The sequence below is a fragment of the Haliotis asinina genome, chromosome 16 (assembly GCF_037392515.1).
Source record: "Haliotis asinina isolate JCU_RB_2024 chromosome 16, JCU_Hal_asi_v2, whole genome shotgun sequence".
In the NCBI taxonomy this organism is placed as follows: Eukaryota; Metazoa; Mollusca; class Gastropoda; order Lepetellida; family Haliotidae; genus Haliotis; species Haliotis asinina.
Genome location: NC_090295.1, coordinates 23,967,823 through 24,112,001, shown reverse-complemented (window position 1 = coordinate 24,112,001; position 144,179 = coordinate 23,967,823). Strand labels below are relative to the sequence as shown.

Here is a 144,179-nt window from a genome sequence, read left to right as displayed (position 1 = left end):
CGAACCATGTTAAAGGCTAGACGTGTTAGAGTGAACATCACATAACAAACTGGTAATCCTCACGAGAAACAGTGTGAAGAGATTAATTCCTTGAAATTCAGAATTTTGTGACACATTTGATGAGAGATGAGCTTGACGTGGTTATTTTCTCATGTTAAAAAACACTGGCATATATATACTGAACCGGAAAAGAAACGTAATTTGGAGAGAAATGAAATCTCATGAACGTAAGCGTTCAATTGTGTCTTCAGTTTAAAAACCTGTCCAAAAAAAACAGTTACGTTTCTATTGCTGTTCAGTATATTACGTGCGTACTGGTGACTATAGATTGGAATGTGAGTATGGTGTATCGCCATGGTTTCAGGTAAAACTGACAGTCTCCCACACCAGAAGGACTGCAGATGGTGTGGTTACTGTTTAATCACTTACATAACGTTTACCTAACATGGTTTTGGTTTTCATAACTACGCCTAAAATGTGCGTATCTTTACTCTCAATAAAATGTTGAACCTTTGTACACAATTTCAACAATGTCCTCTCTTGGGGGGATCGTTTCATCATTGCCGAGATTCTTTGCATAAAAACATGTGGTAATTGTGATTGCCATGGTGAGGCAGGACCGCTTGTGTCACTGAGTAGGAAAGTTACAGCTCCATTCATGAAGATCACATTGCTCAAAACAACATTAATTATTTATTTGGCCACTGATAGCAACGGCAAAAATAAAGAAAACGACAATGTAAATAACTCAATAGCATTTGTTACATAACAGTTAAAATATAACAAATTGCATGTATTTGACAATTAGGTACTTATTAGCATGAATAAGCAACTGAAAAATATCAATGAAATTTAAGTCAATATACTCACAAATGTACTTTCATTTATTTACAACCTGAAACACAGGGGAAGAGATGTATTTGGGGTAAAAGGGAATATTTTCGAAATACATTTGACCTATGGGCGAGATTTGTTTGAAAAGCGCTCTAAATTAGCTGAATCAAGTGAAAATAAGATAATGAATTCCAGATGATAGAATTGATCACTGTTTTCCTGAAGATAAGTAGATATAAATTTCATTCTACAGCACAGACAATAGAAACTATGTCAAAACAATGCTAAAACAATGCGGTAATTAGCTAAAACAATAGCCCATGACCCACATCCCTCATCCCTCATCCCTCATTTCGTGCTCCAATTAGCAAAGACAATGAAACCAGTGACCGTAAATCCCCCATCCCTCATTTATCCCTCATCCCTCATCCCTCATCCCTCATTTGGCCCACATTTCATCCCAAAAATAGCTACACGTGACAGTCATTATCTAATCATATCAATTTCATTAAGCCTAGTGATACATAATATCACCATGGTGAAAAGAAGTTAATGACGTTTAAGGAGAAATTATCAATGGATGTTTCACGCTATAGTTGATGGTTATTTGTTACAAAACGATTGGAATGCTGTCTATTCAAATAAGTTGTTTATACAGAACAGTCACGACAGGGTGGAATGACCGGTTGATACCCAGTGCACGGTGTACTCTGTAATATAGAACAACCATGAAAGGTGTCATGTGACTGGTTATCTTGGCGACGTCTCGACAGTGTCTTTATGATCTAGCGTTTTTTAATCAAGTCACATACAAACCCTAACCCATCGCGATCCCATTTCATGCTTTGTAATGAAACTTAATCAGCAGCAAGAGAAACGCTGTGTCATGCCCATGCACCACTTTTTCCGCCATTGCCCATTGTGTAAAAAAGTGCTGACAAGTAGGTTTGATTTGTAGGTCAAGATGGGTTTGCTCTAAATTACTGTTTATTTAACTGAGATGTGCAAGACCCTCCCTGCTATGTTTTCAAATTCAGTAGAATTAGTGATGAAAAGAAATTGTTAGCAGCAGACAGCTCGTTTTCCACATTTAAGAGTCTGCTAATTCGTTTACGTCTTAAAACGCACCACCGCTCGCAACAGCTTTAGTTGGAATATTTCACGTAATGCCTGTTCGCGTTTCATTTAATGCTCAAAGAACAGAGTACGAACTTAAAATTATAAAGAGTACTAACGCTTCTGATTCAATTACTTTGTAACACTTTACCGAATCTAAAATGTCTGTTATGTGATGTGTATCCTCAATGTTTCCACTCTTAATGAAATTCGTTATGATAATCATGCTGTAACAAGTGATAGATCGTTAGATAGAATCGTTAGAACGTACCTCGACTTTACACAAACGTGAGAGTGAATTCACTAGCAAAGTGGGAGAGATTTTGATGCAAACATTACATGTTAAACCATGTGATTAGCGTTCTGTTGAAAAGTTGCTGAACCTAACGCGCAGGTACTTTGTAACTTTGATCATCATCTATGTTACCACAATCACGTATTAACTATCATGTGATTACTTTATCTGATTGATAAGTGGTTTATAATTCTGTTCGTGCGATCGCCTTGATTAAAGACGGTATTCACAAAATGATACATGTTGATAGGTGTACTGATAATGACCTTGTATCCTATTGTAGGCGACTACGAATTTTATGAGAACCAGAAATTCACAAAAAGTGTTCTTACCTACATCATAGTGTTGGATAAATTATTACTAAGATGTGAGAAGTACAAGTTTTAAAATACGTTATTATCACTGCGCTGTTAGTATCATGATGGGTGGTAGATATTCTGCGAGGCAATCTAAATGGACACATGAATGGCGGTGCTTGCACAATGTTTCTCACCAACGGGAACACGTGCTTACCCGCTCACTGAGTTTGTTTAGTTAGTCTTGAATATATGCGTGAGGCGAGTTCATTCTAGTAAGCATATCGTCTTGAATGAAAAGCGGTGAAGGTAGACGACGGGTGATAGGTTAGGTTACACCTGTAGCTATGGCCTGACTTTAATCATATTGTTCGCTCGACAACCGGGTTCATTCCGGTTAAAGCGGCGAGCTGGTGATAGTGATCTGAAACGTTCCTCCGGCTTCGTTAGTTATGAATGAATTTACTCATATGTTCACCAAAACCAGCTTCTCACAATGCGGTGTCTAATAAATTTATATAGATTACTGTCTTGAGTAAGTCACATTTTTTGTCTTAAACAGTTCATATAATTGTGTGTGTAAAGTCTAATTATAGCAAGAAGGGGTTTTTTTTCAAATTATTTGCAAATCCGATTTAGAACACACTGATATACAGTGCGACGTCACTACCACTCGTCCAATCACGCCCCTTCTCATGTAATGATGTAGTACTCCTACCGTAAAGTTACTTAACATTAATTCTGTTAAAAACCGTTACACACATGAGTTCTTCTTACAAATTTTATTATTTCAGAAGTGGTACGAGTCTGCACAACCACGTTGTCGCTGATTGTGCTGAATGTATGATTGTGCTGAGTGTATTCGCAATCGATGTGGCTGTCTTGATCCGTACCATCCGAGATGATAATATCCATTGTAGTCTGTCTCACAGCCCCCGAACCATATTATTTCCCAAACACCATAGCCCTAGCTGCAGCGCTCAAGCCCTATAATCTCTGGTCTCCCTGATGCTCCTTTTGAATTTGAATGTGTTTGTGTGTTACTATCAAAATGATATGTATTCAGAAACTAAGCGTTAGTCTACATTTCCTGTTGCTGTCAGAAGGTATCAAGGGATCCTCTTGATGCAGTGACACAGTGTCAGGCACGGGTCCCCTACGCTTTCCCCACAGCACCAGCAAACAACGTCCTTGTAATAAGACACGTACCACACTGAACGCGGGGTGAGGTTTGGTCGTCAGGAATGAAAAGGAATTATTAATTTAATAAAACGAATAATTACTTTGAAAAGTCTTGTTCTTATTCTTTGTTGGACTTTCACCCATAGTCTAGCAGTGTCGACTTCTCACTCTGTGTGCGCGCATGTGGTTCGATGGCTTGTGTGTGTGTGTGTGTCTGTCTGTGTGTGTGTGTGTGTGTGTGTGTGTGTGCGCGCGCGCGTGAGTGTCCATGTGAATCCGCGCATATACAAGAATATCAGTCAAGACAACATCATGAGTGATGGTGAGCAGTATATATGAGCGACACACCCCTCTATCATTTCCAAAACACGTTGTATCAACGTCCCTGCATGTACCGAGCAACCACGTTGTACTGTTGAAAAACAGAAGCGAAGTAATCGTGACACTTTTTCAAAACGTGGCGACCCCAGTCGCATCCCTCTTCCGATACAAGACATGAGAAATAGCAAGCAACATAGCGCACTTACACGGTATAAAAAGGATAAGGTTATGCACGACCGGAAACACACTTCAACAGTCCGTCAAAGACTAGAGACAGTCAAGACTCGACTTCTTCAAGCGAACGTACAAGCAACAGAGAAGTGAGTAACAATCAGAATACTTAGTCTTTGGCCTTTTTTGTGCATCATTTTTTAAAACATTGTTCGAAACGTTTTATCATAACTTTAATTATTTCAGATAAACAAAGAAGTTGGCGCAGAAAAAAGCATGCAATAGTGAATCGTATTCAAATTTTATAGTAGGTGAATAACAACAAATAACAAAATGTCTGAGCAAACTACATGTCCTGTCTTCCAATGTGAAATTTGCAGACATTGTTTCAAACAGAAATGTCATTTGTTAAGACATCAGAGACATTGTGAACGAGTGGGCATATTGTTTACCTGCAACCATTGCCATCGATCGTTTAATCGGGAAGACAATTTAAAACGTCATGTCAAAAGTTGTTCCGAAAATGTTTATTGTCGTCAATGTCCACATTGCTTTGAAAGGTTTAACAGCAAATTCGGTTATCAACGACATTCATGTAACTGTAAAACATCTGCTCCTGAGGAACATATTTGTCAAACGTATCATCAATCTTTCCCAACCTCTAAAGCATTAAGAATGCACACACATAAAACTGACCATGACATGTCGGGTGGTGGCAGAGGTAAACGTAGACAAAGGGCTAAAACGGCTACGCTATCTGTCCCTCCTCCTCCCCCACCTAACGCCCCTCCCGCCACCAATATCGCCTCACGTCCATGTTCAAGCCACTCCCTACAGGGAGATGTTAGAGACTATGACTTTGACGGACGGAATAGCACGGACCCACTGAATTTCATGATTAGTGAACAAAGTCAGGTTATTGATACAATTGAGGATGAAATTCGTGAGAAAAAAGCCGTAAAATGGGGGTTGTGTCTCCATATTAGAATGGCCAAACCTAGTCGGGAAGATGAGAGCACAAGTTACCATGAGGCTTATTTCAGAAGTGTCATGACTATAGCTACAGAGGGTAGTGACTTAAATGAACAGTATCTTGAAGCCGTACACAAGATGCTTCAGACGCTGGATGATTATGAGGGGTTCATTCTGGTTTGAATATCTCCGCCGTCGTACTTTTGAAACTCACTGTGGTAAAGTTTGAACCTTTCAAAGGTGGTAGTTATATTCCACTACCACAAACTCTTGTCAAGAAATCCAAAAGTATTATCAACATAAAAAATGGCGATAATCTTTGTTTTGCTTACAGCATTTTAGCAAAACTGTTTCCGGCTTCTCATAACAAAGAACGCGAGGGAAATTATCGTCCTTATTTAAACCGTTTGAATTTAGAAGGATTCACCTTTCCCATGACTTTAAAACAAATTCCTCGATTTGAAGAAGCCAATGAGTTGAGTATCAACGTGTATGGGTTTGAAGATAATACTTTGTATCCCATGTACATCAGTAATAGGCTGGATGCAGATGAAAACAGGAAGATTGATTTGTTGTTGCTTTCACAAGAAAGTGAGTCGGATGATTTTGAAGGCATCCTAGGGTTAGAAGAACATGAACGCATGGACGTAGACGTTAAACCAAATACACATTACTGTCTCATTACCAGTTTAAGTGGGTTAGTCAGAAACAAGCAACGTAATAACCGCACTCAGTTCATCTGTCGCAAATGTCTTTGGTGTTATACATCACAACAATGTCTGGATAAGCATAAAGACTACTGTTATGACAAAGCACAAAGAGTCGTTATGCCTAGTCCAGAGGATGCGGTGTATCAGTTTAGATTACGTTCTCAAAGCAAAACAGAACGAGCCAAGTTTGTTATCGTGGCTGATTTTGAGTCCTTGCTCATTCCAGAAAGCAGCCCGGGTAGTTCACGACTGAATAAACATGTACCTTGTGCTTATGCTTACAAAGTGGTGTGCACGGAGGGACGGTATTCGAAACCTGTACAAACCTATGTAGGAGAACAGGCAGCTGAGCATTTTATTGAAAGTATTTTAACGGAATATGACAGCATCCAGACATTGTTGGATTCTATCAAACCCATGCAGCTCACTGTCCAAGATAAGATAACCATCGCCAATGCTACTCATTGTGGTTTGTGTAGTGAACTGTTAGGTACTGATCGAGTGTTAGACCACGATCACCTGACAGGACGTTTTCGACAAGTTTTGCATAATCGATGTAACCTGAATTTTCAGTTACGCAAGAAAGTGGTTGTCATGCTTCATAACTCTGAACGTTATGATTCTCACTTGATACTGGAAGTAGCACAACACTTTGGTGACAGAGACATTACAGTCATCCCTCACAACTCAGAACAGTTTCTATCGTTTACAGTGGATAACAATTTGGTCTTTTTGGATAGTTACAAATTTCTGCAAAGTTCCTTAGATGCACTGACACAAAACCAACTGAACAAAGGCGTGGATTCATTTGTCTATTTGAAAGAACACTTCCCCCATCATGGAAACATGTTAACAAGGAAACTTCCCTTTCCTTATGAATACATGGATGACTGGGGAAAACTGAATGAGACTTGTTTACCTTCTCAAGCATCCTTCTTCAGTTCTTTGTCTGATGAAAATATTAGTCAGGAAGACTATACATTTGTTCATGAATTATGGAAGGAGTTTGACTGTGAAACCATGAGCGACTTTGTCCGGTTGTATGTGAGTGTTGATGTGCTGCTATTAACCGACATCATAGAGACCTTCAGAACAGGGTGTTTGACTGACTATGGTCTTGACATTTGTCATTATTACTCCATGCCAGGTTTTTGTCTGGATGCTGCTATGAAAATCACAGATGCCAAACTTGATCTGTTCACTGATGTCGACACTTACAATTTCATTGAAAATTCCATTCGTGGTGGGGTGTCTATGATTAGTAAGAAATATGCAGTTGCTAACAATTATCACCTATCGGGTTTTGATCCACTGAAAGACACCTCCTTTCTTCTCTACTTTGATGTTAACTCTCTGTATGCAACAGTCATGCTACAACCGCTCCCCATTGGAAACTATCGCTTCATCAGTTCTGAAGAGTATGACAGCATTGACTGGACAACTGTCGATACAGAAGGAGATACAGGTTACATCCTTGAAGTCGATTTGTTGTATCCCAAACACTTACACAAAGCTCATGCTGCTTTTCCCATGGCTCCTACACATGATGACATTCCCTATGATGAGTTTTCACCTGCTCACCAGAAACTGTTAACTCATTTCAACCCACTCAAAAAATCGTTGCGTAAAGGTTCAAAGAAATCATCCGGTAAAAAACTGTTCACTACTCTAAAAGATCGTTCCCACTACGTGGTTCACTTCAAAACGTTACAGCTGTACCTGAGACATGGATTGATATGTACAAAAATACACAGAGTGTTAAAATTTAGACAAGGAGCATGGTTGAAACCTTACATCGATCTTAATTTGAGTAACCGCAAAAATGCCAAGGATGACTGTGATAAAGATCGTTATAAACTCATGAACAACTGTGTGTTTGGACGGTTCTGCATGAATAAACGAAAGCATAAAACAGTTCAGTTGGTAACACAGAGATCTAAACTTCGAAAATGTGCAGCTAAAAGTAACTTCAAACAGGTCAAAAAAATTTCAGAAGACGTGACTGCAGTAGAGTTGGAGAAATTATCTGTACATTTAGATCAACCCATTGCTGTTGGCTTCACCATCTTGGATTTAGCCAAATATGAAATTTACACTTTCTATTATGATGTCATGCAAATGCAGTATGGGCCAGAAAGACTTGACCTTTTGATGACGGACACGGACAGTTTGTTTATGCATGTACATGCACCTTCACATGAACCCCTTTTGGATCCTTATGTGTTCATGAAATACAATCAACATTTGTTTGACACTTCCAACTATGCACCTGATGATCCAAAAGGGTTATACTCGGATGAAAATCGCAAGGTAACTGGTAAAATGAAGGATGAAGCAGGCGGGAGCATCATATTAGAGTTTGTGGGACTAAAAAGCAAAATGTACTCTTTTCTGATGCAAAAATCTAAAAACGTCATCGAAAAAAAGACAGCTAAAGGCATTAAGAAATCTGTCATCAAGAAATTTCTCAGACATGATATGTATAAACAATCATTATTTGAACAGAAGAGGTTCAGTTGTTCCTTTCACTTGATTCGATCATACAATAACACTTTGTACACTGAGAGACAAAACAAAGTCGCATTGACACCAGTTGACGACAAGAGGTATCTGTTAGATGATGCTGTTCACAGCGTTCCATATGGATATTCACCAATCTAAAAAAATTGTATACATTCACTATGTATGTGAAGACATCTTTCCACAAGAAAACAGTGCTCAACGGGTATGTGCTTCCTTTACGCATTTGCCATGTATGGAGTCCTTTACTCATTCACCATATATTGCTTCCTTTACTCATTCATTATATATAATTTATCTAATTATATATATATATATATTGCTCCTTTTATCTAACTATTTATCTAATCATTAATTTATTTTCAGCGTCAAAATGAATGTTCAGAGATATGTGTACAGACTGATCGGTGCCAATGGTGAAACGCTGCGTGAAGGACAAACCTTAAGAAGAACACGAATGGCTGCTTATCAAGCAGCACAGAGGGTTCTGCAGCGGCTCATGGAACAGGGTGTGATCCCTGCTAACACTGTATATCCTGTGGAAGTGCGTGAAATTAACACCACAAGGCGGTCTCTTGAGCGTGCATGTGACTTGAGACACCATCGTCAAATGTTCGAGTCTATTCTCAAAACGCTCTACCTGAATGAACTCCAGACAAAAATCACCAAATTGTGTGAAGACGATTGCTATGGATGTGAAATTGGTCATCCGTTTCAAATCAATCACCAGTGTGTGATGCTGAATAGTGATGAAAAGGTGGAGCGCTATTTTGAAGAAGCTCTGAGTGGAATATCTCATCAAAACATGTTAGAAAGTGTACGTCATCAACGTACACAACTCAGACTAGACTTCCATGATAGATACACCGACTGGTATGACAACATTAACAGTTTGAACGCTGGTTTGCTTTCCAACACAGGAAAAGAGAAACTGCTGATGCTGACCAAACTCAACATGCATTTACGATAAACAACAAGACCAACTAGTCATTTAGTAATCCATTTTTTTATTTCCTTGTACATAATATGTATAGAAGAATGGATGTACATTAAAATGGTTCGATTGTTTTCCTTACGTTTGTCACACCAGGCACACCATGAGACGCTTTGCGTTTTATATATAAAGTATTTACAGTCTTCTTCTTTTTGTCTTTATTTTGCCTGCTTTTCATGAGATGTTTAGGAACGTGTAAATGTCTCAAAAGTTTATAAAACTCTCTATATCCCACTGGTCGGTGACTCTCAGCACCTGCTTTCATGATGAGAAAGCGGAGCAAGTCCACTATATTTGAACCATGGAATACCTCACCATTAGGTAACACAAGTCTTAGATCTCCTGTTAGTCCTATTTGACCATTCAGAATATTTTCTTTCACAAATATCCACAAGCTCATTAACTTCCCAATGGTCTTTGTAGACGAAACCCCTCGAATGATCTGCTCGGGGACACGAAGCATAAAGTCCATGTTATGTTCCATGACAGATGCAACCGTTTCATCACTAGAACCCTTATTATGATTCATCATCTTCAGATCTTATCTCGTCAGAGGATTCTGATTCAGTATCTGATTCGCTGTCTGAGGAAGAATCTGTTCTTCTTGATTGTTCATCAACCTCTGGTAGGTCTCTCTTGTCAGAAGAACCATAGGCTTGCTCATTGTAAATCGATGAGAGGTATACTTGAAAGGATTTTATGCAAATGGGTAGAACCGAATGATGTGTCAGAATCAGCTCACGTTTCTCGCGACTACTAACTGTCTTGCTGGCTAAAGATCGAATGCACTTCTTGTAGCGTGAGAGACGCATTTTATCACTGTGTGGTAAGGGTATGATTCCTCTCAAAATGTTAAATATAAGAGTAATCACTGACATAAGCTGTTCACGTGAGGCATGTATTAACAAAGCCTTTCTTTGCCTAACACTAGCTTGTTCCAACATCATAAGAAAAGCTGAATGTTTTTGGAGCAGACCACTCATGTTGATGCTGTAGGGTAGCTGTTCCACTCTCAAATGAAGACACACATCTTTGGTTAGTGTTATTTATCTAGAAACCCAAAATCGCATCTTCTTTGTTGTCATCGTCTTTGCACTGACTACAATCATGAGGAGGATCTCTTTGCCAACTTTCCAACAAATCTTCACCCTTAACAGACACAGTGGTACTGTGTTTTGAGTCTTCGTAATCTTGTAAAGACATAGCCTTTCGAAAAATATTATTAGCAACCACTCGCTCGTTTTCACTACAGAAACATTCGTAGTCTACCCTTCCATCTATCCATATGTCTTCATCTAATATGTTGGGACACAGTCTGTTATTCCACAAGAAGTCTTTAATGACTTCAGTCCATGAGTCATAGTGATGTTCTGTTTGTAAAGCAGCGTAATCGTCTCCCCACACTGACACTGTAAACAACATTCGAGAAGCTGTTTCTTTCAATGTTGCATCATCCTTTCTGTGTGTTTCGATAATGTTGATCAGACAATTCCTTTCTTTCACTGCATACATTCTGACCGAGGGCTGACTGTACTATGGCTGAAGTGACGTGAATTGGTTGTTATATGGAAGGTTGTCAGTTTGAAAAACTACGGTGATTAATATTTATTCAAAGTTGCTCACGTCTAACCTTTCTTGGTATCCATGGGTTCAGACACCATGTGTATATAGTTACAGTGTGGAGACAGTCTGAAGTGTTCAGTCATGGGATCATCATCGGGTATCCATTGATGTACACGAAGCCTACATTTGAAGCAGTAGACTTTATCAGACTGTCCTGTGTAAATAAATCCTGCTTCAGCCATGGCTTTTGGCGACTGTTTCATTTGAACAGGCCAGTTGTTGAACGACTTCAATCTGTCACTAAACTTATAGCCATACTCCTCAGTGTAACGCTCTGCTTCAACACAGTCTGCGAGCACATCATTGAACCGTCCGCACACATCCATGGTTCTGTTCAACTTCAGCGGTGAGTGTGAAATGATGAAAACACTTGTAGAGAGACGAATATATCATTTCAGTCCTACTTCTGGGACTGTTGTAAGTAGACTGTACATACTTCATCATCAGGAAATATGTTTGTGCGTAAACGTCCATAGCGTTCATCAGCATGGGGTGAAGCATCCAAAACAAGATACCCATATTGTTTTCTCCCAACTGCATCTTGGAAGGATTCCATAAAATATTTAATTTGACCTGGAAATATTTGCGATGCCAAAATTCTGTATTCATGTGCTGAACGCGGGTTAGACAACAGAACAAAGTAATGGGTGTTTAGAGACATGGTTCTGTTACATTCGCCTTTAGGAAAGGCTGACTGTTGAATGTTAATGACAGTAATTCCCAGATGATGAGATAGTGTGGTATAAAGATGTAAAAACAGAGGGTTCTTACAAATGTCTTGCATGAAGTCATCTACTACCAGTACACACCGTTTATCGGATTCCGAAGAATATGATTTTAACTCCTCTTCTGTAGGTAGTGCATCTTTAAATCGAATGTTGGGAATCGTCCTCTCAAGTTCGCTGTAGGCATCCTGCCACACGGCATAGCAATACACAATCAGGTTGGGTGGTGGATCGAACATGCAGCTAGCTTGTTTTAAGAGCTGTGCAACCCAAAAGGTTTTCCCACTTGAAGATCCTCCCACAACCGATATTGTAGTAGGAGTTTGAAATGGTAACACACATTCTCCCATGATGTATTCAGATCGCTCTTTAGCACAGAACTGCAATACTAGGCTTGATACCGTGGTATTTATACACAACACAAACCTAATCTCATCTACACTAATTTTATTGATATTTTTTTTCATACATAGATATAACATCAGTTACAATCTAGACAAGAAGCAGAGCAGTATTTGAAATAATTACAAACATATTCAGATACAAAGGCGTCATTCCACATGAAGTTGTGTACATCAAACTGATGAAGTATATGGTTTAGACTCTGGCATGCTTTAAATTTACATAATACATAGTACAAACAATAGAACCCACACACATTTGAATTCACAGATTGTAACCGGTGATTACTGCGTAAGTAAAAACCAGCATAAGTCTTTAAATAGCGATCAAATGTAACATCAACAGGATCTGCTAAACTATCGAAGAATTCTGCTGTATTGTTTTTAAAGTACATAGCAACCCAGTGGCGACCACTGTTCTGACTGGACTCAGTATTCACAATACATCCTACACCTTGTCTTTGCATGAAAGGTGCGATTATAGGAAGCGTATCTCTGGCATACACCCCCAAGACGTGAGTCTGTAAGGTTGAATCACACTGAAGGGCGCACATCAACTGTGAAGCTTTCATCTCTGTATTTACTTGATGAAGACGTTTCGCGCTTGATCGATTTCGATGATGGAGTTTCTTTCACTGAGAATGATGCAGCTCAGCGTTTTGGTTAGTGCAGCTTTGAACTCGATTTCCAACCGCACATTTCCAGTCTTCACCAGATTGAGGTACTCGGATTCTCCACACAACTCTTCCAGTTCAAAGACAAACAGTGCATTTCCTAACAAAAATTCTCCCCTGGATATGAAATTTCCTCGATTTTCTCTCCAAAACCCCATGCCATCAAACATGTTTACGTAGCTGTTCACATCATCAGCTCGAGTTGGACGTCCAGGTACACTGACACCATTCACATAGAGACTGACAGTTTTGAGCATGCTGGATTGAAAGTTGAAAGGATTCTTGTCATATGACCCATTCAAACTCTTGCTTTCCACAAAGGCGATGATGTAACGATTAGCAATGGGGTTGGACACATTATCAATGGTATGCGTCAGTTGAGAAACAGGGATGCTGTTGACCTTGACCTCAGACTTGGTGAAAGGGTAGAGTGCATTGGAGTTATTTTCGAACAGGGTGTTGTGAGCTAGAATCAGCGCCGGGTTGACTTTGAGTTTGCATACTTGAAGATAAGCATCGAGTAGCTCAATGGTATACTCTTGGTTGGCTTTACCGCTCATCAAACAGAAAGTAGGTGATGATCTGTACAATTTCAAAGTCAAATCTACTCCATTGATTAAATGTCTTTTCATGCTAAACACATCTTCATACAAAGGTCCAGACATGGTCAGTTCATTGCTCTTCTTGATGTAGGTACCACGTGCAATCAAACCGTAATTGGTTCCAGTGACACAATCAGTTGTTTCAATGGCATCATTATCTTCACCCTCATCTTTGTAAAACAGCTGCGATGTCATTTGAGAGCTTTTCGCATCAGCTCCATAGTTTAGCAAGGTCTTCATCATGCTCTTGTAAGCATAATGATTGTTGGTCGAAGACACCAACTGGTTCTGCATATACACTGAAATTTGAGAAAACAGTGCCTGCAAAAGCAAATTGACAGGTGCCACGTGTTCGTCTGCATCCAATACCGATCCATCCGCATGGGTGACTTTGAGTTTTACATGCAGTTTTGTTCGCTTCAAATCAATGTAATCACTACCCGAATTGGATATGTGAAATTCCAGTGGAGAAGAGTCATTAATTTGACTGAGTGGGCGTACATCTACAAAATAGTGTTGCTGGATACTGGTCTGATATGGAGGTAAGGTAAATAGGTTGAGCGAATCCGGTACCAACTCTTCAAACGTTTTGCTATTCAATAAAGACATGATGCTCAACTGAAGATGTCGTTTTCTTTCACAGGAGTACACTTGAGCACTTTAGCTGTCTTGGAGGCGATGTTACTTGTCTGACGTATCTTCTTGGTTGTGGCAATCTGTTCACCTGCAGCTCTTTTTAAAGACCTATGACGCTTTTCTTAAGCATCCGCTCTCTCCACAACACTCTGTTGTTCTGAAGTCATCTGCAGTTCGATTTTAGGTTCTTCCGGTTGAGAAACAGATCGGTGAGATGGAATAACTTTAGGGGGAGCTTTTCCATTCACAACACGAGAAGTACTTGTCATTTGTTTCTTGAAGTATTTCTGCCATTTGCTATAATCTGGGATATACAGAGGGAGGGAATCCATGTTCAGTCAGCAAAGGGATAACGTCTCAAGTGAAGTGTTGCATAAGTCTGCTCTTTCAAGAATGACAGTGGTGTTCCACTGCTCGCTTTTATACAGATTTCAATGTCAGGTGACTCTTTGACCATCACATGGATATTGTATTCATTAGCAAAGGAAAAGTTGGGTCCATTCCTCAGATCAATGCGTCTTAACAGTGGTAACTGGGTATTACCCACCAGTGAACTATCGCACAGGTTACACAGTATATCTACATAAGGATCGTTCACATGAGTGAGGTCTATCTTTCCAAAGTTTAACTCGGATAAAGACACGACCCAAAATCCATCAAACAGCAGTCTTTGATTGAGCTTAATGCGAAAATGATAAGGGCTGTTATCCTTGAAATAAGAATTTTTTGTGTCAGAACTCTTGAGAAACACATATTTCTCCGTCATAGGTTTTTCAGTTGACTTTCTTCCACATGTGAATCAAAAGAACTAGGCCAACCTAACCAACGAACCAAAACATACGTTTTTCCTCTCATGCGTTTCTTCTTTAAGATCTTTTCCACTTGCCACTCAATATCGTCTCCTTTGTTAACCTTTTGCAGTTCGGCAGTGTAAAAACTCCCTTTAATAAGTTCACCATGAAAATCTTTAATTCTGTACAGAGGTATGTCTTGTTTCTTGAAACGTTCTGTTACTTTGAAAAGTTCTTCCGTCCACTTCAGATCAAGTTCTTTGCTGAACGGTTTCCTCAGGTATGGGATGCGAACAAGATCACCAACTTTATATCTGTATTTCTTTATCACTTGACCTTTTTTTTCCTTTGACTTCAACAAGGGTTTGACATACAAGTGTTGCCAAACTTTCAATTCATTGCTTTTATTGACTTGAGCAGGTGATAGAAGGGGTAAAGACGAATGTGGGGTGTTATTGTAGTTGTACACCAAATCAGGTAGAACACTGAGATAATGTTTGGTGTTCTTACGTGTCATGTAACGTGTGATCAACGACTTCAGTGTTCTGTTGAAGCGTTCCACATAATTACTTTTAATGTTTTCGTTGCGTGCAATAGTAATGGTAATATTTTGTTTTTCCAAAAAAGATTTGAACACTCCCTTAAACTCACTACCACCATCTACGCGTACTTTTCTTGGTTTTCTTTCTTGAAGTATTTTTTTAAAGGCTTTCAACACGGACTCTGGCCTTTTATTTTCCAAAGGAAGGACAAAAGTAAACCTACTCAGTATGTCAATCACGACAAGCAAATACCGGATACCCTCATTTTCTTTGCTGTAGCGTGAAAGATCAGCAAGGTCCACATCCCACATTTCGTCCATGGAATTCACTCTGACTTTCATCCTTTTAAATCTATGCTTGACTGGTTTGTGTAAACTGTAAGGATCTTGGTTGTTGACAAACCATTTCACCTTCCTGAGCTTAACATCAGGTTGAGGTGTTGTCTTCAATACCCGTCGGAGTTTGGACGGACCATAGTAGGCTCCTGGATTGTGAGGGTCATAATAATACTTTTCTAATGCTTTTTCGTGCCTCTCTAACAATACCCTGTTCATCTTTTGTGAACTCACACACGTACTGAATGAAACCAGTTGTAACAGGCAATATATAACATGAAGGTACGAATAGGAAGGAACATATGCTTTAATTAATAGAATTCATTCATGTATACATTCACAATTATTGAAAGCGATTTTCTAACAACAGCATCTTAACCACACGTTGCTTCAGATCATGAAGCCACTCTGATGTTTTAAAATGAGTGTCCCGAAAGTCTTTGCAGCGGTATGAAACTATGTTCACGTAATTCAGAGATGTGTCATCACTAAATACTTCCAACCATTTATCAATCACGTGTTCATCATTTATTTCACTCATGGCCGTCATGAAAAGACCATCAACGTGATCCTGTTCTAGCATGTGCTTACACGTGTGCACCAGTTCTCCCTCAGGTTCAAACATACATCCAAAACACAAATCACAGGATAACCGTCTAAGAATCTTAGCCAGTTCCAAAGTGTAACACAAAGTGAGAAGATTTTCCGCATGCTTTATGTGATTTCCACTATCAACTTCGTCGACACACAAGAACAGTTTTCTTGTCTTCTTGATGATGATTCTTTTCGTTGACCTAGAATCATCTTGAAACTTTCTCTTAGCATCCTTGACACATTCACTGCGATCTTGAAACCATTCGTTAGATTGCATGACAACTGTTTCGTGCAAGGTGTGTGATGATTGTAGAACTTGCTTCCAGGAATAGAAAGCTGCTTTACCATTCAGCTGACTGTAAACAAGAATTTAACACTTTTCACTCTCAACAACTTTGTCCATAAGCTCTTGTCTGACCTCCATCAAAGCTTTCCCCAACCAGTTTTGTCCCTTCCAGTTAGATGGATTTAATAGCTTGGGACCGTGAAGAGAGAGTCCAACACCCCACCGTCTATCATATGGACTGGCTTCAGCTAATATTTTTGTGGAGGTGTTCATTAATGCATGTCGAAGAGTGGAAGACTGAGTAAACTTAGCCAGGGTAACTTTCTTCACAACATGGTAACTCACAACATCCCATTTGTGTTGAATAAAGTTTTTCACACATCTTCTTAATCTCTTCTGCATAACAGCAGAAGAGGCTCTTAAAATGTGTTCAGCTGTAACCACATCGCCAAACGTCATTGCCTTCATGTACATATAATACTGCTCAGCACAGTTGAAGATTTTACCATCAACTTCAATCCTAACAGGATAGTGCTGGCTAAATGGGGAAGATTTTGTATAAAAGAATACGAACCGATCTGTAACTCTTGTTCCCATGATGTCTGTTCAGCAAAGACACACCTTGTCTGTTGCTTGTACTCAGTTGGAATAACATTGCTGTAAGCAGTGATGGATGCGAGCATGCGCACATCTATTGGTGAATTCAAACTACTGTATGTCATTGGACAACACACAATAATCACCATCGCTCATTGGTAGATTTATAGACGTAGTGGAACGTGTGTTTTTTAAAAAAAGAATGTGAAAGGGATGACTAATCATGACATGGCACTATTCAAAGGTTTAAGTTTCATCATCCAGTCATGCTACCCCTGGTTTGTTGATTCTATATATAGAGTACACCGTGCACTGGGTATCAACCGGTCATGCCACCCTGTCGTGACTGTTCTGTATAAACAACTTATTTGAATAGACAGCATTCCAATCGTTTTGTAACAAATAACCATCAACTATAGCGTGAAACATCCATTGATAATTTCTCCTTAAACATCATTAACTTCTTTTCATCATGGTGATATTATGTATCACTAGGCTTAATGAAATTGATATGATTAGATAATGACTGTCACGTGTAGCTATTTTTGGGATGAAATGTGGGCCAAATGAGGGATGAGGGATGAGGGATAAATGAGGGATGGGGGATTTACGGTCACTGGTTTCATTGTCTTTGCTAATTGGAGCACGAAATGAGGGATGAGGGATGAGGGATGTGGGTCATGGGCTATTGTTTTAGCTAATTACCGCATTGTTTTAGCATTGTTTTGACATAGTTTCTATTGTCTGTGCTGTAGAATGAAATTTATATCTACTAAGATAAATCAGTACCAATAGACACTAGATCAATACGGGATACTATTCTAAACAGATTTGGGAATTTACTTTTGAACTTTTGCTATGTTTTTAACTTGTTTTTAGTTAATGGGCCTGTGAAAAGTGATGAACGAATAAGTATCAATGTTCTTCATTTCTTGGCAGTCCAGCTTTGCCCCAACACTGGCATTTGACCTAAAGATAGACACACACAATGGTGAAAATGTGGTGCAGTTCTGGTGACCGAATGGGATGTGATTTTTCACAATCAGGGATAATTTAGCGACCAATTGTCGTTCATTTTAGTATCTCGTGTGAACTGACAACAGTCAGAGCATCATGGAATGGTTCACGTGAATCACTATCCTCACCAGCTTTTCAATAATGCAGCGTCCGTCCTTAAATATTGACAGACCTCATGCAGATGGACATTCAATCGGGTGTAGTCAACTGAATTGTTTCAATAGACAGGACTAAAGCGTGTTTTTAATTAAGGGCATCTCCTGCTTTTCCAGATCTATATATTTATTTTCCAAAATACAAATGCTAATATTACTAAAATGTTTGGGGTTTTTTTTAAATGCGTTTCCCACTTTGTAAGAACCACATTGGCTCTGTATAACCTTAGCCACATTCCAGAAGTTTGTCTCATGCTCCATACGCAATAATCAAAAATGAAGACAGTCTGGAATCGGGCTAGTTCTGAATCTTCGGGCTCACTGGGAGTTGTTCAGTATAAACATAGTTACCTACGTCTATCAAAGTTTCCTATTTCGAATGACCTCTGCTTCGTTTTGAGGATTAAAAGCTTCAAGTAATCACTCCAATTTCTGAAACATGAACTACTCATTCTTTTACTGAGCAACAGATTACAATGACAGGGCGTTAAAATGATTTGACATCACAAATGACAGGGCGTTAAAATGATTTTAAATCACAAAACTAAATCTATCTAAGCCATTTGAGAGGCTGTCAGGATAACAATCATTTTAAAAGACCACTTTCGTCAAGATCGATTGTCTGCTTGTAATAGACCTTCGATGACTTCATTTAGTTGTCACTTTTTACAATACCTCAATCACAACGGTCGAGAAGACCAATCAGTGAGAAGAGTGTGTTAAGTTAGGCTACTATCCTGATATAGCAAAGGCCGTTTTAAATGTTAAAACGTGGCATACATTCGAGAGCTTAACACTATTTACAACTCTTGTTGAAATTTATGTTTGGCTTACATTTATTCTCAAACCAGTAAAAGAGCATGATCGTCACATATTTGAAGAGGCTTTGCAGTGCCATACAAGACAAGGGACTGTCAGCTGCAAAGTGGGAAACTAGATATTCTGTATTTCCAACTGTTATGCCCATTACCCCTAAATTGTTTCAAATCATTGCAGGTAAACATTCACTGCACTGGAGATAGATATACTAAGTCAGAACCAAATGTATTCTCTAATACTGATGAATTTACATGGCAAAAATGTCTTGATCCTCTTTCTTACATATTCCCAAAAAGTGAACCGACTTCAATGAATTTCCCATATGCGGAATCTATGGCTTTTTTCGAAATCGAAGAGTAGTAACAGTCCAAGTATGTCCATAGGTTTTATGTAATCCATTATGTAGTATGTCTTGTGTATTAAGAAGATAAACATCATGTGCTGGCCCATTTCCGGGTGTTATTGAGTATTTGAAGCACGGCAATACATTTAGAACCGCCGGCGTCGTATACTCAATAACACCCGAAAATTGGCCAATACATGATGTGTATCGACATTCTAAACACAAAAGTAAACCATAGGGTTTTAGTGTCTGCACTCGTTTACATCGAGTACAAGTACCGCAGTGAAGTGTCATCAGCTGGCCGTTTCAGCTGGGTCCCATGGAAGCATCTGGAGGTCCTCCCGTGAAGTCATTCTAACTTTACATCACACTATGATTTGGATGGCATCACCATCGTGGTGACACAACAAAACAATTGTTTACGATGTTTCTATGTGTCAATACGCAGCGAATAGTCTTGCTGTTTACGGGAATCGAATTCCATTTGATTATGATTTTCAACCATTCAGATTACAGAACACAGTGACTTTAGGTTTACAATCTCCATTATATCTATTACCAAGGATCTTGTTTATCTTCGTTAATAATTGAAGTTAAAACTCTACTAATTGCTACTGTTGCCGTACCGATCTTGTACGACACATTTAGTAAGGATATTGGTCTCCAGTTTGTTTACCGTCCTGGTATCTGTAATTCAGTTCTCACTGTTCCTTATTGTTCAAAGCATTTCATTCAGTGAAGATTCTCTTTGTTTGGTATATCGGAAAGAAATTAACTCTGTGATAAAAATAAACGTTTATTGTTTCAGTGATATTTATCAGCACTTCCCTTCCACAGGAAACTGTATTTGCTTTCAAGACGTGAAGAGCTTCTGTTTCGGCATTACTTGTGAACAAAGTGACGAAACCTCATGTTGAAATAAAATTGCATTCCCTGGTGTTTGATAGTAAACTTCCAGGACCCTACTGTCCATTTCTGACTTAAAGTGAATGTTTGTGATTTAGTGTTTTCAGTCAATGTGGACTGCCTCATGGATACCTACCACTGGGTGTGAAGATTAATATAGTTGAGAAAGACGAAACTTCTGAAAGAAACAGTCGATGGTCGATGCATATCAGCAGGTCATTTACGTAATTTGATCACCACAAATGGTAATATACTGATTAAATACGCCAATGATTACAATCAAGTGTTTACTATTAGACCATTGATCGTTTTCTATCGTCAAATGACATCATTAAGTATTTGTTTGTCACCATGGCCGTTGTACTTTATACACGATAGACATATATGTCATGAACCGACTTGGAGAATGTGTTACTACTCCCTTGTTCCTCTCCATTCTTCTCTGACTCACTGCTATCAGCCAGTTCCATAATTATCTTCACTTTTGACTGGCGAATACATCCTCCTTCTTCAGTATCACCACCTGAGTTTCCATAGGTACAGCATTCGTCTTTTTCTGGGTTTTCTCCCTGCACCCTATCACTGTCAGTCATTGCCAGTGTAACATCGTCGTTCAGAGGAAGACTTTCTTCAACCTCTACATTCATGCCCCCTCTTGTATATTTTCCATTGTGTCCTCTAATGCCTGTTTGTTCGTCTCTTCAAGACCGAAGCATGATAATTAATTCCGTAAGAGACATCAAGATTCCCATGCCATCGAAAGGTGGCATCAGATCGTTCTTGGAACCCTGGCAGAGGAACAAGAATTTGTTGAAGAGTTTGCAGACTTTATATTTCTTACGGCATTCTAATGATATAGAATGTAGTATATTAACATTTTGTAGTCATACTATTTTTAAATCAAGCTCTAATCTCTTCTTTTATTTTATCATCATCCACTCAAATTACAGCTCAGCTTAACAAAGAGGTATATAAAACATTGTAGTGGATAAAACGTTTCTTGCTTGTAGAGTGCTTATACATAAAGACTTATAGGTTTTACCAAAGAGAATATCATAAAGACTTATAGGTTTTACCAAAGAGAATATCTGAGCTGCTGCGATCCACCCAGATCTGTTTTGAGCAGCATATGCCAAGTTCCTGGAAAAGGAGAGGAAGTCGCTAATTATTCAAATGATTAACAACATGAAACTACTAGTCCTCCATTGCAAACAGTACAAAGGGTTTGTTCCTTATGTCATTGAAATGAATGTGATTCGGTATATTTCAACATCACTCATTTCTGCAACGGTTTGTAAACAGAAATGAGTGAATTGGCAGTTTTTGTGCCTAAGTTCGATTAAGACATGAATTTCTATCTATTATCGGTTTGTTATTAACAGCTAGTCACTTAAGCACTCAAGTCTACACTCAGTATGACTTTTCGAATCACCTGACCACGGTTGGGAACTGTTCACTAGTCAATGTCTCAATCAAAGTCCATGCACTGATGGTGGATAATTTGGTAGAGATTGCAAATCCATTTTCTAAGGGCACTTTGATGTTTGCAGGAGCTGTGAAAAGGTACGTACAATGCGTGTATTTTTAGAAGTGGTGAATGATATTATAGAGATGACGAAACAAATATTCTTCATGTCTGTTTGAAACACGTCCATTTATACTTTCGTGATCTAGTTTCACAGCAGATTTGCCAATTGTAACAAGCATAGTCGAGACAGACAAGCATACTCACCTAGCTTTGTTACTATGGCAACACCAAACCAGGAAACAGCTGAGAACAGGAGCAGTATGGCGCACGCCTAACATCGACCGAACCTGTGTGAACATAAGACCCGAATTTTAACAGTAAATATGTGCATGTGGGAAGGCACGAGGAATTTGTAATGAGAAAACCATTTTGACAGGCACAGCTATCCATAAAACGTGAATATCCATTTGTTATAAATATATATACACAAATTAACATAAATCATGAAGCCCAAAGTACAACGACTTCTCCATAAACACAAAAACTGTACAGAATAATACAAGAACGTAACATTGGAATAGGTATGGATTATCAGTAATTCTTGAACCTGTTAGGTATTGGTTGTAAAATGTTGCAAAATAGCATTTCGGGGGACCTTTGATATATCAGCATTAGTCGAGAGTAGCACCAGCAAACACACATACACAGTGCGTTCACTTGTATGCTGAATGACGATTAAAGTAGCCTAAGTCCTTGCACTGGGACCATGAAAAGTTCCACAATGGAAATCGGGACCTCTAGTACTCTCATGATCATCAGGTTGACATAGAAGTCGTCTGACAGATTCTTCACAACAAATGTTTTGTCATAGTACACAATTGATATAGATACCCTGAAACAAACTTCATGTGGAGCTGAAAGCAGATAAGTAGCTAGGTGATGATTATGGCAACACTGGTAGTAATTATTGCCAAAAGAGATGCTGAACTTTGTTAGTAGTAATGCTGCTGATGATAAAATGCAGCAGCTACTGCTGTTGCTGATGCTGATGTTGAGCTCGGAGATGGATCTTGCACTATGGTTCACGGTTTAAGTTCTTCTACAGCGCAGATATATGTTTGAGTAACTCAAAACGCGTAAAGTATTTACCAAATAAAGCATGTTATAAGAGTTCTTGACCTCAGTGTCCTGGGTCTAACCAGATCTATGTAGGAGTAGGATTTAGCTTTGTTCCTCTCCACCCTCTCCTCTTCAGCGATCAGTTCCAATATGGACATGTCTGGAACAGCCTTCTTGTTGAACTTGGCAATCCTGATGACGATGCGCCTCGTCTCCTCAAGATGTACCTTCACAGTGAGCCAGCGGAGCGATTCTGGCATCACATTAGCAGTAAATGGTAAACGTGATTTCCAATTGTTACACTATTTGGTATTTTGTTTATAATAAATACAAATGTCCACGTGACAAGGAGAATGGTACAGATGAAATAGTGTTAGGGTTTTTCATGCTTGGTGCACTAACTCGATCGAAGAAATTAGGTTTCTAAATCAGGAGTTGTTTTGCACTTTCAGTTAATATTTTCCACGGACATTTTAATGAAAGGTGTGTAAACATTCTTGGTATTTTGAAATATATTTGTGTACATAATTCACTTACAACTAAGTCAGCAGCAAAGGAATGTTGACTGCAACAATAGTTAGATACAGCTATTTCCAGTTCCGGATGGACCAACATAAAATGGCAAACAGCACCACTCCGAGGGGCCAGGATGGAATCGTAGTACACGCCCCTCGCCATTTCTTTCCCACATATTCCAGTCGGTACAAGAAGCTACAGGACATTGTCATTCCAACCGCCAGTCCAATGATCATTCGAATTACAGCAAACATGATCCATGTCAGAGAGAATGAAGATATCAGGTTGCTGATGGCGCTCAAGAGCAGTCCGCCATAGACAACATTCTTCCGGCCATAATATAACATATACTGAATCATAAAAAATGTTGCATGGGTTCTTACAGCACACACTTTAATTCACTTTAATTAACTATCAAAACTCAGAGTTGCGTTCAAACTTGACATGGTTAACACATTTTCGGCAATCACGTTTAGCGTTCACACAGACAAAATCATCAAAAATGGTATTAATGAGATACCCCAAAGTCAGTATTGTGAGAAGCCTCCATGGGCATTGATGAAAGTGAAAGCATCGTTTGTACATGGAATGAGTTAGTCAGTTGATGAAGGGGGTCTTGGGTCACACTCTGCAAAGTGCTTGGTAGATCATTCGGTCTTCTTGGAATCTCGTCCCTAAGGTGTTCTAATGGACTTGAATCCAGACTGAGTACAGACTGTTGCACGGATTTGTCTTGGGAAGCCCAGTGTTGCTCTGCCAGTGTGGGCACGAGAGTTGTCTTGATGAAAAATGTGATTTCGACAACGTCCAAAATGTGGTTCAACGTTTGGTCTTATGACTTGGGCAAAATAGTGCGCAACTCTCATGCCACTTCCTCATTCTGGACCAACATTCATTGTCGATGACACCAATTTCGATGCTGAGTTGTCCATTGCAGTCTGTCTGGATAGTGATGAGTGGTAAGGGAAAATCATAAGGTATGTGTCACATGCTGCGCACCTCTACAAAATCAATCGCTCGTCGCTTACATCACTGCTCTAGCTCACATGCCTTCACTCCAAACCTGTCACACTTCAGATATTACATAAATTATACTAATTGTGATCTTGACAATACTTCTCTCCGTTGATAACTGTGTAGGGAACAGTTGTAACACTCAAAATATGACATAAACTGTGCACATGCTGTCAAATGATGCTGCTTAAGATGTGATCAGACACCATTCTGAGACTACCTTTGTGGTTCTCACAATCCTCTGTGGTCTACAAGGTGTCATCAATGTGATTATCAACACTGAAACTATCTTTAGGACTTTCCTCAACAACCGGGTAAAACGGGTTGAGCATTCAGAATTTCTTGTATAACTGGTTTACTGTTATTAGCTTTAAGATAAGCATATCTCCTGTGCAACAAACCATGATCAATGAAGCAGCCTGACGTACCACAAATAGTGCATCTCACATTGTCCTGTTCTGCCAGTTTCCTCACTTCATTCAAACTCTCATCATGCATCTGCATTTCCACACACTAATGTTCTTCTCCAAGAAACACCTAATGACTACGTAGTTTTCATGGGAAGTTTACTTTCTTCTCTCACTCTTTTCTGACCTCTAGTTTCTTCTCCTAACACTGTTCCTATGGGCTCTAAGTCCAGGAGTATTACCCAAGATCAAATCACACAAAGTACTACTAGTCTGCAGACCAGCAACTTTAACAGTACCTCTGTAAAAGGGAGTGTCAGTGGAAATCAAGGCTGGAAATACTCGTGATGTGAGTAGTTTGATTTTGTTTGTTTATTGTTTAGTGCGTCTCCCAAAACTATTCCAGCTGTAACGCGGTAGTCTGTAAGTAATCGAGCCTGGACCAAGATTGTAATCAAGGTCTAGATTGTTTAAGCTCTCTTAAAGCTGAGATAGTCGTAATCTCTGGTTGTAGTTTCTTCCGTGTGTGACAAAACGAAATGTTGTCCGTTTTGGCGGAAATACGAAAGCTGAGAATATGGGCCTAAGAAAATGTGTGCATATTTTCATTGCTGAAATAATTTATCTCTGTGTTTGCGCACTGTTAAGGGGTAAAACTATTCATTACATTAATACTTGAGGTTTCATTTTAGTGTGTTATGGAGACATCTCAGTGATGTTAAGAAAATTGCTATAAGATTAGGTGTAGGGTAATGGTAGTTAAGCTGGTTAATTTAGTTCGTTGTATTTCTTTTTTTACAATCAATAGAAATTTTAGTGCGTTACATAAATAATTTAGGTTTCGTTTTAGTGTGCTAAGGATATATTTCAGTGAATGTATGAATATTATTTAATTTTAGTGTGTTAAGGGTACATTTCAGTAAGTCTATGAATATGAATTTTGTCTCTTAACACAGGAAACACTCGAACACGCCAAAATACCACCCCACCCCACCCCACCCCTCCCCATATGTACATAGCTCACGGTCTCAGCGTGGAGGGTGATTTGCTCTTTGTGGAGAAGGCAATCGCCGCATGTGGTCTGCCTTTGAAGGGATTCACTTTTCTGCGTTGAATATGCGATATTATTCAAGCTGCTGAAAATATGGCTCATCATCAAAGAAATGCAATTAGATTTTTCTTACCAGTTGTTTATAATTCCATTGATTTAATGAAAGACATCTTCATTGGAATTGAAAGAAAATAAACCAACTACCTTTTTTCTGCCGAAAATCATTTTTCGAAACAACCTTTTTTTCGTATTTTGTAAAGCTCGTTTTTCAAACATGGATACTACATAAAGGTCTCCGGTTGGGTCTAGTCTCATTTCATCGAAAAGGAGAGGTTTCTTATATTTTGTTCATGTCCCCGTTAAACCAGAATGAACATTAATGTCATGAATTATATTCCGTTGTATCCGTTACTGTCTACATGGCCTTTGCTTTGCATGACATTACCTGTCTCACGCGAGGTAACCAGCACTGTCAAAGTCAAATTAAGGGAAGCAGAATCATAGTGTCATCTGTTAAGTCATATAGATATGTATTGTGTACGCGTTAGTTTCTTGAACAACCTCTTGAACAAAATCCTAATCTATTTTATTTATTTCGTTCACACTTCAGTAATTTGCAGTAGTTTGTAGTATTTTCAGTAATTTGCACTTAATGTAACCAAGTTGCAGTCAGGGTCGAATGAAACAATTTAATTTTTCTTCAGACATCCAAACCTACCAAAGGCACCATTATGCCACCAAACCTGTCTATGTGCCATGTTTGGTGAAGAAATAGTGAGCGGTTTTAAAGTTCTGCTCCAGAAAAGACCATAACCACCAATTTCAGTCAAAGTCAAACTTGTTGCCATGGAAACGACACAAAAAATCAAATTAACACACTGGTGTAGCCCCCACAAGGGACATTCAGAGAGCGTGATGAACATGGCGAACATGTGTACCACGTTTAATAAAGCTAAAGTTTAGGACATCTACTGCGGACAAGATGACATCTTCAAAGCCACAGTCTAAGTCATGTTTCGAGGGACACCGCAAAAGTACAAATCATATCTGGGTTTAACCCCAAAACTGAAGTTATTATTTGCAGTTCCAAGAACTCTAAAGTTACCACCAGTGACATGTAAGTTGGAGACAGCTCTGTTCAATCAGCTGATTCTGTGAAGAACCTTGGTGTTCATTTCGACCACAAACTGACAATGGAGAGGCAAGACAATGCCATCGCGAAGTCATGCTACTTTTAGATCGGAAGTATTTCAGCCATACGCAGATATATCACAGGAGATTGTTGTAAGACTCTAATACACGCTTTAGTGACATCTAGACTGGATTGTGGAAATGGTCTTCTCTGAGGACTACCTGAAACTCTCACCAGTTGTCTACAGAAGGTGCGGCTCGACTCATTACCCAAACTGGCCGACGTGGGGAGATTACGCCTGTGAGAGAGAAGGTGCACTGGCTCCCAGTCAGACAGAGATGCCAGTATAAGATTCTGAAGTATGCTTATAAATGTCTCCACATTTTGGCCCCCAAAACTATCTTCGGGAACGTGTTATGCCATATCATCCTGTCAGGTCGCTCAGATCAGAATCTGAATCTCGTCTCTGACAACCAAAGACAGGTACTGTTACATATGGCAACAGATGTTTGACAACATTTCAGCTCATCTCTGGACCCAGTCTACCAGTCAGCCTACAAAATTCATCCTCACTGGACATTTTAAGAATGCTCTTAAAACTCATCTTTTTAAAGCTACTTATTCCACATAATGTATCATTGGTTTTATCACCATTTGCATTTTTTCTCTTTCTTTAATGTGTTTTACCATGCTTTCACTGTTTTAACTTTAAGCATCCCTTGTATACCACCTGTATATCACCATAAAGTATTTTACGAGTGAAGTTCCTTAGTGTTTTTAAATAGGCAAATAAAGGGCTATAGAAATCTTGTGTATTATTAGTAGTATTTATCAGTACAGAAAACATAATGATTGTCAAGTTATATACTGAAAGCCATTAAAAACACAGTTGGTACTTGTTGTCCTGGAACTTACAAGACTTCTACTGACGATTTTCTTCTCCTGCGATACAGAGGATGTAGGGATAAAAGGCTGATATTCTTGTCCATTTCAAGTTTGAGTCCCAGAGCATTCCTCTTTTATAAACTTTTATGCTTAAAACTGAAGCTTTGACATTTCTCGTAAACACAACCATATTCATAAAACACGTTGTGTACGTGCATTACCTGCACCCAGGCCCTATAAAAGCACAAGGAATTGTGAAACTAAATCACGTTGAGAAAATCTCACGTTTGACACAATACGAAAAGAAACAGGTTCTCGCTATGCTTAAATGTGTTTCTATAGATGTGATGATTGTCAGGCACTGTAATGTGCATCCATCCACTGTTGGTCAACTCAGACAACGTTTTCGGGACACCGGAAGTGGTGCATTTGTCTGCGACCTGGTGCGCCACCTTTGATGACAGCTCGACAGGACCGAAATATCCGAGTCCTATACTCGCGAAACCGGTTCAAAACAGGTGCTAATACTGCAAGGAGGACAGTTGTCCCATGTTTGCGCCCAAAGGGTGCGAGGACGCCTTATCAAAGCATTACCGTACCCATTGCAGATGGACGTTAATGGATTTATCGACGTCGAGAAGGAAGACTTGCGCCAAACTGTGTTCTTGAACATGGTCGTACTGGAACGGATGATGCCATGATCAAAGACAACTGCTGAATTGACACCGACTCATCAACATCACTGGCAGACCATTCCACAGCTGTTTCTGAGAAATCCAATGCCCCTGGAGACTGTCTTGCAGTGCACGATGGACACACGCGATATTAACTGCAAGTGATCCCTCCTTTGTTTGATGTCGTCACTGACGTTGTTGTTGATTGGACAATTTCCGATTAAGTTATGCACAGATGTTTATTTAAAACATATCTGCCAGTTACATCTATATATGTCGACATTTGTGTGAGTAAAGAAAGTAAGAACGTCAAATTGCGTTTTAAAGGCTTTTAATACATGTAATCACTATCAGCTATGCAATACACGCACGTACAGACGACGGCTGACGAATTAGATGCTTAAGAATTGGATTTTTCGTGGAAAACTTTGAGATCACGTAAACATGTTGATAAAAGACCAACTGTCCTTCATTTCACGATTTCTGTGTTCCGCATGAAGATGTCAGTCAAACAGAGAGTTGGTGAATTGAAAATAGTTAGCGCATCATGGCTCTCGGGAATCAACAATAGGAAGTCAGTGCAGAACTATTGACAGACCTCGCCCAGATGATCACTACCAAGTAGTCAACTGAATTGCTCCAACAGACATTATGAAGTCACCAGCTGTGATCAGCAGAGCTTGTGTTCAATGAAAGGAACCGGGAACAAGGGAACCGACACTCCAAACTATCCGCCCGACAAATTGTGCGATACAGTTGCCCATACTAAAAGCCAGTACAGAGACCAACTGGTTCTGAATTTCCGAACTCAGTGGGGCTAATTCAATGTTTCTATCATTTCAAATGGTATTAATAGTGAAATTAATGTGTAGCTATGCATACCTGAAAATGTTTGGTGCATGTGAATCTGAATCAGGCTTTCCACCCGAAAGAGACAAATATATCACGATGATTGAGATGAGATAGTGTAATTTGATTATGTTCTCTCTTACCTCCCTTAGGAACACGTGGGTTTTCAAATTACCCGACTGAGTTTTGTTCAATTCATTCAGTCAGGTCGATGATAAATTTAGACAAATAGTATTCTTTGTATGTAAAGTTAAGGGGAAGTGAGAGAAAGATTTGAACCCTGAAGTGCACTAACAGAGTAACAATTATGAGACACTGTTTCCGTCAAGAACAAACGTTTCTGTATTACTGAACTATAATGACAACTGAAGTGATTCTTTTAGTTGCCACAGCTGTCAATGAAAATGGTCAAAGAGGCCAAATTGTGAGAAGAACCCATGACAAGAGATTGTCATGTATTCCTCATATTAACATATAAAATACTATCCCGATATATTACAGGTACATAAGAACCCCAAAACGGGCACACATTCGAGAGTTTACCACTTCTATTTCTGTGGCCGCTGGATTCAAACTGACATGGTCAATGCAACCTGATGTCAATTTCGATTTTTGCCAACTTGAAAACGCCTAGCACACACTACCTGTCACATCAACTAGCCATAATCATACCATCATTTCCACCGTTTAATAGAAGAAAGGATACAGTTTCAGAATCAGATGTTGCGCCTTGTCATACTTTGTCATTACAGTCAAATGGTTGCCCTTCCTCGACTCCTCCTTTATAGACTGTTTGTCATGCTTTCAGGCAATTAGGAATCGTAAATTGACCATCTTCATACAGCTGACATTTCCAAACGGTGTTTGAATTCGTTCATATGGACATCTTCTTTCGCTGGTTTTCCAGTGGTGAAATCAAAAGTATAGTCTGCCTATAAAGTTTCTCTTGACATTTCAGTATCGAGTACGTTTGAAACCTGCTGTTCGGCGATATGCTAGAAATTGATATCAATTGCGCTTTGACAGACGATCCTTTTTTCATAGCCTTGTGGCAGGCAACCACCTCTCAGTGATAAGTGGACATGTACAGTTACTTCATTGTTCTTTAGTGTTCAAACCATTTCACAACTTCCCATTCCTTTTTCTCCAGTTCGATTTATGAGTATTGCGTAGAAAGTAACTCTGTGATTCATATTAGAGCTTTTAGATCTTTGTCGGCACTTTTATTCTATGATCTTTTCCACAGACATATGTGTTTGACTTCTGGAAGCGAGTAGTTGCATTGTTGCTGATTTTGCTTTACTCACTTATCAATGCACAAATATAGCAAAGTGACGAAACCTTATGTTGCCATAAAAATGCATTTCAATGTGCTTGGTAGTAAAGTTCCATGACCCTGTCCTCATGTTCTGACTTGAATTGAATGTTTGTTATTTTGTGTTTTCAGTGAATGTGGAGTGACTCGTGGATACCTACATGCACCACTGATATCAACAACAAAAAATCTGTTATTTTTAGTATGCACACATATGCACAAGTCATTTACGTAATTTAAACGCCCGTTGTTGACAATGATTACAATCAAGTGTTTAATATTTAACCATTGATCGTTCATGACCGTCAAATGACATCATTATGCAATTATCACCACCAACAACGTCGGTTGTCCTGCACACACCCAGGACCATGTCATGTTCTGACTTGTGTTACTGCTCCTTTGTTCCTCTCCTTCATTCTTCTCCTGCTCACTTATCAACCAGTCCCACAACTATCTTCACCTTTCACCGGCGAATACTTCCTGCTTCGTCAGCATCTCCCCACAGTTTTGCAGATGTACACTATTCTTTCATTTCTGGAATGTCTCACTCCATCAGTGTCATTTATTGAGAGTAATATCGATATCGTTCAGAGGAAGACTTTCTTCAATCTCTTCATTCAAGCCATCTGTTGTATACTCAGTTCTTCGTCGCGTAACCTAATGCCTTTTAGCTCGTCTCCTCAAGACCGAAGCCTGACAATGCTATAGAAGACATCAAAATTCCGATGGCGAGTAAAGGTGGCCTCAGATCGTCCTTGGATCCTAGACAGAGGGATGGGAATTTGCTAAAGAGGTCTTAGGCTGGACACTGTTAATAGTTATGGTCAAACCACTTCGGGCAGGAGACAACAAGTATACTTGTTTTAAAATGCAGTGCCCTTACGTGTCGAGGATACAACTATTGCCGTTTGTAGCCTGGCTACTTGTAAAGACATAAATTCCTTTACCAAAGAGAATATCTTAGCTGCTACGATCCCTCCATGTCTCGCAGGCACCAGCAGCATATCACAAGTACCTGGAACATATCTGGGGCCCGTTTCACGAAGGTCCCGTAAGTTTAAGATCTCGTAAATTTCCTTGTAGCCTCCCAACCTCCTCCACTGTAACATATGAAGTACCAATGCTATGAGAAAGGTTAGGAGATCTTTGGCTTACAAGAGCTTTGTGAAACGGGGCCCAGGTCGTGGGAAAATAAATCATTTACAATGTGAGAAATACCAGTCTTCAAAGGTAAACTCCACTGCCAAAAATAGCGTCATTACTTCTATCTACTATCACTTTATTTTAAAATACAGTACAACTTTGTCCAAAATCATACAAAAGGTCAAACGCAAAACGAGTTTGTTTTGTATGTCATTGGAAATGAAAAGAATGTTATTTTGTCTATTTCATCATCACTCATATTTGAAAGAAATTGTATATAGAAATCAATGAATTTGTAATTTTGTATAAAAGTAACCAAGTTCAGTGAAGACATGAATTTGTTGTAAATCTATACAGAACATTTACATATGTTGTTTTCAAAAGATTAGATATCAAAGATATACATTTGTGGCAGTTATGTATTATATCGTACTGGGTTTATTATTTTCAAACTATATAGTCTTTCTTGGCATGTAGTGTCAGTACATTGTCTAGTTTTATGTAGATATAATATAGGTAACGTTTGATTTTGTAACTGAAAGTCAAACATATGACGAAATTATTTATCATAAAAACATTTTAAATACCCAGTTTATGAAAGAAATAGCGTCAATAATACAAGCTGCTGTGTACAAACACAGCACAAATAACCTTAGGAAATCCAGCAGACTGTCGCGATTATTTCATAACGAAGGGCACACGGGAAACATTGGTTAAATATTTTATTAGGAATGTGCCCTATGCTATGTGCATTTAATTTTGTCGCGCAAGAGGCCAAGCTGATTAATGAGCCAATATTGCTGTGTAGAGTTATATTCCTTGTATTTTTGACAAAATCCGCGGGTGGTTTGAATACAATCATCAGTTTGTCATTTACTGCTATTCACTTCAACACTTCAATCTACACTAACTGCAGCTAGCAGAATCACCCGACTGTGACTGGAACTGTTCCATTGTCAACGCTCCAATCAACATCCATGCACTAATGGTTGATAATTTGGCGGAGACTGCAAATCTATTTTCTAACGGCACGTCGATGTTCGCAAGAGCTGTAAAAAAGAACAGTGTGCGCTTTTACAGGTAATGGTGAATGAAATTATAAAGATGCCCAAACTAATATTCTTTATTCCTGGTTGAAGCGGTCATTTACACTTTCCTGAGACAACGCCATTGTCATTAACGTAGTGATTTCCTTTTGTTGTCCACGTTTACAATCAATGTTCTGCTGGGGGGAAATGTCCCACATCTGATTACCACGTGTTTCACACCAGATTTGCCAACTGCCACCAAACAGAATCAGGACAGGCACGCATATTCACCAAACTTTGTTACTATGTCAACACCAACACAGGCAACAGCTTGGAACAAAATCAGTGTGGAGCACGCCCAACGCCAACTGAACGTGTATAAAGACCAGTATGCATGTGTATGTGATAAGGCACTTGATCTCATGTTATTAGATCTGAGTTCATGCAGTAAGCATGTACATGTGATAAGGCACTTGATCTCATGTTATTAGATCTGAGTTCATGCAGTAAGCATGTACATGTGATAAGGCACTTGATCTCATGTTATTAGATCTGAGTTCATGCAGTAAGCATGTACATGTGATAAGGCACTTGATCTCATGTTATTAGATCTGAGTTCATGCAGTAAGCATGTACATGTGATAAGGCACTTGATCTCATGTTATTAGATCTGAGTTCATGCAGTAAGCATGTACGTGTGATAAGGCACTTGATCTCATGTTATTAGACCTGAGTTCATGCAGTAAGCATGTACGTGTGATAAGGCACTTGATCTCATGTTATTAGATCTGAGTTCATGCAGTAAGCATGTACATGTGATAAGGCACTAGATCTCATGTTATTAGACCTGAGTTCATGCAGTAAGCACGTGCATGTGATAAAGCACTTGATTTCGTGTTATTAGTTGGCGAAGTTATCTGTTTACAGACATTGTAATATGAGTTCCATTTTGACAGGCACAACACACCATAAAACAGAGGCATTAATTTGTTTTAAATATACACAAGACCATGGGACAAATGAAACCCAACTTACGACGCCTTTTTCACTACCACAAAATTTTGGAATATATGTCCATTTTCACCAGTTAATAAAGGTTACTGGTTGTGTAATGCTAAACAGTGAAATGTCATTTCGGAGGACCTGTGTTACAACATCAACATTGGTTGAGCATAAATCTTAACACTGATACCACGAAGAGTTCTACGAAGGACATCGGAACCTCCAGTAGCGCCATTACCATAAGGTTCAGATATAAGTCGCCTGACCGGTTCTTTACACCAAATGTAATCGCATAGTACATAGTGGACAAAGACAGCCTGAACCAAATTTCATGTGGAGCTGAAAACAGACAAGTGGTGTTGTGATGCTCACAACAACACTGGTGGTAATTATTGCAGGAAGTGGATATCTGCAGTAGGAGGCCCAAACCATGACCCCCGCCAAATCGGTTATGCGTTGCCACTGTTGCATCTGTGAATCGTTGGCGTTACACAGATAAATCCTCTGCTGATCATGGAAGGACAAACTGAATCTGCTTCATATGGGAAGGCCACACGAGACCATCGGCGGTGATTCCAGCGGTCACATGTGCTCTCCGTCTCAATCGCGCCTGCATGTGACGTGGTGGATGACGAACAGCCGCTGATTTTGACCGGATTTCAAAAGGTCGGACCCCTTTTAGCAAGTTTTAAGAAAACGTCGCATTTAAGCTGCATTTTGAAACACGTACCTGAACAGTGAGAAAGCGTCAAATATTGCCATGTTTTGGTAATAGCCCAGGAACCGGACTGAATCCCTAAATTCAACATCAGCTGTTTTGTTCGCTTTTACGAAAGCCTAATGCTGCCACTTTTGTAGCACAAAATATTTTTTTTCAAAGACAGTTCTCGTTACTTCAATTATTTACTCGTTGCTTCGAGTATTTTTTCGTTATTTCAATAATTTTCTCGTAACTTCGAGTATTTTCTCGTTATTTCAAATATGTTTTCGTTGCTTCGATAAATTTTTCGTTACTTCGAGAATTTTCAGTCAAAAACTTGAAATTTCGAATATTTACTCGTTGCTTCAAGTTTCTTTCAAAAACTTGAAATTTCGAGTATTTTCTCGTTGCTTCAAGTTTCTTTCAAAAACTTGAAATTTCGAATATTTACTCGTTGCTTCAAGTTTCTTTCAAAAACTTGAAATTTCGAATATTTACTCGTTGCTTCAAGTTTCTCTCAAAAACTTGAAATTTCGAGTATTTTCTCGTTGCTTCAAGTTTCTTTCAAAAACTTGAAATTTCGAATATTTACTCGTTGCTTCAAGTTTCTCTCAAAAACTTGAAATTTCGAGTATTTTCTCGTTGCTTCAAGTTTCAGTCAAAAACTTGAAATTTCGAATATTTACTCGTTGCTTCAAGTTTCTTTCAAAAACTTGAAATTTCGAGTATTTTCTCGTTGCTTCAAGTTTCTTTCAAAAACTTGAAATTTCGAATATTTTCTCGTTGCTTCAAGTTTCTTTCAAAAACTTGAAATTTCGAATATTTACTCGTTGCTTCAAGTTTCTTTCAAAAACTTGAAATTTCGAGTATCTTTCTCGTTGCTTCAAGTTTCTTTCAAAAACTTGAGATTTCGAATATTTTCTCGTTGCTTCAAGTTTCTTTCAAAAACTTGAAATTTCGAATATTTACTCGTTGCTTCAAGTTTCAGTCAAAAACTTGAAATTTCCAGTATCTTTCTCGTTGCTTCAAGTTTCTTTCAAAAACTTGAAATTTCGAATATTTACTCGTTGCTTCAAGTTTCAGTCAAAAACTTGAAATTTCGAATATTTTCTCGTTGCTTCGATTTTATTTTTCTTAATTTTCTAAGTTTGATGAAGCTAGCATGTATATTTTAGGAGATCTGCCCCGATCAAGATGACATCCTCATAGTCACACACACCCTACAAGCTACACCCTACACCACCCGAGTTTCAGTGGTCATAAAACAAACTTTCAGTTCAATAGGGAGGATGCGCACCCTTGCAACCGCGTTATCTTCCTATAAAGCAGACCTCACAAAAGACAGACCGCTTAAAACAACACACTTTAGGGTTGTTTGCATAAGGCTTAATTAAGCTGATAATAATAACATGTGCCCAGATATGGAAACTATACTTTGTTTTAATTCATGTAATGAATTATGATTTTTATATTAAGACTTTTTATATTAAAAGTGCTTGAGAACATTCTCAGCTTCTCAAGCAACTCAGTTCTCGACTACTTTTCACTCTAATTACAAGTAAATTAAGAAATATGGAAATGTGTTGTTACTATACTCTGTAGTGACTGGTAGAAGAACAAACAGAATTTTCATTCTTTTCTCAAAAACACAAAAGGTGAAACATAGAACATACCTGTATATGTGAATATAATTAATATATTTACATGATATCATTTGAAAAGGCACAGTGTGTCATATATTTGGATAATTTGAGAGTGAGTGGTTGATAATCACATTTCATGAGAAAAATACATGTACAGGTAGAGGGATTCACACAGAAATGATATTCGTTGTTGTTCGACAAGTGGTGGGCATATTAGTAAAGCATGGAATTCGTCACATATGGCTTTACAAAGATTACAAAGTCGGCTTTCTTTCAAACCATTCAGACAGCGCCCTGTTTCCATTGGTAACCTATGATTTGTTGTCCTAAATTTTCTCAGTGAAATTCTACTTTGTAAGGTTAATTTAAGATAAGGTTCTGGAATAAGTTCAATTTCATACATTGTGAAATGAAATCCTTTTGATGATTGAGTATTGCTTAAATTCCAAGATTGAACAGACTGTATACTATGTACTGACTCCAAGTGAACTCATTAATGGAATAGGGGTGGAGAGCATGGCTGAGCTAACTAGTGTACTCATTGAATTTATCTTACAGAAGGTCGGTCATTTTGGAGTGAACCGCAAATAAGACTTAACTGTGAAATGATACCATATATTCGATAACTTGACTGAAGTCAATTTGCTCCAAAAGCATACCATTTTGGTATGAATATCAGTACGAATTGCTTTGCTTCCTGTCTCCACATACAACATGTGGCGAAGCAGTTTTCTTGAAAATATTAAATGAACAATTTCAATAACACTTAAAGTTTCATATGGCCAGAGGTCGTGTAACCATTTCTAAACCTAATGTTGTCTTTTTTATCAGGACACATACCACAATTTTCAACGACACAGCTAAATTAAGCCTTGTGCAACCAACCATAAAATGTGTTGTTTTAAGTGGTCTGTCTTTTGGGGGGTCGATACCAAGCATATTTCCTAAACTATTCATGATAACTTCATCAGACTAGGAACACGTATCAAGCATGATAGGTTTGCCATTTGGGGTTTAAACCCAGATATGAACCTTAAGCTTTTCCGGTTTCCTCCCAAATGTGACTTAGGCTGTGGATATGAGGGTGTCATGTTGTTCGGAGAAGATTTCCTTAAACTATACATGCTAGCTTCATGAAATTTGGCACACGTACCAAGCATGATCCATAGATGTGCCATTTGATGGTTATACTCAGATATGAATTTTATTTTTTTTTGCTGTATCCATGGACATGTGACTTAGGCTGTGACTATGAGGATGTCATCTTGCTCGGAGCAGATCTCCTAAAATATACATGCTACCTCCATCAGACTTAGAAATTAAGAAAAAGGAATCGAAGCAACGAGTAAATACTCGAAATTTCAAGTTTTTGAGAGAAACTTGAAGCAACGAGTAAATATTCGAAATTTCAAGTTTTTGAAAGAAACTTGAAGCAACGAGAAAATACTCGAAATTTCAAGTTTTTGAGAGAAACTTGAAGCAACGAGAAAATACTCGAAATTTCAAGTTTTTGAAAGAAACTTGAAGCAACGAGAAAATATTCGAAATTTCAAGTTTTTGACTGAAACTTGAAGCAACGAGAAAATGCTCGAAATTTCAAGTTTTTGAAAGAAACTTGAAGCAACGAGAAAATACTCGAAATTTCAAGTTTTTGAAAGAAACTTGAAGCAACGAGAAAATACTCGAAATTTCAAGTTTTGACTGAAACTTGAAGCAACGAGAAAGATACTCGAAATTTCAAGTTTTTGACTGAAACTTGAAGCAACGAGAAAATACTCGAAATTTCAAGTTTTTGAAAGAAACTTGAAGCAACGAGAAAATATTCGAAATTTCAAGTTTTTGAAAGAAACTTGAAGCAACGAGAACATATTCGAAATTTCAAGTTTTTGACTGAAACTTGAAGCAACGAGCAAATACTCGAAATTTCAAGTTTTTGACTGAAACTTGAAGCAACGAGAAAATACTCGAAATTTCAAGTTTTTGACTGAAACTTGAAGCAACGAGTAAATATTCGAAATTTCAAGTTTTTGAAAGAAACATGAAGCAACGAGAAAATACTCGAAATTTCAAGTTTTTGACTGAAACTTGAAGTAACGAGAAAATTCTCGAAGTAACGAGAAATTAATCGAAGCAACGAAAACATATTTGGAATAACGAAAAAATACTCGAAGTTACGAGAAAATCATTGAAATAACGAGACAATACTTGAAGCAACGAGTCAATGATTGAAGTAACGAGAATTGTCTTTGAAAAAAAATATCTTATGCTACAAAAGTGGCAGCATTAGGCTTTCGTACGCTTTGCCTCCATTAATGTAAAACCAACAAAAACCATCACAGTAATGCGTCTCTTCCTTTTACCCTGATGAAAATAAAATTCCTACCTGGACATTAGCTCGTGGAAATGTCAGTTCCGAATGTGTTCCGATGTTTGTGAAACATTTTTCCTTTACAATGAGTGTCAAGCAGGGAATGTGCATATTAGTTTCAAACTGTGAAAAATTCGCGAATAAAATCATATCTCTGACATCTACAGTATACCACATCCATTCTAATGTACCTTTCCATGCTTAAATGCACGATTTTCAATCTTGGGTTAAAAAATCACCTGTAATTTGCAACCAGCATATTTTGGCACAATGCTTATTTTTACTGATTTGACATAGTGAGGCACTCCCTGTCTTGCCCAGTTGTTTACTTTCCCTTTGCACGTAAAGGAAACGAGGTGGGCACTGTTGTCTGCAGTTTTGCATATTTAAAAATGTCGCCCCACGTTTTAAAAAGCTTGTCAGATAGTTAGACAGTAAATAGCTCTGATAATGATGATGCCATACTGATTACTGTATGGCCAGTCTTTCACTAATTCACTGTAGTTTCAGTAAATATGACTGCAACCCACAAAAGGAGACTATGCTTGTCGTAAGAGGCGACTAACGGGATCAGTCACAAAGATTCGCTGACTTGGTTGACACGCCATCGGTCCCCAACTGCGCAGATCGATGCTCGTGCTGTTGAATTTTCTGGTTCAAACTCTCGATTATTTACAGACCACATTAATCAATGTCGGTCATTCTATTTCGGAAGGTAGTTCAGAATTCAGTATAACGCCAGAAGTTAAAACTTATAAGAACTCCCACCCATGACACCCAATATATCGTTCTGTGGCTATAAAAAAATAAAAATAAACTTAAAATATGAAAAGAAAAATTGAAAATATTTATTTAATTCGAACTCAACTTGCTGGTTCGAAAATGTAAAGAGTGAAGGCAAAGACTGAGTTGCCTCCCTTTAGCACTCTTTCCATATGGCGGTAATCTCAAACTCACCAACATGACTGACGGCATCGAGAAGCGAAAACGGTTGAGCTTAAAAACCAAGAAACCAACTCTCCCAAAGGCTAAAGTTCCCGACAACGACAGTAATGGGAATGTATGTAAGAAAAGGAAGATATCCAGTGCTTCCGTTGACCTGAACTTGCTGAAGAGCATCCCAGAAAGACATGAACCGGAAATCATTTGTCTCTCTGACGAAGAAACCAGCAATTGTAAAGAAGTCAAATTAAGGTATGGAGCAGAATCATTATGTGTGTAATATCGGTCGTTCCGAAATTCACGGCCGTCGCTTGTGGAAAACACGACCACATGGCAACTTCGTCAAAAGGGACTATCTATATTACCTCCCTTGGTAATGGGTACAGACATACCGAGAAGCGCTCCTAAAATCTCTATGTACACTTAAGCTGCTTGTCAAAACATTTGCCATCCGTTCTATATGAAAACTACAATATTGACCAAAATAAGCATTTTATATACTATCTTTATACGACCTAGTAAAATTACCATTTACTAATGTATACTTGTCTGTACAATAACATCTGTTTAAAACACCAAAAATAGTATTAGGTTTCAGCTAACGAATATTAAAGTTTTTAAGTTGGCAGCTTATCTTTCTGTGCACACATTTTACTTTTTTATGTCACCGATTGTCCACATATTCCCACATTATATCTACCCTGGTTTCAAAAGGAAAGCCTGTGTAAGAAAGTATGTGTGACTTTAACAGTCATCCCTACTTGGATACAGTTGCGTCAGTCTAATTCCCTACAGTGATATTTGCTGGAATTTTGCTAAAAGCATAAATTTAAACTCACTCACTGTAACAGTCCATTATTCCTCAATCTTTGAAAGGTTCATTTTCAAGTTACAGTTCAAGAAACACTATGTTTCAGATATTCTGGTCTTGTTTGATTTCTGAGTGGTGTATGTTTCTCCGTAGTGACTGGGTTGTTGGTGTGTGAGTTGTGTTTTTGTCTCCTGCTTACTCACAAAATGGAGCAAATATAGCCACCTGCTGAAAACAATAGATCAGACTATTAATGGCAATTACGTTGTTCATCCAGGCATGATGACTGTTGGCTTACCTGGCATGAAATGCATCAGCTGCCTATAGGTGCAAGGGGTCATTTCAAAGATATTTTTTGCTTTTGATTGATCATCAGGCACACAAACTTTCATGTTAGATGTCTTCGTGACCTCATTTGCTGCTATTGGAACAACTGGAACTATATATGCCTCTAAAATATTAATTTATGGCCAGATCAGTAGAATGTTACTTGTAACCAGTTATCTGTAATATGAAAATTATGTGGTAGAGCCACTGTAAGCTTACTCCTATTTGCACCTACTCTGTTGATGATGGTAGTAGTTGCCTTGGATGAATGAGATGACAAAATCACTTTGATTGATATCTGAACTTTTCTACCACCCCCGTGGACTATATGTATTGGGATTTCTTTACCGTCCTGCTGGTTTTGTTCTACTGTGTGGACTAATTTAAAGTAATTGGCATCTCTGATGATCTCTCTACCATTATTTATTCATGATGCTGAACCTTGGACTCAGTAAACAATGTAGGATGCTGTTTCATATACCATCCTTCATTTATTCCATTTCCATTGATTCACCTTCACATAGTGTCCTGTTCTGTACTGAACTTGTTTTCAGCATGTTACTTTTATCCTCTGTTTGAAACGGTTGTCTCCCAGCTCCCTGCTTTTGTCAGGTTTCCTTAAAGTTAAAGGTCACATGCAACGTAAAACACAACTTTGCAGATTCTGATACCTTTCAGTATGCACTTACCGAAACAAATCATCAAAAATGCCAATTCAGCCTATAAAGTTGAAGAAATAAAACGCGATGAAAAAAGCCTGCAAAATCAGAGTTCAAACTATTCACTAATTTTCCCCCAGCTCTGGGGTGAAAAAGTGGTTTTAACAGCTGTGCTGCGCACTCATAACACATGTGCAGTGAATAGGTTTGCAGAGCTTGAAACAGTATGTTTGCACGAAGTATGAGGTCGTGTGCAGTAGTCTAATGTTGGTTGTATACACAAACAAATAAATGATCTACCAGTGGCCAGTGACAAGGTTTCCTTTCGGATGAGTGCACATCCACCTGCCCTGACTGGGTTCGGAATCACGGCTGCTTCGTTTCAAGGGAGGTAAACCCAAGAACAGAATATTGCAATTTTGATTTGCTGTTATACGCTTGAAATTTTGTTTATTTGTTTTTTCGATCACAGGGTAGAATAGGCCTTCAGCAACCCATGCTTGCCATAAAGGGCGACTATGCTTGTCGTAAGAGGCGACTAACGGGATCGGGTGGTCAGGCTCGCTGACTTGGTTGACACACGTCATCAGTTCCCATTTGCGCAGATCGATGCTCATGTTGTTGATCACTGGATTGTCTGGTCCAGACTCGATTGTTTACAGACCGCCACCATATGGCTGGAATATTGTTGAGTGCGGCGTAAAACTAAACTCACTCACTCACTCACTTATTTGTTTTTTCACAATCACCAATGCATTATATATATCATGAACAAGCAATAGCTGTGTTTTAAGTATGTTTGATTTTTTGGTTGCATGTGGCCCTTAAGGTTGAGTCATCGTAGTTGAGTTTGATTCTCACATCTTAATTGGATCTTGTCTATGCTTTCCCCAGTCTTCATTTAGGATTCTTCATTTTCACATTCTTCAGTGATTGCATTCACTCACTATACCGGATGGTAGCTTGCTAGCTTTATTGAACATCAGAATCAGTGGCTTGGGTTCTGTTACTATGTTGAACTTCAGAGCACCCAGCAAGTACATTTTAAATATCTGGTTTGCCCATCTCGCTGCTTAGTCATCTGTCTGTCTTCATTTGACAGTACCTGTCCTCCATATCAGTCAAGGATCTGCTGTTGTAATGAACTGGTGGGCAAGGTCAGGAGTAAATACCTTTGTATGAACTTCAGTAGAAGTCATATCATCCCTTGGAAACTCCTGACTTCTTCGAAGGTCAGAATTTGGTTGTTAGCATTTGATGGGTTTCGATTTCATTTGACCATCAGCAAAGATGTGTCTGTAGAACTCAATGCTCTTGGTTGCAAATACATGGTTGCCTTGGTTCAGGCTGATGTGGAAGGGACCAGCTTTATAACCTCACTTGGTAAAGCACAAACCTACAGTGATGTCCTCTTAAAATCTGCATATACATTGTAGCTGCTTGTCATACAATGTTAGTGGTTGTTAAACTTTGTGGCTAAAGGCTCCAGATGTGTTGAGTCACTGTCTGTATCATAACTATAAACAAGCTTTCACTGTCATTTGCTAATATCACAAATGCAACCCCTATACAATTTGTATGCTGCCCAAGGTTAACCTATCCATAACCTTAAATCTCAAATGCAATGCGAAACACAACTTTTGGTGTGGGCTTCCAGAAACATATTATCAAAAATGTTGAAAAATAATGTGACAAAAAAACACCTCACAAAATCAGAATTCAAATAATTCACTAATTTCATCCCAACTGTGGTGAAAAGTGGTTTCAACAGAATATTTCAACTGTATATCGGTACCCTTTAAATTGTTAATCTTGTAGGAGTTCAAACTTTGCCATTGAGGATGTCTTTGAAACTGCATAAAGATAATGATATGGTAATTTTGTGTTTTCAGAAATACTGATACAGCTGCCAGCTCAATTCTGGACATTCCTGATGAACAGTTAAGAGAAGTGAGAAGACAATTACTTGCACTGAGAGAGCAGGGATCATGCATGGCATACATACAACAGTTACCAGAACTTGAACTGCCAGAAAAAGAGGTTTGTGATTGTTGTCATTGTTTTGTGTTGATCCCCAAGACAAAACTAAAGAGTTGACTATGAATCAGTCCCACAATGAACAAGGGCTTGAAGACACTGTATCACACCACTCTTTTCTTCAGATAAATTATGCATTTTTCGAAATAATGCTATCAGCCTTCAGGGAAGTTACCGTGTAATGTATTCAATGTACTCATCACAGTCGTTGCAGAATCAACATACTTTGAAGAAGAAATCATTTGGTGAATAGATCATCTTTCTACAGGAACGACATATCTACGACGAGCCACCGTTGATCCTACACAACGAGCAGAATGTCATCATCACCTAGATCGGCCCCGACTGCTTTGTCACTCCTCTGAAACCCTTACGAGGGTCATCAGACATCGCAGACTTTGTCAGCAGCCTCAGTCATCGGGGCAGACAACTCTACGAGTCAGCCGTCACTACACTCAACGCAACCGTTAGATGCTAGCGCCTTCATGCATCAGTTCACCACACACATGATGAGCTTGATGGAGTGTCATGATGTCTTGCAGTCAGAACGAAGACTGCAATCTTCAAATACTTTGACTGCTGCTCCGGGTGAGCACGCAACTAGATCTCACAGGTCTACTCATCAACGCAGAAGATCGTCATCAGTCTCCCCAGCTCGTCAAGAGTGCACCAGACACTGCAAGAATCGCGGTGCTTTACAGGTGTTTGTCCAGTGCTGCTACCAAAGGTCATCGAGAAAATCATACAGACGAAACTGCTACAACTGATTTTGTTCGTGCCTTACTGGCCAACGAGACATTGGTTTCCAACACTTACAGAAGAGTTAGGACAGCCAGCGCTACAACTACCAGATTAGAAGAATCTTCTCTATCCCAACACAAAACAGCATCTGCATTCCGACTTCACGTATGGACTGTATTAAGACCTGTCTGAAACACAGAGGATACTCAGCGAGAGCAGCGAAAGAAGGTACCTTAACCTTATGGAAATCCACTTGCACCTAATATGATGACAAGTGGAAATGATTTGAGACATATGCCAGGAAGAAAGGATTCGCGGCGATGAAGGCACCACATCCTCAGATAGCAGATTATCTATGTCATCTACGACATTCCAGAGGTGTGAAAGGTTCTACATGATCTACGTACTTGGCAGCTCACAGCTCAGTCAGCACCATGAAAACAGGGATCAAGCTGACTAAAGTACATGAGCTACTTGCCTTAATACGCTCCTTCCAGTTGGAAGATCAACCACACAGATTTAGAGCTCCAGCTTGGGATCTAAACATCGTACTACAACTTCTCACAAGTGATGCATATGAGCCGCTCGACTGAATCTCATTTGAACTGCTGACTCAGAGGATGCTGCTTTTACTTGCCTTGGCTACAGCTGCATGAATGTCAGAAATTCATGCTCAGGACTTTAATTTGAGATTTGATGCAAGTCATCAAGAGACAGTTCATCTGGGTGTACGAAGGGATTTTATTGCAAAGAATCAACTGCCAGGTCAACCAGATAGACAATTCCACATACTAACTTTACCTTCAATCCTTGGACTTCATGATACTCAAGACCTATCATTATGTCCAGTCAGAGCACTGAAGATATATCTCACACATACCAAGTGTAGAAGACAACGTTTCAAGTGCCTATTTATCCCTATATCTACTGAGACACCTATGGACGTAACACTATCTCAGTGTGGATCAGAGCTGTTATATTGAGAGCCTATAAAGCAGCAAGATTGGAACCTACACGAGCCTCCAACCGACATGAAGTTAGAGCCTTGGCCTCTACACTAGCGCTACATGGGAATTGCTCGCTATCAATTATAATGGAGGGCTGCTTTTGGAAGTCAAATGCGGTGTTTGCCAAACATTACCTACAAGACATAACCATGGAGGACGTCACTGGCATCAGTTTGGGCCTCTCATCGTTGCACAGCAACTAATGGTTCCTCAGAGATGCTGAGTTCACTCACCCATTTATCACGTGACTTGTGGAAGCCAGACGTTCTGCGGAGTATAGTGTTGGAAAGTTCATGCGCATGTCTCAGACTAGCATGAGTGATTATGACCCTGTACTGGTAATGAAGATACTTGTACATGAAGAAGGGTCGCAACTAGTCTTAATTAGAATATCTTGACATTCAGTTGCATCAGACACTAGCAGGACGCTAATTACTTTAGTTATCATCAAGTATCAGTCAACAAAGCCTTCCTCAGAAGACAAGTTCGTCTGGATGTGATCCCTCAGAATCTACAATGAAAATTGGAAGAACAGGACCTTATTATCGCCGTTACAAGTTCTCATTAGGGGAGGAATATTGGACGTAATTTTGACAGCCAGCAGAATCCAGCGTGGCCTGACCCACTGTCATTTCTGTCGAATTCTGTAAGCAATAAAGCATGAGTCAGGATAAGGAAAAATATGTAATTTTGTGAATAAAATTGATATTTTATGCTTATCCTGACTCATGAGGAAAGTCCTCACAGCCACTCCTCACAGGCACGCTGAATTCCATAATTCTCATGTCTGATTGGGCGATTTATAAGGAGAGAGTGACAAGCATGATTGATCATGTGACCGATTTGGCGTGAAAGGGGAGGCTTCTGGTGGGTGAGTGTATTTTACGTTCGCTTCTTTTAGAAGGGAACTTGAAGGGATGAATCAGGATAAGTATAAAATATCAATTTTATTCAAAAAATTACATAATGCAATGGTTTGGGGGGGGCCTTTTAGGGTTTTTTAAGGATTTTTATTTCCCAAGGTACATGTTGTCATAGTACATTGCAAAAAGCATCATGCCAAGCATTTTGTCATTCATTTGTTGTCGTATTGTCGTGTAAAGAATTATCCAAACCATCCTCATCCTCAATTTGTTGATCAAATTACATGGTACACAGCATCCTGCAAACCATTTAGTCGTTAATTTGTTACTGTTATGATACATTGGAGAAAACATCGTACAGCACATCCTTGTCATCAGTTGGTTCTTATCATAATACTTTGTGCAAAACTTCGTACAAACCACCTTGCCAACATCATGCAAGCATCATCGTCATCAGCACTATCAACACAAAACAATCATCATGTGTTCAGGGTGGATATTATGTTATAACTGTTATATTTACCCAAAACTGGTATGCATACAAATTTACGGTCCATTTGTAGAATTAATGCAATGTTGTGTAAAACTGACTCTCACGCTTTCTGCCAGCCGAACATTATTTCAATGAAACCCCCATGGCGTTATATCTTTTGGAGTGTTCTTTACAAACATCCTATGCATGATTGGTTATTGAAAGCAGTTCAACAAACACCGACAACACCACATGCAAGTGTTTTTGTACGGAGCAGTTGTTTACATTCCATATATGACAGGTGTATTCTAAATGTCCATGGTAGGTTTTGTACGAGTGCGTGCAGAAATGAAATTGTGAATATGTAGTCTAAATCTGTATTCGCGTGAAATGATCATTGCAGTCTTGAATCATTTCAGAATTTATTCTTTTTTTGCATGTTGCTGTTTTTAAATATTTTTTTATAATTAGATAGACCAGAATCTATGTGGGCAAAACACACACACAAAACACTGTTTTTTACATGTAAAACGCAGCCTTCTGCGTTGATGCGAACACTGTTTCTCTGTTAGGAAACGATTTGCCTCGAACTTTCAGTTCATGCAAATCATAGGGGATATTAAGTATTTCAGTCTATAAAATTGTTTGAATATGACATCCTACTCATACTGAAAAAGAATCATCTCCATTTCAGAAAGTTAGTGGTGCAAGGGAATCAACTCCAGTTACTTCTCTGGCTTCCAGTGATCAAGAGTACTCTCCCCTGCCTCAAATGTGTTCGGCCTGTGCTCACAGGAAACCAATCAGTCACAACTTCGACTCGTTGATAAATTCAATAATAAATTCACCACACAATGATAACAATTCATCAGACTGCAAGTCTCCCAAGATTTTGAAAACTGAAAGTTGTCCGACAAAGCTGAGTACTTTGTCATCAGATTGTGATCGAAGTGGTGACGCTGTTGTCGCTTCAAAATCTCCAGTTCTAGATTTTGACATCATGTCTGATTTTGAAGACGATATTCTTATGTCAAATATTGAAGAAAGAGATGAAATTAAAAACTGTGAAAAAGGCAAACTAGATGTGAAAACAACAGATGAAACATTGAAAGATGGGCCAAGTTCATCAGTGGATGTTGACACGTCTGCACCTGTTTGTGGAGGACATATACTATCAGCATGTCCGCTGTGCAATATGGAGTTTGAAAAAGGGTATGTAGAGCATATAAGTTGATCTGTTTTCTGCTGGATGAACAGTGCCAATCCTGACCAAACTCACTTGCCTAAGGTGATACGACATGTATCACATCGTCTTTGTTGTGGGGCAGGACAGAAGTCCTGGAAACACTCAGGAGTCAAGCTGCCAAGTACAGTCACTTATCGACTCAACATTACTTTACTTCAACTGATTTCTGATCTGAGCCCTATGCACTGGACCACACACCAAAAATAGTTTGCAAGATTATGATGATATAAATTTAAGGGACATTTGAGTATGACACTTACGGCATGTTTTGGATTGATGCAGAGAATGTCCTGTGTTTATAAACTCTGTAACTTTCTTTAGAAAAGTTAGAGTTAAGGGGACCACTGATAATCAACTATGAACACCTTTGCATAAGCAGAAAATACGTAGTAACCCACATACAAGTCAGATACTATAAATTGATTGCCGGAATGAAAAGTGACTTGAACCGGGCATAGGTCAGTGGGATTTTCAAACCCCTGGCAAGCAGTATGAGCGTCAATCAAACTATTGAAATGATGTAGTGTAGTATATATATTCAGATAATTACTTCAGGGCTAGAATTAATCAGTGATCATGTGGACTGTTGACTGATGTTGAAGTAACTTGCACGCTCTAGCACTGTAGGTATTTTCCTGTACACTAAATACATATTTGAGGGCCTGTAAAACCATGTACCAATATTGACCAATGGTTTTGTAGGGATGTCTTGTGCTTCAATAATAAGATAACCAATACATAGGAGGTTTCTATTTCATTTGATATATTTTCCTGTGGTTTAATTTAAAATCCTGAGTGATCATCTGTTGTGCCTGCCTTTGGTTCATAAATAGTGTGTCGTGATCATCTAGTCTATGCAATATCTTTAGTTTTGATGTGGGTATCTACTTCTTTGTTACAGGACATCCCAACTGGACATTGATGGCCACATCGCTGCCTGCCTCTCAGCTGCTGGAGATGATGCAACTTGGTGATCTGGTCACTGAGCCTTCAATCGTGAAGATCCCAGACAGATTTCAGGACCCCATGCTTTTTGAAAGATGTGACTGAAGGAACAGGATGGTCAGACTCATTGAGAAATATGTTGGCAGAATGACTCCCTGTTGAACTGCTGAGTCTGACAGTGTTACATGTGATATGGTGATATTGTCACAAAGAAGACCCGGGTTTGATTTCTCACATGCGTGCAATGTGTGAAGCCCATTTCTGGTGTTCTCCGCTGTGATATTGCTGAAACATAGCTACAGAGAGCATAAAACTAGACTCACTCCCACTGAGTGAGAATGATAAATAGTGAAAATGATATATAGTGAGAATGATATATAGTGAGAATGATATATAGTGATATGGTCACAGGGCCTTCTGCTAAAATACCGGAATGTTAATGATGTATATCATTGTTCAGTATGGGTGGTGGGGTAGCTTAGTGGTTAAAGCATTGACTTGTCATGCTGAAGATCTGAGTTTGATTCCGTACTCGGGTACAGTGTGTGAAGCCCATTTCTGGTGTTTTGTGCTGTGATATTGCTGGAATATTGCTAAAAGCGGCATGAAATAGTTCTCACTCACTCACAATTCTCATGTCAATCAATCTGTTGTTGACTGGTTTACAGACTGCCATTCAGAGTTAGAATATTGCTGAATGTGGCATAAATTAACAAGCAAACCAGCAGTGAGCATGGAGTCTTTCTGTTGAAAGTAATCTGGTCACTGAGCCTTCTGTTGTCACATACAGATTATAGGGGTTACATGGTTATCTGGTCACTGAGCCTTCTGTTTCGTACTTAGGTTAGAGGTATAGCATGGTAATATGCTTAGGTAATCTTCTGTTGTACTCTGGTCACTGAGCCATCTTCTATCATACTGAGGCTGGAGATGTGACATGGTGATCTGGTCACTGAGCCATCTTCTGTCGTACAGAGGCTGGAGATGTGATCTGGTCACTGAGCCATCTTTTGTCATACAGAGGCAAGAGATGTGACATGGTGATCTGGTCTCTGAGCCATCTTTTGTCATACAGAGGCAGAAGATGTGAGAGGGTGATCCGATTAGTGAGCCATCTTTTGTCATACAGTCCCTCCGCGATTCCACGGTTGCAGAAAAAAAATCATGGAATTTACCTTTCCATGCCAAAAAACATTTTGTCCGCGGAAAACGCATTTTTGTGCAGAATCCATGCAGAATTTGCCACTTTTCTGCCGCGTAATTTGCTTATTTTAAAGATTGAGTGAAAACTGACTGACAGCCGAAACGAAAATTGACGGTTCCACATAAAACAAACTGGCATATTTATTGAGACAACATTTTCAAAACAATTACGATTGAAGATACTTTATTAATAAAGCAAGTTTAGGCCTACGTTTAGAATACAGCACCACAAAGTTTAAAGACACGTCATAATACTATTTTACGTAATTGCAGGTGATTTTGTTCAAATGTTCTTGAAACAATGCCCTATGACCCTGGCATAGCAACAAGGTCGTCAAGCTCAGCGACTGCATATAAGCTCCGCTCACTGATGTTTCATCTCTACTAGCCATGTCATTACAGATACCCAACGATGTTGCGAGTTTCCAGTAGTAGTTCCCCAGAAATTGTGGTGCTGAATTCTAAAGGTGCTCCAGTTAAGTCGACAGCACATATCACATTTTGAGTAAGCTTGATGACAAAGCACCGACAGCTTTTTCTGCGTTTGAGAATTAAACTCTCGCTGAAAGTTAATTCTCTCCTCTCATTCGTAACTTTGATGCAGACGAACAACTTCCGGTTTTATGCAAATTACAATTTTATATTTAAACGAAATCTGAAATCATTTCCATTTTCAAAATAATCGATTTTGAGAACATAATTGCAGTGTCAAATTCATCTAATTTTATTTGGAACATGCCTAAACTTGACACTGCAATTATGTTCTCAAAATCGATCAGAATTTGCTAAAATTTGCCGTGGAATCCAGGAGGGACTGGTCATACGGAAGCTGGAGATTGGACATAGTGATCTGGTCACTGAACCATCTTCTGTCATACAGAGGCTGGAGATGTGACATGGTGATCTGGTCACTGAGTCTTCTGTTGTGTTGAGATGATGTGAGCCTTCTGTTTTTATAGTGAGGCAGGTGAATTAGCATTATATTGCAGATTCACAGATTACAGTTATTATCCTTTAGAGAAACTTGCAGCTCTTTCAGTAAGGATGTCTGTAATAATATAAAATATGATCCAGCCTACAAAAATAGTCATGTACAGGGATAAACTTTGGATGCGTTCCTGTAGCACTTCTACATCAAAATATGAATTTCCGCTGGCAGAAATTTGGTTTGTGTCCTCTGGACACAAAAGATTTGAAAACACCATATCCAAAAAGTACAATGTGGTCTAAGTAGTTATAGTGCAATAAATGTTATTATCGTTTGCTCAGTCAGACCAAAGACTATTAAGTGACCCTTTTAATCCAAATGCAATAATATCCCTCATTGGTTGTTGTAATAACTTCACCCAATGAAAATGTGTGTTTCTAAAATTGTTTCATTTGGCATATTTATGCATAGAAAATATATAAATTTATAAATAATGCTCACGATAAAGACATTGAAGCTGTATTGATGTATAGGACTAGTGGTGTACTGACAGTATAGGATGAGTAAGTTGTTATGAAATCATTACCACAGTGTTTAAGCTTGTTTTGTTTAGGTATGACATGAGGCAGTACATATCGGATAGTACTCAATGGTATACACTTCGCTGAAATACCCACTCCCAAAAAATACAGTGGTACAATACCCACATGAGCTAAATCTTATCTGGAGCTCTGTTTCGAGCATTGGAGCCCAACCAAATTTAACCAAGTAAGGCACTGGCCCACCAAAAATCATCATAGGTTTATCCCTGCATGTGATTATAGATTCATGTAACTGTGACAATGAATATTATTATGTTTTGAGTTTCAATTTGTGAATCAAAATGGCCTCCTGATTGTAAGTACTTCAGATGTATTTCCACTGTCCAAATTTGCATATCTAGAAAGCAGAAATCAAGCAGTTCCTCATCCACTTGATTGTAGCCTGCTTTGAAGGCTGATGTTGTTTGGTATCTCATAAGTTGTTGTTTAAGTTATTTCCTGTCTATGTTTCCTCAAGATGCGGAGTGGTGCCAGTCAGACAGACATTGTCAAGGAAGGGCAAGCATATGACATTAATCTCCACACAGTGGAAGTGTAACAGAAACTGGTAAGAACTGTCTCTAATCCTTACATCACTTTATCTATGTCTGAATCTTCAGGGATAATCATCATTTCTCAGTGATGCAGCTTGACATTTGATCACAAATTTGGTAGGTTGCATTTACAGACTTCTGGCCATGTCCTGGTACATAGTGAACAGATGTTTGAGGATTGTGAGAGGATTTCTCCTAACACTTGATGCAGCATTTGTTTGATGGATCTTTCCCACCAGTATTTTCTCCTGAAATGGCTCACTTCTTGAATTATAAGTGATGGAGTGTTTATGGTAGAACTACACTAAATTGAATGTCATTTATATTGGATGTCTTAGATCTGGAATAAAGTGCATTCAAACTTGGTAAATCCAGAAACGATTTCTTCTGACTGAGAGCGATTTTGGTTTTATTCTGCCCTCAGCGTTATTCCAGCAATATCATAACAGGGAACAAATGGAATGGATTTCACACATTGTAGGGAATCAAAGCGTTCGGCTTGACAAGGCATCCCTTTGAACACAGAGCTACCAATCGCCTTGTGTGATTGTGTCTGTGGTATGGTTTCGGATGACTGAATCACATGCAATGGTAGACACTACCTTTCTGATATATTTATATATAGATGTTCAGGTGGAAGTTTGGACTCTTCACCATCCAGGCCTAATTGCGTTGATGAACCGCCTTGTCTTGTAGCTGCTACTTCCTCTATCCGTCTTCCTTTCCAAGGTTAAATCTGATGAAGCAGCAAAACCCTTCTTTGAGGGGATTCTACCTCCCAGCATGCTGCTGACCAATTGCTAACCACAAGGTTTTAGATGATGAGCTCCAAAAACGAATCAGCAGATCTCGGGCAGGTCCTCCTCACATGTGTGTTGACAGGTACAAAACCGTTGATTTTACCTGATGCAGACATGCAGTTAGTTGGAAGGCTTTACCAGCCTGAGTGGAGTTCGGCGTGCAGAATGTCATGAGTCAAGGGTGTTTGTTTCTTCAAACGTTTCCACTAACTCACAGGCTCTTCAAATAGTTCACAGACAGCCTGTCATCATCTTTCAGTTCATTAAGTTTAGTTTGAAGTTTGTTTTGATTGCTGATTTGCTCTTTGAAACTCAGCCAAGGAATATTATGTTTGTACCTGAGATGATTATCCATACTCTTGGAGAAGTACATCAAAGTCATTGTTGAATTTGTCATGGTCTGCTGGTAGCCAGTGTTGTGCATGGTGAGGAACCTGACACCAGTAAGCTATAGTTTTGGTGGCTACTACTCTCATAATGCATTTGGTTGCATGCGGTTACACAGGTGATCTGTGATATGAATCATGACATCAATAGATACTGCTCCTGTCAGTGTTTGTCTTGACGTGAATATTTTATAAGTCATCATGTCACCCTGGTGTCATGAGAAGGACATGTGGACATGTTTTGGAGAGGCAACTTCAGTCTGGAACTTTCATCCAGACAGCAACCATCATAGTTTAATAATGACAAAAACAAGGTAATGTAGGTCCTGCATTTATTCGACGCTATGCAGTTAACTAGCTGATATGAAACTAAGTTTTAGCAACAGCAAAGTTTAGGTTATCTGAACTAAGGACCCAGTAGCATTGCGTGAACAATAACGCAAGCTTCTAAATTCCCTGCGCTTTTGAAATAGTGAGCTTGCGTTAATGTGATTTCCCTCTTGATCTAGGGTAAGCCAGTGGTCTGATGTAAGCCTTGACAGGAGGCACAGCCGTTCACATACCGTGTGATTTCCCTCTTGATCAAGGGTAAGCCAGTGGTCTGATGTTAGCTACAATTCTCTTTTGGCTGTTCAAAGCTGTTCTCTGCAATATTCCAGGTGTCTGGACAATCCAGTGGTTGCTGTGATGAGCACCGCCTGCACAAATGGAATGCAAGGGCATCCATCAACAATGTAATCAAGTCTGACCACGTTATCTTCTTAGTGATCTGTTGTGGGATACTTATTCTCAATTCCCAACTGGAACTGTCTCTGTCATCAGACACTTCTTGTTTGAGCCCATGGTACTATGGACAAAAGTATCCAAAGATATGTATGTGGACTCATTGGTGCCTGTGCCTTCTAAGCAACCATAGCACTTAGACTGTCTTAATTCAGTGTGAAAGACCATGGGAATTACGATCATTGTAGCACTACAATGGCTTTGTGCAAGTAGTTCCTAGATGGCAACTATCAATTGGAAGGTCATGTAGACTTTTTAGTTTGTGGATGGGTATACATGGCAGGAAGTTAGCTGATTAATCCTTCCAATCTGTTTAGTTTGGTGTTGATCCGTATCACTGAGAACTGGTGACCCTCCTTGATGATTCAGATGTAGATAATGCTGATGTGAGCATAACTGACAGGTCGGACAGTGAAAGTGACACAGACACGTATGACCAAGATTACTGATATGTGTGTGTCAGGCCTTGAAGATGCCAGCTGGACATTCATCACTCGATCTTGAGGAAATAAAGAGAGTAAACAGCTTCTACAGCAACTTGTCGTACTGAACAGGATCAGACTAAAGAGCTGGCCACAGTCAACTGGGTCAATAACTGTTTGGTTCCTGGGTGTGCAAGTTTCAACAGTTGAAGCATGTCTGAGGTACTTTCAATCTTGTGGCCATTTGAGATTGACTTTCAGCTCTAAACATAATGAAATCATTTGTCACAGTTGCAACTGTTTTGTGTGCATCAATTATTGTGAAATGACATGTTTGTGTGCAGAGGTTGTCTCCCTTGTGTCAAGGCAATTTTGTAGTGTGTGTATATGTATTTTTTTTTTTTCATATTTTGATATAAAAAATGTATTGTGCCATGGCTGACTTGTCTTTATCCTGTGCACTGTGGAGGTAATGTTGCAGCCAACAAAGAAACAACACATTTTGTCATATAGCACTTATTTAATCTTTAAGCAAGTACAGACACAAAGGAACAAGTAGAATCTGAAACAGTTTTGAGAGTAATCCTACTTGAAGTAACAGTGCTTCTCACAAGCATATCTCACAAGACAGGCCTACATATGGAAGGTTGGCAATACACAGCTATATCTCCCCAACATTGTCATAAACCATCCCTCTGTATTCTGCATCACCAAGTATCGTACAGTGACTCCACCTTTCAGGATCAGAACAAAAGTCAGAGTAAAACAAAACACGCCTAGAAAATGTTGTAGTTGGCTGAAGTAACAGTGGAAAACTTATCACAGAAATTTTGTTTTTCCATCTCCTAAATGTACATTTGTTTGGATAAATGGTAAGAAACAACAGCAAGCATTTGAAAATTGCATTCTTGAGCAAACATGCATGAAACTGAGTCTCCGTTAATATTCTTGAAAGCTAACCTTTGACTTTTTGAAAGCTCTCTTGTAAGGCTAGCTGAAAAGCACCTTAAAGGCAACTAGATTTTACATGTCTGCATAAATCGACCCATAAATAGCATTCCCTAGTATGGCACTGTAAATATGGCTGCATCAATGTTTATCCAAACTGCTTTCAGATATACTGTCACTCTTTGGAAATAAGTTATTGCCAAAAATTCTCAAATTAATGGAATTCTCAAAATAATGGCCTGACAAAAAATTATTCCATGTAACTTAAACTTGTGTTTGAAAGCATCAAGCAGCCAGGAAACAAAACTCAAGCTAAGCTCAGCAGGGAAAGAATTGCAGGGTTTATATTATATTCTCCAGAAGACAAATCACAGGTTGTAAACAAAATGTAGTCTTTCAGCATTCTAATCTATAACTTCTTAATACACGGGATCATCTCAAAAACTACAAACCCCACAAATTTCAGTTGTGAAAGTAAAGTACCCCATTTTGACTCATTTCCGATTCAGGTTGTTTTTGAGATGATACCTCAGATGAGCAAAATCCTAGTTTTGCACGTATCCTTAAGCCATTGTTTCAAACAGGATGGCCATCATATGGCTCTCCATCTGTAGATCCACTCACGTGATGTCATGATATTAACAAGCTTCTGCAAACGGCTGTTGTTCAAGGACTCGTATGTACATATATCCCAGTGTTGGAGACCTGGCCCCATCTAACAGTTACCGATTCCATGTCACACTTGCAGTACGATAACCATCTCACAAAATTTCCACGAAGAGATTGATTCATGATTTACAATTTAAATTTTCAAGTACAAGCAACCAGTTCTACAGCAATGGTCGTTGGTATTTGTCAATGACATGTGTATTCTCAACAGTTGTAATGACAGCTTCAAATCATACCAGCGACACAAAATAGCTTGAAAAAATTTCAGCAAAAAAGTTTGATGTTTGGGGTTTTGATTGACAAAATTTGAAATTGCATGAAGAAACTTGCTACAACAACACCATGAGACAGATGGATAATGTTTTGTGTAAGATATTTGAGACATCACTCTTTGTCCCCAGTTTCAAGAAACAAAATAGTAAAATGTTGCATAACTACATTGTTTTGGACTCTCCGAGCCAAAATGATCCTAAGATTGAAGTGTTCTTTCTCCGAAAATTGCTCCACAGAGCATGTTTTTTTGCTTTTAAAGCATACCAATACGTACATTACTGTAATTCCTCTTCCGGCTCATTACAAAGAAACAATACGATACTCGTCACAAGATTAACAATATCAAACAAAGTTCACAAATATTCATGTGGCACAAAACAGTTCACTTAATTTTGAAAAAATAAATAGATTTAAGTTTCTAAAGACATGCAACTGATGTTAATGTCTTCTTTCTCCCTGCATAAGCTAGGAGGAAATGAACATCCGATGATTACTAATGTTCTTAACATTCACATTTAAGAAAATGTTCAACAAAACCAAATTAGATACAGTTTAAGGACAGACAGACAGAAAGACAGTCAGCTGTTTATCAATCTATGAACACAGTATCATCTAGGCATTGGATTTCCATCCGATTACCATAAACGATATTCAACGATTCAAGGTCAGTTCTTTTGTGTTCAAGATTGAAGACACTTGACAATAAAGTGCTTACACTGAAATTCCACACACAAGAATGTTCGTTCTAGTGCTGTTGGCTCTGCCTCTGAACAGTGAACATGTGTCTCATGTGCTTATCTGTTCATAAGATGTGATCACTCCCTTCATAGCTCAAAGAAACAAGAAACAGCCACTGTCGTTCTTGACATTCAGTGTTCCAGAAGAACAGAAGACTGTTTGACATTAACGACAACTGTTTTCTTTTAGTAACCCATACACTACACTATTATACCTCACAGCATACATCCGTGAACATGATAACAACGGCCTTGAAATGTACAAGAAAGGACAAGATACTTGACAGACTGTGGTGTTCAGATAGCTGCAGGGCATGATGGGTGGACACTGACTGCAGTTGAAGAAACATATGGCACACTTTTCACACTAATAATGCACAGCTTTCCTGTGTCTGTCCAGTACTGTACACGGGTCACAGGGTTTGCTATCTGTACACTTGTCAAGAGACTGTACACATGCACAAGGTACACAAGTATGTGTGTACAGTTTCAAAGCCTTACTCTCTGAGGCTGTACACATGTACAAGGTACAGAGGTGTGAGTACAGTTTCACAGTTGCACCTGTACACTTGTTGACAGACTGTATACATGTACAAGGTACACAATTATGTGTACAGTTGTAAGTTTACACTTGTCAAGAGACTACATGTGCAACATAAACAAGTATGTGTGTACAGTTTCACAACCACCAGTTGACATGTGCACCGTTCACAATTAGAATCCTAGAGTACAGTTCCACAAGTGACTGTTCACAAGCAATTTCACATGTACACTGTTCACAAGCACCTGATCACCAGTGACTAGCCACTGTACAGTAATCACAAGTTACTCAACATGTACATGATTCAGCAATCCTACACATTTGCACTGTACACATGTAACTTTATAAGCAAAGTGCATGCTTTACTTATTTACAGCCTGCATAGCATGTTTTGATACAATTGTCAGCGTTTTGCCATAATATATATCTAAAACATCTATTTCGGTGGGTCCCAAATTTGCCCAAGTCACCCCATAGATATATTTTCTCAAAATATTTACACTTGGGGCAGTTTACATACAGGAAGTTCCTTGCCTTCTGAAGGTAGGTAAAGATTATTTTACGAACTCATGAATTATTCACGTTGATCTCAACTCAGCTAATGGGCATGCTATACATATTCATACAAAAAAAGACATGAATATTCATTAGTTTCAGTCTAGTTACATCACACCTTCTCCAAGTACAAGAACAATTAATGTTTTTTATGAAGTGAAATTGCCACAGTTGGTCAGAACTTAACATTTTGTAACTAAGTTAGTGGGATTGGTGTTATTTAGAAAGCATTATCTTCCTCCAAGGATAACATTTACAACAAGGATGATCTTCGACAATAAATGCACACAACCTAGAACAATTATTGTGCGATGAAGGAAAGTACAGCTTGTCCATTATTGGAACAATTACACGAGACAATTACACGGCTGATGGACATGAAATTCTGGTCACTCCAGCTTACAATGACTTGTGAGGGTTGAACATTAACTGTGTGCTATATATTGGAAGTGAACGATGAGGTGGTTACGATTTCAGGTTGGTTATTTGAAACAATTCAACACATGGAAAACACCACTGTTTAAAGGACAAAGTAAATATGCGGACTGACCAATGGCAACCAATCGTCTAAAACATGTAATCTTAAAATGCACACTGGCAATCTTTATGGCAATGAAGTTTAAAATGTTTTTTGTCGCCAATTATCAAAACTATGAACAATGAATGAGTACCCGTGAAGCAGTCGTGGTAATATAATTCATGTGGATAGTACAAAAGCATTAATCATTTTCCCATTTACATTTCTCAGTGCAGAAACAAAAGTTTCTTCCATACAAGAATCCAAAATCTGTCACTGGCTCCTTTTGAAATTTCCTACAACAGATCATCTCCCTGTTAACTTACATAATCTTGGTGGTTTCCTTTCATAAATATGTTTTATCCTTTCATAAATATGCTTTAAAAAAAGTTGGTTGCTTTTTGCACTATCCTCGACATATGGATGAATGTCATGTGCTGAGAGTTTAGTAACAGACCATTGTATGAATCCTGGGGGTGGTGCTCCACCAGCAGATATGATTTCACTTCCAAAACACCCACAATTCCTTCCTTCCTTCTTGGGGCTACATTGTATTGTACTATTTTCTTTCAATGAACAAATATTTTTCAGCCACTGAGAAAGTCTTCCCCTGGGATGATAAAATGATCAGTTCCTCAATGCCCTATATTGTTAATGGAAGAGTTCAAATTGCAGGAAAGGAACTCATTTCTCAATTTTATTCACTTTCGTTGTTTCTAAAAAAATAAACAATTAAAACTGAAGAACGACAATATGACAAATACCTGAAGTCTGTAAAATGGATCATTAATCTAAAATTCATTTATGTTTTGAAACATTGAAACGTGTTCACAGCTTAAATATGTCAATTGTTTGAACATAAGAATATGGCAAGGGGATACAGACTCGGCAAAGTATACCATTCTGGGAAAGAAGAACAACATTATACATCTGTGAAGTCTTCAAACTCCCACTAACCATACAATCTGTATATAATCTACAGAACCATTTCCCTTACAACTTCAACAGACAATAGGCAGCACAAACATAGCATTTCTTTGGTCAAGTTTGTTGGAGACACTGCAATCATCCAATGAAATATATAACTCTTAGCCTACCTAATTAGCAGAACTTGAAATTTTCAACAAGCATAATAAACTATTTAATCCTTAATGATGGATGTTAATAAAAAATAATTTCCTCTTTTTGTCTTTGGGCATATTAGCTAGCCATGCAAGATAATACTGCCACCATTTGTAGATTGAGGTAAAACGGTTTCACTTTTATCACAAAGGGAAAGAAATTGCACACTCTGCCTCCTTTGCCAATTATGGTAACGCACTCATGAGAAAACAAAAAAATAACGTAGAGTCAACCTTTGCCATGATAAAATAATGCTTGGCATTTGGGTGTGAAACTGATTTTCTGCTTGATTCGTATAAAACTTTGAAATTTTGAAATAAAATGTGGTTCATGTGTGTCATCATTTAACCAAAAACCAGTTCTAAACCCTGGTGCTATGAAGTTGAACTTGAGTGATCTTCAACAAGGGCTCTCACTGAAAAAGCAACAGCTTTAACTAGACTATATAAGTTCAAAGAATAGTATGCAGTTAAAACTAAATTATCTGACTTTGTAACAAAGTGTAGTCAAGGACGAATTGTACATAAGTCATATGACATTAAAAATTAATATGAAAAATGCCTATTTTTTTCAATGACAGCCCCAGTTGGTGCGGTGATTGACGCCCCAAATCCTGAACAATTACAGAACGCGGATTGAAGAACACAGACAAAAAGCCTCGAACACTTCTAAACATAGCCACCATTTCAACTATGGTATTTACATGTAAAGTGGACAACTATGTCACAGTAGTCATTAATTACTTGTACTCGGCAATCAACACCGTCAATTGCTAGATGACCCACCACAAATTGACAGCAATTTGGCAATCACTGTTCTCATGCAAAATGTTTTGTTTCTGAAGAAAACTTCTATTCACAATATTAGAAAATGAGTTGCATGTGGTTATGTTCATGGAGAGATTTAAAAATCAGTTGTCGATGAAAGTTCTGCTGCCATCACTGAAGATTATAAAGATTAAATACATGCACTTAATGACTGCATGACATCTGGGTAATAATTTCTTCTGAGATCATAGAATTTTCTGTAGCAAACTAAAAACCACTTGTTGAAGACATCTGTCAACCTGTTCAAGATTTAGACTTTTTCAAGTTATCTCCCCTTTATGGTCCCAAAATGGCTGGTAATTTGACAAGTAATAACATATTCCTACCTATATTTAGTCTAAAGATTGTGATTAAAGTCCTTCCCAGAGATTAACTGGTTCTGCTTATTTATCCTGATTTAACAGTAAATGTGGCATACAAATATTATGTCGAGTGATAGAGGGTCACTGTTGTCAGATAGTGACTGGCTGCCATCTTGAAATTTGATCAAGGTTAATATCTCGCCTTTTGACTAATTACACAATTTAAAACACATCGTCATGACATCCCACAGAGAGATATTGGACAAAGAACTCCTACTGACGATCTTACTTCAACACAGCACATGCCCTCGTCAATATGCTCACCACAGACACCTAGAAAACATGACATCCTGGACAAACTTTAAACATCTCACAGCAGCATTGTAAATACAACTGTCAGAAGTTCCAGTATTGTCTGGTTCAAATGTACCCAGGTACACCTTCAGCAACAAGTGCAACAATGTTTGATGTAGCTGCTTTCCCATTTCATACAGCTGCAACACTGTCCAACTGATACACTGTTTCATACAGCTGCAACACTGTCCAACTGATACACTGTTTCATACAGTTTCAACACTGTCCCTCTGATACTAGTAACATCCTCACCTTCAACAAACATACTACCTTCATTCATTAATGAGCATTTTTCTACAGTAGATTTTGTACTTCTTCCTATCAGGTTTAGGCTGTGCTGTATTGAAGTGAGAAGACTCCTAGCACAAACTAGAACAAGACTATTTCCACGGTAACCACAGAAGACAGAACAGATATAAAATAGCACTATTGTTGCCTTTGCAAAACACCAGAGCTCAAACATACATACTCTATGTAACAAAAGTGGGAAGACAATCCACGCCCAAACAGTGACGTGGACAAACGATACTTTTCTTAACATGCACACGAGACATTTTTGGGTGACATCGCCATGACTTGGTTGACACGGCAACCCTGGAGACGTGGTCAGCAGTGCAGCCTGGATGACAACCTTCCTCTGGTCCATTGCTCCGACGTGTAGTCAAGTGCAGCTTGCTAGTTTAATATCAACAAGAAGGGTGAACCTAGCTAAGCTAAGACCACAAGTTTTGATCAAAACATTACAATCAGGCTGTAGCACCATAAATAGACACGGTTAAAATGAAAAAAAAAAGAGTAATAAAGTGCGACCCGTAAAATAAAACTAAGTCCATAAAATTACAAAAGGTTTGCCATTTTTTTAAACCTACACCATCCAGCGCATTGTTAACATGCGAGAGGCATGTTAATATGACACAAACTGTATAAATACCAAACACGCCACAATGACAACAATAGGTGGGCCATTGACCCTAACAACTCAGCATATAGTTCAGCACATCCCATCATCCCTCTGTACCATAATGGTAGAGTCCTGGCTTGGGGCACAGACCAAGTTGGTTCAAAGGGATGAAAGGCTCCACAATAACAATCACAGCCTTCAAATATGGACAACATTTACACCGTGCAGTGCTGAATCGTCGCCGCATAAACAGTCACAAGATTCAAACGTACATGGGGCACTGAATCGTATGCTTTACGCAAGCACACAGCGTCTCTGCCCTGACCTCTCTTCTAGTCAATCAATAACGTGTTCCCTCTCCTTTTTGGGAGGGAGACATTTAGGGTGTCGGAATGACACAAAGTCCTGTTTTGCAATTCCTTCTGGAAGTTTTTCTGGGGACACTATTCTTGGTGCAGATTTTCCGGTGGTTCCGTTGCACAGCGTGTATTTTTGTTTGCTCTGGAGCAGTTCCGAGATGTTGATGCCTTTTCGTTTGAGTTCTTCTCGGAAAACTGCGTTCTCCCGTTCTGCATCATGGTAAGCACTCTCGAAGTGCTTCAGGCGATTTGCCAAGTCACGGTTTAGCTGAATAAATTTCTCATGAACCTGAAAATATAAAAGATCAAATGTTTACATCCACAGACAACAAAAATATTGTCTGCCAGCAAGGTCAAACAACCACAAACGTAAATAATTAATCCCTTTGGCTCCTACTCAAACTATATTCAATGCACTATGTATGCAAACATGACATAGGCTGTCCAACTGCAAAGCAGAGTTATTTCCCTTGGACCATAGATTGATTTATCATCACCTGGCATCATGGTGCTTTGGAAGACTCAAAACCCACAGTGAACCATCATTATTGGTTCACTGAGTGGAAGTAGAGCTGCAGATAACTCTGCAGGTCTATGAGTTCAAACTTTTTGGATCACTGAGTTCATCTCACCTGGGTATCCTAATTTTCCTTCTAGTTACCTCACAAACTGTACCCACCTCACTGACACTCAAATGGGTATTTACCATTTTCCATTAACTGTAAAAATGTAATCAAGTTTTAATGTTGCTTGTTATTTATATGTGTTTGTTATTTATATGTGATGTGTAATATGTGAAACGGTAAGAAAGACATGATGTCACAAAGTTCAAGTGCTAAAATAGAACCTGTAAATATACATCAGTTGTTTTATCTTAACCACTGGTACGCAAACTAACATATGGCATTTGTGTGAATAGGCATATAAGATGAAATTTATTGAGCAAATACAAAAATTCAAAAATACTTGTATGCAATAGACATAATAAGAACTGAATTTTCACTTAAATATTAGCATATTAAGCAGTTTATCTGTACGCCTGTGGAAGATACACTCACTGGATTTCATGATAAAAGCGCACATTTAACACATGAAAAAGACTAGGCAATGGAGAAATCTCATCCATTGTCTTAATTTACTTTATGAATTTCTGCTCCCATGGAAGAATTGATGCTCTAAACAAATCTGGAAATGAAATGCTAAATGACATCTTCAAAATGAAAAGTGCAATATTCATTCTAACACTACACTCAGGGCATCTGTGATAAGAAATGTCATCACTTTGGAGTACCGTCATCTCATCCATTGTCTTTGAGATCAAACAATGGAGGATATCACGTTACCATGTCAACCAGACAAGGGAATGGCTTTTTGATCAAAATAAATATAAGAAAATTGAGTACAAAGCATTTGATTTTTAAAATCCGAAATAAAATAAACAAATTCACACAGTGAAGTTTCATTGGTTTCAAATCTGATTTGATCACGTTTGAACAGAACATCACACACATTCAGCTACTCTCAGAAAAAAAGTGAAAATCAGGTGGATTGTGTTCCAGTCCTGGCATTCTGTTCCATAACATATTAATATGCCTAGCAACTGTCTCACAGTTCCTCAATAACTTTACATTCCCTACTGTCTTGGCCTCCCTGCAATAGCTGAACCCTAAATGAAGCAAGTCTAGAATTCCTCAAGTTCTGAATTTATTATCTCACTTGGGATCCTTTCAATATAAATGTGTTTGTTACCATCAAAATTATGTATATTCAGAGATTAAGCGCAGTCTAGCCTGGTGGTAGCCCCAGGAACAACAACCAATGGTGCTACAGTATGTCTCACAGTCTCTGAACCACATTATTTTCCCTACCACCTAGCCCTCCTTGCAATGCTTAAGCTCTAAATGAAGCAAGTCTAGATTTCTAGGTTCTGAGTTTCCATTCTGTATAGCACTCCTTTTCGATATTATACGGAAATGTTTGTTTCTATAAAAATTATATACATTCCGAGGCTAAGTGTTTGTCTATAATGGTTGGGGATCCTTTCCAATTCAATGGGTTTAATTGGTACTATCCATGTTATACATATTTAGAGAATAACCATTGGTTTAGGGACCACAAGCTTGATGTCACCATGTTCATCATGCTGATATTAATGTCAGTTGGCATCAGTGAGTAAAAGTGGGTATGAAGGAAGATGCTCTGCCCAGAGTGAGTTTACTTTTATGCTGCACTCAGCAATATTCCAGTTATATGGCGGTGGTCTGTAAATAATTGAGTCTGGACCAGACAATCCAGTGATCAACAACATGAGCATCGATCTAAGCAATTGGGAACCGATGACATTTGTCAACCAACTCAGTGAGCCTGACCACTCAATCCCCTTCGTCGCCTCTTACGACAAGCATAGTCGCCTTTTATGGCAAGCATGAGTTGTTGAAGGCCTATTCTACCTTGGGACCTTCATGGGGCTCTGCCCAGAGCTTATTGTTAAAACAGGGCTTTCAATAACCAGCATGAAAAAAGCTGTGAATTATTTGAACTAATGGTGTCAATAATACACATCCCTGATCCTTTTAAACACAATAAACATATGGTGCAATATATCTCAGTCTCTGCTGGCATTCCTGCACATCAAACAACATATAACAGAATAGGTCATAGCTTCATTATCTCTTCAAGACAAGAACAAAACATAGCATCATTTGAACAAAATGTCATTGTGTCTCTTTGGACACGAGAAAAAGGTTATCATTGCCCCTTGTTGATCCAAGATTAGCGCTCAGGTCACAGATAAGTTTCACTGCCCAGGTTGAGCATTCAGACCTCTTCAGTCCTTGCCTTCTTACATGCTATCAGTTACTACTGAATAATACACACTAAGAATGCCCTATGCATTATTAACCAGTATTTAAAATGAAACAGTTGAACTTGGTGAACTCTGTCCCTAGAATGTAATACTGAAACTACATATATATATCCTGCTGAATATATGATAAACAGTTATCCTAATGCAGCAAGCTCTGAGTCTCATACAACAGCTGTTGAATACTCCATCATTTACACCACTACAGGTTCCATCAGTCAAAACAGCATCAGTGCACACTAAAGTCTCATTTCATTTCAGACCAATGAATTTCATGCTAAAACAAAATCTAATAACTGCAACAAATCAAATTTTGCACAGTCACATGAAATCAACAGACCAACTCGGATGATCTGCTTCAGAATTTTGGACACCCGAATAAAAAAGATGTTTTAAAAACGATCAGTATTTTGTTGTCACTTTTTGGTGATTTTTCACCTGGGGCTCCACTTGCTGGTAGAAAAGACGTACTCAACAAGTAAATGTGTTTCCTTAATGCCTTTGCATACCCATGTACCCTTCCTAACTTGAAATTGTCCAATTTAGCAAACATCCACAAGCAAAGCCTATCTGCATCTGCACAATCAGCAACTTAAGTCAGTAAAGCTAGTTCATATTGACATATCAAACAAACAAACCTAAAATAAAGACACTTTAAAAACCCTCTAATCTAATCATGTTTACCTTGTTTCAGATTCAAAAACAAAAAAATATGTACTACAAAACCATAAGTCCATGCTAACTCATAACCATTTTACAACGAAAATGTACAAAACATTCCTAAAATTGCTTGGTGTGTATTTTCAACCATGTCCACCTGTCTATGTTGTACAGAGCTCCCACTAGCTTCCAGACTCCTGATAAGGATCTCACTTTGGCATTTCTACTTTCCCAGTGGGACAGACGGAGCCACAGAACCTCATGTATATGCTTTTGATTTATGCTGAGTAAAAAACCAATAAAAAGCAAATAAATAAGACACAAAATGAGATGGGTGGGGGGTGGGGGGGGAGAAGAGGGGGAAGGTCTGGTTTAAGTTAGTTTCATCCTGCTTTAGTTTGGGGATTTAATTCAATTTTCCCCAAATACCTGCCTGCAAACATGGCACTGTAACTAAACTAACTTTTGTTTTAATTTAATTTCATGGAGGAAAATCTCGTGGCATTTTGTTGACGGAAAAAAAGCTGAATCTTACTCGACCTTTAAATGTTCACAGTTTCTCACAGCCAATATCTCAAGTCCCCAAAGAAGATTTGTCTCACAGTGAGTCTTCATCATGCTTGTGAAGGCTGTGCATGCCTCAACAATGCTTCTGTAAGATCACAAAAAAAATACCCCGTTGCCATGGCAACCATCAATTAGAAATGTCGAGCTCTTAGACAGAAGTGAAGTGATAGTCGCCTCTGCAGGTCTGCTTATGGGAAATGTTATCCAATCAGTGCAAGAAAGTATGGGGAATGAAATATGAAGAAATTGGAGGGATTTATTTTGAAAGAAGAGAGATTACTGCAACATTTCTTAGTCCAGCTTCAACGCCTCTCACTGCTACCTTATCACAGATGTGCCTACCTTTTTTATCATGTAAAACATGAAAGCATTCTATTTTACAAAAACATATCAGCTTTGGGTTTTCATACCCAGGACTTAAATATCTGTTATTTCACTAACTACATAGAGCATATCAAAATGCTTCCAAACCTATAATGTGGATACTTTCATATTTCAAAACTAAATGTTTTGTGCCAGAAAGGATCACTTCCCACATCAAGAAAATAGCTATGCCAAGAAATAAACACCTAACAATCTAAACAACATGAAATGTCTGGATTCAACCCGGAGCATTTCCAAACAACAATTTGTCCAGGGAAAACAAGCCTGATTTTTCCAACCTTGACCTCAAGATCAGGTGAGTCGACAGACATAATTATACAAGTTCCCCTAACACTGCACCAGCCACCCAGCCTACACAGGCGGTCACATGGTGATAGCACAGTGACGCTTGAGTGCTTAGTTGACTTTACCAGCTGACCTGTGGCAGCTCCCCTCCCATTGTACAATTCTGTAGGCTCCGCCACCCGTAAGTCCCCTCCCACAGATGATGCTGTGACCTCAATACAGCCTGTTCATCGCCAACCTCAATACAGAATACTCCTTGGATACTCAGTCACATACAGCCCTTTTTTTTTCACTGTACTAAATTCAGTTTTCATTTACTATGCTTGGATTTGAAATTTGATTTAACTCCCGACTTTGTGAACTCCATAAATGAAACTTATTTACTTTCAATGTTTGAAATATTATCTCGGGAGAAGGCATAGTTAGTGGTTGAATCAGGAACTTGAGGTCAAGATAATATTAAAAAAGACAGTGAAATTTACCTCCTGTATTACAGCCTACAATAATCAAACTTTCAAAAGGATTTGAAATCTGTGTAAAGAGAATTTGAAATTCACACTTCATAACAATTTACACATTAAGTAACTAACCCTTTATCCCTGCAAATGAGAATTTGAATCTGCAATGCACCAACATGCATGTATCAACTATCTGCAATGCATGTACATACACCAACTGTCTCCAATGCACATGCAAGTATTAACTGTCAGTTCCGTACAAATACACAATTAAGCAAAACTCTTACATAAGTATTACAGAAAAAAATATTTTTTCCAATTATTTAAAACCTAAAAATATATTAAAATTCACATAATATAACGAAAACTGAAATACAATAATTTTCAATTCTGATACAACTTTTGTCACTGAAGATTAAAATAATTAATCGACCACAAATTCAGAAAAAGTTTCTCCTAAATCTTATTTAATCGCCTGCATCCTGACATATTGACCCAGACAGTAAACAAACCAAATGGGTCGTGTCTTCAAAATATGAACCCACAAAAACAAACCGACTTAAAGTACTGGCGAACTGGTTGTTTACTCCAAGCACTCACTGCGAAAAAAAAAAAAGCCCGCTAGTCACATGTGAACTAACTCAGTCACCCCTGTAGACACTGTGTCATGATACAGTAGACACCGTGTCTCTCGTGGTCTCCATTCCCTAACCCTTGGTCGAGACAGATATAAATACAAGCTCACAACAATAAAATGTCACAGAATCACTATCTGCGACTATAACACAAGGTTCAGATGAATACCACCTCTAAAGAAATATTCATGTCAGAATCGACAGTGATAAATGTACATTATAGTTGATGAGTGTACCTCGTGGGTAGCGTCTGTCACAAACTTGCTGGAGATAAGGTAATATGAAACGAGGATACAAATTTAAAGTGATGGGATTTTTTAAAAATCTTCCACCAAAATGACACTGGAAAACTCGAGTCAAAATGTCAAGCTGAAAACAACCAAAAAACATTTGGAAACAGTCTTTACAATGCAGCAGTTCTCGGTGAGTAGAGACTAGAATGGTTTCATGTCATTTATTATTAGGTCAACCGATTGAATAGCCACACTAAACAATTATTTTTAAAATTTCAAAATGAACATGTGCATCTTCTTACAAAATTACTTTCACTACATATCCTTCAACAGTTCATTAAGCAAAACATTTAACAAAATGCTTCCAGCAACATGAAGCACTGGAGGCAAATGTACTCTTAATGCCAAATTTCTTTTTCATGAAATATTAGAATAAATATGCTGGTTAAGCACATATCAGTGACATCAGACGTTATCTTGATTGACAGAATGGAAGGTGCATCACATTTTCAAAACAGGATTGTCATTGTTATCTCAGTCTGGTCAACTCGTACAAGTTTCAGGAATAATCAACATGCCAACTAGTCAACTAATCAACATGTAAACAATTGAACGGAAGATGGAACGTTACAGATATAGTCTAAAAATATAAAACAAAGAGAGTGAGTGAGTTTAGTTTTACGTTGCAATCAGCTATACGGCGGCAGTCTGTAAATATTCGAGTCTGGACCAGACAGTCCAGTGATCAACATCATGAGCATCGATCTAAGCAATTGGGAACCAATGAATTGTAACCAAGTCAACGAACCTGACCATGGGATCCCATTAGTCACCTCTTACAACAAGCATAGTCACCTTTTATGGCAAGAATGGGTTACTGAAGGCCTATTCTACCGGGAACCTTCATGCATCATTTACATAAAGAGTAAGATTTGAAAGTTGTATATTTTACAGATGACAAATGGAATACGCATTCCTGCAATTACCAGTTTGTTTTGCTTTCAAAGCCTACAAACATAAAAATATACTTGATAAACTCCTGCATCCATTGTGCTGTTATTATCTTGGAACACAGAATTTATATGCACACATTCACAAACTTTAATAAAAACGGGCCTATAAAATTAAGATTTGTGCAGTCAGAGGACACTTGAGCCATAAACTTTCAACAGTTGATGGCTAAACAATGGGTTCAAGAGTGTAGAAACTACACCATTCTTCCAGTGTCTAAACAGACATTTGTAATGTATGTCATTTATGACATTACACTTTGTTTGTCAAGTATGTAATCTCATAAAATTCAGAGGGTGAATCCTATCATCTTTGACCTTAGTCTGCAACCCTAAAAGAAACAAGTGAAGATTTCCTCCTGTTCTCCATCTCATGGGGGTTCAAATCTGAAGGAACTTTTTGTTTCTATCATGATTATAGATATTGAGAGAGTAAGCATTTGTCTACCAAACACGTAGTAAGCATCTAATCACCAGCACGAAAGTCAGCAATCCACTGCACTAAAATGAAAATCTGACAATTGGTAGCTGGGACCAAGGACTTTGTGTGTTCCTCTGATAAGTGTAATTCTTATATTAACCACTCTGCCAAGCAATTCAAAAATCTGCTGAACGTCAGCTAACTGTGGTACCCTTATACTGTTCCCTGGTTTCATAGACAAATTGATAACTGGAGAGCCATACAAACATGCTGACCAAAGGTTTGTGGCCTAACAAGAGGGTTACATCACTTTTCAATTAGGAGAGCTGACCCACAACTGACCAGGTCAAACCCTCTCCTTATCTGAATATCAACAAAGTGGTTGAAGTGACGGGTTTCATTCAGAAAGAAGTAAGGAAAGTTCACATTCAAAGGTTTTTGGACTGATCGCTTTTGAGTTTGTAAGACAAGTAGAATACCATTATTCATTACATAAATAACAGACAGACAGACAAAGCACAAAGTCAGCAGTTCTAAATTAACTTTACACTTAATGTGACCATCCACACCTCACTGAACATTTAATAAGTGACAATGCATACCTCTCGTAACATTTAATACAACAAATTCCCAAATTTTCCACAATTCATGAACCCAGAAATGTGATCATGCAATGCCTGCAAGCAGCTCCACATTTTTAAAAGAATATTTATCCTTGATTTGCAATTTATCATAAACACAAAATTCAAGGCATTTCTGGAAATGATGAATATTTACAAGGTAGCATTACCACTGAGATCTCTCGAAGCCTTTAAAGCATAAGATACGCTTTCTAGAGAGTGTTTGGATGTAGCAGTCACCCTGTTGAGAAGAAATGCTGCATTAAGGTGAAGCCTCAGCATGATGAGAAACCTGGACACATACACAGATAAGAAGTGTTGTGCCTCAGATGACTCCATTCTCAACTGATCTTAACCAATAGTTCAAAGAAACCCCCACAAACAAAATAATGGTTCCGAAGTGGTCTAAACAGACACCTTTGTCCAAGTTCTGTCCTGTCCCTCTTCGCTTTCCTTTCTAAATCATGGATTTAATTCAATTTAACACCACCAAATCAAGGAAAACATTTGACCAAATAATGGCAAATAAGAAAAAAAAATTGAAAGCAGAAGTGTTCCAACTTCCCTCATAATGGTTAAATTATTTGTCCTGCAAACCTACAGAACATCAGATATAGTGATCAACTTGTGTTTGTTGCTGACCAGACACCATACTTTCCAGTTCAAGGACTCTCGAAACCTGTCCCAAAATGTTTGTCCTAATAGCAGAGACATGACCATCCAAGTGGTGAATGTAGGACATAAAGGTGGACTAATAAAAGCTTTGTACTGATTATCTGTACAGCAAACAATCCCTGGCTGCCACAAAGCAGCTGGAAGGCCTGTTGGTGGATGACACTTCCCATTCTTCCCTGTGTCCAAAACTTGACACTGAGGAACATCAGGGAACAGACTGTGTTCCAGATTTTGGACATGGTACCGACTCCCTTGAACAGGAACTGAACAGAATCTGCTGCACACCTTGTATATTCTTCACTGGTTTCTGAGACAACATTCCTACAAACTGACAGTGAATCATGACATAGAACAGCTATTATGAGTAAGTGCAGGTGTGGTGTGGTGTGGTGTGGTGTGGTGTGTTGTTGCATTTTAATCTCTCATTCAGCAATATTCCAGCAATATGATGAAAGACTGCCTCACAGTCCCTGCACCAGCATTATTTTCTCTACCTCCTAGCTTCTCAACAACGCTAAAGCTCCAAATGAAGCAAGTCTAAATCTCCTTTCATATTGGGCCTCATTTTCAAAGTCATAAGGAATTGTTTGTTTCTATCAAAACCATATATATTTAGAGGCTGAAGTGCTTGTCTGTGACAACAGTTGTAAGTATATAATTACAGTCTAAACCACACAATCCCATGGTTGACGTCAAAAGTATCAATATCACTGAAGACACTCATCAACCAAGTTGGTGAATCGAACCACCACATTCTGTTAGTCACATGGGTTATTGAGGACCAAATCCTCACAGTTTTACACAAACAGTAATCTACAAGTCACCAATCCACACCAACTAGTTACCTGCCTTCGAAGGCAAGCATGTTTTTCTGAAGACTAATTATAACCTGATCTTTGCAGTATTCATGAAGGACTCACACTAACAGTACAGATTATTGTGTGAGCAACATTTCAGCATTTTTCTCATGCCTACTGCTTCACCGACATTTAAGTTCAAATTAAGATGCAACCCACCAGGGCCTAGATTTTCAAGGCTCTCTTAGCACTAAGACGGTCGTAAGTTAATGTTAATTTTAGCTTTGAAAATCTAACCCCAGGTCAAGATGGTAACGTCAATGCAAGAATTGCAGCTTGGGTTGTGTACTCCCCAGGGAGCCGATAACCTCACTTGTAATCATATTTAGAGCCTAAACTCTCTGGTGCACAGACTTGCATTACATGTGCTTATTTTAGAACAGTTGTTAGTATTGTTTTACAGATTTAGATAAAATCAGGGAATATCTACCTCCAGCTGACAACTTAATAGTGTGTCAAGGTTATGTGTCGTTGACTGGGTTATGTCAGAAGTTACATATGGGCCAATTCAAAAGAATCGTGTAACTGTCATTTTCTACATCTTACATTAATTCGGGGTCAGAGGATGATTGGATCCCAAGTCAAACTAAAAGTGACGCCATCTATTAGCTCAAGATACTGTGTGTGCCAACGCTGGACATCACCTGACAAGCATAAATTCATTACAAAATCTTTACTTTATATTCAAATTTTGATTATTAGTATCATTATTACTGACATTACTACAAGCCTGTCAACCTGCTACAATATGTCCATTTAAACACTATACAGACTGTACACACATTGTTAAGACAAAAAATCACCACAACAGAAGCTACCCTTGTTTCTTTACACACAATAAGCATCAAAAACTGCTTTCGATGTTTCTAAATCTCCACATCCACAGAAAACATGGAAACTCTGTGGCCTGACCTTGGTCGGCTGACAACTTGAAAGTTGATGCAAAGCTCCTTACAGCTCCTCACTGTTGGCCCAGTTGGGGAGTTAATGCCAACATGTGGCTCCCTCTAGTGGAGCTATGCCAGAGCCACTAGCAGCCATTTAGCCAAACTTGCCAAGAATTCAACCCAAACAGAGGGTTGTCCAACATGTTTACTTCATCAGGAGTGCAGTCTCTCGATTTGCCTATCCTGCTGACAATGTGGATGTGATTACCCTCCCAGCCTGCTGAGAGTTTCAGTGTCAGACTTTATTTTCCTAACCTACTCACATAAATTCTGTTGTCTATGCATTTTTTCATATAATTCCCAGGACTGCACAGAAAATGTTGTTTATGTAAATTTCAGCAATCTTAACGATTTGCATCTAACAACTCATACCTCACGCTATGACAATACCAACAAAGGTTCAGATCTCTACATATCTGTAAACTGTACCATTGTTATACTTGGAAACAATGAGGTAAACAACAAATTTCATACCATCATTCAATCAGAAGTGGCCTTGCTCCAATGCAGATCTGACCTCCATATACAGTAATTCTATCGATATTGTAAGTTTGATTGTTGTTCAAAGCTACTTTTAACAATATTCTGTCACATGTAAATAATCAAGTTTGCACCAGACAAACCAGTGATCAACATCATAAGCACTGATCGCGATTGTGAAGCAACGTGCCATACAGGTCCGCAGGCCTGACCACCCTGATCAGCAGGTGTGGAAAGAAGTGAATATGATTTTATGACATTTTATCATTATTCCAGTGATATGACTGGGGATGCAAGAAATAAGCTTTATACATTGTAACCATGAGCGGATCTGAATGACGGCTTCTACCGAAAGGCCACCCACACCACCATCCATTATAACAATGTTTAGGTGAAACTTTGGTATCCCAATATATCGTGGTGATGGTATCAGTATTGCAGAAGGTACTGCCATATATTGGGAGCTCAAATTTTTGACGACGTGCTTGTAGATGCATCTTCCTCTACCCACAGCACACTCGACATACAAGCATTGCTCACTGAACAAACCCCAAACCACCCAAACCAACCATCCACCCACCCACCCAACACTCCCTCAACACTGAACATCCTCCCACAGCTAACTGAATTTCCTCCTAGAACACACTGAACATCCACAGTCCTTGTTCCCAACAATTCCTGTCGTGCCCTTATGAAACACATGTTCAGAAAATCTCAAACAAATGGCTGATTTCTCACAGAGAATATCCCCTGGGTTCCCCATCAGTTTCTGTATCAACAACATGAACACCACCAGCGCCTACCTCACATTCATCTCTGGACTTCAACACATCGATCTCCTTAAGCAACCTCTCTTTCTCTTCTTCTCGGTCATGAAGACGGCATTCGCACTCAATTCGTATCCGTTCCAGTTCCTTCTGCAGGTTGCGTCTCTTTTCGACTCCGTCTCGCATACGTCCTTTGACTGCCGCCACCTCCTACAGAGAAAAAAGCAACTTGGCTTCAAATCACTATTCATGAAATAGTTTCAGGTGTTAACATACAAATTATGGTAGAGCCTCAATGGAAGCTCTCAAATCTGACAGTCCTCCAATCTGGTAGGCTCTCAAAACTAGCATCAGAATTTAGTTCTGGCAGAAAACAGTTAACTTATGATAACTGTCATGCCCTCCTATCCTTGTCAGTCTATTCCATATTTCAGCACAAAAAGGACCGCCCAATTGTCTGTTTGTACAGTGATTAACCCTCTTTTAACCGGCTTCCAGTATCTCTGCTCTCCTGCTGATTCTCTGGCTGGTGGAATGTGAACACAGTGAATTACCATCAGCATTAAGCTCACTGATGCTGCAAATTAATGACTGACACATGTCACATGTTTTATAAATTAATCCAAAGTATCAATTTGGCAGGCAAACAGTTTGGGACATTTAGAAAACACAGAAGCATCTTTAATGAGTTGCACACATTGTACCTGTGGGGGAATGAACCAGGCCTTCAATGTGAGAAGCTAGCGCTTTAACCACATGACCACACAACAGCCCTTGTGTATAGCTTGAAGATGTACATACAGGCATAAAACACTTTGATGACTGTATAACAACCTTCAAGTTCTAACATCTTGACTTTACATGAATGACAAACAGTAACAAGTACCTGTTGGAGAGAGTTTTTGGCTATTGTTAATGTGTTGAGGAGCTCCTCTTGTCTTGTGCGCAGCTTGGAAAACTCGTGCATGAAGGTATCTTTAGCTTCTTTCGTGTTGGGTATTTTCCCATCTAGGGCCCGTCGGATCATCACCATTTCTGCCTCCAGTGAACTCTCGGCCCGCACACCATCAACTGTGTGAGCCTCTTCTCCTGAACAACAGAACAAGATTATTTCAATTTTTCAGTTTCATTCAGTCTATTTCACCCCAAAAACACAAGAGGTTGTACAGAAATAAATTATGCAGTACATGATGTGTTATAATTACAGATGAAGATCACATAATACTCAAGTAATCTATGTAAGGAAGTTCAGAAAGTTAAGGGGGCTAACTCTAAGTGAACTCACCATCAGAAGGGGAAGACTGTCCTATGGAGGAATCGTCTGTGTCGGTGGGAAGGTCGTATTCTCGATACTCCTTGCTGCTTCGTGGCGGAGATAACTGGGTTGAGTCCGTAATTTCGATTATTTTGGGAGTCGGAGACACTTCCCCGTTTTCTGATTTTCCTTTCTCTTGAGGAGGTGGAGCCAGAGCAACATTTGGTGTGAAGTGCCGCTCATACCTGGTGAATTTAAACAGAAAATCTACATAAAAAGGCCATTTTGAATGACAATAGCTGTGACCAAGGAAGTCAGTGTTGGGAGTGGGGGAGTTTAGTTTTACGCTGCACTAAGCAATATTCCAGCTCTATGGCAGCAGTCTGTACATAATCAAGTCTGCAATCGAGTAATTGACAGTTGAAGTATCGATGGGATACAATGACATGTGTCGAACAAGTCAGCCAGCCTGACCACCCGAGCCCATTAGTCACCTCTAGTGGACAAGCATGAGTTAATGAAGTTCTAACACGGATCTCCAAGGGTTTGTCAGTGTTGTGTGTGAGTGAGTGAGGTTAGGTTGGATGCCACCTTTAACAAGTACCACATGAACATCATGGCATGTTAGCTAACTTGGGAGGAATCACTAGTTACCGTTTGGGATAACCCCTAAGAGGTGGTATGGCACCGACACTCACATCTAATTTCTGACCACAGAACTACCTAGATCTGACAACTATTCCACAGTTCTCAATATAAAGCTAAATATTGAGCTGAATAAAACCATAATAATATTAGTTTACAGAATTACAACCACTTTAGAGAAACCTTTTTGCAGTTATAGACTCCTCTTGAAAGCAACAGCCTAGAAGCCATTAGCAAAAGGTTGCTACCACGAATAATTGGCCAAGCAGATTTCAGGATCCATTTACTGCATGCTTCAGATTGACATGAAGCCCAAAATGTGCCAGCAACACGCACAAAATTAAGGATGCTCACCTCTCAGACTCGGAGTATGGCACCACTCTCTCTGGGTGCAGCAGCACCGGAGGACCAGTGTGTAGATAGGAAGGTAGGATCCCAGGCAACCTGCAGTAGAAGTGTCGGTCTAGAACGTAGTCCTAAAGTGAGTGAGTGAGCGAGTGTGGATGGATGGATGGATGGATGGATGGATGGATGGATGGATGGATGGATGGTTTAAATGACTGTGAGGAATATTCCATCAATATCACATCAGGGGACACCAGAAATGGGCTTCATACATTTTACTCTTGGGGAACTGAACCCCTGCCTTCCACTGAAGAACAAACGCTACCAACCACCCCTAAGTCCACTAGCACCAGGTGATTCAACAACCTGTACATTCTGACGGAGACAGTTCCACAAAAAAATAAGAACAGCAATGCTTATGCTCATATCGCGGATCACCTGTCTGCTTATTCAAAAGGCTAGCTAATTGGCAGCCAATGCAAAACATGTGCCAGCAAATGTCTTAAAAATACAGTTGCACAATCCTGTGATGTTTTTTTTCACAAGGGTAAATAAACTGAGCTCTAGGATGAACTCCATCAACTTTGACATCATCTCTAACTCACCCTTCTCTCATAATGGCTGGTGGTGTAGGTAGCAGCTTGCCCTCCTTAATGGCATTGAGCACTGTTGGGGACCAGGGTTGGAACGCTGACATCCCCCGCATGCTAGCTGGGTGCTCTGGCAGGGCTGGGAGACTTCCTGGGGGGGATACTGACCCCTCCCCCTTGTGTCTCTTGCCTTCACACCCATCTCGATCTGGACTCTGCAAAATCAACAAACACAAATATGTTATATTGTTCAACAATCAACTAATCTGACATAATAACAATGAGTATAGTTCTATATTGCTTTTAGCAATATTCAAGCAAATCCCAGTACGGGACATCAGAAATGGATGCAACACACTGTACCCAATGAGGGGAATTGAACCAAGGCCTTCAGTGTGACAAGCGAATTTTTTAACCACTTGGCTACACCCCCACCCCAAATTATGATGATGATGATGATGATGATGATGATGATATCAAGGTTATATGCCTATACAGAGCCAGCATTCTAGACTAACAGCTAGTCTCTGAAATGAACATATTTTACTGAAAAAACGTTCATAGTGAAAAAAAATAATATAATGAAATGGAGCCCTGAGACTTTCTTCATTTTAAGAAGCTAAGGAAATCTAGACTTGCCACGTTTTCTAGACTTGCGTGGGCTTTCTTGGATATATATACTTCAGGGTCTGTACAACAGACTCCCAGCATTCACACAGTATAATATGAAACAAAAGCCACAAATGGACATGCAAGATCAAACATAACATTCAAGCTTGCTATTCATCTAAAATCATCTAATGTCAGTTTAATCATCTAGGTCAATCACATCATGATGTATCACGCCACCCATAATGGCAAGCTTCCATAATGAATCTTGCAAAACATGCATCAAACAGATGATTACAATAAACTCATCAGAAATTACATTACTTTTATCAAGGTTCAAATTGTGAAGAATCATAATTTTCACACGTCCAATATTTAGACACCAATCATAAGTCATTATCAACCAGCGATCTCATAAACAACACCGTATTCTACTCATAACATTGCAAAAAGCCATCTCGTCTCAATAAACTTATTACCAGTGTTAACCTAAATACTGCATTCAGTAATGATCATTCAGTGTATGAAAAGCATTGCAAAATGGACATTTTCCTTAAAAATCAATGCAATGATGCATGAGCAGAAAAACGTGTACACTCCAAAACATGCCTCCAGGCATGTAACCAGTGAATTAACCTACTTATGCATCTAATTATGGCAGTTAACAGACTATTTAGATGATACTGCAATGATAAGGCAATCAACCTTCACAAATGAACACACTGACAGAGATAAGAAGACCATAACAAGCCTAAAATACACCACTGCTGGACAATACAATGTTGCTGGAAGCCATTTTCCACACGTTCAAGTGTTTGCTGATGGGGTATGTTTGACCAGTGCTGTTTGACTAAAGTGAGTGAGTGATTGAGTTTAGTTTTATGCCTCTATTAGCAATATTCCAGCAATATCACTCTGTGGGACACCAGAAATAGGCTTTACATATTGTGCCTATGTGGGGAATTAAAACCTGGTGTTCAGCGTGATAATTGGACACTTTAACCACTAAGCCATCCTTGTTGCTGGAATATTGCTAATAGTGGGATAAGACCACACTTATCCAGAAAACTAATGGCGTAATATCTGAACACAGAGGTCAATATTTGCCCATAGCCAAAAGATTTTCCACATATTTGATCAACAGATTGGTAATACATCAATAGTATCACCAAGAAATTAAATGTGCATAAACTACAACTGCAAATGTTTAAGTAATGGCTCTTAAATAGCAAATGACTGAATTACATTACACTGAAATTTAGCCAAACACTTTTAACCATTCCTGTCATTATCTGAACACAAACATGACATGATATGACTGAAAAGTTGCTGAGTGTGATATAAAAACTGAACCCATGAACTTTACCATAAATCACATATTCATTGAAAATCACAACAGGATTGAACTCCTGACCTGTCACTTCATATATAAACAAGCGTCATCTGCTTTGTCTGTTCATTCACATCAGAAAAAGCGTGACAGCTGTTTAGGCAACACTGGAAGCAAATGTACACATTCACAGTAGGTTTCTTGTCACTTTTAATCAAGTGCACGGGTGGTGAACAGGATGGTTCTTATCCTCGAACCATCTCAAGTGATTGAATTAATGATAAATGTTTCCTCCACTGAGAATGGATGGTTGAAAAAGAATGGGTTATGTCCTTCCTACAACCAGGGCCTAATTGTCCATTAAAAAACAATGCTCGTGGCATCATGCCATTTCACTTCACAACAGCTGGAAATATACATCGTATTGGACCATGGTTCACTAAACTATGTTGTTGCTATGGATATTTGTTTTACTGCCATGATTTACTCAATCATTTATAACCTTTACAACAACATATATGACTGACAAAAAGTATTTAATCCCAAAAGCAATTAAAACTCACAAAACAGTTCTAATTGTGTCACTATTTTGGGCCTTGAAGAAACACCAAGCTTCCAGTAATCAAAGTGCCACTCTGCTTAATACCAACAATTACATTATTTATGAAATGACAAAATCAACTCATGGCACTAGCTACTCCTGAAAGGCCAAGCTCATAATTCTATGGTAAGATAAAACATTCAGTTCCAGACATCCAGATAAAAACTGTCTCACATGGGTACTGTACCCTCTGTATGTTTTGGGGGAGTAGGTACAAAGAATGTTGAGAGGGTATTTTAGTTTCCTTTATCCAAATTATTTGGGTATTTCAGTGATTTTACTCAGCTAAGTACATGTCACTGAGTAGGTTCATTAAACAGCTATGTAGTGCCTTATGTCATACCTAATCAAAACCAACTTAAATATAATGGAAATGACCTCCTAAAAAACCCCACTCATCCTATACTGACAGTACAACACTACTCCAATACTAACATTACAATCTGACATCGATCAATGTTTTCATTACCCAAGCTACTTTTATTAATTTTTCAAAGGAAACTTGAAAATTTGCATAATATCTATAAACCTCATGTAGGGGATGTGTCTATGAAGTCAAAATCCATAAAAGTTGTTATTGAGATGAGACACCATGCATTTTAATCAGAGCCACAGTGAATTTAAACATTTCCAAATCAAATGACAAAAATAATGAGTTTTTCCCATTCCCTATCAGGCCGCTAAACCTACCCCCTCTCAACTCCAACAATCATTAAACTGTCAACAACATATTTACATACAAGTCACAAAATCACAGCTGGGACCTTCATGAGATTCAACTTGTGACCTCTCCATTCCTGAACTAAGGGTTGTGTGTCACACATCTTCCTTCATCCTCTTCCTGAACCCCGCTCCCACAACACTCCCACACCCACATTCACCCCTCCTATACTCAGCATTACTCTACTGTCACCCCCTCTATCCACAACTTACTCACACCATCACCCGATGTCACCCCCAATATTGTTCGCTCCCTCAACCTACACATTCTCTCAAGATTCCATTCTCTTCTATAAGTCTATTCTGTCACCTTGCTCACTGACCAATTGAGCATACGGTTTCTTAGATTCTCATGTGGCTATTGTTATAAAATTGAAACAGATGCTCTAATAAAAACCGATGTTAAAAAAAAGAAATGTATTGAAATATATTCAGAAATTCAGTTTTATACAGTGAATGACACAACTGCGCATGTCAGTCGTATATTCTACATTACAAGTCTCTAAACATACATGTTAACATTTTGATAACAGCAAACTCTACAAGAGGTTGCATAGTTAGGGGCTCGATGTTTGTCATAAAATTTATGTTATTAAAGCATGCTGTTTCATTATTGGATAATGAAGTACACATTTGTTGTGAATGTAGTTTGGGTGGATTTTGATTAAAACCATAAAGATACCACAAAACCTTATGTTCTTCACCCAAAATATTCCTTCTCAAAAGAAATATTACAATACATATTGTTTGAAAAGCATATTGCAATATAAGATTCATTCTACTGTGCAGTACTATCTGTTTCTGTTACGATATCTACCAGCTTCAATTTCAAGTTTACAAGCGCTCAAGGACATTGCTCATTTTCACAATGGAACTCTAAATGCACCCAGTTGCACAGTGAACTCAAGACCTCAAAACAAGAACCATGTCATGATCTGGCACTACCTAAATACACTATGAACTTTGAACCTTATAAGTTCACTTTCTTTCACCGTCCTATCTCTACACATAATCTCAATGCAGACATGCCCCATCACCAGGGATGCACTAAAAGCTCTGCTTGGTAGTAAGCACTTCCCCAGTCTTGATAGCAAGAGTGTACAAGATAATCAGTCTCTCTTTCAAACATGATTTAAGCCCCCTTGAAGAGGCTTGCCTGATACTCAGAGTTGTGTAAAGATTAGCCCAAGATAGCATTTCAAGTGTGTGTTTGGAAATACATGCACAGTAATGTTAAAACATAATACATCTATATTACTAGTCTAGTTTAATAAAAACAGTGACTGCATTTTGTGTTTTATACATCACAATTTGACTACATGTATATTGAATTTACACTCTGTTATTTAGGTTGACTAACATTATGTCACAGAAATATTTCATTTAACAGACATCTGACCATCATTCCAGGGTGACCTTGAGCAATGCTAAAGAACAGTCTGAAAAGAATTGCAGAATCATTAGAGATCTTAACTGGATTGATTTTTTGCACATTTGTGGGTCTAGAGACTATGAGACACCTTACATTCTGGCTTCCTGTATCATTCTTGTCAAATATCAACCAGGTAGATGTCATTATAATAACTTATGATTTCAAAACAGTCATGGTTATCTATTATAGAATCTGTGGTACTCATAAATCTAGTTCCCTTTAAATCCTGAGAAAATATTTTCCCAAATCTATCAGCATCAACTGATCATTCTGTTCAGCATCATCCCCAGTTCCTCACAGTGCGCTTGTCATCAGTCTCCTAAATTTGAAGATGTAAAAAGTCAATTAGATTAGCAAGATGTGAATATTAGTTGATATTTCCCCATGTCGTGACACAGGTCAGGTTTTACACCAGATTATCAACTACTGATTTCAAACACCACATGCAAATTTCATTTCATTTTTCAACATTCCTTGAAAAAAATCAAAACTCCATGATCACAGAAATCTGTGGAATTGTGAATGTTTGAGACTTCAATCCAAACATGCACTCATTAAATTCGGTCATGCTTCCAGCTGAATAGAAATGCATATTTATCACCAGAATAACCCAAACCTTGAGCATATCCTGGCATTTTACAACATATGATGAAACAATACATATGCAAATTAGCATTAACACATCCCAATCGTCAGGTCCAGCCAATATGGTGAAGAACATTAATCACATGATCACCCTCAGAACTCAACAGCTAGCATGTCTTTATTGCCTTATTTGCATATTTAAAACTCCCAATTTGTGACTGAATAAATTGATTTGGAAAATGAGAATGAGCTTCACCACAAACCCCAACCAGAGGGAGAAAGCATTTTCATTTTAATGAGAATCTCTACCCATACAATGATCCCTCTCTGCTGATAAACGGCAGGGATTGTAATTTGTCAAGATGTCCTTTCAAATTTGAAACCTGGTCAGTGGAATTCGTCTTGAATTTGCGGAATCAGCATTTTGACAGTTATGGTCATTGAATGACTTTGATTAAGAATGCTCCAGACCAAAGCCATAAAGAACTGACAAGACAGCCAGTTTGAGGGATTACTCTGATTAAGTCCTCATGGCCAACTTTGGCTCTGGCAAGATGGCATGTTTACAAATGAACTGCCAGACAGGCAGTTTGGTTATAGTTTATGTGTCAATTACTGGCAACTAATGTCAAATTCAAACAATGTCATCATACACAGTGACCTCTTGAGAATAAAATATCATTTTTACTTTTCCTTTATCATGTCTATGTGCTAGAAATGTATGACTGCTCTTTAAACAATCTCATGTGGCCTCTTGAGAAAGAAAACATCCTTGTTTTTTCCCTGTATACCTCATTAGAAATAGATGTGTAGTCAGGTTGAAAATCAGTACAAATTGGCAAATAAATATCACACACAGACAGGTAGAACCACACTATCTTCCCTACTGGTAAAGCCCTAAACGAAGAAAGTCTAGGTTTCTCTGAATCTGCCCGGGGCTCCTTTTCAATTTAAATGGGCTTGTTTGTTACTATCAATATATATATATATTGAGAGAAAGTGAGAGAGAGAGGGGGGAGGGTTTAGTCAGTGAAGATCATTCTTTAATATACCAAAAGAAAGTAAAATGAAAGACAGGCCAAATAGAATACAAGCTTTCTTGACAGAAATTATTCACTGACATTTGCGACCAATAAAATCATCAGCATGATTAACTAAACATTAACTTCAAACAATGAACATCAAAGACCTAACATTTTGTCTCTGTCCTGGCCAACCTGACATTTTCAAACACACCAGAAACCATTCACCAAAGATCAGAATTTATGATTTGAGAAATCACGCCATTTGGAAACCTCACTTTCCTTCCTGTCCATATCCAATTTAACTGGATCAAGCCCTGAAAGAAGGTATGGCATTTTGGAGAGATCACCAAATCATTTGGAAGCCACAGCAATGATAATTTCGTTTAAAAAATATCCAGAATTATTGATCTGTAAGAAGGGTCCTTTCAGCATGGCACAAGCCATGTTCTGATGAAGTCTTTCCTTTGCATCACGCTCTATGACATGGCTGGCACTGTTCCATTTATTGGCACTCTTGATTAGTTCCGTTCATTTCCAATCATATGTCGGAATTCTGAACTCCGTCCAATGGCATATTGCAACCTATTACAGCCAAAAATAACCTCCCTAATCTATCATAGCCTTGGGAATACTTTGCAATATGACGTCAATTTGCCAATGATTTGAGCTAAAATTTCTCCTAATTCACAATTTAAATGAGATCTCCTAGGAATACATGTAATGGATTAGATGTAATACTGACTCATTTAGTTAATCACTGAAAGGAAAAGTCTCACACAATATCTCTTTACACAGTCAAGACTACTCTAGTCTTACTTGCAATCTCATCTTTATCCTTGAAACTCGGAATTAACTTTTAAAACTACCTGATTTTAATCTGACTGCTGCAATTTATTGATATATAGATCACTAATAGTACACATATACATTTCAATCAATAGCATCACTAATGAACACAATCTTTTCAATAAATTCAGTATTTAAATAAATTATCAGCAAATAAGACACTGAAAATCAAGTAGATTAAAATTTGGTTGTCAATTGTCAACTCGTCACTTTTCAAGAAGTGTGTGATGATAATTTCAACAAATACTTGTGATTGTGTGATGAAAGAGTGAGTGAATATGGTTTAATGCTGCTTTTGGAAATATTCCAGAAATACCACAGTGGAGAACACCAGAATTGGGCTTCACACGTATTACCCATGTGGAGAATCAAACCCAGGTCTTCAGCATGACGAGTCAACGCTGTAACCAATAGGCAACCCCGCTCGATGAACGACAGTGGCATTTATATGATGTTTATTATGAACACATAGAACAAAAGCACAATTTATGAAACGTTAACACAAAATTCTGGAAGACTGTCCAGCTGACAACAACATGGCAGTATTTCGCATGTGATATCTTATCTAATCTGTTTTCCCAACCATGTTGTCTATAAGAGTCAATATCAGCAGACAAACACCTGTACCTCCCAACTTGCCATGTGCAAGAAATGCAATAATGTCACCAATATCAACCTTATCAGGGGCAACAACTCTGAACTCCTAACCCTGGGTCAAGAACTTTGCCCCATGTAGGGTAAGGGTGCATGAGGCACAATTTATCACTCTGCTATGACCAGGGCGAGTTCATATTTCTGCCACACTTCCTCTCCCACTGTTACCTAGTCTCTGTGTGGCCCTTGTGGTCAGATAACTCCAGCTACTAGCTACTTGGTTGCAATAAAATGTTTCATCAATCACTCTGAATGGCCGTCTGCACCCAGAGAGCCTTGGATCATGAATGCTGACAACTCAATTTAGAGTGGCTGAGATGCTTTTAGCAATATTCCTACAATTCCATGACATGGGACACCAGAAATGGGCTTCACACATTGTACACCCACAGGGAATTGAATATTTCGCATGACAGGCAACGCTTTTTAACCATTTGCTTTAACTTACATAATGTAGAAACTTTAAGGACAGAACTGATGTGTATGAAAAACAAGTGAGTTCATTCATGCTCTCTATGACATTATGATACTAGTATTGTAGCTATGTCACATCAACAAAGCTGTGAGTGACACTAGCGTATCAACTGAAAACCTATAATTGTAGTACCAAAGATCCAAGAAATGCTCACAAGAGCAATAAATTTCCCATATTGTTCTTCACAATGCCACTTTTAGGTTAAAGGACTGTATACATTGTATAGCATTCTATGGAGAACCGACTGACTACAAAGTCTCTACAGCCAAAACCCATTTTTGTTGCCCCAAACACTCCTAACACTGTTGCAATGAAGACCACAGTTTCTACAATATTACATTTTTATGAGTCTTCATGTTAACATTACCCTGTGACCATTATGATATAGCACTTTGATCTGAGAGAAGTCTTTGCCAAAATTATGAATTAATTCAATTAGTGCAAAGAGAACCTCTTTTACAAGATATTGTATACAACCATTTCATTCAGAGGTCATGCTGCAGCATTTTACCCCAATCACATGCCCATCCAGATAACATCTATGACATAGGAGCAGCATCTTAATCTGATATCATCATCATCTCAACCTTGTGCCCGTGCATCAATCACCCCTCTCCCCCTTCATACCCCTGTGACAACTTTATCATGTTATACAAGACTCCCCATCTGCATATCAGCACTCAATGGGTCAACCCTGATAACAAGCTCAATGAACACCTAACCACTATTTAAAGATACATCACAAGCAGCTTCTATGATAAGACCCTAGCAACCCTTTCCATTGCCAAGCAACCAATCTTGTAAAGATGTTAAATCAGCCATGACCAACTTGAACAACAAACTGTTTCAAAATGAAGCAGCATTAATTCGATAAGACTCCATCGTAACACTGTCTGTTATACAGGGTTTCACATGACACAAGATTCCTGCATATTTGACACATTAATTATGTAAAATATTATTATATGAGGAGTCAAGCTTGACTCATTTTTTTTTTCGTTTGATGCCACACTCAGCAATATTTCAGCTATATGGCAGCAGTCTGTAAATAATCGAGTCTGGACCAGACAATCCAGTGGCCAACAACATGAGCATCGATCTGCGCAATTGGGAACCGATGACATGTGTCAACGAAGTCCAACCAAGGCTGACCATCCGATCCCGTTAGTCGCCTCGTATGACAAGCATGGGTTGCTGAAGGCCTTTTCTACCCCGGGACCTTCACGGGTCCAAGCTTGACTCAACTTTTATCAGTGTCTGTCAGAATTCATTTCAATAGAACCGATGACAAGTTTTCATTTTCATTAATTTAGATATTACTTTCAAATCATGTTAATAACTGTATGCTACAATGAATAAATCACAAGCAAGACTATTTATTCAGTATACTTTATTCTGGTATGACTGAATCTAACTGTGAAAAATATGCTGGTACTATTTATTAATTACTGACAACATGTAAAGGGCAATGCAAAACAAAACAACAAAATCTTTGTAAAAATCTTGCTTTTCAACATCCACAAATAAATATTACTCTAAAATGTTCATGACTCCTAAATATTGAAAAGGACTCCACCCAAAAAATACTGTGAATCACCATGACTCTCTTTTTTCAAAGTAAAATACTGCTCACATCATTCATCAAGTTCAGAATGTTTCCACAAAATAAGACTGAAAAGAAGACTTTATTTCAAAAGCACAAGAAGCACTATTTACATCGACACCATGACTGAGGGCACAGGAGAACTCAAACTCTGACAGATGGAGACTGACATGGATACAGGCTCCTGCAAAGCTCAGGGTCATAAATAAACCTCCCTGACCATCAGCACTGACCTCAATGACATCACACACACATTCCAGCCTTCACGCACCATTACCATTGAGGCCAGGGCAGCATATGGTTTTCCTAACAACTGCAATTATGTGGAGAAAACTAGCAATAAACTCTCCATTCAGACTCAAGTTACGCCTGGTATTTCTCCCAAGGCCAGGGGATGAAAGTTACCATAGGTGAGGCATGCTAGGGTAATGACCCATCCACTGACCACGTGGCTAGTCAGGACAATGACCACTAGGTAATAAGGTGCACACACTGGACAATGTAAACCAACATGTTTACAGAATAGAATTCAGGATAAACAGTTGCCAGTTTGTTTGTTCTGCTGAAGAAAAATGAGACTAATTATCCCTTTGCAGGTCAATTTGGGTCAAGTGGTCAGTCTGGCTACAGACCAGCTGTTTTGTCTGGAATTCCCCACAACCGACCAGCCAGGCAAGGCTTTTGAAGGACTTCGTCCAGGCAAAAATGCAGTTCCCTCCCACCCCCACCCCCACCCCCGCCACCCATAGAGTCAAATTCTTCAGACACACACTAGTGGCTACTCTTTCAAATCAGGATTTATTCCACCGCTACAGTAAAGGACTATCCAGTGAGGATCTGGGATCAAACTGAGCTACAGACTTGCTTGTGTTCTTATCAACTGGGTTTCCCAGTTTTCCCTTGAGTAACCAAATAATTACATTGTACCCACCTCACTCAAACCGAATTGGTACTTGCGCTTTTTTTCCAACAAACATGAAAACATAATGCAGTTTAAATGTTGGTTTACATGTTTGTTCAGTCTCAGTAAACTCAGTCCCAGTTCTTTTCGTTACACTGCTGAGTCTAACAAACCCTAGTAGGAGGTCGCATCAGGTAGCCTTTGAGATTGACCAATCAGAACAAAGCTTACCAAATCGTGAAAGTGGACATTCGCACATACCTTTCAACCTTTCTATCTCACAAAGGTTTGTACCGATTCCAAACACTATTTTCCATACGATCGCTACCATTATATGCACATGGAGCACGCTGCAACAGTGTCAGCAGTGAGTAAACAGTCACTGAAAATAGCGTTTTTGTCAATATTCAAGGATCTATGCTGGCAGATATATTAGCTAATGGTAACCATGTCATCAGAAAGCCCTAAGCATATATACTACAGACCAAATACCTGCGTTTTATGCAGATTTTCGTTATGTTGAGGGATCAGTGGCCATGACTAGCGATTTTTTAAGTCCAGCCAAACCCTAAACAATAGCTGTTGTCTGACTGGTTAAATCTGTTCGGCCTTCCCGAGTTTGATTGGACGGTCATAGGTCGCCCAGATGTTACCTGACGCGACCTCCTGCTAAGTTTTGTTAGACTCAGTTGTGGATTGTAATGAAAAGTACTGAGACTAAGTTTACTTAGACTGCATGTTTGTTATTTATATTTGATCTGTAATATGAAAATAAAAACAAAAGCTGTAAGCTGCCAAGTTCAGGAGCTGAAATAAAACCTCTCAGTATGCCTCAGTTATTTTTTTTATCTCCTTTAGTTTGTCCGCATGAAACATCAAATTTATTGAGCATTAACAAAAGCTCAAGTGTATTTGTTTGCAATAACCATAATAGGAACTAAGTTTTCACATAGATATTTGCATATTTTACACAGATGCACAGTTTATCTGTACCTCTGAACCCAGATCTCTGCTCTTGGCTGATGCACGTTATGATATTCCAAATGCATAGACCTCTGCGAAGATGTCGATCAAAGAATTGTCTGTTTTAAACCTGACTGTTTACAGAATGTCATCATATAGCTTACATATTGCTGAATATTGCATACAACAACAAACAAGTTTCACACAACTATAAAACTACCAACACACCATGTCAAATTTCATCCAGGTATTCAACACATCATTTGGTACCGGAAAATATTCACTCGACTTTGGCTAACAATGCCACAAAATACATTTGTGCCATGAAACACATATATCCAAGTATGCCCATCCAAGTCTAGAACATGGCAAGTCTACATTTCCCCAGTTCCTGAAAATATGGAGAGTCAAAGGGCTCCTTTTCATTATATTTTATTTATATGTTATGAACTGTTTTATCTGTAAATATGTTCTTTTCAGTTACTAGTTGCTAGTCTATCAAAAAACTATTTCCCTCATGATTCCAAGGCAAAGATGAGCCATGGTAACCATGGTAACAAATGAAATTGCATGTACACAAACATAACCTTCAGCAAAGGATAAGATTTCACTGAAGAAGCAGAACGCAAGTATACATGCAAGTGAATCTCTGCAGTTGGAACAAGACTTCATATTTACCATGATCTCAAATGTTTTAGGAAAAAATGCATGCATTTTTCATGAAGTCTTCATCTCTATCATGAATAATTTGTATCAGTCAGGTTTTTTGAAGATATCCTCTAATGAAGAGTCTCAGGGAAGGTCAAACACTGTAGGAACAGCCACTCTGCCAGGTCCACTGACATATTTCTTAATTTCAGATTCAGCACAAAATACACTGATCACAATGATTATTTTTTCAAATATTAACAAAATTAGCATCGAAAATAATTACAATGCACTGACCTTAAACTAAGACCATATCAAATGAGACTTTCACTATAACCTACACCCATAGCAATCATTCAAGATCACATGACAACTTTGTTCAGATGTTGTAAAGCAAGAGGACAATGAAACAAAACACTTTTTCATAAATCATACAATACAATCACCAATATGCACAAAATACTTTTTCATAAATCATACAATACAATCAGCAATAAGCAATACAATGTTCACTGCTAACTCCAGTGATCCAGTGAATGAATAGCATCTTTCGCCAGTTAATGCCAGTTAATGCACACCAATACATTTACGCGTATATTTTTTTTTATTTCATGCACTTGGTTCATTGGAAATTCTGATGTAGATCATGTAAAACATTGTCATTTGACCTAACAATATTTCAGTGACACATTCATTGTCACCCTGAAACATGGTCACAATCAACACTAGTGGCACTTGTTCGTCAGCTATCATCCCGTTTCTGAGTGTATACCTGCATGGTTTATCCTTGTCCGTATTCTAGGCCAGACTTGCCCCAACCATCTTGACACACTAAACCAAACGGAGTCCCGTGATACACACCTTTAGCATACTAAGCAGAAAATCACCCCGCAAGCTGGCTTTCATGAGACTTCGCAAATCTCGTGTGCCTGATTATCGCTGGAGGCCTTTCATCAATGGTCAAGCGGTCAAGCTTGACCTTCAGTCAAGGTCACTGTTGGGGGTCCCTTGCACTTAGATGACCAATGCAAACATGACAAGCCTGTGTTATTTTCTTTGAATCTCCCAACAAGAATGTTTGTGGTATGAATGTCTTCATGTAGAACATCATACTAGATTTGTACAACATCAGTGGATTATTTTCGTCCTTTGAAGACCAAACTGATTAGGTTTGTTGCCAGGAGCCCTCAGAAGCTGTAACAGCTAATCATCATGAACAAGGGTTGCACAGTGGTTCATGAATTTTACATCTTCAGAAAAATCACGGGTTTTAACCTGAGGGATTTGATCACCAAGCACCGCCTCAATGTAATTACGTGCTATAGATATTTTGACACCCTGTAAATATGTCTTATGTGAATCAAGTTTAGTAAATAACTTAGTGTTAAGTTCCCCAAACCAAAAAGAGCATTCAATAAATGCTTCATTATTAATAAGTATCCTTGTCATTCATTTTGAACCCCTTAAGAATCAAGGTAGGCACATGAAAGCTCAGTAAGTCAAAGTTTTGAGCTACATGAAATAAGATATTCAATCAGTAAAACATACCTAAGAGCTCTAGGTCAGGACCATATCAGTGTATGTTTAGATAAAATATGTCAGATACGATGCGAAATAGTTTAGATAACATAGCAGATACGTACCACAGCAATGGTGTACGGTCTTAAACAAAATATATATATCTTATTTTAAGCAGTGTCTGACTGATTTTGTCGCACATCAAAATCAACTTCATAAACTCAAAACATTTTAAGAGCAGACAAGGTCTGCTTGACAACAGCAACAGGCTTCACACCTTGTACTCATGTGGGGATTCAAACCCAAGTCTTCTGTGAGACAAGTCAATGCTGCAACCACTAGGCTACCCAACCACCCCTCAAAGGTAAGACATAATTTTAATGTACTGAGATAAAACACCTTATCAAAAGTAGTTCTTCGGGACTCGAAATCAGAGCATGTAAGGATGCATTGAGCCACAATATTCTTCATCACACGGTGTCTTTATATTGTATTGTGACACAGTCAATTACATGACCAAGGTCAGCCACCTGGGCCTCTCCTCAACATGTGCTAAATATCAGAACAAGACAATGGCTAGACAGTCAGCTTGGCCAGTGTCCAAACTAGTGTCATATGACATCTGAAGATTACAAAGATATTGTTTCGGAGAATGACCCCGCAGCTTCCATCTTGTCACAGAACCATCAGGGTGTGTGAGTGAGTTGAGTTATATGCTGCTTTTAGCAATATTCCGGCAACATCAGAAATGGGCTTCACACATAGCACCCACGTGGGGAATCAAACCCGCATCTCCAGTGTGACAAGCAGACGCCTTCGCCATTAGGCCACCCCACTACCTGAGAACCATCAAAATTTGTCCCTTTTCAACTGTCCATGGACAAATTGAAGATTCCAGAAGTCAAACTTAAACATACTGGTATTCCTTGCAAATTATATTTCACTTAATAGTTAATTAGCTTTTCTGATTCTAGCAAATATTAAAGACAAAAGAGTACTTATTCACATCCAAATTGTATGACTTGTGACCAAGTTATTTCCCTTCAAGTTTCTGGAATGTAAACCAGTAAATTCATATTATCTTCATCACCATCTTCATTTGATGTCTACAAGCATAACTGTCTTTACCCGGAAAAATGTTTTTTTTGGGTTTGTAATTTTTATGAAATAAGTAAAAAAAAATGAACCATTTATACACGAAAGACTATAGCAATGTCAAAATCTATACTATTTCCTGATGACCAAACGTTACAAATTTCACCTATCGGCCCTAGACATTGTACATATATCAATTTTAATCTCCTGTCTAGCCAAACCCAAATCTAGGTGTGCTTTATCTCTCCGCTTAATGGTGTGTAACCATACCTATTATCATCTGAGGGAGTGGTGTGATTGTCTCTCGCTTCAGCCCACAGCTGATCAGTGGGGCAGAGTGATAGACACATGTCACCAAATCCGACACATGCATCATCTGACCTACTTCAGTGGAGAGGTTGTTTTGACACTATGTTAATTATCTATAGGCTCCTGAATTTATCTTATCAATGAAGATCAGCTGACGGGAGTGACATCACATGATTTTCTTAAGTGCACATTCTTTTTTTCCTACGAAACACGTAAGCAAAGTACTTGCCAAAACTAAAGGACTTTTCAAATTCTGAAATACATCAGTTCAAAATTCAACCTTTTTTTTAACTCTACACTATGTTATTACCACTACACTGTCAAACACTTGAGTAAATTTTGCAGTATTGTCCACCTTATACACCTTGAAATATTCAAGCGGGCCCCTCCAGCTTTGACAGTGTTACAATCAGTTTGAACTAAACCCACTGAAGACTCAATACTATATGTACATGTATGGCTAATTGTTATTTTTTTCTTGTCAAGTCAGCATATATCAGTTGCGGACATAGTATTCACATAATCCTGACCAACATCTGAGAAATCAATCTTCCCCATCTTCCAAGTACTCATCTTTCATAGCATTAAATATTCAGTGCTGACCATTCAATCTTCTGGTGATTTAGTCTAAATTTCTGTCTTTCCTGAGTGGTTCATTTCATAACACCAGTAGCAAACCCATTCGATAACATCGTAGATTTTGATTTCAAATACTCATAGTCCCTGCACAATAAAGTTTTTAAGTTGAAACAATACTCACCATGATGTACAAGCCCTATACTAATCCAGTCTACTATTTCTGAGGTTCTGAATTTTCCATTGCAATCCAATACATGTGATTTACCTGATGTCGATGTTAACGACATTGTATGTATATTATATGAAACTGCTGGAAGTGCCACATACAGACACTTGACATATTTTCTGCAATCCCTACTTTAAAATATTTTTTATAAAGATCAGCTAATAATCAGACAAGATCTAGTCAGTTAAAAAAACTATTTCTTATAAAAATACCTGTATTAATTATGTTCATAAAAGAATATTTTGTCCTCAGCAGTTGATCGAGGAAACTCAGCATAGTTTAGTTTGATACAGATCTGTTTTCTATTTATTAAAAAATCACTTTAAAAATATAAATGGCACTTCCATGGCATATGACTAGTTAATCATCTATTGTGCGAAAAAATCCAGCATATCGCGTGCAATACATTTTTTTATTGTCTTGAAAAGCTCTGATATCAGTTGACTAAAGAAGAAACTGCAGTTGGCCATTACTGACATCATCACAGACGTGTTCATGGCAAAATAATACTAACGTGTAAGTCTTTTGTAATAACACATGCTTAATTTAAATGTAATCTTCATTCAAAGTCAGCATTTTCTCTATTTACTTTGTAAAAGGTTGTGTTCTTTCACTTTTCAATTACCTATCAACAGAGAAGTCCCCTGAAGATGCAGGATAGAATATTGATCTTCAGAGACCCTTAATTGTTGTAAGAGGAGACTAACAGGACCGGGTAGTCAGGCTGACTGACTTTGCTTTGACACATCATTAGTTCCCTGTTGCACATATCAAGGCTCTTGCTGTTGATCACTGGATTGTCTGATCCAGACAGGACTATTTATAGTTCGCTGCCATATAGCTGAAATATTACTGAGTGCAGCATAAAACTAAACTCACTAATTCAACACAGCAATTAGGGTTTGATATAATCAGTGTCAGCTATATTGTGAATAAGCATGGTATTATGCAGCTTTTCTCCAGGTTTCCATAATCACACAGTACATAATTCGTAGTCTGTAATATGTACATAACCTTTTAACTAAAACAGTAATAGTGGTTTCCATGAGAGCATAGTGCATGATACTTTGTACGTAGTGTGTGAATTTGCTGGTGCTGAAAACATGTCTGAATATGGATCACGCACCAAAATGGAGGCAAGGAATTGGGATTCCCAATGGGGTTTGGTTTTCTCAATGTCACATGGTTTTCATTGCATGCACAGGAAAAAAAAGACTAATTTAAAGCATTACACAGCCTTTATACACATGCACACAGAAATGGACACTACACACACATAATACACACTATGTATCACACATACAATACATAACTATGAAACCTAGCTTCAGTCATATCCAAGCAATGGGCATCATATTGTGCCATTGTAAGGAATAAAACCCGGGTCATCTGTGTGAGGCTACTTTCAGCAATATTCACCATCACATCTGGGGAGACACCAGAAACGAGCTTCCCACATTTATCCTATGCAGGGAATCGAACCTAGGTCTTGAGCATGATGAGAAAACACACTAATCACCTGCTACCCAACCACCCTGTCTTCAGTATGACAAGCAAACACTTAAACCAATGGATACTCATCGACATCAGGTCACAATATGGCTGAAATATTGCCAATGTGACTATCAATTCTTACTCACTCACCAATTCATTGACGCCAGTCATGTTGTGATCATAAACAGGTCATTCTTTCAATTTTTTTATACTGTATGAATACACAAGTAAACGGGACTGTAAAATTTAAGCTTATCCTTAAAACAAAAATGTCTACACATTAAAGGCAGCATTGACTTAAAACATTCCAATAACATAAATTATAATAATACAAAAATAATCATGAAGTAGGGTAAGAAAACCAAGCTTATATGAAATTATTTTTAGGTCAAGGGATAAATTAAGGAGAGCACATTTTTATAACCAGTTAATCATGTTTTTTATGTACTAACTACGGCTTTTTCCCATCCTAAGGCACATGTCACTATACTGTGACATTAAACATACCTGCCCTTTGCCAATTACATAGAAGGGCCTAATTTCTGACAAGGGTGTCGAGACAAAAAATTGCAATCGGCAAGTCTGAACAACACCAAAATCCCTTTAGGTGGGGCCAAGTTCGCCATCTGGATTGAAGTGGGCAAGTATCGCGGATAATTAACCCTTCTGGCGGATTTCATTATGCATTTAAGCTGTCTTTGGTTGAGTCCCTTCTTTACGTGTCAATAGGTGGTACGAGGTAGTAGGTGACGGAAGCAGAAGACCCTATTGTTAGGATTGGCACTAATGGTCACAATCTCATAATTGCAAGCTCAAAATGAAAAATTGATGATTCATCAAGATTGACGAAACAAACAAGGACAGAGAAAGACGTTCGGTGCAAATATTTGATGACAAACAATATCCTGAGGCAAATAAATGAGTGTATTATTGTGTCTTAAGTCCATCAATTTCTCATTCGTTTGGTTTACACTCTTGTGCAAAGTAGCATCTCGCAACATAAATTCATAGGGATTTGCACTGGCACTGGCTCTCTTGTCTGCCACAGAGAATGAATGTTGTATGGCAGTTTTTGCATCTGTCAGCAGATAAATACCCTATCACATCAATTATTTCTTATCAAAGTTGGTCCAAACAAACCAATGGTTGACAGCATGAGCACAGACTCTGACACTGCATTAGTCACACAAGCTTATCCCCAGTCACCTCTAAACTGGAGTTGAATGCATACTCAACCAAAGTCATCACAAAAATGTATTTGCATATATGCATAACACTAAATATTTTCATTTCCTATGGAGAGCTTGTAGGTGGATAAAATTAATGTACCATTCATCATGAATATGTGACTGTCTTCATTAACTCATGAATATTTGACTGTCATCAGTAACTCAAATAAAATATCTTATGAGTTCAATCTGAAAACAAAAAGACACTTGTAATTTGCTGGAATCTAGTTCACGATGAGTACTGGTACCTCCTTAAGAAACTTAAAGCAGGGATAACCTACAACAGGGATACGGTACTTGCATGCTTTCTTCCATTTGTTCTAGTTAGGGTACGCCCCGTCATGCTTCAGCACATACAGTGACATGGTTCGTTTCCAGCGCAACGTCAACTGTGTTTAACACTACCTCAGCCAGTTTATTGTATCAGCCAGAATTTTACAATGAATGAATAAATAAATAAATGAATTATAGCAAGAATTACATGTGAATGGATGAAAAGAAAAAGATAGACAAAAAAAGAAGGAATTACATATGGGACTGAATGAAAGAATGAATGATACACCAGTCTTCCCTCCCCAAACATGTGAAAGAATGCCAAACTATTTGCAAGGAGAGAAACTTACAGGTTGTAGATTATCCCTGCTAGAACACGTCTTTTTATCTTAAAGAATCTACTTTGACACATTTTTTTTTATTCGCAATTAATTTAGAAAATTAATATGTGAAAGAAGTTTTTAGCAATACAATTTATTCTTTCTTCACTGTGTACCAAGAATTGAAGTTTCCAGTTATCACAACACTCAGTGGATGTGATCAGCAATTGAAAATACACAGGGCTCAATTTTAGAAACTAAGCTTCCACCATAATTGCTACACTGGTCACAAGACGACCCACGGCATACGCTAACAGGTTTTTCACAGAGTGACCTATTCCCCTGATTACATATAACTGTTTGTTTCATCCTGACGTCTATGAAACACTGTTACAGTAAATTAAAATTACTAGTTCCTTCAATCTCAGTTTAACCAAAGTTGGCTGAAACTCTTTTTGTCACATGCTCTACATTCGCATCATGGAACATCAACCTATAAGTAATAGTTTCCGTCATTTGAAACTGATTTCCTTAAATGCTTACACATACTGATGATAAATGTTTAATATATTCTCTTCAAATTAAATATGCTAACTTAATGGTATTGACATGTGTGAATAAAACCAAATTGTTTCCACTTCCGGATCAATCTACACTCAAATAGTCGATAAAAAAAATAATTACAAAATTCTAGCAACATTTTGTGGTTCAGACGTTTAGCATTCCACAATGCTACCTGCTTCCCATAATCTTCCAATGACTTCCTGCACACGAAATATCAAGTTATTCTTTCAAAATGTTACGCAAACAAACGGTGTCACTGAGGCAAACCCCTCCCGTCAATTCCCATGCTCACACCCCATCTCAATTTCCCTTGCACTATTTTACATATTCCTAGCCCCGAGCGAACTCGACTGAAGAAATGGATCGCTTTGAAGTAAGACGCCAGTTCACCGCACGTCTGGACGAACACCATGTGCACCCGTGTCTCTCAAACCTTTGTAAATACCACAAGGAGCTCTTGTTATGCAAACTGAACAGCGGATTACAGATATCGTTCGTGAAATGCATGCTGAGCCGACAAACATCTAGGGGGGATCGAATTACGTAATTTTGTCTCGGGAAGCATTAACCGGACGATTTCATTTTGGACGACGGGATGTCCCGTGTTGGACCTTTCCGACTTGTTACCAATTCAAAGCATTTTGACAGTGCCTAATTTCAATTATCCTTTCTTTGGTGATCATTGAATTAGTGTGCTTTCAAATATAATTAGATAATACCGTGAAATATTGATTTTAATCAGCGAGGCATTCCAAGCACCTCCATGCAAAATGAACCCTGCGTGTTTACACGAGGTCTGGGATTTAGTCAATGAAATATTACGCAAGCAACTGTAATTGTGTCATTCGGTTCAAACACCGTCATGAGTGCTACTGGGTTATGAAAGAGCAATAACACTGCATTCGGTATGCGGACATTCGTAAACTGGGCTGACATGATTAAGTCAAGGGTTATTAGGATCCTCAACTTTAAAAACTAGTAAAGAAACAACCTAAAACATGGTCCTAATATTTCCGAAAAAATGCCTTTCCCACAAAATAAATAAACAGTAAAGTGTGGTAAAACAATTGTGGAATGGTAATTTGTTTAACATTTATAACAATTTAAACAATCCAAACGAGTAGTTTTTGAGTCCTTTGAGGCAATGTACATCTTGATACTATTGAAACAACGTTGATAATATGTAAAACTATAGCCTCAATATAAGACGCAAATACAACACGTTTCATAGATCACATCTGTCTTATATGCTTCGTGTTGAAAATCTATTTCTTGATGAAATTTGGAAAATATAAATGACAACTTTGTAGATCTACAATACTTTCTCCGCGTCTAAACAGAAGCTGAAATGTGCCCCGCGGCTTGTTAGAGTTTCGCTTCACTGACCACGGTCTATCGCTAACCAAGCGTTACAATCACACCATGCATTTCCATGAATAACTAAATAGGTCAACCTTACGACGGATAAAATAGTCTGTTATGTTGTGGTTTGATCTAAGTTTGGTCTAAGTGGAAATTTGACTGTTATATTTAGTTTGCGTATAAGCAAATCTATTGATTGTGACAAGTCACTGCGTGCGGTCTGACTTACAGCTGCTGTCTCTGTGCACATTATTAAAACACGACGGAACAAACCTAACAGCGAAATAAGCAGCAAGTAAACATTGTGCTCTAAGGGGTATTTCAGCATATGCAGCACATGTCACTTCGCAGTACATATCACCTCGCAGTTCAGCAGCGTAAACATCAACATGTCGATAAGCGGCTAAAATAGTAAATATCTCACGACTAAAAAATACAGACGAAAGCGTGGCAAGAAGATTTCGAAAACAACTGCACAGAAATAGTTTCAGGTATTGAGAACGACAACACTAAATCAGATACACGAACAGTTATGCTTGAAAATATGACTACCGAAGCAAGCTGTCGTGAAACACTCAACAGAACATGACAGCCTATAAGCACTACGTTGCGTCATCACAATGTGCACACTTACCTGTTTACGTTTATATTTATTTCCCGGGTCAAAACGGGCTTTCATGAGACGTAGTTCTTCCCTGCAGTCTTGGTCTTTCGTTAAAAGCAAATATGACCGCCAGTTAGTTGAATCGAAGCCCCAATGACACGTTCTGTTTTCCAGAGCTTTGTGCGAGTGACAGACAAATTTCGGAGGACAGAACAAGCCGTGACAATCCATACACTGGATACATTTGGCATCCGGGCTTGTGTAAAGTTCAGGGTGAAAAATGCCTTTGCATTTGCCAAAACACTCGTGATATACCTTGAAGCTGTTAGAGGATGGGGGCTCGAGATATTTTTCTGGGTTTCGATGAAGCAAAGCATTCGTCAGTCGTTCCGCATCGGTTTTAGTAATAAGTCCACAACTCGGAGCGCTTAGTGGTAAGATCCCTGTCACTTTGAGAGTGTCCAACTGCTCCGGGCTGCATCGTGAACAGAAAATGTGTAAATCGTCGCACACTGCGTTGATTTGCTGTAAGGTAAAATCTCGCAAAACTGTGTTGAGAATCTGCGGAAGGCATAACCTCTTTTCGCCTCCAACCAAGAAACATGAAATCGTCTCCCCTTCAAGAATAGTATCCCCTCTCTCGCTCCTCGATGAATCTACTGGACTGAACACAGGCATTTGTTGAATCGGAAACGGCGGTGGTGCTAGAAACGGATCATAATCCATACCCTTCTCAGTCGGGGTGCACTTTTTGACACTGGCAACCACTTTTCTATAGTCCGCAACACTCATCTTCGAGAAATCATTCACAATCGGAAAACCGTTAGGTCCGCTTAAACTACGAACTGAAGCGTTTTGAAATCGTTTCAGGACCCTCTGTAAGTGAGGAGTCACCGATTGGTGCAGTGCCTGGTGTTCCATCCAAACCCACAGCTTTGAAATATGGGTTGAAATCCTCTCGTGTCGTCAGATCTGTACGCCGCAGCATGTGTAGTACTGGCCGCGGTCCTGTATGCTCTCACAACTGCCGACAGAGCCCAGTGAAATATTTGGCTTTGCTATCAGCCGCTGCGCCCCCTGCGTTAAGTGACCTAGTTTTTTCAACTTGCCAAGCACGTAAACAACCTCGGTCTCAGCCAAGGGGATCATGCTCTACCGCTAATATAAAAAGTAATGTGTCATTATAATGAAGAATAAACCATGCCACCGCAGAAAAAAATACCAGTGCACATTGCTTTCTGCAAATAAACGACTCCGGCGTTGCGAGTGCTTTAACCTCCCTCCGCAAACACCAACGTATTATTTCAAGCAGAAGGTAGTGTGTGTGTTTTTTTTTAAATGGAGAGTGCATCACTCGTGTTTGCGGGCTGAAAGGACTTGTTTGTTAGAAATTCGAGTTTATAGGGATTTCGTTATGGGGATAGTGTCGTACTTATTCGTTTTGTACACGTACCGGCGCTCTCAGTCGTACAGGGACAACGCAAAGCCTGTACAATCAAAGGTGTCTGGCTAGTGACGTCACAAGCGAGGTCGAGCCGTCTGCAGTGCTATGGATTATTCGTGACCTCAAGCGCGAGGCGATTGCCGCCATAAATAGCGGGCGGACTTGTCTGGCAATGGTCTGCTCGCGTAAGCGAACGTCAGGCAAAGCGGACGGCTGGCTGGCAGACTGACCGATCGTCCTTGGCGAGTCTGAAGCGGGCCGGTCAGGGAAAACGCCGGCTTTCTATATTGACAAACGAAGCGTTCTACATAGTCGAGCTGGACCAGGCTGACCGCGCTCGGAAAGCAATCACCGAGCAACGAAGGGATTTCGGCGGGTCTGTTCAAGACTACCAATACGGCAAACATTTCTCCTCATGCAATGATTAAGCTGGCTTGCTTTTGCTGTAGCGGTAGGGGAGTGATGAAAATTTGATGAGGGTAGTATTTTCTCATCTCACTCGAATGACGATCCTGTTAAAACCCACACTTAACGATAAGGCTGTTTTTCCACTTTGAAGGCCGCGCGTGATAACGAATCTGGTTTGCATGGGGTGTGTCGGGATTTTTTCGGTGGGATGTTTTTTCACGCAATGCCAATCAATATCGATCAAGTTCTCGTAAAGATATACAAATGAACCGGTTAATTTTGGCGGTAAACGACATGCAACGATTTCATGAAGAAAAAAAAAACAGAAATAAAAATAATTGGGGGGAAATGAAAATAAAAACATGAACGATTATTTTCCAAGGAAAGCAGTGCAACTCCATTAGTCTGCGAAACGGATTTTATCAGGTGTTAGGTCTTTTTCGGTTTGTTTCTATGTCCCGTTATCATAAATTGCGCTGGAGTGACTAGCATACGTTAGGGGTGACCTAAATTCCGATGCCACCCGAATTGAGGCCAGGTCGTGTTGCACGTGCAAGGGCATAGTTGTACTTTCAGCGTGCGGCGTATTGGAACCGGTTCAAACCAGACAAATGCCGTTACTGGCCTCGGCATGCTTCTTCATTCCAATAGGCCAGTCTTATTTTTTGACATAGAATTTATGTGGTAGAGAAATTCATATTTGCAAGAAGTTTCTGACACGTGCTAAATATTCTTTGTGTTCTGGGGCGTTTTGTGCGCAAGTGTTGCTTTTGGGCACAGTTGGTTTTCACCCGTTTTTCACTAGAGTTTCAATGAGAATTTAACTCTCAGGACATAAGCGAGTGTGCGCACCTACTGCACAACCCATGAATACACACGTAAATCCAAGCTGAGATTGCAACATCACGCTGCTGCCATCATACGGACCTTCTAGCTCTCCCAAATCAAGACTAAGGCTATTATTAATATATGAAATGATTTCATTTATTTTTGTCGAAGAAAAGGGGAAATACCAGACTAGGCTCCGGTTATCTAGACTTGCCTCTTTACAGAATATAATTGCTATACATCTACACTCTCACTAAAACCTTGGATAAAGGTTATCGCAATCCCGTCACACCTGGCAGTCCATTAATGTTGAGAGTTTCCTCTTTGGCGACATATGTTACCTTACATGCCATGAAAATAATTTTGTTTGAAAAAACAGTATTAAATAAAATACGTTTTTGTCCTCCACGAGCTGTCACACAAGCCCCAAGGGGTGTGGAAACATTGATATTGCACGAGGCTATGTCAAACAAGTTTTGCTTGTATCACTGTGAATATTTCCATAATCCGCATTGAGTCATTGTATATGTACTTGAAAACCCTTACTTTACTATATATTATTGTCAGTAATACATTCAGGTAACTATTTGTATTAGTGAGTCAGTGAGTGAATATGGTTTTATGCCCCTTTTAGAAATATTCCAGCAATGTTATGACGGAAGACAAAACAAATGGGCTTCACACCTTGTGCCCATGTATTGAATCGATCCTGGGCCTTCAGCGTGACAAGCGAACGCTTTAACCACTAGGCTACACCACCGCCCCTTTTAACCTGCCAGTTTGTATGGAACGGGTGAGTGAGTGTTTTGGGACCGCCTTTAGCAATACATTTATTCCAGCAAATATCATAGTGGGGGGGGGGGGGGGGGTAGGTTCGTTGTTAAAGATGATGCATATAGCGTACATCAGCGAGATGTGTTTTATGTTGCTGGTAGCGCAATTCCAGCAATATCGCGACAGGGACAACAGAAATGGGCCAGAAAGATCCACCGCGTGATGAGCGAACCCTTTAAGCTAGGCTACCGCCCTCTCCACGCGTACACAGAGTGAGTGAGTGAGTTTGGTTTTACGCAGCTTTTAGCAATATTCCAGCGATATCGGGGTGGGGTGGGGGTGGGGGGACACCAGAAAATGGACCTCACACATAGTACCCATGTGGGGAATCGAACCTGGGTCTTCGGCGAGACGAGCGAACGCTTTAACCACTAGGCTACCCAACCGCCTCCACGCGTACACAGAACGATAAAGGGATGAAGACGTGTACTTTGTTGTGATTAAATGTTGAATCGCAAGCTTTGCTAAGCAAAAGTAAATATGCATTGTTATGTGCTAGTGCAAATTATTATTCTCATTCGTACCTACCCGCCTCTATCCGTGACCCGCCGGAATGGCACGAGTATAGTTATGAGTGAAATAATATTTTGCACCTGGTGATCTTCTCGTTTCGTCAGTTGCGCCTAAAAGCTCCCCTCCCAGCACGTGACACCATCGTTATGTCTACCCTGCCGGTGTAAAGAGCCTCGTTGCGAGGAGCTTGCGTGCAGTTATTTCACCACCCGATTCGAGGTACATGTACATGTGAGTTAAGAGATTCCAGAATATTAAGTGTACCTGTTTCTTTGCATGTTTGGTTCAACCTGACTTGTACTGTATCTACTTTCTCGCTGTTGACAGGATCCCGTTTTTTTACCACCTCATGTCTCCTGGTTTCAAAAACTAAGCAAACCGTTGTTCAGGAAGATCGTCCTCGTCCTTCCATGCGTAACTACTCGTTTCTTTCCGTGACCCCCGGCTTGCCGGAATGACACGAGTAGTTACGAATTCATCCGTTTCATCAATGAACTCATGAGCAGAGTGAACCCACTTTCTGATTTGGTTGATGCATACCATGTTATCCCATTTGCGTATACCAGCAAGTCATAACTGGACCATACAATTCAGTGATCGACATCATTAACAAGGTTTACGAAATAATGATACGCCTTTCACGACAAGCATCGGTGGGTGAAGACCAGTTCTTTCTGGGATGTGCATGTTTGTTGTTCAACGTTGCACTCCATAAAATACGAGGTATATGACGACTGTAACGATGCACCGAACTAACGATGGATTGCAGTTGTTGAGTCTCCGATAGTGACAGATTGTAGAAACGAAACCATACGAAGCGATGCATGGTTAGTGTGTGTTACTAGCGCAGTTTGGTAATTGACTTCCGTTGATAACTTCACTATGATCTGGTGTTTTTCGCACCCGTTGCCCCTGAAACAAACTTGATCTGGGTTTCAAGTTTCTTGACCGCTATTAAAGGAAGACTGAAACTGCTTCACCTTATTTCATATAAACTATGCTTTCATTTGGGAAATTTCCTCAAATGCGACAACTTAATGAGAAAAAAGCCCGTTGCAATAGTTGGTCTCAATAGCTTATCACAATAGTTGTCTCACAATCAATGGTCACCACTACTACATAATGTACGAGGTTTTACAGTGGTCGACATCATGAGCATCGATAAGCGAAACTGGGACACGCCTCTTACGTCATGTCATCGAGGTTGAGCACCCGACCCCATTTGTCAGGCCCGTGAAGATCCGGGTTACATTGATCTTCAGAAACCCGTAATAGACGGGTGGTCAGACTGGCCGACTTTGTTGACACATGTAATCGTATTCCAACTGGTTGGAACGATATGTTCTTGACGCTGATCACTGGATTGTCTGATCCAAACTCTGATTATTTATACACAGATTGCATAGTGCTGAGTGGAGTGTTATGCAACAAACCAACCCGTATGTTTGCATGGATCTGTTGTTAGATGTCAAACACTGAAACCCAAACGTCTCTTTATAATTGATACATCAGAAATATAACTGTTATTTGGAGCAACGTGTTTATAATACAGAACACAATTGTTATCACACCGATGTCTATCTAAACGACTGCGAGTGTATTAAAACTATCATACTTTAATCATTATACATTTGAAATCTTAGTCTCTTCAGTACATCTGTTAACTAATGATGATCTTGGTGAGATTAAAATTATCCATTTTGAGATTAAATTATCCGTTTTGAAATTGACATTTAACAAATCACCAGGCATTAGAAAACTTTGTAAACAGATATCCATTTTAATTATTGCTGTTCATGAGAAGGAACTTAAGTTGGTGGTTTGATGAACATTGATATTACGTGTTATTCAATATATATGTATGTCATGATATTTTGCATGTAGTCCAAATTCGATTGTGAAACGGATGCCTCACACTGTATGTCTCTAGCAGGATATACATGCTCACATATATTAATCTGTCTGTGATAAATCACAACGAAATCGACAGTCTTCATCGGATAACGTGGATCCCAACTGTATCCGTATTTATGGCAAAACTGACGAATGTTGGTATATTCTGTCAGAGCTAATATAATGAGGAGCAAAAGGAAAGCAACTCTGGCTCTTTGTCAGGTTTTATATAGAAGACGTAAACATGAACGCTTACTTTGATAAGATTTCATTCTTCGAACTTGCGTTTCTTTTGCTGTACAGTATCACTCCGGTGGAAAGAGTCAGTGAGTTTAGTTTTACGCCGCACTCAGCAATATTCCAGTTATATGGCGGCGGTCTGTAAATAATTGAGTCTGGACCAGACAATCCAGTGATCAACAACATGAGCATCGATCTAAGCAACTGGGAACCGATGACATGTGTCAACCAAGTCAGCGAGCCTGACCACCTGATCCCATTAGTCGCCTAGGAACAGTTGTACTTCCACGTGTACCCTGATTAGTTTCCAGGTGTATATCTCAATTTCGAACCAAAGTAGTCACTGCGAATGAAGTTTATTTGAACAACGACATCACTACCAACAAAGCACACCCGTGAAGCATAGGGTGAGTGAGTTGTTTAGTTTGAGGCCGCTTTTAGCAATATAATGCCAATAATCCTGTTACGTCACGGCGGGGGACACCAGAAAGGCGTCACGTCACGGCGGGGATACCAGAATGGCTTTACACATTGTATCCAATGTATTGTAAGGGGAATTGAGCTTAATTTTGGGCGCGACGAGCGAACGCTTTAACCAGAAGGCTACACACCATTGGTGTTTGCCTGGTTTAGCTTAACGCCACACTCAGCCATATATAACGGCGGTGTGTAAATAACCGAGTCTGGATTAGACAATCCAGTGACTGACATCAAGAGCACCGCAGCTGGGATACGATGCATCGTCAGCGAGCCTGACCACCCAATCCCATAAGACGCCCCTTACGACAAGCATTGGTTGCTGAAGTCCAATTTTAACGGTTGTTCACAGTTGCCCACTGGGGCACAGAGACGACAGTAATATAACTCAATGAATGTTTGCTAAGTTCACACATGTTTCAGATGAATTCACGTTTATGTGATGGTGGTAGCCATTACATATTTATATGCATGATGTGCAACGAATTTATACACATGTATGAAGGCTGTGCTACCTTGGGATGCTATGGCAATTACGAAGTATGAGAGACAGAATAATATTATGGGAATTTGCAGTTACTATGTATATGTATATATGCATGCTTCGCCGGTGAAATTTTAAAATCATACTTGCATATTTTTATAGAACTGTTATACGGACTGAACTTGCTAAAACCAGTTTTATAATTTCAGAATCAAATTTACATGTAGGACACGTATAAACACGAACATACTGTGTGCAGATTGGGATATGCAGGGACCAGCATCATTAAATGTACACGTTGCTTTGGTTGAAACACAAACAAAGAACGCCTTTACCACATATTATTTAGTGTGCAGTAGACTGTTATTGTCGTAATAGGGGGGATATGACAAACAAAGTAATTTCTATTTATTTACGTTCACGTTTTTACTCCAGAAAGTGTTGTGCGACAGTGTTATTTTTCACGTGTATTGTAGTGGTGTCTGGAAGTTGCATACACTATTCGGACAGTGTTCTGGAATGTACTACAAAGTACAACGGCTGGGCCTTTCCAGCAGTCCCACCTGGAATATTATGGAAAGTTCCAGAACAGATACGGTACTAGCCTTGCTCCAAGGCTGTACAGAATGCTGAGCCATGGATGTTTAGTAATTCAGTCTCTCGAAGAGGCAAATCTAGATAAGCGGTCAGTACAATAACTACTGACCCCAGTCTGCTGATTATTTTTTAGAAATAATCATTTATACAATTATTTTTAACCTTAGAGACTTGTGCAAGTCTATCACAATGTGTAAAGGGTTCGTTTGTGCCTCATATCAAATTGAATCCTACATAACAACAAGGTATATGTCACAAGCAGTTGCGTGAAGACCACTCTTCGCCCTGGATTTCCAGCCTGAGTCTGTTTTGGAGTGAGTGAGTTAAGATGTAAAATCTCATCGGCAATATTTAAGCTATATCGTGACTAAAACTAGTCTTAAATTCGAAAAATGCATGCATGTAATTTATAAAACCCTGCCAACTCCTGTTTTGAAAGGTTAACAACCACTGTTGATGTTAGTGAATATATAACGCAGCCATTGCCATCATCAGTGCTTATATATTACACTGCCTTTGAATTTATTGTGTAAAATCCCACGCCTCTTCACTGATTTGTCAAGTTAGATGATATTGTAACATGATTATTATTTATAACATTCTCTTTGTCGTTTGATGGTTTCACAACGTGTCTTTTGTTGTGAACTTTATGGTTTTAAACGTAGGCACCAGCACGAAGCCCATCTAACATTTCTAATACTAGTCCCCGAACATGGGATCAGAGCACGTTATCACTTATATTGCATATACTGACATATCAGTTCTATTGTTATTACTGTCACCTGTAATACATAACTATACCGTAACATTCATACATAAATACCTAGCTTGTATCTTATATCAGCGAGTTATATATATAATTATTCATCTTATCTTTCCTCTTCAGTGTTAATGGCGCTATTTTCTAAGGACTCTTCTCGTTATTTATATATCGTAATATTAGATTTTAAGAATTGATTAATGCACGATTGTTTATTTAACTATCAATAATGTACCATGGAACAATATGCGATGAACGTTTGGACCATTCATTACAGGTAGGCTCAACATTGCGCACAGCTATTGAGGCCTTAGGGAATTCTCGTTGCAACGAGACGCACTCGCGAGATTTGGCATCTTGTCGGTGTGAGTTCAGGTGTTCTTGTATTTAGTGTTCTCTCATATTACGTATCCTCAAATAGTGCAAATTCCTAGCGAGCCATGTGAAGACTCGTTCGTAGCCATGTGTTTAACTGGCGGACTGCGGTGGTAGAGGCGCGGTACACCACGGGATATTGTTCCGAAGCCGATACGCGTTTTTCTGATAAAAGCTAGGTGTATCATTTCCCAACTGGGGCATCCCTTAATGGTCGATAGGGGATAGGAGGCAATGTGTGACCGCAGTTTATGTATCCTTGGCATGGCTATCTGGCTTCCTGTAAAGGCCACAGGGCTGTTTATAGGGCTCGCTCTGTGGGCTTTGTTAAGAATTACATATGATCACTCTTTGTATATCTACCATCTACCTATTCTATCATCACCTCTGTTCATTCAGATATTCCTGAGATTTTGACAGAGATGTAACATAATGTGTATTTCGTGTATATTTCCAAGGTCGCTGAATCCTAAATAGAGACGGATGACGAAAATGGAGTTTACACTACTTTTAGCAATATTACTGCAATATCTTGGTGGGTAGATCAGAAATGAGCTTCAAATACTGAACACATGTTGGGAATCGAACCCAGGTTATCGACGTGATGAGAGAACGTTTGAAACACATGAGCATGGATAATTAAAAGGAGATTGAGTGTGTTCAGTATCTGATGGAATGACACTTAGTCCCTGAAATAAACTCGTCCTTTCTAAAAAGAATGTATGTCCTATAAAAATGTACATATAAATAAAGCCAACAGAAATCCGGGACATTTTGGAACTGGGGCAATCCAGACAAATTATTCTAACCATATTGTTAAACATATTCTCAAGGATCTGGGCGAGGGGCCTTGTGTTTAAGCGTGATTTGCCTAATCATCAGCATTGTTGGCTATACCAGGGAGACTATATATAGCTGTTGTTTTTTATCCCTGGCTATACTATCAACCAGTAAGTCCGTCTCACAGTCCTTGAACCCGCGTTATTTTCCATTCTGCCAATCCCTCTCTGCATTGCTGAAGCCTTAAGAAGCAAGTCCAGACTTTCCCATGTTCAGGCTACAGTGCCTTACTTGGGCTCCTTGTCAAATTAAAAGGAATTGTTTCTTATAAAACTATATACATTCAGAAACTAAGCATCAGTCTATCGAACACTACACAGTTCCACGTCCACAGAAATGTAGTCAATTTTTATGTAAATAATTCAAACCAATGACGACATTTACACAAAGCCTTGAAAGTAGATATCAAGGAGCGCCAGACCTCGCGGTTTATAGATCTCACACTGAACTCTATCGCATAACCAATAAACCTTGTATTTCAACATCCCATTTGTCACATGTTATATCCAGCGACACAGCCTGTATTGACTGGACTAGAATACATGTACTGGAGTACACGTGCCAATATACTGGGTCCACGCTATGTTTTTGTTTTTATATTGCTTACCATAGGTGCTCTTTTTAATACATAACTTGATTCACAAGCTTCATATACTGTTATTTATAAAGATGTATTATTCTCTGTGTTTGTGCCTTTAGTCAACATACCTTGACAGTAAAACATCTTCAAAAAGTGTCACTTGCAGTCATTTGTCTGTGACTAGACAGGTTATGACTGGGGTGAGAGTAAAGACTGAAAGGGAAAAAAGCATGCAAAACATGCAAAACCTGAGAGAACGATAGCTTCCGTCATCTAACCGGAACAATTGGCCTGGTTGAAACATTAGGGCCGGTAGGGTCAAAACTGACCCAAGTATAAACTGTTTGAGACGCAGCATGATGCATGATGTTCACAGCAATGTACACCATACTTCATATAAGGATCTATAAAATACTTTCATTCTGAAATTAGACAATGCACCTTTTTGTAAACATACACGATGAGATTTTGATTTTCAGGTGGTGAATCCCAATTGACATGTTCATGCAGTGAACGAAATATGGATGCGTGTTTACTGCGAACATTATGCACACACAGAGTTTGAAAAGCTCACGCTTTCATCCGACTGTGTGAGTTTGGTTTTACGCCGCTTTTAGCAATATTTTAGCAACGTCACGGCGGAGGACACTAGAAAAGGGCTTCACACAATGTACACATGTGCGGGTTCGTATCCGTCTCTTCAGCGTGACGAGCGAACGTTTTGATCACTAAACCATTCCCATTGTCCATACATGGTTTTAAATGATCAGATGTTCATAAATGCATCAACGCGACGCTGGTACGTTGCAAACAGGAATGGTGCAACATGATCATGTTATTAATGGTGATCGGGGCACAATAGAATATTTTTAAGGACGTTGTCTTCGACGAAGCGCCTGCTTGCACGTGGGACGTAGCGAGAACAAGGTGTTTGTTTGTTGTTTAACACAGCACTCGGCAATATTCCAGCATATATGGCATATATAATCATGTCTGAACCAGACAATCCAGTGATCAACAACATTGATCTACGCAACTGGGATACGACGGCGTTTGTCAAGTTTGATCGTAAATCAAGTCTTAACTGCCACCGTCAAGAAAGAGCAACACCCAGCCTCGAATTCCAGCAAGAATTTGCTTCCATGTCGCGCTCATGCGTCGCTTGGTGTTGACTGCATCTTAGATTGCTCCAGTTATAACAGATGATAACGACGGCCAGTCCTTTATCAAGACGTCACCTCCATAGACTATGTCTCGGGTTGAGATGTAACGACGCCTACGGCGGGATCAGGATCGTTACACAACTTCTGATCAATATTTGGTGGAAATTTGAAACAACAGGACGTTTTCAATCATCTGATGCCTTTTGTGCGCCTGCCTTCGCTGACTCACCTGTACCAAAGCAATCAGTGGTCACACCCGATATTGACATTGTTTATTTGGTTGTTACTCCAGCTCTCCTTTTCGGTGTGTTGCACAACCACGTGATACCATCTGTGGGTTTTGTCAATGAATTAGTGACAAGAAATGTTTGACGACTGAGTGCTTCATTAGAAGTTGGTGAATATATAAGACGAATACGTGAATGGCAACTTCTTCTTTATTGTATAACACGACGTTTCCGGGCTATTTCAATCGCCCGAAGAAGGGGCAAGACGTAGCATAGAAACGTCGTTATACACTAAAGAAAAGGTTACCATCCATATACTTCTTTTATATGACGCAGAACCTATGCCCTGTGCATGCGTTATGAGTGCAGCGCAGCATAGCTGTTGAAGCCACGTTTTTCCATAGCGAGTCGTTTGATTTCGTGGGTCTTTTTTCCATCGCATTTTTCAGTTTTCAATTTTTATACATAAGGTTGAAGTGGCATTTTTGATCATTTGTTTCGGTATGTGTATGTGACCTTTAATCAGCGCAATGCACGCAAACAGGACTCGTAATCACCAGTAAACAAAAGTTGCGCTACAACTGACAATTGTCAGCTAAGCTCAAAAACTAATACAACAAGTATAACTAGATGAAAACCACGGACTGAAAGCAACTACTTTAAATGGTTTGGCAAAAACTTCACAATTTGTGTACATTGAAAAGAAATATGAATGTTCTCGCAGTTTGAATTGATCCCATCTTTGTTAAAATTCAGAAAGGCTGATAGCCAATTAGAAAAATCCCACAAGGCGACTTTATTCATGTTATTTCAGATCCCCAATTAAAGGATCAAACATTTCAGTAGCCATGCCAACGCCCAACTCAAGATGCATGAAATTGGTATTTCGATCATGGCAAACAATAAATCTATCAGTATCTCAGTTTTACTGAACTCCCCTCGCTTGACCAAATTCCCATTTTAAACGAACCCTTCCACCACACGGAAAGATTGATTGCCCGTATTTCCGGTTAATGACGTCACACTTCGCTGCGCCATGGAGCAAGTTATTCATATGTGATTTCATGTTTGAGTGGCTATCAGACGGTCTACTCTCTGGTTTTTTTCCTTCCTCGGTCAAGGATGATCGCTTGTAGTTTATGAGGCAATAACGTTATCACAATTGTCAAGGTAATTATAAGGGCTGGTCACGATAAGCCGGGATATATCACGTTAGATTCAGGGCAGATTTTGTTGCAGCCACGCGTAACTTTCTAATGCATTGCCCTGCCAGATGTAATCCCTTACTTATCGGAGATAATTCAAGGACAATATTTTATTGGTCGGTTTGTACCCGAGGAACTCATCAAAAGAAGGGTTTGGGAAGTAGGGAGGCCCTTTAGACGCTATGGCTGCCACCCCATAGGGGAACACCAGACATGTGCTTCACACATTGTACTAGACTTAGAACTAGTCTCTGAAATGAACGTGTTTTACTGAAAAAAGTTCATAGTTAAAAAAATAATTATATAATGAAATGGAGCCCCGCGACTTAGATTTGCCATAGTTTCTAGACTTGCATGCGCTTTCTTGGATATATTTGCTTCAGGGTCTGTACGACAGACTAACATTGTACCCGTGTGGGGAATCAATCCCGGGTCTTCAGCGTGTGTGTGTGTGTGTGTGTGTGTGTGTGTGTGCGTGTGTGTGTGTGTGTGTGTGTCAAACATGTTAATATTCCATTAACTAGGCTTCTTAGTAATAATTCTGTTGTGTCATACAATCAGCCAATGATTCAGATTCGCTGTTGTGTTTGAAAATTGGCAAATGACACGTATTTTTCTGAATGTTCAATGTAATATATATAGTTCGTTTAATTAGCGCAAAAACGATGCCAACAGAAGCAATGATATACTGCTTCCTCGCCAAGTGATCCGAGTTGGAGATATAACAAGAAACAACAACTGTTTACTGCTGAACGTAAACTGGGCGCCGTGTTCTCCTTAAGACAACGCTGACGCTTGGTAAACACATTTTTTCGTCCGCCATGTTTGATCCACAGCGACTGCCTCTAGACGGTAGACACAACTATTTATTCCGCGGGAGGAATTTCTCGGGGATAACGCCCCATCGTGCCATGTATCGCCTCCCTGCCTATTATTTTTAACCCACCTGAAGAGGAGCACCAAGTGTTCTTACGAGAGCTCCTACGGTCGACTACACGTAGACGTGTGTAAACCACGTGGTAGATGCCAGGCAGATATATTCAGCGGATGTTCAGTGGACCGTTACGCATAACTGACGCGGGGGCGAATGTACTTTTAGAACTATGGCTTATGCATGAATATGTATTGATCTACACGTTAGCATGGTTGGGCAGTGGTGCGTAGAAAATGTCGGTGCTTCTCGCGGATGCTGAATGATGGGGGAAAATGTTTTGGCGTAATTATGCCGCTGTGACCTTATTTATTTTGAGTGAGTGAGTTTTACTTCGAGGAATTTAGGGGTTTTTGTTTGAGTTTTGTGAATGTTCAGGCAACGACATTATCATTTATGCATTTTTCTATTAAGTGTGATATTGTACGTATCTGTGCCCTCAAAGCCGTCCAAATCCACGTCTAGGCGTTGGTACTTGCGACTATCATATTTCATGTATTCAAATGAGTTCATTTTAACAGGCCATCATATGACGCACTCAGATGCAAATGTCCGTGTTATGCAGATAGAGAAAATATTTTATTATTGTGTCACATGCTAATACACGATACATAATGACACGACTAAAACATTCACGTAGCATCCGACCATTTAAGAGACACATCTAACAGGGTAAACGATTTAACATAGAAAACCAATGTGTATTAGGCAGACGTGTTATGTAAATTCAAGAGTAATCTAATACATGTACCGAAAAAATAATGATCCAATTCCAAATGCATTTCCACCCAAACCAACAGGTACCCCTCCGAACCCCCTTCATGAACCTACCCAACTCAAAAATACAAACATCAATTAACTGAAAACAAATGGACAAAAAATATATATAAATCTTCGCATGATTTGAAGTTAAAACATTTGAAATAAACAAACTGTGGAGATGTATGTATATTATAATTCACTCAGACACACCTTGTTTATGTTTGCGTATATTCGTAAAATTTATTCAAACATCTGTTTCAGTTCGATTACAAGGATGGAGTCGATGGGTTCACAATATATGTTGATCGGTGTGCAATATATATACCACCCTCAGGTGTTAGAGTGCATATGCGATGTCTATGTTCCATATCTATACTTGAAATACGGTTAGTTTGGGCGATTAAGTCGTGAAATGAAATGCATTTATTGTTTGTGTGTAAATAGGTTTCAAACTGCGTATGTGACTCCCTCGCATGAATCAAACCCTTTCTAGCATATATATTAATTTATGTTTAGGTTGAGTGAGTAAATTAATAGCAGTATGTCCTGATTTCTTTTGGGGAGACGATCACATGTCATTTGCATGGTGGCCATGGTAAAATATCGGCATTTATTGAATTTATAACCATTCCATATTTAAAGTCAACAATGCACGTCCAGCTGGATGTATTGTAAAATATATATTAGACGAAAAAAGAGAAGTTGGTGTAAAAAACAAATTCATGAAAAATGTATGATAGAATAGCATGTCATGTGAACGAGAGATTCATTGTGGAGTCTGTTTTGCGACCTGTTACTAAACCATTGTTCATTTGATCAATGTAACAATGATTCATTTATAATTGAATTTCGTGTTGTAAAATATTTTAGAATTGATAAAGGTTGGATTACACTGTGATGTATATATATACACTGTGACTATAGATATCCCGCGCATCGGTGCTTTTTTATGATGAGAGTTGATCTGTGATCGTGGTTTTGAAACGCCGAAAAAGATGGATTGAAAGCCTCTAAAATATACTATGCGTGTTAATATAGATTTATCAGTATAGAAATCAATCTCCAAAGGACCCGACACATTTGTTTGCAACATATGAGAATGAACTGAAATACTAGCTGTTTATAATAAAGCGCACGCTAGTCGTTGTGAAAGTTTTCAACTGGTCGCAATATATTGCTTTTCGCTTTCTGAATACACCCTCCCTTCAATTCCGTAATGCAGGTCCGCGCAGAGCTAAAAAAAAGAGAGACTGGCTGCGCGTCATGCACGTCTGTAGAACCCACCTCCCCCGCCCACCCTCGTTTGTTTGTAGTCATTGAAGTCCCCCACGTGGTTCACACACCAGGTGTCACCTCGCGTGACCTTTAGTCTTGTGAGCGTTCGCACACGACCACGCTTCGCGCCTCGGGCACTTGTCTGAGGCGAAGCGCCATTGTCTTCGAAGCCTTGTAGTTCTGACGCGCGCCTGTTTTGCCCGTCTGGTCAGTTGGACGAAAACCCGTCAAGGTCAAAATTCGAATAATACCGTGCCAGACAAGGTAATTGGACGATCGACTGTAGCAAGCTGTGCCAACTATTGATTTCCACCTCTGAAAAGTGCATAAGGTTTGTTCAAGTGTTTATTGACCATTCATACACACAAATGCACCTGCTTCTCGTCCATATTGGCCAAATGTTTAAAATATATTCAGTTACGCTCGTGTACAATGCTAGACTGGCGAGTATATAACACTGAGCGATGACCACGTGCTGGTGGTCGACCACCTGTTAATGACCGCATTAGCACTGGTCAGTCTGGCCGCCGGGCGGTCAGTCGGCTTCGTCTGTCTGGGAATTGCCATGAATGAGCCGGTGTCTGGGAGGGTATTTAGTCGGACATTGAGCGCTCAGCGTCATTGACAGCGAGCTGGGAAATAACTCGTTATTCCAACTGCCGTGGTTTTCAGATCGATTTTACGCACAGACATGAACTTTGGTTGGAACATTGTAATCCCTTTTAACTAAAACCTGACTTTGGTGAAAAACGTTCACAAGACTCCAGTTCTTAATAACCCATGGGTTTAAATCGTGGTGGAAAATATGTACCGGAATTAAAGAGAACGTTGTCTTTTTAACTGCGAAGCCAGGTTTCTCAGTTTTCCTTTTTGATGTTCCTTTTTGTAATGTTCATAATCACAAGTCCATATATCATGATGTGATGATCTGAGTCTGAAACTAATCTGTGAAAACCGCTGTTTTAGACACTTCTGAGCGAAATCGTCGCGATTTTCTAGTGAAAAAGAAACAACTTGAAGAATTGAGGAACTGAAAGAAAAAAACCCAATAAAGAATCACAGATAAATTGATTTTTGACCAAATGCTACAAATCTTAGACAGGTCACTGAGTGTGACCACCTTTTACTGCTTTCCGCTGTGATGTGAAACCTGTCTACAATTGCCATTGTCATTTATATTGTCATATTTACGATGGCTTCGAATTACGTGATTACGTTTATGGTGTAAATAAATCAAAATAAACACGGAGACATTTTTTCAAGTGAATAAATAAGTGGGAAGTCAGTCGGGAATTGTCAGTGCAACCATCATGCAAATTAAAAGGAAGCGAACTGTGACAAATTACCACGTCTCGTAGTTCGTAAGATACATTCGTCTCTTCTCGGCTCTTTCCGGTAATTACAAGGAGCTCAAAGTACGATACGAGTGATCACATTATTTGGCGCAAGACTGGAGCGGGCGAGTAACTTTCGATCAATTTAGAACATAAATCAGTTCAAACGCCCCTACATGGCTTGGTGGTCTTTACATGGTCAAGGTTTTGTGACTCGAGGGTTAATTGCTGATGGAAGCATTGCTGCCAGGAAGTCACGTGATGGTCATTTCGCTTGTTGTTCACTGATTGCAAAAACAATTCAAATGGTTTGAGCTAATGATTGATGGACAGGGTCTGAGACATGATCGTATTGAATGTCAAGCTACTTCACTATGGATGAGATCTCGTGTGCGTCTTGGATGGATTCTGGTGAGTGAGTTAGTTTAGTTTTACGTCGCACTTAGCAATATTCCAGCTATATGGCGACGGTCTGTAAATAATCGAGTCTGGACCAGACAATCCAGTGATCAACAACATGAGCATCGATCTGCGCAATTGGGAACCGATGACATGTGCCAACCACAGCAAGCCTGACCACCCGATCCCGTTAGTCGCCTCTTACGACAAGCATAGTCGCCTTTTACGGCATGCATGATTCTGGTGAGTAAGGATAAGGCAGGGGCGCTAACGTAAAACGTACGCTCGTCACGCCGAAGACCCAGGGGTTCGATTCTCCACATGGATACAAGGCGCTAAGCAACCCAGTTTGTTTAAACATGACCAGAGGGTGGTCACATGAATACGTGCAAACATCCAGTTGCGGATACAGCAACGTGCAGTAAACTCGGACAAATTACTGTTACTATGTGTCCCAGTCCACCCAGTTGTGAATGGGTACCTCTTAAGTATGGGCAAACCACACTGATTCTGTACCCCTTTTGAGTGAGTGAGTGAGTTTAGTTTTACGCAACTTTTAGCAATATTCCACAATGGTACACCAGAAATGGTCATCACATGTTGCACCCATGCGGGGAATCGAACCCAGGTCTTCGACGTGGTGCGAACAGACATCAAATATATCACACACGAATGCACAATTTTGATCCTCATTTGATTCCATAAAGTGGAACTAACTGGCACTTCTGTTTGATAGAACAGACAGTCAGTAACAAGTGCTTTTAATCGTTAGGGCCGAGTACCCGGCTTTTTAGAATGTCATCATATCCCGATTGTTTAGATCGATGCTCATGATGTCAATCACTGGGACGTCTGGAACCTCCTCCAATTAGCTGAAAATATTGCTCAGTGCGGCGTTAAACAAACCGTACTTTGCATCCTCTTTTGTGAAGAACTGGTAGCATGTTAGTTTCTGTTGACTTTGTAAACCTGATTATATTTCACATTTGGTTTAAAATATTAAATATTTAATCTCATCCACTATCAACTTGAAAGCATTATAAGATCAAGCACAAAAATAACTTTGATCTTTGAAAAACATACAAAGCAAGCAAACCAACTCCCCAAAACGGTTAAAGGTATATTGCCACGCGTCAAACAGCCTGTCTCACAGTCCCTGAACCACAGTATTTTCCTTACAGCCTAGCCCCCCCTGCAGTGCTAAGGTTCTAAATATAACAAATCTACATTTCCGTTGGTTCTGAATCACTGGTTTCCCTGGGGTCCATTTCAATATATATGGGTTAGTTTGTAACTATCAAAATGATATATATTCAGAGACTAAACATTAGTCTAGGTATCAAATTACTGTATAGTGGTTTCATTTTCTGGTGTTTGTTCTGTTTCTATAGAAACACCGAACACCTCTGTCAATTATTGTTTTAGGATTGTTTAATCCACTCAAAAAAGGTTCTATTCCACCAAAAGCACAACCTATGAACCAGCAGAAAGTGTGAGTTGCTGACAAAGTAAAGTAGGTTAAGGAGGTACTTAGTATCAGCTTGCAGTTAAGCAAAAATGATGATTTGGTGTTTAAATGACAACTTGGTAGAAAATTCAAGTTTTTTCGCTGCCTGATGAATGAACCACTATCTCAACCAAGGGTTATGGTTATTGTCTAAACAAGTTGAGCGTAACTTTAACTACATACAAAATACACTTACTCCAGTTGCTAAATAGATAAGTCCCATAATAACGCCAATTAATCGTTAAGTGTATCTGACTACTCTTGTATTCGACCAGTCATTACTTGGAAATATTTTAGTAGCGATTTCGGAACTCGGTTTAACCATATGATGATAATGTGTAAATATAGTCATTTACAAGCAGAGAGCGCCTTTAATTCACACATACAAATTCAAACTCGGCACAAATTCCCAATGGAATCCACATCGTGTCGAACTTGCTGGGTTACCCAGGATAAACAAGTTCACGCGTGGCTTTATCGTCAGCCTCAATTCCTATTAACCATGAGTCGTTTTTCCTGACGGTTCTACCATGTTTCAAAACATATCGCGTTAGTATTATTGGCATGGAATAATGTTTGAGAGAGCAACTCCCCTCGGCTTAGAGTCAATGATAAAAGCGGCATAATGCTCGCATAAGGTTCGACCCAAAAAATCCCCCTTTGATGTTTTATGTATTTTTTAAACCAACCCGTTTCTGCTTAAAATTCTATAAAATCGCATTTAGGTCACAAACGACATAAAAGAACAATTTGACCAAGCAACGTCAAAATAGCAGATGCATGGTTTTTGACCTCTCAAGACACTTTACACAAATTTGGTCCCATAGCGCTCGTTCTTTGACGTTGTAAACTCTTCTGTTTAATCTTTGAGTTGCATTTTCAAATTCTGACCAGATTCCATGATCACATCTGATTACGATCATAATTGACAGGATACTTCCTATTATGAACTTCACTGTGATCACCAGCACGTGATGTTATGCTTTAATCATTTTTCTCATGAAATAACATTTTTGGCTTTATTCATGTTATATGCTTTGGTGTCTGACGTAATTCAAAAATCAGGATATCGCTTCACTTGACACGGGAATTATGTTTTGTAAGACCCTGCCCAGAAATGAGAATTCTCTTTGCATGTTAAATTTGCATGGTGTGTGTTCATTTAATCGCATGTGTTTGAATATTTATGAAAAAGATTTCATTTCAGCTTCTTTTCAAGACGCCAATAAGTAAAATATGCAGAAAGGTTTAATTGCAGTATTGCCTCATAAACATTTAATAAACCAGAACATCGCTATCTAAAACCTATACCAGAATACTCATTTTACCATACTTTTGAAGTTTTTTTTCAGACGAGTCTTTACTATTAAAAAGGGAAACGAATCGTGAATATTTTCAGCGATGTTTGTCATGTGTTACTGACAACACAAATTTAGAACTGTACCCAAAATATTCACGATTCCACACCGCGTGTAAATGTTTTTAGTACATGTTACAAAAGGGCGAAGTCATTTGGTGCAGATCAATGGCATATCATAAGTCATTTGGTGCAGATCAATGGCATATCATAAGTCATTTGTTTCTGAAGCTAATTAACGTCACTCAGATCGTGAAATTGACCTTTCAGAAACCAAACACACTGACGTGATGAAACTGGAGAGAAATTCGATATGGATGCAATCTACATGTAGCTTGTGTATATGGATATGTACGTGTCATCAAATGCACGCAATGTCCCACTTCGCTTTGTCTTCTATCAATCCCGGTCATCTCGCTGCCTTTTAAAGCTATAAGATAACTCCGATACGAGTTATTGGGCTCGGCGTCTCTGTGCTGTGTCTGATGGAATCAGATTTATGACATATCTACCATGCATCGTATAATTGTATGATCACAGTCGTCATGGTGACTACTGACTAGAATGTTATGAATGACGTCAATTTTCAATATCATACCAGCAAAGTCAGCAATCGCAATACGTCAAGAAAGTTATTGTCGTTTAGGTCTTGACATTTTTATCATCTGTCTACGCGTGAGTGATTGTTTATAATTTGTTGGGTAATGGTCCAGAGATGGTTTTCAACATGGCGGTTGTGTCGGCCATATTGGAATTCTGACCGGAGTTATCTTACTGAGAGAATACTGGTGGGTCGCTGAAGCATTATATCAGTTCCGTTACCTGGGTAACTCGACTGGACATTATATTTACTGCGCAGAGTTGTTTCCATTGGAAATCAAGGATCCTCCAACCACTGTTAGAAATAGATTCAAACTGTCACTAGCCAGTGGCGCTAGTGACCCAAAAATGTCACTAGCCCTTCGGACGCCATACTGGTCCGAATAATTCATGATAATTTATACACAATAAAACTGCGCATACGAGAACAGTTCGAGTATTCATTTCACAGATCAATTGTTTCAACTCTGAACCTGTGACATTGATGGGACACACTCTAAGAATGCCCATACATTTTCAAGCAAGAAGACAAAGGCATCAATATCCCCCACAATGGCAAACTACTCTTCATGAATATATCTACAAGCTATGACTGTATCAAACGTTTTGGTGTGTATATAGCAAAGTGGAAGGAGGATATTCAAAGGTTATTAAGTTCCAGAAAGCAGAAGACAAACTTGTTGCCATGGAATCGCAGAATATCATTAAATAAGAATCCAAAACTACCAAAACATACCATTACACCACCAGACCTATTTATGTGCCAAGTTTGGTGAAGACATATTGAACGGTCTTAAAGATCTACTCATGAAAAGACAAAAGTGCATGGACGGAGTGCATTTTAATACCCGCCCCAAAGAGCGTTACGGGGCATAATTATCTTCCTAATAAATTACCTTAAGGACTCCAGTCATCATCACTGGAAGAATCCTCCATGTAATAATTGTCTTCATCTGAGATGCTGCCATCACTATAACAGCAGTTGTCACGGTCAGAATGTTGAGCTGTTTCACCATCCTCTGCCTCATGTGCCAATCTATCTGAGACTTCCTGAGATTTCTGGGGTTGGAGAACTGTGTTCGCGTTCACGCAAAAACCTGCATTTTTTCACCCCCAAAATACGAAAAACAATATTCTAATAAGTACCTTTAAACAGCGAAGCATTTATGAAAAATATATTTTGAAATGATTCACGATTGTAATGAACATTTCACGCACAAGAGGTCATACCCTGGCACTTCAGAATAGACCAAGGACGTTACTGACTACTATACAATTATTATAGATACATGGAGTTATTTGTAATAACGAGCATTTGACTATTTATTTATGTTTTTCAGGGCGATGTTGTCGCTGAAATTAGCAAGTCAGGATTCAGGAAACATAATCAGCTCCTAAATTATCACTATCCATGCAGGCCTGCGCAAAGATCAAGTAGCATTTTACTAGCACACAGGCAGTTATTTCGAACACTGCCTACAACTAAGGCTTGCGTTCAACTTTAATCCGACAGATTCTTGTTTTTATCAATATATATTTCAGATCGGGTGGCTAGGTGTATTGACTTGACTGAGACATATCATCATATCCCAGTTGTTTAGATCGATGCTCATGATGTTGATCACTAAAGTGTCAGGTCCAGATTTGATTATTTACAGCCTTAGAAATGGAATATTGTTATGTGCGGAATGAAACAACAAACAAATAACAATATATCATCATTTTGTACTTTTCATATCTCCTACAAGCATCACTTCGGTCTTTTCTCCCACATGTAAACATACCGTGAAATGAATGCACTACGGTTCCAAGCTGAACAAAACCACCCACTCACTAACTCTTGGCCATAAGACATAAAATAGGAAACGGCTGATATGTTTACACGAAACTACATCTAATAATCGACAGCTTCGGTTAACAAGTCCACTCCTTAGAAATAGGTGTACTCACCTGTTTAGTCATTAAGACTGGGAACTTATCTGTAAACATGAAAGATAACTAGGTGTCTGACAAACTGACAGAATGCATTGAACAAAAGCACTAGTTCTCGCTCATGGCCATTAAACAGAATAACGACGATTGTCAATGCCACATACATCTTTTCACATACATCATTAGGATCCGACTCACAAATCTTACGCCAGCAAAGCTTGTTTACAAATGATTAACTCGCATTCTAAATCAGACATTTTCTGACTAAGCACCAAAATACCCTACTAAAAGGGATGTAGGCTGTTAGAAGAAAATCTTCAAAAACTGAAAGATTTATCAGTCTTTCAGAAATCGAGAAAAATGGCAGGATGTGACGGAACAAAGGCGACATTAAACCATTACCAAAGACTTAAATTTAATAAGGAATTTACTGCAGCCCAAATTGTGCTTTCATGTTTACGCATGCGCAATTGCCTTTCAAATTATGGCCACCTCAAAGGCGTTAAAATGCCTCGCGCTTCATCGGATGCACGAACCGACACGACTCATAACGATTGCACCCGACTGACTGCAATTTATCTATACCACGCTTGCAATATACGTGGCCTGCATGCTTCTTGTCGAATTTACTCGACCAGATGCTACAGGACTTCATGGCTGAACGTTCTTACATAGTGAATTTATGGCTTCGAACTATCATGGTATACCATAAAGGTGGTCAGCGTTCATGAGCACTTGTCAGTCAACCTGACACTCATTCTATGACAATTTGGCAAAAAAGCTTTATATTCGCTTTGGACACATGAACTTTTACTCTTGTAGGTATATGTCCGTCTTTGAAACAAATATGTTGATTTACCCTGCACAACATATATGCAAAGATTGACTGTATTTCTAGTTTTCACTTCATCGATACAGACAAGAATTTTGGATGTCAGTGTTGTTAGTTTAATGGACAAGTTTCGGGGTGTAGTCTTACTCCTTCATCAGGTAAAGTCGGAGCATATTCTTGAACCTTTATCAGGTTATACACCCGATGGCCACCGGAGTTTGTACTCCGAAACGATGTGTTCATTAAAATAAAGATGTTGACATATCTGTCAGTATGATTCTTTGTCGAGTATTCTGAATCCTTCATCAAGTCATACACCTGATGAAGGAATAAAAATATACACCGATACAATGTGTTCGTTAAAATAAAGACCTTGACACCCGTCAGTGTTTTTCTTGTCTTTGTCGAGTATTCTGACTCCTTCATCAAGTCATACACCTGATGAAGGAATAAAAATATTCACCGAAACGATGTGTTCATTAAAATAAAGACCTTGACACCCGTCAGTGTTTTTCTTGTCTTTGTCGAGTATTCTGACTCCTTCATCAAGTCATACACCTGATGAAGGAATGAAAATATTCACCGAAACGATGTGTTCATTAAAATAAAGACCTTGACACCCGTCAGTGTTTTTCTTGTCTTTGTCGAGTATTCTGACTCCTTCATCAAGTCATACACCTGATGAAGGAATAAAAATATTCACCGATACAATGTGTTCGTTAAAATAAAGACCTTGACACCCGTCAGTGTTTTTCTTGTCTTTGTCGAGTATTCTGACTCCTTCATCAAGTCATACACCTGATGAAGGAATGAAAATATACACCGATACAATGTGTTCGTTAAAATAAAGACCTTGACACCCGTCAGTGTTTTTCTTGTCTTTGTCGAGTATTCTGACTCCTTCATCAAGTCATACACCTGATGAAGGAATAAAAATATTCACCGATACAATGTGTCCGTTAAAATAAAGACCTTGACACCCGTCAGTGTTTTTCTTGTCTTTGTCGAGTATTCTGATTCCTTCATCAAGTCATACACCTGATGAAGGAATATAAATAATCTCCGAAACGACGAGTCCATCAAAATAAAGAAGACAACCATAAACCCTTGCCTTTATCTGTATCACTGCCGTTCCAAGACACTAATCTTTCAATGTCTAGTTTCGTTTCATGAGTATGTCAAATGATACCACAGCAATTTTTAAGGGCTCTGAACAGATGGTTCCTTTGATGGAGCCGTGAGTAAGTTGTTCCAGAGTTACTTGTGTTCGACTTGTATCTGGTAAACTTGAAGCAGGAATACAGGGAAGATGTTCTGCGATCACGTGATCAACACGCGCATCAGTTTCTGTAGATTTTGAGATTAAGAAGATTTTAAGACTTCAGTTCATAACATGGGCCATCTAATTTGACACTGAATGAACATATGAACCTATAAGCTATATTATTTTATGTTGTTTTCGGTGTGAGTGACATCTCAAGGTCTAGGTCTAAGATAATAGATTAGGCCGCAGTTCTCTCCCCTTATTTCGTTTATGTTTTGTTATACAGTAAGTTTAGTTTTACGCCGCACTCAACAATATTCCAGCCGTATGGTGGAGGTCTTTAACTACTCGAGTATTTTTAGCAATATTCCAACAATATCACGGCGGCGGACACAAGAAATGGGCTAAATACATTGCATCCATGTGGGGAATCGAACCCGGGCCTTCGGAGTGACGATCGTACGCTGAAAACACTAGCTAAGCTACCCACTCTACTGTCCCGTTTTAACATGAACCTTCTGTTCCCTAATCATGGATGTCCTCCCTTTTCCCCCCATATAGACTTATTCATGTGAACTCGGTGTTTATATCACTGAGTGCCGCTATTCACGCATTCGTTCTCATATCATGTTACATCTCCTGAGACGAAACAGACCTCGGAAGTAAAATAATTGCCAATAGCCAGCTGCCCGTCCATGCTGACACGTTTATGCTTTCTTCATCCCAGTTGCCATTTGCATGTCTTTTACCACTCTTAGAAAGCTTCATATCTTAAATCTAAACGCATCTATCAAAATAACTGTCGACACAGTAACACCCTCATCCGCATGACGTGTTTGAGAATCACGAAAAGCTGTTGCTAACGCGGTGTTCTGTCTCTGTTAACATGCTGCAAGCATGGAAACCTGGCATTAAAAACGTTTCAAACAGATCCTTCCCTGGTGCTCTACACACATGGTTGTCGCTCGTGAGATATTATACAAATCCCTAAATTGTAAATTTCATTTTCAGTATATATTTTTTTCCCTGTGGAGTTTGTTCCGTGCAGAACATGTTTAAACGTCAGAGATGCAATCACATAGTTCCACGGCGGATGAATCGATTACTGTGACAAGTTAGATCGCGAGATATCCTTCCGCTGTATCGTGGATCAAAGTAGATCCTGTCCACAACGCAACACTGACCACGAGATAGCCTGAGAGATAAAAAACAAAACAAAACGAAAAAACATATTACGAAATGAAAGGCAAAAAAAGATGTCACGGTTAAGCTGTTCATTGTGCACCTCTTGTAGACATATAAAACTCCAAATGAATGAATCTCGTGGGTTTTGGACTGGTTAAATAATCATTGCTTTAGAAGACATATGGTAAACAAGCATTACTCCCAAGACGGCGTTGTTTGTCTGTGTAACATTTTCAAGATGTCTGCGCCGTCTCATCTTTCTCAGTCATACTTTGTAGGTTTGATAATTTAGGCAACTAATGGATAGAACAGGTTTAAATTTCAAAGATCAATCACCTACAGGTAGGCGTATGCGCGTAATGCACAGTAATTATGTTCATTTGTATGAGACCATGAAACATGAACGGTGGGGGTAAGAGGTAGAGGTGGGACAAAGGAGTGAGTTTGGATTGCATGTGTGAGGGTGGGAAGAGGATGGGTGGAGTAACTATCCTGGCACATTATGTCAAAGAAAATCTCTCAATCCATTTGCCTGTAAATTTTATCGTGTGCTTTACTACACTTACTGAGACTCCCAGTTATATAAGCCCCATGAGGGACTCGACGAGCTAATTGTAACGTTCAAGCCAGTGTTCGGGGGCGTGGAGAATGGCCCTCCGATAAGCAGGATTGCTGGTACGGTGGTGTTGATTCCAAAATGTTTAGTAATATTAGAACCAACTTTGCACTATCACTTGGTTCGGCCTTTCATGATTAATGATATTTAACAGTCTGTCTCACAATCCTGAACCACGAGATTTTCCCTTCTGCCAAGCCCTCCCTGCAATGCTAAAGCCCTAAATGAAGCAAGTCTAGATATACCCAGGTTCTCCCAACTACATGGGGGTCCTTTTCAATTTCAATGAGTTTGTTATTACATTATTTTCCTACTGCCTTGTCCTCCCTGCAAAGCTAAAGCCCTAGCTATGTATGGTCGTTCCTTATGTAAGGCAACCAAATACATCTAGATAGAACAACAGTATGACAGTTCCGATGACGGTTTTGTATTCTGATTTTGGCTAGGGTACGTCCATGTACACAAAAGCGTACCTGGGGTACAACGACCCCTTCAGTAGTAGTAGCAGACCCTGAAACATACATATCTAAGAAGCCCGCAATTTCAGGGGAAGGAAGAAAGTTTCAGGGCTTACTTTTCAGTATAGGATTATTATTGATGAACCATTTTTTCTGTAAAATATGTTTATTTCAGAAACTAGATACTAGTCTATGGTAGTAGTAGTAGTAGTAGTAGTGGTAGTAGTAGTAGTAGAAGTAGTAGTAGTAGAAGAAGTAGTAGTAGTAGTAGTAGAAGTAGTAGTAGTAGTAGAAGTAGTAGTAGTAGTAGTAGTAGAAGTAGTAGTAGAAGTAGTAGTAGTAGTAGTAGAAGTAGTAGTAGTAGAAGTAGTAGTAGCAGCAGCAGCAGTAGTAGTAGTAGTAGTAGTAGAAGTAGTAGTAGTAGTAGTAGTAGAAGTAGTAGTAGAAGTAGTAGTAGTAGCAGTAGTAGTAGTAGTAGAAGTAGTAGTAGTAGTAGTAGTAGTAGTAGTAGTAGAAGTAGTAGTAGTAGTAGTAGCAGCAGCAGTAGTAGTAGTAGTAGTAGTAGAAGTAGTAGTAGTAGTAGTAGTAGTAGTAGTAGTAGAAGTAGTAGTAGCAGTAGTAGTAGTAGTAGTAGTAGTAGTAGAAGTAGTAGTAGTAGTAGTAGTAGTAGTAGTAGTAGTAGAAGTAGTAGTAGTAGTAGTAGTAGAAGTAGTAGTAGTAGTAGTAGCAGCAGCAGCAGTAGTAGTAGTAGTAGTAGTAGAAGTAGTAGTAGTAGTAGTAGTAGTAGTAGTAGTAGAAGTAGTAGTAGCAGTAGTAGTAGTAGTAGTAGTAGTAGTAGTAGAAGTAGTAGTAGTAGTAGTAGTAGTAGTAGAAGTAGTAGTAGTAGTAGAAGTAGTAGAAGTAGTAGTAGCAGCAGCAGCAGTAGTAGTAGTAGTAGTAGTAGAAGTAGTAGTAGTAGTAGTAGTAGAAGTAGTAGTAGTAGCAGCAGCAGCAGCAGTAGTAGTAGTAGAAGTAGTAGTAGTAGTAGTAGAAGTAGTAGTAGTAGTAGTAGTAGTAGTAGTAGAAGTAGTAGTAGTAGTAGTAGTAGAAGTAGTAGAAGTAGTAGTAGCAGTAGTAGTAGTAGTAGTAGTAGTAGTAGTAGTAGTAGAAGTAGTAGTAGTAGTAGTAGTAGTAGTAGTAGTAGTAGTAGTAGTAGTAGCAGCAGCAGCAGCAGTAGTAGTAGTAGTAGTAGTAGTAGTAGTAGTAGTAGAAGTAGCAGTAGCAGTAGTAGTAGTAGTAGTAGTAGTAGTAGTAGTAGTAGAAGTAGCAGTAGTAGTAGTAGTAGTAGAAGTAGTAGTAGAAGTAGTAGTAGTAGTAGTAGTAGCAGTAGTAGTAGTAGAAGTAGTAGTAGAAGTAGTAGTAGTAGTAGTAGTAGTAGTAGTAGTAGTAGTAGTAGTAGTAGTAGTAGTAGTAGAAGTAGCAGTAGTAGTAGTAGTAGTAGAAGTAGTAGTAGTAGTAGTAGTAGTAGCAGTAGCAGTAGCAGTAGTAGTAGTAGTAGTAGTAGAAGTAGTAGAAGTAGTAGCAGCAGCAGCAGCAGCAGCAGCAAATAACAAAACATTTAACTTAAACCAACAATACTAAGCAAGCCCCGTGGTAGTCACACCAGACCGCAGCAAAGCCACATCTAACCTTTGCCGAACCGCACCAGCCTCAAAAAGATCACACACAAGCACACCCAGCATATAACCAACCACATCCACCATTTACCTAACAACACAGCCTCTGCTCAACCCATTCTTCTCTCCCCCTCTCCCAACTGCATACGTAATCGTCTTCCACACTGCACAGTCCAAGCACGAGACCAGTTCGCCCTGAACCAAACGGCGGTGACAACGTCTTATGGTTACGTCGATAGTGTTGCTCCACGTTGGTTGGCAATCCGACGCAAAGCAAAAGTCGGCGGCACAGGTGTCTGCCGTATCAGGCTAACACGTAGTCTTTGAATCTACATAATTTATATAGCAACAAATAAACCCTTTAAATTGAAAAGGCGCTACCGGGAGATTCGGGACAATCTAGGCATGCTTCATTTGGGGCTTTAGCATTGTAGGGAGGAGTAAGTAGTTGGAAAAATGTGGTTCAAGAACTGTGAGACAGACTATATTGCAGGGAGGGCTGGGTAGTAGGGAATATAATGTGGTTCATACACTGTGAGACTGCATTGTACCAGAGACCATATACTGATATGGTCTCTGACTGTACCGAAGACTAGGCAGTTGGGAAAAATGTGGTTCAGAGATTGTGAGACAGGCTGCATTGTACCAGAGACCATATGCTGATATGGTCTCTAACTGCACCGAAGACTAGGCAGTTGGGAAAAATGTGGTTCAGGGACTGTGAGACAGGCTGCATTGTACCAGACACCATATGCTGATATGGTCTCTAACTGTACCGAAGACTAGGCAGTTGGGAAAAATGTGGTTCAGGGACTGTGAGACAGGCTGCATTGTACCGAAGACTAGGCAGTTGGGAAAAAAGGTGGTTCATGGGCTGTAAGACACAAGATGCAGCCTGTGCACTGACTGTTGCGTATCAACAACACGTTTCTACTTGTCAGATAAGGACATCAAACTAATACTGACTTGAAAAAGATCACCATTTCTCACACCCAGCATCCTTTTCCAACAGCCTTCATGCGATTCTTCAGCATGTGTTTTTTGTTCCAAGTGTCAACCGCAACGGACGCGTTTTCACGAAAGTTATTACCATATTTAAGTGTTGACCTTTCATGAATTAAACATTCATGAAAGCAAATTTAACCCTCGCGTTTAGTTCAGTACGATGATGATTAAAAGCGAGCCTCGGCTTTCAGCGATGACGTTAAAAAACTAAACTTTCTGTCAAGTGAAGGAAAACGTTCACCCCAAAATCAATTTACGTGTCTCCTGTGTATCAACAACCTCTGCACAGTGAAGTAAGGAGTCGCTTTGGCAATCATGTCTCTCTAAAAGCATTTGTTTCAAACTGCGAAGAGTTCAACTAAGGGAACCCGTCGCCGGATGAATTTTCCATTTGGCTCCGAAACAGGCGCCAGGTTTTGGTAAGTCGGAAACAGACGAAAATTACCGACTGTCGGGAATTCGGGATGTTTTGATCTCTTCTGAGGGGGAAGGTCACTTGGTACAAACAAGATCGGAATCGTGCCCACATGTTCGAATACTCAACACAACAACTGGAAGAAAATGTCAGACTGGTTCGTTCCTCTATCAAGCGCCTCCGCTGCTGCAATTGCCAAGCAATCAGTCTGTCTAATTTCTCCCGGCGAGGGCCTGGACCATTGTTCGCTGAGTAAATTTAGTCCGTTCTCCACGACGCCAACGCAGCCCAGCTTTTCCCAGGTGTGTGTTTCCAGTCATCTTATAGTCTAGCCTCAGAACAATACACGATTGAACGTGTTCACACTGTGTAACGAATATGATCCGACGAAGCAGACGTAAGGTTGCAGGCTTAAAATACCTCTTCTTCGGGGTTTCCATAAACTATTCGATCACCCAAACCCGTTTATGTTTGTGAGAAAGAGACACAGATACGGACACCGGAGTAGAATTGTTCTGATCCCAAAATTGCAAGGCTTTTAACGTTTTGCCACCCACGTAAATACAATGGATGGGTTTCGCTTGTGAGAATGCCTTTGTGGTGTTTTAGGTAAATATTGAAACGCATGCGATGAAAGATGACTTTCCTGAAACTCTGCTAATTGCAGCTACCTTCCACACATCAAGATTTATTTTCTGCAGTGAGCTGTTTGAGGAAAAGGGTGATTAAAAAATTGTCACGAAACAGAGCGTGTTTGCTACAGCGGTGATAGATGATCCATCAGTAAGTCTACGGTTTCACCTAATTCAAATGATCACTGATGTCGTTTGTGTTACACCTACAACCACGACCTCCACATCTACTACGGAACGTACAACGGTCGCAACTACGTCTTCTCCGGCAATAACTATTGACGACATCCACTATTGCTTTCCCCGGCTCTACTTCCGCCAGTACAACCTGTTCTACTGTACTGCTGCCTTATACCTTTTAGTTGTCCATAGTGAATGAATGTGATTACACATACATAAGACATCTTCTGCTTCAACTCCAGTTATTGTGGTAGTGGTAATAGAGTCAGCGTTATACGACCAGAGGTTTGTGTCCGCTCCTAGTTCAGTTAACTGAACTTTCCATTCGGACCGTAAAATCTGATTTGATATTCACTAGAATCAATGATCAGTAAAGTTCACATCGCTCGATGATGATGCACAATGAAATACTATAATGTTTTAATGTTCAAGATAATGCTTGCAAACCTATTTCTGAAGAGTTTTAGATGTATTCCGACGCCTGACAGACATCATGTTTACTGCTCTCATATTTTCTAGCCATTCGATGAGTTTTCATCGCAGATGAAAATGGTAATTTGAGACAAAATGTATTCTAAATTGAAATTCCATTTCACAATTTTCATTAATTCGTCGCTTCCATAGTGGAACACTATCGTTATTTTTACATTTATGCCCCTATTTCAACATTAATTATTCTTTGAGGATAGGAGAGGGTTCTTTAATTTAAACGAATTTGCCGGGTTTTTCTTTTAGTGGTCGAATGCTTCAATGAGTAAACTCAATACATATTCAATGCTCATTTACGGATGGATCATGGGCCACGGTTTCCTGTCGGACGTACCATACTAAAGAGTGACATTTAACTCTAGCAAATCATCAATCTCGGTTAATTCAAAACTTGACTTGATATATTCATATTAATAAACAGTCTGATGTCTGTCCACCAAGTCGGCAACAACCTAGAAAAATCCCTTGGCGATCTGTATTGTACAAATCTTTGTCATTCTGCAGACTCTTCTTGGATGCGATCCAACGATTCTCCTATTGCCTATATTTTTCTTTCTTTCATAGCGGCACGACCACCATGCGCTGACGACTCCTGGGATTGCAAAACGCCATTACTGGAAAATTATTGGAAAATCCATAGTCTGTCGCCGTTCCCCGCTTCGCCAGGCTCTCTCGTCGTGCAGACGAGACCCACGTGACGTCACTGTCGTCTGCTTGTGAAATCGCTGCCGGATTTCAGCGTCGAGGTCAAATATTTGTTTTTCGTCCAGCGGCGGGGGGCCTAGATCTCGCGGCCTGAGTGACCACTCTCAATAGACATCGTCTCGCGCCTGCCGGACACGTGAAAGGATGCGGCTCTAGAGGGGAGCGATGGATGTATAATGCGCTTTATAGCATTGTGAAAGCACCGATGAGTTCAACGTTTTAATTAACCAACGTCGTTCCTCGTTTTGACTTACACTGTATTTTTTACGCCGAGTGATTGTGATGGAGTTATTGAGCCCAACTTGAGTAATATTTTGACGAACGCGTTAAGAGAGCTTTGAAAGACTGAAATGTGAAATGATGTCAGTTTTTTTGTCGACCGTTATATTGCTGAAGAGGTCGTTGACATCACGGGTACTGCATGTATGTACCCCAGGTATGTTTCTGTACACACATTTGTACTCAAGCTAAAATCAGAATATAGAACCCTAGGACAAATCCAACCCGCACCGCTTTCTTCACCTGAAATGCCATTCTCTTGCATGATGTGCATTCGATTCGTTATAGAAGAAACGAGTGAGAGGGTGAGTTAGGCTTTATACCGCTTTTAGCAATATTCCAGCAACATCACTCCAGGGGATACTAGAAACGAGCTTCACACATTATACCCATGTGGGGAATCGAACCCGGGCCTTCTGCGTGAGGAAGCGATCACCCACCGCCCCATAGAAGAAAAGAGCCACAATGACCGATATTTCACGATGCACATTAACGATCAAATACAGGCGAACGGAAACCCGTCCGGTTTCGGGTTTTAGTTGAATATTAACCGTTCAAGGTATTCAGACTTTGTTTAGGTACATTTCTGTATCTGTAGACAGACCAGGTAAATACCCGTAGTACCCATGCCGACAACGACCCCTTTAGCCATAATTATATCTTGTTCATACCCGGACAAAAGAAGTGGCGGGAACCGCATCTTTAGAGCGATACCCAATGGGAGTTATTACGGGTTTTACTATATTTTGTTTAGCAATATTCAGTCAGTTATCGCAAAGTAAGGTCTTAGCGTAATGAGCGAACGCTTTAGCAGACTGATGGCCCACAGTTCCTGCGGAACAAGGTCGGGGGCGTTTTCGAAACTGGTGATGTTACCCGTTCTTGAATAAAGATGATATGAGCTGACTGCACCTGTCAGTACGTGTCTGGTGAAGTTCGTTAGCCTTCTGGAGACGTACATGAATATTAAGAGTTAAGTTACACCCCCTACCTAACAACTTTCCCACATTCACACACCAAGTCATTCCGCCCCCACATACACAGAACGGTCGGAATAGCACAACATTCGCGGACGTAGTAAGGCTAATTTGGAATCAAGGTACGTAATGTGGTACACGCTCACAAGATTCTGCCCATACGGTTTCCCGGTTCAGATTGGTTGGTTGGTTGGTTTGTTGTTTTTGTAGTGTGAAACGTAACGCCATACTCTACAGTATTCCAGCTCTATGGAGGTGGTATGGGAACGATCTTTGGAACCGGGATACGATGACGTGTCAATGAAGTCACCGAGCCTGGGCACCCGATCCCGTTAGTGGTCTCTTACGACAAGCATGAGTTGCTGAAGATCAATTCTAACAGGGATCTTCACGGAAATGCACCTGAGATTTTACGATTTTGTTGTCATTTCTGTCTGCATGTACCTTAAGGTTACATCTGTTGTAACACGTCAGTGACGTATATCTAGTCTAAATTACTTCTCAAATCTACTGAAAATCCTTACATTACAACGGGGAACACCAGAAATGGGCTTCACAGGCTCTGAACAAGTAGGAAATGAACCTTGATTTTCGGTGTGACGAGCAAACGCTTTAACCACTATCTAACGGACCGTTCAAGTGGTATATGGTAGGAAAGTCCTTTTCGATGTACGATCGGCAGCTTGGTTATTCCAGAAGGCCTTAACATATGGTACCAGTTCAGTTCTTCTCCATAGTCATGCACATTCACGAGCTTTTATTTAAAGCTCTTGGTGTCATTATACCAGTGCAAAAGTCATGGACGGGCAAAAAGATCCATATGTTACTTCACCACCCCTTGCAACTTAATCACATTAGCGTAAGATGGTAAATATCCCTATCCGTTTAATAGCAAGATTACCAATTCCCTTCATCCATTAACGTGAATAAACTGATCAATGGATACACACGAATCAGCTTACTGACATGCCTTTTTGTTAATAGTTTAAGTTCATGTAACACCGACGATGTTTTTAATAGGTTGAATAAATACAAGTTGATTGGATAAGATGAAACTTAGCTTAACTGAGCTACATTTTGCTTAATATGTGTGTTCAATTATTAATACTGTATAACAAATACAAATGCCAAATCCTTTAAACTACAAGCTCAGTAATGCGTTTAACCAACACAGTTATGAAAGTGCGGATTAACGTTTCCCTCAAGTTTCTGTGCAACTGTTTTTATACCCTTAGGTTAAACAAGATAAAAGATAAAAATTAGAAAACCGAGGAAATTAATATCGTTCCCAACTATCCAGTCGGACTGGAGCGAAACAGGAAATGGCCGATCCGAACATGATGTAATCGCATTCATTTATCTTTTGAAATGGGCAGGCGCACACCCCGCTCCAGACCCTCATTCCGTTTCTCAATGGGGATATTGAACATGGCGGGAACTCGACAGCGGCCAGCCAAGATCTGACAGAGGAAGACGGGAGTGGTCGATAGCTTGGCTGACGAAACATATTGGTCAACTGGTCGCCAAGCTATTTGGTTGTAAGGGGCGGATCGAGTGTTAGTTCGACCGCAGTGTTTAGCTTCACTTAAGTCCAGTGTTTGTTTTGTAAAGGTCTTTGGAAGATGCTTCTTTCACTAACGAATGGGAAGCTTCCAGACCAAACGCAACGACTGGCTTATGGGTGATTGTCTATATGTCAGACATATGTGAATCAGTAAAAAACCTTTGATGTATTAACTCCATTCTGTATTGATTATACAACATCATTTAGCAAGTGACCATGTTGTATTACATATGTGATATAAAGTATAAAGTATAATCCCAAATATACGTACGTAGGTGACAATACAATCAGGATGGTTTACATGCCACAACGGCTGGTGGTGATTGTTCTGCAGATGTTAATATATCTTATTTGCCTTCAGAGCAATGTGGACTGGATACTTACTATTGATCCGCCAACGGCATGTTTATATATATGTTGATATATATACCATGTTAGTGGGTCCGTATGTTTTTAGAACATTCACAACGTTATTGATTCTTTCAGGTGCTTTCTCTAGGCCATACCCATAATCCCATAAACACACAAGCACGCACGCACGCACACATTTTCTCCATAACCAACGTTGGTCTCTGTGTATCATTTTGACAAAAAAGAAAACTATAATGGTACCCTGTAAATTGAAAAGGAGCCCCAATGAGATGAGAGATTCATAATCTGAGGAAACTAGACTTGCTTCCTAAAATTTAGGACTTTAGTACCAGAAGTGCTTAATGGAAGAGGAAATAATGCGGTTCAGGACCTCTTGAGACAATTTACACAACCCGTTCAGATGGGCAATAGGAGTATTGTAATTTTAATTTTATTTTGCATTCAGATGTATTAGGTTTAATTTCTTTCAGAGTTTATTTTGCATATCGTGGTTTCGAACATGCTGTTTTCGTTCCGTGCGAATGACATACTGGTGGATGTAAATAGTGCATGAATGTTGTTTTAAGACAGGCTAGACTCAGAGAGTCAAGGTGATTCAGAAACGATTTAAGACATCGATGTACGAAGACGCAGAATAATTACTGTTCCACATTGTGGATATTGCCTTACAGCTGTATTTGTCCTTTGCAACTTTCGACTCGTGAAGGTCCGGGGCAGAATAGGCCTTCAGCAACCCATGTTTGCTATAACAGGCGATTATGCTTGCCCTAGGCGACTAACTGGATCGGATAGTCAGACTCGATGACTTGGTTGACACGTGTCATCGGTTCCCAATTGCGCAGATCGATGCTCATGTTGTTGATCACTGGATTGTCTGGTGCAGACACGAGTATTTACTGACCGTCGCCATATAGCTGGAATATTGCTGAGCGTGGCGTGAAACCCAACTCACTCACTCACTCACTTACTTTGCAACTTGCACGAAATACAGGGTCACGATGCACAACGTGTTCGTAGAACTATGCCATTCGTGGCAAACGGTAAACTGTAGCGTTCCGACCGGTTGTAACGTTACGAATGCTTTGTGGATTGGTATCCTGGAATCAAGTTTTGAGACAGAAACGTATGTTGACTGTAAATTTCATGGTAAAGTAAAGTTGCTTCTTTTATTGGCCGGCGTTCCTTTCATGGCGACAACGCCATTTTCTGATCGTTTATATGAAATGAAAGCCAGTCGAGCAGGCGCTTCAAATCATGGTTGGTCTGTTCATGTTATGATCCATTGTTTTCTGAATCATAATCGACCCGTGAAGGTCCCGGGGTAGAATAGGTCTTCTGCAACCCATGCTTGCCATAAAAGATGACTATGCTTGTCGTAACAGGCGACTAACGGGATCCGGTTGTCATGCTCGATGACTTGGTTGACACATGTCATCGGTTCCCAATTGCATAGATCGATGCTCATGTTGTTGATCACTGGATTGTCTGGTCCAGACTATTTACAGACCGCTGCCATATAACTGGAATACTGCAGAGTGCGGCGTAAAACTAAACTCGCTCACTGCATCATAATCGTTTGCAAGAATGATTAATTTTGTGTTTTTAATGTGACATTTCGTGATAAAACTGAAACAACGTAATCTAAACGCATATTTCCACTCTCGAATGACCACACAAATACCACACTACCCCAGTATTATCGGCACCGCTATTATTTCCCACTAACAACTACATGCTACCTTAGCTAGCATATTTAAGTCTGAAGCACTGAAGGGTCTATGATATACTTCATCCTCTTTGCACTGTTCAGTTGATTAGCAAACTGCTTTGAGTAATTAGCTCGGTCCACTGGCCAATCTAGCTAGGCCATAAACACAATCGGTAGGATTACCAATACAATTTATTTCAATAAGTGCGGTCACTACTTCCTGTCATCCCTGACCACACCCTACAAAGATTATTTACCGACTTGATGTATCCCGCGTACAGGACCTTAAATTTCACGATCATACCAACTGAGTGCAGCGTGAGCGCTGTTAACATAATACGGCCTTTTCCAAGTTTCTGAGTCGAGGGATAATTAGTACCAAATGACCACAATAGCCAAATTTCGACATTAACTGGCACATCAAAGATAGTCTCGAACATAAAAGTCCAACGTATCTGGGCGTGGTTCCACGATCGCCGGACATTATCGACCGGTCTGAGTCGTAAAAAGGGAAGTGGTTGTTGTACGTGCAACTGTACGATAATGACCACTCTTAACTGTGTCCAGCCCATCGACCATCTCCAGATGACCATTGTTTACCTCCAACGTCGATAGACCCCCTTTTCAGAATTCTCTACTGCTGTATGAATTATTTCTCTTCAAATGTCCCCAGTGCCCTTGGAGGTGGTCAATAGTTTGAAGTGTCCATTGATTCCGATTCTGCTCGAATGACTGGATGAATGATTATAACCAGATCCAGACCGAGGCTATAGGCGACCGCCATTGGATAAGACTAACCGGATGTAGTGAGAAAAGAGGTGACTGATCAACTACTGGATGAGATGGCATTGGATCTCTATACTAAAAAGTAATTGAGGCGCAGGACCTGTTTTTCGGCTCGTTGCTGATGATTTATCGCTTTAAGTCTTTTTGTGTAAAACATACGGGGTTGTCTGTCCACCACCACGGTTATCGATTTGAAATTCGATCATCTTTTCGCAACGAATGCACACACATATTCGTAAAGCCCGCCTGGCTCCTCCGAGTATTGACTATCAACATGGTCATTCAGTCAGACCGATACCCAAATCTCATCATGTAAAGTGATACGTGTATCGGCACACATGTTTTATGAATAATAATTGACATGTGCTTGATTTTCGAGTAATCTCATGAATATTCATACACAAGAGCTGGGCCGATGGACAATCAAGCGCATTCGCTCGTCCGAATCTGGTTGATGACTTGTTAATCGACCTGCTGAGTTACTGCTGGACACCTTACGTGTCTGCGCGGTCACATGTTCATCTTCACGTTCTATCCGCATCGTCTTGAACACCTCTGTCCATCACATCTCTACCATGAAATCTGTCCATCTCTACCATTGCACACTGTTCATCTCGGCCCATGTTATAAGAACACATCTTCCGTGTCCCATCAACACCTCTGTCCATCACATCTCTACCATGAAATTTGTCCATCTCTACCACTGCACACTGTTCATCTCGGCCCACGTTATAAGAACACATCTTCCGTGTCCCATCAACACCTCTGTCCATCACATCTCTACAATGAAACATGTCCATCTCTACCACTGCACACTGTTCATCTCGACCCACGTTATAAGAACACATCTTCCGTGTCCCATCAACACCTCTGTCCATCACATCTCTACAATGAAACATGTCCATCTCTACCATTGCACACTGTTCATCTCGGCCCATGTTATAAGAACACATCTTCCGTGTCCCATCAACACCTCTGTCCATCACATCTCTACCATGAAATTTGTTCATCTCTACCACTGCACACTGTTCATCTCGGCCCATGTTATAAGAACACATCTTCCGTGTCCCATCAACACCTCTGTCCATCACATCTCTACCATGAAATCTGTCCATCTCTACCATTGCACACTGTTCATCTCGGCCCATGTTATAAGAACACATCTTCCGTGTCCCATCAACACCTCTGTCCATCACATCTCTACCATGAAATCTGTCCATCTCTACCATTGCACACTGTTCATCTCGGCCCATGTTATAAGAACACATCTTCCGTGTCCCATACATCTCTACCATGAAATCAGCCCATCTCTACCACTGCACACTGTTCATCTCGGCCCATGTTATAAGAGCACATCTTCCGTGTCCCATCAACACCTCTGTCCATCACATCTCTACCATGAAATCTGTCCATCTCTACCATTGCACACTGTTCATCTCGGCCCACGTTATAAGAACACATCTTCCGTGTCCCATCAACACCTCTGTCCATCACATCTCTACCATGAAATCTGTCCATCTCTACCATTGCACACTGTTCATCTCGGCCCATGTTATAAGAACACATCTTCCGTGTCCCATCAACACCTCTGTCCATCACATCTCTACCATGAAATCTGTCCATCTCTACCATTGCACACTGTTCATCTCGGCCCATGTTATAAGAACACATCTTCCGTGTCCCATCAACACTTCTGTCCATCACATCTCTACCATGAAATCTGTCCATCTCTACCACTGCACACTGTTCATCTCGGCCCATGTTATAAGAACACATCTTCCGTGTCCCATCAACACTTCTGTCCATCACATCTCTACCATGAAATTTGTTCATCTCTACCACTGCACACTGTTCATCTCGGCCCACGTTATAAGAACACATCTTCCGTGTCCCATCAACACCTCTTGTCCATTACACCTCTACCATGAAATCTGTCCATCTCTACCATTGCACACTGTTCATCTCGGCCCATGTTATAAGAACACATCTTCCGTGTCCCATCAAAACCTCTTGTCCATCACATCTCTACCATGAAATCTGTCCATCTCTACCATTGCACACTGTTCATCTCGGCCCATGTTATAAGAACACATCTTCCGTGTCCCATCAACACCTCTTGTCCATCACATCTCTACCATGAAATCTGTCCATCTCTACCATTGCACACTGTTCATCTCGGCCCATGTTATAAGAACACATCTTCCGTGTCCCATCAACACCTCTTGTCCATCACATCTCTACCATGAAATCTGTCCATCTCTACCATTGCACACTGTTCATCTCGGCCCATGTTATAAGAACACATCTTCCGTGTCCCATCAACACCTCTTGTCCATTACACCTCTACCATGAAATCTGTCCATCTCTACCATTGCACACTGTTCATCTCGGCCCATGTTATAAGAACACATCTTCCGTGTCCCATCAACACCTCTTGTCCATCACATCTCTACCATGAAATCTGTCCATCTCTACCATTGCACACTGTTCATCTCGGCCCATGTTATAAGAACACATCTTCCGTGTCCCATCAACACCTCTTGTCCATCACATCTCTACCATGAAATCTGTCCATCTCTACCATTGCACACTGTTCATCTCGGCCCATGTTATAAGAACACATCTTCCGTGTCCCATCAACACCTCTTGTCCATTACACCTCTACCATGAAATCTGTCCATCTCTACCATTACACACTGTTCATCTCGGCCCATGTTATAAGAACACATCTTCCGTGTCCCATCAACACCTCTTGTCCACCACATCTCTACCATGAAATCTGTCCATCTCTACCATTGCACACTGTTCATCTCGGCCCATGTTATAAGAACACATCTTCCGTGTCCCATCAACATCTCTTGTCCATCACATCTCTACCATGAAATCTGTCCATCTCTACCATTGCACACTGTTCATCTCGGCCCATGTTATAAGAACACATCTTCCGTGTCCCATCAACACCTCTGTCCATCACATCTCTACCATGAAATCTGTCCATCTCTACCATTGCACACTGTTCATCTCGGCCCATGTTATAAGAACACATCTTCCGTGTCCCATCAACACCTCAGTCCATCACATCTCTACCATGAAATCTGTCCATCTCTACCATTGCACACTGTTCATCTCGGCCCATGTTATAAGAACACATCTTCCGTGTCCCATCAACACCTCTGTCCATCACATCTCTACCATGAAATCTGTCCATCTCTACCATTGCACACTGTTCATCTCGGCCCATGTTATAAGAACACATCTTCCGTGTCCCATCAACACCTCTTGTCCATCACATCTCTACCATGAAATCTGTCCATCTCTACCATTGCACACTGTTCATCTCGGCCCATGTTATAAGAACACATCTTCCGTGTCCCATCAACATCTCTTGTCCATCACATCTCTACCATGAAATCTGTCCATCTCTACCATTGCACACTGTTCATCTCGGCCCATGTTATAAGAACACATCTTCCGTGTCCCATCAACACCTCTGTCCATCACATCTCTACCATGAAATCTGTCCATCTCTACCATTGCACACTGTTCATCTCGGCCCATGTTATAAGAACACATCTTCCGTGTCCCATCAACACCTCTTGTCCACCACATCTCTACCATGAAATCTGTCCATCTCTACCATTGCACACTGTTCATCTCGGCCCATGTTATAAGAACACATCTTCCGTGTCCCATCAACATCTCTTGTCCATTACACCTCTACCATGAAATCTGTCCATCTCTACCATTGCACACTGTTCATCTCGGCCCATGTTATAAGAACACATCTTCCGTGTCCCATCAACACCTCTGTCCATCACATCTCTACCATGAAATCAGCCCATCTCTACCACTGCACACTGTTCATCTCGGTCCATGTTATAAGAACACATCTTCCGTGTCCCATCAACACCTCTTGTCCATCACATCTCTACCATGAAATCTGTCCATCTCTACCATTGCACACTGTTCATCTCGGCCCATGTTATAAGAACACATCTTCCGTGTCCCATCAACACCTCTTGTCCATCACATCTCTACCATGAAATCTGTCCATCTCTACCACTGCACACTGTTCATCTCGGCCCATGTTATAAGAACACATCTTCCGTGTCCCATCAACACCTCTTGTCCATCACATCTCTACCATGAAATCTGTCCATCTCTACCATTGCACACTGTTCATCTCGGCCCATGTTATAAGAACACATCTTCCGTGTCCCATCAACACCTCTTGTCCATCACATCTCTACCATGAAATCTGTCCATCTCTACCATTGCACACTGTTCATCTCGGCCCATGTTATAAGAACACATCTTCCGTGTCCCATCAACATCTCTTGTCCATCACATCTCTACCATGAAATCTGTCCATCTCTACCATTGCACACTGTTCATCTCGGCCCATGTTATAAGAACACATCTTCCGTGTCCCATCAACACCTCTGTCCATCACATCTCTACCATGAAATCTGTCCATCTCTACCACTGCACACTGTTCATCTCGGCCCATGTTATAAGAACACATCTTCCGTGTCCCATCAACACCTCTTGTCCATCACATCTCTACCATGAAATCTGTCCATCTCTACCACTGCACACTGTTCATCTCGGCCCATGTTATAAGAACACATCTTCCGTGTCCCATCAACACCTCTGTCCATCACATCTCTACCATGAAATCTGTCCATCTCTACCATTGCACACTGTTCATCTCGGCCCATGTTATAAGAACACATCTTCCGTGTCCCATCAACACCTCTTGTCCATCACATCTCTACCATGAAATCTGTCCATCTCTACCATTGCACACTGTTCATCTCGGCCCATGTTATAAGAACACATCTTCCGTGTCCCATCAACATCTCTTGTCCATCACATCTCTACTATGAAATCTGTCCATCTCTACCATTGCACACTGTTCATCTCGGCCCATGTTATAAGAACACATCTTCCGTGTCCCATCAACACCTCTGTCCATCACATCTCTACCATGAAATCTGTCCATCTCTACCATTGCACACTGTTCATCTCGGCCCATGTTATAAGAACACATCTTCCGTGTCCCATCAACACCTCTTGTCCACCACATCTCTACCATGAAATCTGTCCATCTCTACCATTGCACACTGTTCATCTCGGCCCATGTTATAAGAACACATCTTCCGTGTCCCATCAACATCTCTTGTCCATTACACCTCTACCATGAAATCTGTCCATCTCTACCATTGCACACTGTTCATCTCGGCCCATGTTATAAGAACACATCTTCCGTGTCCCATCAACACCTCTGTCCATCACATCTCTACCATGAAATCAGCCCATCTCCACCACTGCACACTGTTCATCTCGGCCCATGTTATAAGAACACATCTTCCGTGTCCCATCAACACCTCTTGTCCATCACATCTCTACCATGAAATCTGTCCATCTCTACCATTGCACACTGTTCATCTCGGCCCATGTTATAAGAACACATCTTCCGTGTCCCATCAACACCTCTTGTCCATCACATCTCTACCATGAAATCTGTCCATCTCTACCACTGCACACTGTTCATCTCGGCCCATGTTATAAGAACACATCTTCCGTGTCCCATCAACACCTCTTGTCCATCACATCTCTACCATGAAATCTGTCCATCTCTACCATTGCACACTGTTCATCTCGGCCCATGTTATAAGAACACATCTTCCGTGTCCCATCAACACCTCTTGTCCATCACATCTCTACCATGAAATCTGTCCATCTCTACCATTGCACACTGTTCATCTCGGCCCATGTTATAAGAACACATCTTCCGTGTCCCATCAACATCTCTTGTCCATCACATCTCTACCATGAAATCTGTCCATCTCTACCATTGCACACTGTTCATCTCGGCCCATGTTATAAGAACACATCTTCCGTGTCCCATCAACACCTCTGTCCATCACATCTCTACCATGAAATCTGTCCATCTCTACCACTGCACACTGTTCATCTCGGCCCATGTTATAAGAACACATCTTCCGTGTCCCATCAACACCTCTTGTCCATCACATCTCTACCATGAAATCTGTCCATCTCTACCACTGCACACTGTTCATCTCGGCCCATGTTATAAGAACACATCTTCCGTGTCCCATCAACACCTCTGTCCATCACATCTCTACCATGAAATCTGTCCATCTCTACCATTGCACACTGTTCATCTCGGCCCATGTTATAAGAACACATCTTCCGTGTCCCATCAACACCTCTTGTCCATCACATCTCTACCATGAAATCTGTCCATCTCTACCATTGCACACTGTTCATCTCGGCCCATGTTATAAGAACACATCTTCCGTGTCCCATCAACATCTCTTGTCCATTACACCTCTACCATGAAATCTGTCCATCTCTACCATTGCACACTGTTCATCTCGGCCCATGTTATAAGAACACATCTTCCGTGTCCCATCAACACCTCTTGTCCATCACATCTCTACCATGAAATCTGTCCATCTCTACCACTGCACACTGTTCATCTCGGCCCATGTTATAAGAACACATCTTCCTTGTCCCATCAACACCTCTTGTCCATCACATCTCTACCATGAAATCTGTCCATCTCTACCATTGCACACTGTTCATCTCGGCCCACGTTATAAGAACACATCTTCCGTGTCCCATCAACATCTCTTGTCCATCACATCTCTACCATGAAATCTGTCCATCTCTACCATTGCACACTGTTCATCTCGGCCCATGTTATAAGAACACATCTTCCGTGTCCCATCAACAGCTCTTGTCCATCACATCTCTACCATGAAATCTGTCCATCTCTACCATTGCACACTGTTCATCTCGGCCCATGTTATAA

At 39.5% G+C, this 144,179-nt stretch overlaps 2 protein-coding genes and 1 pseudogene across 3 annotated transcripts; 1 reads left to right on the top strand and 2 right to left on the bottom strand.

Annotated features, from left to right (window-relative positions):
• Positions 1–12,740: 12,740 nt before the first annotated feature.
• On the bottom strand, positions 12,741–25,078 carry LOC137267710 (uncharacterized; annotated as a pseudogene).
• Positions 25,079–39,735: 14,657 nt separating this feature from the next.
• On the top strand, positions 39,736–48,868 carry LOC137267554 (uncharacterized). The gene is made up of 4 exons (XM_067802030.1): positions 39,736–39,968; positions 43,406–43,553; positions 47,328–47,845; positions 48,781–48,868. The coding sequence occupies exons 1-4, from the start codon at positions 39,736–39,738 to the stop codon at positions 48,851–48,853; spliced, it is 972 nt and encodes a 323-aa protein (XP_067658131.1). The 3' UTR covers positions 48,854–48,868.
• A 6,113-nt stretch (positions 48,869–54,981) lies between these two features.
• Positions 54,982–100,299, bottom strand: LOC137268017 (ski oncogene-like). 2 transcript variants are annotated; one of them, XR_010955018.1, is made up of 8 exons: positions 99,279–100,299; positions 77,299–77,498; positions 76,703–76,792; positions 75,734–75,948; positions 75,335–75,537; positions 74,485–74,658; positions 55,674–62,875; positions 54,982–55,607 (listed from the first exon to the last, which is right to left on the bottom strand). XR_010955018.1 is itself a non-coding variant. In XM_067802509.1 (7 exons), exons 1-7 carry the CDS (start codon positions 100,167–100,169, stop codon positions 62,564–62,566), a joined length of 2,085 nt encoding a protein of 694 aa, XP_067658610.1. In that variant the 5' UTR covers positions 100,170–100,299; the 3' UTR covers positions 54,982–62,563. The 2 variants fall into 2 exon arrangements, 1 of the variants encoding a protein (XP_067658610.1); XM_067802509.1 differs by having other exon boundaries at positions 54,982–62,875.
• Positions 100,300–144,179: the final 43,880 nt, after the last annotated feature.

Bases quoted from the DNA above. Each gene is read 5' to 3' on its own strand.
- LOC137267554 (XM_067802030.1), top strand. From the start codon at position 39,736: ATGACTGACGGCATCGAGAAGCGAAAACGGTTGAGCTTAAAAACCAAG. The intron at 43,554-47,327 runs GTTTGTGATTGT...TCTCCATTTCAG, and splicing joins TTGAACTGCCAGAAAAAGAG to AAAGTTAGTGGTGCAAGGGA. The intron at 47,846-48,780 runs GTATGTAGAGCA...TCTTTGTTACAG, and splicing joins AATATGGAGTTTGAAAAAGG to GACATCCCAACTGGACATTG.
- LOC137268017 (XM_067802509.1), bottom strand. From the start codon at position 100,169: ATGGAACACCAGGCACTGCACCAATCGGTGACTCCTCACTTACAGAGG. The intron at 76,793-77,298 runs GTGAGTTAGAGA...CTTCTACTGCAG, and splicing joins CCAGCCATTATGAGAGAAGG to GTTGCCTGGGATCCTACCTT. The intron at 75,538-75,733 runs GTGAGTTCACTT...TCTGTTGTTCAG, and splicing joins ACAGTCTTCCCCTTCTGATG to GAGAAGAGGCTCACACAGTT.